Source organism: Talpa occidentalis, unplaced genomic scaffold (assembly GCF_014898055.3).
Source record: "Talpa occidentalis isolate TD23 unplaced genomic scaffold, MPIMG_talOcc4v2.1 talOcc4.2, whole genome shotgun sequence".
Lineage (NCBI taxonomy): Eukaryota > Metazoa > Chordata > Mammalia > Eulipotyphla > Talpidae > Talpa > Talpa occidentalis.
The window spans coordinates 56,972,548-57,116,726 of NW_023602073.1; the positions used below are offsets into that span (position 1 = coordinate 56,972,548).

A 144,179-nucleotide genomic window follows, 5' to 3' on the forward strand; every position below is an offset into this window, starting at 1 on the left:
GCAGGCAGAGTCAAAGCTTGAGCAAAGGCCCGGTACCTGGTGCATTTACTGAAGATCTAGGAGCAGGAGGAGGACTGGAGCAGACAGAGAGGAAGCGGAGATGAGGCTGGGGAAGTGGGTGGAGCCAGACTTGGGGCCTTGAAACCCAGGCCGCCTCATTTCCAGGGTCCACCCTGCCAACCACCTTACTGATCCTTCGCTCACAGAGCAGAGAGCCAGGTGCTGTGCTGATTGCTTTACAGCCATAAACTCATTTCATTGTCTCAACGGCCCTCTGAGGTAGCACCCCTATCAATAGAGTGCCTATTTTATCCGCAGTGGGGAAACTGAGGCACGGGAGAGGGGAACAGCTTGCCTACCAAATTGTGGAACCAGGATCCGCAGCACAGCCCAGCCCTAAGCCCCACAGACCCTGCTGGGGGTGTAGTGCGTCAATTGTCCTTCCTCCCCCAAGGCCCCCCAGCCCATCGTGGGGGGTGGCAGCGTCACTGCCCACACCCAAGCGCAGGCTACTGCCTTTTCCCCCATTAGCTCTGAGCCAGCAGGGCCTTACAAAACCGCAGGCCCAGATAAGAGCACAATCAGAACCTGTTTTGCGCACAGGCAGGCTGGAGAGCTGGGCTGGGGGGTGGTGGGAAGTGGGGGGAGGCTGCTGGCAGCCGTTTGGCCCTGCTATCAGCAGCCCTGCCCACCCCCTTCCCCATTAGCCCCTTTGAAATTTACCCACCTTATCAGGAGCCAGAGCTTTCTGAGGAAGGGCTGTTATGCCTTTGTGTCCAGCTGCTGAAGGCTGCCTTCCTGCCTAGCTCACCTCTGCCCAGTGAGGGCACGTGCTGGCAGGGGGGTCTCCTCTCACACACACAGAGGGGATGTCCTAGGCCGAGAGACGGCCCTGCCCAGGCACCCCCTTCCTCCCTGCCCTCGACACTCACCCTTGCACTAAGCCCCACCCCCGCACCCCAACTCTTATTCCTTCTTCATGCCGACTTGTCTCCACCAGCGTTGCCTACTCAGTGCCAGGTGGGCACTGCCCCCTCCCTCCTATGGCCCCGACCAGCTTTCCTCAGCACCCCTGGCCCGTTCCATGCCTCAGTCACACCTTCAGCAAATGTTTATTGAGCACCTACTATCCGCCAGGTGCTGGGGCACAGCAATGAGCAGGGCAGGCTGCGCTCTCCCAGGAAGCTGACACGTGCTGAGGAGAGAGGATAAATAAACACCACGGATATAGAGTGTCGGCAGGTGACAACTGCTGCTACATGGGGCAAAAACAAAATGCGGAAGCGGGTGGGAGGTGTTGGGGTGATTTTAAGTGCGTGTGTGAGGAGGGTACGGGATCAGGGAAAGCCTGCCTGAAAAGCCGACTTTGGATCAAAACCCCCAAGGGTTCTCTCTCCCTCCACAGGGTTAAAATCACAGACACTGAAGAGCAGAGCCAGGAGGAGGATAGAGATCAACCAGTTTCACAAGCTCCTTTTCACTAAGGCTCGTGAAGGGCCCGAGGTCACACAGCACATGGTAGCAGAGCCCAGTGCCCTCTCCCGCTGCCCCCCATTGTGGCATCGCCAGGGCCCTGGCAGGACAGTCTGACCAGTCTCAGGGTGAGGGGTCTGAGGAGGTGGGTTGAGCCTGGGAGCATGATGCTCAGTCATTTACCCGCCTTTCACAGCCAAGGGGCAGCCAGGCCTTGTTGGAGGCTCAGGCAAGGCCCCGGCTGGCAGGGTGTGGGGCTGGTGCAATGCTCGAGGGTCTGTCCTCAGGGCTCCCTGCCCGGTGTGCTGTCCTCTGGTTCCCTCACCCACCCCAGGGGTGCCCCGTCTGTTTATGGGTGTCCAGGCTCACCAGTGGACTGAACTTGGGGGCTTGTTCTTCAAGGAGGAACCCCTGCCCTTTCTACCCACCACCCCCCTTAGCCCAGGACACGTTTTCTCTCCTGTGCCACCTGGACAGGAAGAGAGATTTGCAGCCAGGGCAGGGTGGCATGTGGAGTCACAGGACCAGGGCAGGCAGCTCCTGGCCCCGACTCCTGCTAGGTGGGCTCTGGGGAGACCAGTGGGAGAGGGATGCTGAAGGGCAGGACCTCCCCTTGGGCCGTTGGGGTTGTGGGCAGTGATGCCCAGCAGCCCCCGGGCACTGTTTCTATCGGCTGGAAAAGGCCCAGCAGCTGGGCTTTGGGGATGAGCCCTGTCTGGAGACCAAGATAAGATTCCTCCTCTGCGGCATTCTCAGCACATGACCTTAAGCAAGTCACTGCCTCTCTCAGCCGCAGTAACAGGAGGACAAAAATTCCTTCTTCAAAGGGATGTTGTATAGAGCACGCGGGAAAGTGGGAGTGCCTGGCAAACAGCCAGGTTCCCTGGCCTGTGGGGACTTCTGTCTTTATCATTTAGATTTTTGGTCAGAATTTAGGGATCACTCAGCCTGTGCCAGGTGCTCTAGAGGCTTTTTTGAAGACTTGTTAATTGGTGGAACCATAATACTGGGCTGTGACCCCCACTCAACATAGGTCCATGCATGGTTCTCAATTTTTTAAAAAAAGATTTATTTATTTATGCATACAAGAACTGGGGTGTAAACCAGAGGTGCGGGGGTGAGAGGATTCACCAGAGACAGAGTGGGGAACAGGCAGATTGAGTGAAATACACTGCTGAGGGGAGCAGCGGGTGAGCCAGGAGAGGTCTGCTGCACCATGTGGGTAGCTCCCTGGCCGGGGATGGAACTCGTGCTGCAGTGGCTGCGGACAGCTTCATAGGCTGCATCTTAACTTACCCTTGCATCAACAAGGAGGCCCCTCTCTCTTAATATTTAATAAGGTGATGAATATTGTGAACCTTTTGCCAATCCAGGATCAAGGTCATAACTAATAACGCTATATGTATTAACGCCTTATTCTCACATCAATCCTAAAAGCACTTAATTACCCCCATTTTACAGATGAGGAAGTTGAGGCACACTCTCACTGGACGATGCTAGTGTTGCCCTGGTACCATCTTCCCATTGATTTCTATCCTGGGTTCCAGGCAGACGGGGCCCTGGACAATGATGTCTGACCCCACCTGCCATGTTCTGTGGTTCAGCTCAGGGGCAGGGCCCCCTGGTCCCAGCCTGACACCGGAGGGAGCCACCGGAGGAGCTTTCCTGACTCTGTGCGCCCTGCCCAGGAGAGGACCTCACCTCTGGTTCATTTCCAACCCCCAGTACCCCTCCCAGTCCAGCACAGTGACACAACTGGTGCTCCTATCCTCCTTCTAGATGGTTCCCAAGATAAGTGAAAGAAGTTAACAAATAAATGAATGAATAGGGTGCTAGAAGAGGAGGAAGGAAGATTAAAAGGAGAAAAATACAGAGCATTCCTGCAAGATGGGGAGTGGGAAGAGGAGTGGGGGACAAGCTCTGCCAGCTGCCACACTCAGGGAGCCCCTGGGACCTTTTTTTATTTTAAAGATTTATTTATTTATTTATACAAGCACTGGGTACAGTCAGAAGCGCGGGAGGGTGAGAGAATTCACCAGAGCCAGAGCGGGGAGCAGAGCAGGCAGAAGGACCGAAGTACACTGCTGAGGGGAGCAGCGGGCGGCAGGAGAGGTCTGTGCGCCATGTGGGACCCTCCTCCGGTGGCCGGGGAGCAGCCGGGGATCGAACCGGCGCTGCAGAGGCTGTGGGCAGCTTCGCAACCCAGCGCTCAACCGCTGCGCCACCGGGGAGTCCCACCCCTGGGACCCTTTGCTTGTGTGGCTCGACCCTCAGATCCTACTGCTGTGCCCTGATCCTGAGCCCCTCCCCTCCCTGCAGTGACTTCCCAGCCACAGAGGTACACTGTTCCCAAGAACCATCCCTAAGTGGGGGGGAGGGGGTTGGGGGGTACGGTTAATCTGCTCCAGGGACTGCACTGTGGGCAGGACACCCCTTTTGGGCAGCAAGAACACCTGCCAGGAAATGCTCAGCGCCCTCACCTCCTGCCAGGATGGTGGCTTGGGGAAGGCTTGGGGTCTGCTGCAGACCTGGAATTAGGGTAAAATTGGGCAGTCCTGGGACCTGCACTTTCTGAGCAGCATCCAGAGGCAATGCTGGGGAAAGCAAGTTTCTCCCCCTCATATAGGTCTTGACTTGTACGGGGAGCTGGTCACTCTTGAGAATAAGCTAAGAGTATGGACCCCTTACCTCAGAACGTGCACGCGCACACACACACACACACACACACACACACACACGATTCCAGGGGCTCACAGGCCCTCTAAACACTGTCAATGAACTCTGAATTAAGAGTCTCTGTCCTGGGCCTCCCCTGGTGGCGCAGGCAGTTGAGCGCCGCACTGTTAAGCTGTCCGTAGCCTCTGCAGTGCCGGTTCGATCCCTGGCTGCTGGTGAGGGTCCCACATGACGCAGCAGACTTCTCCTGTCTCACCCGCTGCTCCCCTCAGCAGTGTATTTCGTCAGTCTGCCTGTTCTGTTCCCCAATCTGGCTCTGGTGAATCCTCTCACCCTCCCGCACATCTGGCCTGTAGCCCGGTTCTTGTATAAATAAATAAATCTTTAAAAAAAAAAAAAGTCTCTGTCCTGGATCATGGGTAATGTATGGTCAGTAGTATAGGGTTCCCCTCCAGCTCACAGCAAAACAGTCGATGTGCATAACATGTATTTACTGCCACAAATCAATAGAGATCCATGGGAAAAGGACAGGGCGAGGGGGCTGAGCTGCACAGAGGCCACCAGGGGACGACGGGCATGGGAGGTGAGATGGGGCTGTCACTCTTTGACTTACAACCCGCCTGGGTTCACCCTTGTCCTCAAGGTGCCAAAGGGGCCTGCAGGGCCTACAAGGCTCTGTGTAGTCCTGCTCTGTGGCCCATTTTGCGTCAGCCCAGAACCACACGCGCAGGTTCAGTCCCAAGCTGGAGGACGTTCTCCCTGTTCACTTATTCCTGTGTTGACTGAACACCTACTGCATGTCACACTGTTCTAGACACGGGATACAATCGTGAGCAAGACAGTCTGCCCTCGTGGGGCTGACAGCTGCTCTTGCTTCCAGACTTTTCTAGATGCCCCTGTACTGAGTCCTCAGAATCCAGCATGGGCATCATCCCTCTAAGAAGTCTTCCTTGATCCTGCTGTTCTTTTTTTTTTTTTTTTTAAAGATTTATTTATGCATACAAGAACTGGGGTATAGGCCAGAAGTGTGGGGGTGAGAGGATTCACCAGTGAGAGTGGGGAGCAGAACAGGAGGATCTACTGAAATACACTGCTGAGAGGAGCAGTGGGAGAGGCAGGAGAGGTCTGCTGCGCCATGTGGGTTGCTCCCTGGCTGGCCAGGGATTGAACTCATGCTGCAGTGGCTGGCGATAGCTTGATAGTGCTGTCTTTAACCTCTGCGCCACCAGGAAGGCCCAATCCTGCCATTCTTGTGCCCTTGGGGTCACAGCACATAGCCCATCTTATCAAACAGTTCTTTTTGTCTGTCTCCTGTTCTGAACTGGGAGTCCACAGAGCCAGGGGTTATGTCTTATTTGCTTGGCACCCCTGCATTCCAGTGTAGTGCCTGGCAAATAGATGTGCATGGACTAAAGGGACGGAGAGAGGGAATGATGGATGGAAGGTGGATGAATGCCTGACGGATGGGTGGCTGCGTAGCTGGGTGGATAGGTGGATGGGTATTTGAGTGGATGGATGGGAAGATGAGTGGGTGAGTGGATGGGCGGGTGATGGATAGACTTTGATGGGGCTGGGGGTACCAACCAGGAAGTGGAGGGAATGGGAGCTGGGCTTGAGGTAGGTCTGGGAATGTCCCTGGGAGGGCAGAGGTGTGGGGAGGGTGCAGGGTTGGGTTCCTTCCTTCTGGTTCCTGGTGAGACCTGATTGCCCTGGACAACAATGGCCACAGGCTTGTGGCAAGAAGGAGGGCCAGGGAGGGGTGACGGAGAATAGGATTTGCTTCCTGGTCCGGGGTTTCCAGCCGTTCCCACCCCACCCTGGGGCTCCAGTCAGAGGCACCTCTCTCCTGAAGTGACTCAAGCTCTGCCAGGGTGAGGGCTGCAGGAGAGGTGGGCAATACGGATGCCTGCTTTGGGCCTCTGGGGGTCGGGGACACTGAGCTGGTACTTCCCTGGGTTGGGACTTTTGTGTCAGGAGGGCCTGAGATATTGCCCACCCTGTGCTCAGTCCCCGGGAAGCCTCAAAGAGAACAAGAGGCTCATGCCTCACGACCTCTGCGGCCTTCATTCTTGGCAGCGCCTGCCCAGCTCTGCCAAGCCCAGGAGGATTCTCTGAGGATGCTCCCTCCTGGTGGAGCGGCAAGCCTGCTCTGTGTCTCAAGGTCCCTGTTCATTTGGGCTCACTGCCCACCCCTGGGGCAGCAGGACAGAGGGCTGGTGGGAAGGGGTCCATCATCTCTCCTCTTGCCACCATTCCAACCCTGTGACCACCTCCCTGCCTCCTTCTGCTTTGGCTGCTGCTCTGAAGGAGGGGAAAGGCGAGGGGAAGAGGGAGCGCACAGGCCAGGGAGGGAGGTTGTTGTTCGCAGACTTGTGGGATTGTGAAAACAGGGTGGGGGTGGACCTAGTACCCCTCCAGAAGGATTGCTCTCAGAGCCGGAAGGAACCTCAGCTGAGCTAGTGTAATGACTGATTTCACAGGGATGAGGGGAAAGGAGAGACGGTCCCGCAGCGCTGGAACTGCTGAGCTCACGGAGTGTTTTCTCTACAAGGCACTTTGCCATGTGCTCTACAAATCAATGCCTTAATCCTTCCAGCAAACTTTGAGGCAGGATCACTATTATAATTCTCGTTTTACAGATGGAGAAATGGAGGCACAGAGAGGTTAAGACAATTGCCTGAGGTCACACAGCTTTGAGTGGCAGAGCTGACTTGCGAGCCCAGGCAGCCTGACTCCAGGGTGTCATGCACCACCCCATGTTTTGCCGCTGCTTGTTGTAGTTACCAAGTAGGAGCTTAGGTCTTTCCTTGACTTGTGCCTGCAATATGGCGGCAATTCAGTCTCTCCTGGTCTCTGTGCTTTCATAATCATAAATATAATAACCGTATTACGTTTTGCATTTATTGAACACTTTATGAATTGTGAATAAATGTCTTTTCTACGTAATGTCATTTAATTTTCATAATTACCCCTATTTGCAGATGAGAAAAATGGAGATCCACAGAGATTAATTAATTTTCCCAGAGACACACAGCTACTAAGCAACAGCCAAGTTGCAAAACCAGCAAAGTCATGAGGTCTGAGGTCTGATCATGACTGTCCTGCTTGTGTACGGGCCAGATTAGGTGAGGGGTCACAGACTCACTGGGTTCTAGAAAGGTCATTTGTCCAGCCATCCCCCCACCTTCGGAGACCTCTTGCCCTGAGTGGACCCAGAAGCCTGGTGGCCCCAGGAACTGCCCTACCCCCCACCAATGACCTTTGCCCTGACTGCCACCTAATGCGGCTCATGCGTCATGTTGGGGAAGCCAGGATCCCCGCACCCAGTCTGGGACGCAGTTGGCAGCAGCTGCAGGAAGCAGGACCTGTGTCACTCATACACCTTCAGCCTGTCGCCCTTGCCCACCCCCTCACTCACGCTTCATTCACCACTTCTTTATCCAGCCCATGCTTGGCCCAGCTGAGGGCCCTGCTCACGGGCAGCTCGCAGCCTGGCTGAGGAGCCGAGACCAGCTGCCCAGTGCGAACAGGATGGGCAGATAGACGTGGCACCAGAAGCAGGACGAGGGAGCTGATTCAGGGGTCCAGAAGAGGCCAGGCCTGCGTAAGGCAGAGGTGGCAGGGAGCCAGGCCTTGAGGGACAGGCTCGGCCTTGGAGATGCGTGAGGAAGATGAAAGGAACAGACACGTGTTGAGCTTTCTGAGGTGGGGCTGTGCTCAGCGTCTCACATGTGAAGCACACATGAGTGGGGTAGGCTGGACAGACGACGACACGGCCTCAGGGGAGTCACCTCACCTGGGCCTCAATGCTGACGTCTTGGGTTGAGGTGAAGGTTAACCTAACACACAGAAAGTGAAAAGCTTGTTAACTGCTGTCACCCTGGGCCTTGGGGTCTCACAATGGCCAGTGCTGGGGTCTCTCAGCTCCATTTTAGAAATAACCAAAGTGAGGTGGGAAGGGCAGAGGCAGAGGTGACCTCTCTGTCCATAGTTGGGCAGTGGCAGAGATGATTTAGTGGAGGAACTGCCTAACGAGGTATCCCAACATATTTGAGGCAGGCATCAGTGGAAGTTTGGGAACTCAGGACCTTCTGAGGCTGGAGACCCTCTTTGAATGTCCCAAATTGTAGGAGCTAAAGGCCTGGACCAGGGGTTGTAAGAACTGGTGTTGGTCCCAGTCCTGCCTCTGACTTGCTATACAGCCTCTACCACTCTCTTCCCTCTCTCGGCCTTAGCCTGGTCTAAAAGCTGAGTGGTTGGATTCGACAATCCCTCATTAGGTCCCTGTGGGCCCTCCTGGTCCATGCCCACAAGCCCTCTCATGTGGGGAAGGACCCCCAGTGTCCTTCATGAATTTAATCTCCATTGCTGGCCCCAATGCTGTCACATTGATTGGACCAGCTCTTTACATGTCTCATTTGATCTCCACACACCCTTGTGAGGAAGCTCCCCCTTCCAGTATACAGATGAAGAAGCTGAGAGCCAAGCAAGGTTTAAGTGGGTGGCCAAAGTCCCAAAAGGAGTAGCTGAGTAGCTGAGTTAGAAGCCAAAATCCTCAAGCCAGACTATGGCTGACTGTCCTCCAGCCCCGTGGGGAATTTCAGGATCCGGCTGCCTGTCAGCTGGGCCTGTGGGGCTGCTGTAGCACCATAGGTTCACGGTTCAGCCTTTTCCCACGCAGGGGCCAGTGGCATGTATCATGACGCACCGTGGGGCTGTTTCTCTGTACAGCCTGTGGCAGGCTTCCTGGGCATCCCAGGGATGAGTAACAGCGAGAGCATCACACGGTTCTCAGCACATCACACCTGTTACACGCACACCCACCGCTGGAGTGGGACTGCCGTTCTTACGAACCCCATTTTCCAGATGATGAGATGGAGGCTGAGGAGAGCTGACATTATCCCAGGTAAGAGCCAGCAGGCGCAGGGCGAAGGCTGGACCCCGGTGGTTGGGCTTGAGCAGACACCACCATGCCCACCTCCCTCCAACGCATGCGAAACAAAGGGAAACAATAGCGGGCAGGCGATCTGCAATTAACACTTAAACTGTACAGGACAGACTCTCCGTGCCTGAAACAACTGAACAGGGAGGGAGATCAAAGTTTCAGAGAAGAAAGCCTCAGTCCTGGTGACTGAGGAGGTGCAAGGGACACAGGGCCCCTGGGAGCGGGGATCCATGATCTGACCAATCCCACCCCCTTTTCCCCACACCAACCCTGCCCTCCCACCACCATGATGGGAAACTGAGGCCTGCGTTCTGTCAGGAGGCCCTGTGGGGAGGGAAGGGTTATCAGGTTGCCTTCGGGGGGCCAAAGGGAGGGGGTGTGGGCCTGATTGCCTGGCACCTCTGTTCTCCAAGCTTCTGTTCCTGCCCACCTGGAGAAGGCCCACCCTTCTCCTCCTCCCACTCTGTTCTCTCCCAGTGGGTCCTCTGGGCCCCCAGAGGCATCCTGCAGCCCTACAGCCAGCTCAGCGTGGGGGCTGTTTTGGAGGGAAAACCTGGAGCTCAAGAGTTTCAGTGACTTGCCCAAGGTCACACAGTTGATTGGAAGTGGGTCCATTGGCCTCTCTTATGGGGGAGGAGAGCAGAGAAGAGGAGGTGAGGAGAGGAAGAGAGGCAGGGCAGAGAGAGGGCCAGGCGTTCTGAGCCCAGCTCTCACAGCTCCGTGGCCTGGCCTCGGTCTCCCTGGTTGTCTTCCTCTCTCTTCCCAGAAGGCAGATGCACAACGCACAGCCCTGACCCTTGAACTGCTGCCCCTCACGCCTGGGACCAGGCGTGAGGCATCGTGCGAGGGACCGTGCCTGTGCGCGCCCCACTGGGTGTGGCCTCCTGGGAGGGGCCAGGGAGAGGCTGTTTGTTCCCGGGTGGCCCAGGTTCGGGCCTGGCTTTATGGTGCCATCTGGAAGATGTAGCATGGGCGGGCCTGACTGGCACAGGGCCAGGGCAGGGAAGGGGGCACTGGGGCACAGTGGGGAGCTGCCCCCCAGCTGTTGCCTGGCCCCAAGAGGAAGGGGGGAGCCTCAGGGAGCATGAACCTGGTACATTCTGACAAAGCAGAAACCTGCCCCATTTCATCAGGGAACGCCCAGAGGCCCAAGGGGTCAGTGAAATGCGCAGTCACACCTGGCCAGGTATGAGTGACACTGGCGCCCAAGCCACCCAGCTCTCAGCACTACCACATAGATACCAGACACCCAGGGCAGCCGTGGAGCCAGGGTCTGGGCCCACACACCTTGTAACCTCGGGCAAGTCTTAACCTCCAGGGCTTTGCTTCCTGTATAGTGAACGGGGGCATAGTAGGCAGCTACAGGGTGGATTGACGGGGAAGGAGCCCAGAGTTTGTGAACACTGTCACAAGCAGGAGGACGGCAGTCCCAGGGACAGATGTGGGGTACTCTTTTATCATGTAGATTTATTTATTTCTTTTCTTTTCTTTCTCTTTTTCTTTAAGGATTTATTTATTTATACAAGAGCTGGGGTATAGGCCATACGTGTGGGAGGGTGAGAGAATCCACCAGAGACAGAGCAGAGAACAGAACAGGCAGATGTACCGAAAACACTGCTGAGGGGAGCAGCGGGTGAGACAGGAGAGGTCTGCTGCACCATGTGGGAATCAACCCGGCCGGCCGGGAATCGAACCCGCGCTTCAGAGGCTGCGGACAGACTCACAGCGCCGTGCTCAACCCTCTGCGCCACCAGAGAGGTCCTCATCATGTGGATTTAGAGCTGAGGACCCCACAGTGCTCACCGCTATCCCAGGTTAAAGTCCTCAGCTGGCATCTGAGACCCTGACCCCAAAGCCAGATCTACCCCTCCCCCTTCGGCCATGGCCCCTTTCCTTCTGGGGGAGTTTGAGCCAATTTTTCTCCTTGCTCTGAGCTTGTCTTCTCATGTGTGGAGAGGAAGCTGATCACATTCCCTGAGGTGGGCCCATAGGGGGTTCCAGGGAGCCCCCCCCCATACGAGAAAATGCATCACATATACACACATTAGAGATTATTATTCCTTGAGGTGGCATCAATATCTTCAGTAGTATCACCCCTTGGCTCTTTAGTGAGTTTATTTATCTTGCTGAGGTATTAATTAATATCTCCCTCAGAGATATTAATGAGAGACAACGTCTGGAGCAGAGGACGTGCAGAAGGTGGCAACTTGGGGATCTAGCCGGTTCTCCTTCCAACTCCAGCACCCCAAGGCAGCTTTCTCCTTGGAGAATTGTGCTCAGGACTTAGCGACTCCGTCTCTGGAGTAATGTTACTTTTCCCAATGGCTGATAGGGTTGGCGTCCCTGAAAGCTCCCTCAGCTGCTCGGAGGGTCTGCCTGCGGGTATGCAGGTCTGCACACCTGGAACCCGACCTACTAGGGAGGGCTGCTCAGGGGACCCACTGGGGTCCTTTGGCAGTTACTGGGTGCCTGATGCAGCAGCTCCACTGAATGACCTCAGAACTGCAGGACCCTCCCCCCCCCCCCCACCTGTGATTCTTTGGTCTCTCCTCCAGGCTTAGGTCAGCCCCTGGGTACTGGGGCAGCCCCAGTACCCAACACATGCCCCTCAAGTGTCTACTGTCTTCAGATTCTGTCCACTTTCCTGAAGGCTAATTTCAGCACAGGCTTCCAGACTGTGCCTGGCGCTCCCCGATCACCTGGTTCATTTCTGTTTACCGCCTTTTCCTTATCTTCTCTGCACTTGAAGGGGCCTGACATGATCCTTAGGCTGGGGGCTGTGTGATGACTGTCCCTCCCCATCCCAATGGAAACTCCTTGGGGCCAGGGGCTAAACCTAGCTTGTCCATCGTTGTGTCTCCAGTGTTGACCCTCCAGCCAGCTTCCTAGAGAATCCACACCTGCTCTCAGTCCCTGCTGAGCTGGATGGTGGGAAAGCCCTGGTCTTCCCCTCCTTCAATTAACTCCACCCTCCCCCTTTCACTTGAGCAACTAGGGATGGGGGTGGTTGTGAAGCTGTTTCTGTTACTGGTAACCCAACAGGTTCAGAAAGTCTGCTGGACTCCTCACCTGAGAATGGCTGGGTGGGGGTGAGGATAGAGGGCCTCACAGGTAGAGGGAACAGCATGCATTTTTAAAGGCACAGAAATGGAAGAGTGCAGGGCCTCTGTAGGGAAGAGATTGCTGGTGGCTGCCCCAACATCCATTCTCTCCTATCTTACTAATAGATTCCTGACTTTCTTGGATGAAATGCCAGCATTCCTTGCAGTCAGAAGGAACAGTCAGCCAAGTTCTGACCAATGGGATATATACACTGGGTAGGAATTCCAAGACAGTTCCTTAAAAGGGGGACTGATTCCGTTTCTTCCTTTCTGCCTGGAACTGGGATATGATGACTGGAGTTGTGGTGGCTACCTTGTAACCATGAGGCCTTGAGGAGGGAAGTCAGTCCTGTACTTACCTTTGGGCTTCATGTATTTTTTTTTTTTAAAGATTTATTTATTTAGGCATACAAGAACTGGGGTACAAGCCAGAGGTACGGGGGTGAGAGGATTCAACAGAGTGAGGAGCAGAACAAGCAGACTGACTGAAATACACTGCTGAGGGGAGCAGTGGGTGAGACAGGAGAGGTTTGCCGCACCATGGGGGTAGCTCCCTGGCCGGGGATCGAACTTGTGCTGCAGTGGCTGCGGATAGCTTCATAGTGCTAAGACTTAACATTACCCTTGTGCCACCAGGGAGGCCCTGAACTTCATGTTTAATGAGAGAAAAATAAATCCCTATTTTGTTCAAGCCACATTTTCAGAACTGTTACTTACAGCCAAAACCAATTCTTAAGTGACTCAAGAGGGGCTATTAATATCCGCTTCTTTGTCATCTGCTTTGTCTAGATGGCCTTGGGTAACCATTACCCTCAAGGAATCTTTGAGAAGCAAAAGGGGTGAAGGGAAGAAGAACAAAGCCTAGGTGTGGAGCCAATTCTGGGAGGAGGTTGGGGGCGCCCAGAAGAGAGATCATCTAGAGATGAGCCAGGCAGGGAATGTCCAGGGCAGGTGGAGTCTGAAAGGCTCCTAGACTTAGTTAGCTCTCATCCACTGCCTTCCTCAATAGTAAATCTGCAGATAAACATGTGACATGCAAGGATATACAAATCCCCGTAGTGCCACTTCATTCTTTCTGAAACACACAATACTTGGAAATGCTTGACTATCCAAGAAATATGCCAGGCTCCCCCCTACTGCCACCCCTGACTACCACATCTAGTGGGCACAGGACCCTGCCCTGGACTGAGGCTGTGGCCGGCCCTCCAGGGCAGGCTGATGTATTGCTGTGGAATGCCACAGGCCCTGCAGCCAGATCTGGGGGTGACCACAGAGACTCCTGGGCTGGAAAGGGCAAGCCCCCAAGGACACACCCAGAGCACTCAGGTGGAGGGTGTAGCTTGTTATTTAGGTGACGAGACAGACACAGAGAGGGCGATGTGCTCCATCAAAGGCACACAGCACCTTGTACGCCTCTGGCAGGAAGGTGCCAGAATCTATTTCACAAAAGCCACCCCAACATCTAAATGCAACAGACACTTGTCTTTTTGCTTTGTTTTGTCTCTTCTCCTTGTCAGGGATGCTCTTCTCCCAAATAGTCATACCAATCACTCGCTCAGCTGCTTCCCACCTTTCCTCAAGCCTGTCCTGTGGGGAGCCTTTCTGACCTCCTAGTTCAGGTTGCACGCTTCCTCCCCGCCCCCCTCCTGTTTCTCTATACCCCCTTTCACCACCCAACAGCCCGTCTATTTCCCATCAACTCCAGGATGAAGGGATATAGTTTGTGTATTTCCCAGCTGCATCGGCACCGAGGAGAGTGGTGGGCACGAGGCAGGTACCCGCTCCAAACATATTTAACAGCATGAATGAATGAAGGAAGGAAGGGTCAAGCTCCACCAGCAGAACTCCCACAGAGGGCAGCGCAAGGAAAACATTCGCATGGCTCATTCCAGGGCAGAAGTGTTCCCAGTGCAGCCCCTGCCCCCAGGGACACGCACCCCAGGCATGAGCTGCGGCCCCTGAGCCCAGGGAGCTCACCGAGCCTCCGCGAGCCAAGACTTGCCCTTATAAGGGCAGATTGAAAACAAAGCTGAAATTGTCTCTGCTGCTTTCCTCATGGAAAAGAAAACAAAATAGGGCCTTCCATCCCTTTTGTGAGCCCGCACCCTCCCCCCGCCCCCCACCCTTACCCTGAGGGTGGGTGGGTGAACATCAATGTGCATTTGTGTTGGTGTGACGGCCGGGATCACACGCGCTTCCAATGGGGTCACTCAGTGTGTGGCTGGTCTGAACCTCAAGTTTTCTTGCCTTTTCAATGGGAGTAAGATGGCGCTCACCAATATTGACCCTTCTTCCCTGGGCTGTTGATTGGGAAGGCACTGAGGGAGCCTGCTGGGCCGCTGGTGTTCCTATCTTGGCCTGGGTGGTGGTTACCCAGGGAGTGCACAGGAAGCCTAGGTTTGGTGTTTTTTTCTTATATGTGACGTATATGTCAGCGACAAAGACAAGACAGCACTTCTTGCAGAAGGTGTTCTGAGGGTGAAATTGCAAATACTCTTTGGCTTATAGGGAAAACCAGTAAAAACTATCAAGTTATTGAGAATGAATGTGTGCATATGGGTGAGTGCTTTTGGGAGGCGAGTGCTTTTGGGAGGCACGTGCTGCAGGGACCCTGCGGTGTGCAGGCAGCAGGTGACAAAGGTGGGCACCCCTGTCAGTCTGTCAATGCACCTGTGTTGTGTGACTACGTGTTCCTGCGACTGTGAACAGAACTGCACACGTGTTGGAGGACGTGAACGTGCGTGCTTGTGCAGGGAGGCTGAGCCAAAGACCATGACTCGGCTGTGCTCCTCACGCCAGGTAAGGCCGGGGGCTGGCTGGCACAGGTCTGCTCTAACACAGGTCCACCCCACTTGTGGAGGAGGCAGGAGAGCAAACCCCTGGCTGATGGTCCCCAGCACCCCTTTCCTTCCCACGGCACCCCTTCTCTTCGCACACACTAGCTTCTCCAAGATGCAAATGCTCCTTCACTCCATGCAAACAAGTCCAAAAGGCCAAGGCTGCCTCCCCTCAGGCCCAACCATCAAAGTGGTGATTGGACCCAAGTGACTCCCCCCACCCTGCTATGTAGCTGTGGACCACAGCCAGATGCAGTTGGTTCCTGTTTCCCAACCACAGAGTCTTTCTCTACCCTGGGGGGCTCAGGTGTTTCAGAGAGACTGGGGCTGTCAGTGGCTCCCACTGGCTGTGGGGCTCTGGGGAGGGCAGTGCCCTCTCTGGCTGGGCACTAAGTCCTCTCCAGGTCTCCGGTTTGGGGATGCTCTGAACAGTCGCTGTGCCTACTCCCCAGTCTCCCCGAGTCCCTCTCATGTGGCATACTTACTGCAGGCCGAGTCCCCACTGATGGTCACTTTCCCCATCTCCTAGGTCCTCTCCCTCCATCAGGGACATGTGTCTGTCAGCCCTAGAGGGCCCACATTGGGGACCGGGCAGGGGCGCAACACACACAAAGACTCCCCTCTGCATCCACTCTGGCAACAACTGCCCCAACCCACCAGCTTTCTGGGGCCTCTCCACCCCTGAGCCTTTACCCCCATTTGGCCTGAGTTCCTGCTTAAAGTGTCCTCAACTATCCAGAAGTCAGGAGAGAGGCAAGTGAAGGAAACAGCATGAAAGCAAAATTTTGTGCTCAGAGGACTTGGGTGCCATTTGACACCAGCAAATATGAGGACAGGGTGCAAATGCCTCCTGGGACCCCACCTGTGGCCTGGCCTCCATCCCTGGCCCTGGTAACGATACAGGGCCTTGCGGGCACCTGGATGCAAACGTGTCAGCCCCAGTGCTCCGCCCTGGGAAGTGGTAAACCACAGTGGCCAAACCAGTTCCCAGGCATAGGTTTCTGGGCTATCAATTCTCAATCCAGGGCGCACCTGTGACCCCCGCCCTTCCCCAGAAGCACCCCCACTGTCTGGGGTCCGGGCTGGGCTGGGCAGTGTCTGCCTCCAGAAATCATGCCAGTGCAGCAGTGGGCAGTCTCTCTCCTACACAGTTGTTTCTTCATTCAACAAAAGGGTAATGAGAATCTGTTGCATGCAGCTGCGAGTCCAGCCTCTCTCTTGAAGAGCCTCTTTTTAGAGGAAATGAGGATCTCCTAGAGTCTCTTCCAGAATAGTCCATTTCTGTGTGCCACCCAGATCAAGAAAAACCCATAAGGTAAGGATTTGCTGGCAATAAGAACTGTGGTCTAGGGAAAGACTAGACCAGGCTGAGTAGTTTGTGGACCGCCTTCCAGTGTTCCAGAAGCCCAGACCACCCCCAAAACTGGCAGGTCACACACACAAACACAATACCGGACACTCACCAGGGGCCAGGTATACGCTGCTAAACTTGTATGGTGGACTTTCTCATGAAACCTTCAGGGACAGAGAGAAACTGTGTTTGTTTACAAAATGTAAAAAGGGAGCTTCTGAGCGTTTAAATAAATGGAACAGTCGCATGGAAGATAAGCAGCAGAGCCGAGACCCAAACCCAAGCTCACGTACCTGGGGGTGGAGGGCAGAGGCAAACTAGTCCCGGAGGAGTAGGAATTTGGAAAACATCCTCGCAGAAGGGCGAGTGGCTATCCTTTCCCACAGGCCTGGGTAACGTGGCGCCCTCTGCTGGCCCTGGGCCCATCCGGCCCCAGCTCTGAGATGGCAACACTCCACACATCCCCTGACCTACATACCCGCAAAACGGCAGCCGAACTCTGAGAGGGCATTCCTCGCAGCTCAGTGCAATCCCTCCTCGGGGACCGCTGTCCCACTGCGGGGGGTGTGGGGGGCGTCAGGCAGGGTGTCTTGGCTACCGACCAGGGTTGGGGGCTTTGTGCAGGTGATCATGGCCCCCACAGAGCCCCACTCTGGTCCTCTGGTCCCCAACCTGACACAGCCCTCTTCTCTCAGACTTCTCCCCTCTCCCATGGCCTGGCAGGAGGAATTCTTAGAATTTGGCTCCAGGGTCTAGATTGTCCTTGCGAGGACAGGACACGGGAACTCTGGGGGCCTTGGCTCCACATCTCCATGCTCTTTTTGCTTGGCACCTGGGTGGGACCCTGTCCTGAACAGCATGTAGCCCCATGTTTACTCTGTAACCACCTGCAGGAAAGGGCTGGGACAGCGGGCCTAGGGGTAGGACGGAGAGTGCCTGGACAGGAGAGAGGTCAGCTGCAATGACCAGCTTAAAGTCTGAGAGGGGGTCCCTTGGTCACAGATCAGCACAGAGGGTGCTGGGGCTAGCAGCATGCCCTGAGGCAGTGTGGGACAGATGAGAGATTGGGGCAAGCCCATGGGTACACTTTAATGATCTCACTGGGTCCTTAAACTTGGAATTCATCAAATTGTGAATGGTTCCCACCTTAGGTCTCCTGTCCCAACCTCTCCCCTCAACTGCGTACTTAGACATCCACTGCCAGCCCAGTAGCCCCCTGGGATGCCAAGCAGGCATTCCCCATGGAATAGGTCCAAAAGCGATTCCTGGTTTCTAGGCCCCACGCCTGCTCCTCATGTTAGGTAACAGCTACTCAACCACCTCGCTGCTCAGAAACGTCTCCCTCACACTAACACTACAGGAAATACTGTTGGCTCAACTTTCAAAATGTTTTGAGGTTCTAATTCCTTCTTACCATCTCCACTGACACCATCCAGTAAACATGGGGTCTCCCTGCCTCTTCTCTTGTCCCCTACAGTTTATTCCCAACAATGCAGCCAGATGGATCTTTATTTTTTTTTAGTTTTTTTTTATAGGTTTTTTTTTTAATAGAGGCATGTTTTATTATTTATTTATTATATTTGTTTATTTGTTTTGTTTATACATGCACTGGGTACAGTCAGAAGCGCGAGAGGGTGAGAGAATTCCCCAGAGCCAGAGCGGGGAGCAGAGCAGGCAGAAGGACCGAAGTACACTGCTGAGGGGAGCAGCGGGCGGCAGGAGAGGTCTGCGCACCATGTGGGATCCTCCTCCAGTGGCCGGGGAGCAGCCGGGGATCGAACCGGCGCCGCAGAGGCCGCGGGCAGCTTCGCAACCCAGCGCTCAACCACTGCGCCACCGGGGAGGCCCCAGATGGATCTTTAAAAGTGGGATGAGGGCCTCCCTGGTGGCGCCAGGGGTTGAGACACAAACCAGGAAGCAATCTGCAGCCACTGCAGCACGAGTTCGATCCCAGGCCAGGGAGCTACCCACATGGCACAGCAGACCTCTCCTGTCTCGCCTGCTGCTCCCCTCGGCAGTGTACATCAGTCCATCTGCCTGTTCTGCTCCCCACTCTGTCTCTGGTGAGTCCTCTCACCACCACCACCTACCCCGCACCTCTGGCCTGTACCCCAGTTCTTGTATGCATAAATATTTAAAAAAATATATAAGTGGGATGAATGTGTCTCATCCCACGCTCACCACCCTTCCACAGTTCCCGTCTCACCCAGAATGAAACCAAAGCCAATTTAGTCATCTGAAGACCCCACATGCGCTGACCCCCTCAAGGCTTTTAAGTCAGATTACTACTCTCCTTCCTCACTCTGCAACAGCCATGCTCCCGTCTTTGCACTTGCTGTTCTCTCTGCCTGGAAATGTTCTTACTACCCAGATCTACAAGGAGTTCTTGTATTAGTGCAGACTTCTCTGACCATCAGTTCTCTCTCCCAACGTCCCTACCCTAGTCTCTCCACATCTATCACCTCTGCCGTATTACATTTTTGTTAACTGTGTATGGTGACTAGAATGTCAGCTCTACGAGGTCAGCCCTACGAGGCAGGAGTTTGGGTATTTTTTGGTTAGCTGCTGTATCTCTAGCAGCTAAAATAGTGTCTGGCACATAAATGATGTTTTAAAATGGTAAACGCATTGCAAAGGGACAGGGCAGCAGAGCTTTCCCAGACTGGCCTGGACAGTCACTGGGGAGGCCCTGTTCTCATGCCTCTTCCCCCTTCAGATACAGACAGAAACAGGATCGTCTGGAAGCAATGTTCCTCAGAGAAGTGCTGATCTCTTCACAGTGTCTCAAGCTCACCTACTCTCTTCACACAGATCCTTTCCTTGTGACCTTTTCTCCATTCTTCAATGCTCAGCTTCAGTGTCACCCTCTTAGAGAAGTCTCCCAGGTAGGCCACTCCAAGCTTACTCCATGCCCCTCCGGCACTTCCACAGGCGCCATGACACTCAGAAGTTACTAGCTCACAAAACAGCACCAGGCCGACTGACTCTTGACTGCATCTTAGAGCTTAGTGGCAGTTGGTCAATAACCACCAGCACTATTACCATAATTACAGTAAACACTGAGGTATTTGTTGTTCCTGACAAACGATATTGCAGCCAGAAATCACAGCCTGGCTAAACCCTGGCCGTGGGTTTATCGCACATTTTGAAAAAAAGATTTATTTATGCCTATAAGAACTGGGGTACAGGCCAGAGGTGCAGGGGGTGAGAGAATCCACCAGAGACACAGTGGGGAGCAAAGCAGGCAAAATGAGTGAAATACACTGCTGAGGGGAGCAGCGGGTGAGACAGGAGAGGTCTGCTGTACCATGTGGGTTAATTCCCTGGCCTGGGATTGAACTTGTGCTGCAGTGGCTGGCGATAGCTTTGATAGCACCGTCTTTAATCCCTGCGCCACCAGGAAGGCCCCTTATCTCACATTTTGAATATGACTATTCTAGATTACTTCAGCTCCTTCAAATTCTAGTGGACCTGGCAAATACAGCCCTGACTAAATCTGGCTCAGTCTCACAGCCAGCTGGATAGGGAGGGGTTCAACCCTTCAGGCCATCCCCTACTACATTTATGCTAACTGCATTCTGAGAAGCAGAAAGTTCTGCTCACCAAGGAGCTTTTAAGAAACGGAATTTTTCCTTCTATTGCCTTTTTTAATTCCCTCCACCAAACCACCCATGCTCATACCCCATCTGCTTTTCTCCCCCAGTCCTCACCCTCTCCTCTGTTCCGCCTGGTAACTAGTTCCTTCTTTTTGTCAAGTTTGAATTTTTTCTGTTTGCATAATTATAATTGTTTTTTGGGTATTTTTGTTCCACAGATTGAGTGAAACCATCTGAAATCTGTTTTCCACTTTTTTGCTGATTTCCCTCAGCATAATCACAAGGTCCACCCACTTGCCACTGTTTCATCTTTCTTCACAGCTGTGTAATATACCACCAAATATCTGCTCCAGTCCCTCCATCCATTCATCTGTTGAAGGGTGCTTGGGGTGGTTCCATGATTTGGCAATTGTAAAAGAAAAAGAATCTTACATTTTACATTTTAACATCCTCAGGTTTGAGCAGCCCTGCTCCACTTTACAAAATCTCAGGACTATGGGCTGAAAGGATTGAGAAATCCCCACGGTCCAAGCCCAGCACATCTCCATTTTAGAGATGAGGCATCTGAGACTCATTAGTCAGTCACACTGGCCTGTCAGAATCCATTCTCTGGACACACTGGCCCCCAAATTCACACACATTCTGCCCTCGCCAAAGTCTTGTCTGTTCCACTCCCACTTTTGAAATCCACGGCTGCTGTGCATGCCTTGGTACCTGTTCTCTTGGTCACCAGAGCTGGACACCAGGTGGTGTCTGGGAAAGTGGCTGGGTCACAAGCCGGGAAAGGAGGGGCCTTCTTGAGAACAAGGTAAGAGGCACCCAGGTACGCCCTGAGCTGGGGTAGGGAGGTGGCTTAGAGGACCTGTTTGCTCTGCCAGGTGGGATGGGCCCAGACCACTTCAACTCCCTCCACTACCCTCCACCCTCCAGACAAAAGCTAAGAGCCCCCTCCCTGTCACCTAGCCCCCGTGGGAATGGCTTAGGCCAGGAGCTGCCATCAAGCCTGCTCCCTTCTCCCAGGGACCTGGTGACTACTTGACAGGTTACAGCCCCAAAGACAAACAGATTCTGCCAAGCAAATAACTGTCCAGTAGTGAAGGTGTTGGGGAAGGCCTGGGAGTGGGTCTGAGTTGCCAGAAGACCCAGGTACAGGGTGGAGGCCCCTCTCCTGCAGAGAACAAAGAGCCTGGGGTGTTTGAAAGAAAGCAGGATGCAGGGTCACAGTACTGGGGGAGGGAGCTGGGCACTTATCCTAGGGGTCTCTGAGCCTGCCTCCCAGGCTCTCTCACCCTGGGCTCTGTATCAGGCTAGTCAGGGAAATAGGAGTCTTGCATTTATGGCCGTGGGGGCAGGGATCCTTTCTTTCCAGGTACTTCCATTTCTCTCATGTAACCTGTGGCTGCAGGTTCCCTCCCCAAGCCGCCACTCCAGTACCCTAGATGGCCCAGCTTACATGCAGGGTCTGCAATTAAGTGGAAATGATGCCAGCTCCTGGGAGCCCAGGTTGTGGGTACAAGGCTGCTCATCCCTTAAGCTGCAGGACTCGCCACTGCCTTTCCTCTCTTGATTTCACTTTCCCTTCAACATAGAGGGGTGATGATGTGACTGAGGACAAACAAGTGCTGAGCTGAAGTGTACTACAGACATGAAGGATCCAATGAAGCCGCCACTTGCCACTGTACTCGCCAATTAAATTTCCTTCATGCCGAGTGACCACCGTGCCTCCCCCGGCCCTGGCCATAGGCCTGCCTCACGTATGTGGGGTAGGTTCCAAGTTCACGTGCCAGATGCCTAGAGCGTGGTCCCTACCTGACTCTCAAGCTCCAACCCTGTATGTAAAAACTTGCCTAAATCCGTAATAGACCAGGAGTGCTGAGTGCACCCAGGAACTACACCCAACCACAGCGGGAAACACGGAAAGGAAAATACACGCTCTGTTCTAAATCGAGGGTACCAGAGGTCCCGGCAGGACTGAGAAGGCTGACTCCCCAACTCGGTCTTGTCTGCTCTCCCCATAGAAAGATGTGCTTGATTCTCCGCACTTTCTGTCCAGTCCTTACCTGTGCTATGTGCCTGACACACAGCGAGGGTCCAAACGATGCTTGCTGGCTGATCGCACTGACCTGGTGGGCTCTTCTTACTTGCTGGGGGCAGGGATCTGGCACCCTGAGAAGCAAAGTTCACTGGAAGGGGTTTCCTCACCTTTCTGGTCATTGAGAGCCAGAAAAGGCGGCAGATCTAATTACAAGCCCATGACAGATTCTCCAGACATACAATGAACCTCAGGGTCTCAAGTTGTCCCATTTACCAAAGGAAAAGAAACAGACACCGAAAGACGCACATCATAGAGCCCCCCCCACCCCACCCCCCCCCGTGTGGCCAAGCTGGTATGGGGGGAGGAGTCTTGAAGGCGAAATAAAACACCGACACACATGAAGACGGGGTTTTGTGTGTGTTAATTTAATCATACAAATATTCATTTATACAGTAAGGAAAAACCTCCTCATCTTCATCTCCTCCCAGGCACCATGAGGCCCCACTGCAACACCCACCCAGCTTGCTTGTGACACACCAACTGTCCAGGTGGAGGGGCAGCCACTGCGGCCCCAACATTCACCCAAGGAAACGAAGGAAAGGCGAGGCAGGGTGGGGAGGGTAGGGAATCAGCTTGCATGTCTGAACCCTGGCAACCCCACCATCCTCTCCTGCTGGGGCTCACATTGAATTTGGGGAGGTGTTTATTCTCATGCCCTCTTTCACCCTGGCCACCCTCAAGCTGTCTTGGTGAGGTTCTCTACAGGCTGGAAGTGCCTTCGATGGGCTTAAGGTCACGGCCAGTTCTTACTGGGGGAGAGAAGGTTGTTTCTTGTAGAAAAATGCCCCGAATTCAACCATCCCCATGGCAAAAGGAAAAAAAGGCATGCACGCGTGCACACACATCCACACACACCTCACTCCATGCACACAGTTCTTCCCGACTCTGAGCCCCTCTGCCTCCCCCACTGGGCTCAGGCCCCTCATGAGAGCGCCGCCTGACTTCATAGATGCCAGACACAGGTGGTCCTGCCCAGAGGCAGCCCGCCGTTTGGTGACGAGTCAGAGGGAACAAGGACTCCTGGGCTGAGCTGAGAGGTAGCCTGGACCACTCCAGTAGGCAGGGGAGGAGAGGGGCTTGAGGTGTTGCTCAGAACCCAAACCAGTGGGAGGAGGCAAGATGAATGGTGCTGACACCCTCCTGGTCATGCGGAAGCCACGGGCTCCCTGTCCCTACTCGATGGCTGACGCTTGCTCTGCCCTCTGCGAGCAGCTCACTTTCCCAAGGATGCGTCCAGAAATGGTTTGTTCTTAGAAGGAGAGTCAACATGCTTGGGACAGTTACCTTGCGGGGTGAGGCTGCCGACAAGCAAGAGGAGCAGGGTGCCTCCAGCAGGGCCAGAGTCTCCGCTGCCGGAGACCTATGGCATGCCTGCTGAAGAAGGCAGGCAGCCCTTCCTGGGAGCAGGGCAGGGGCACTAGTGTTGGGCCGATGAGGAAGTCAGAAAACCAGGGATGTAAAGCCTCCCACGAGCCTGCCAGGGCAGCTTGAGATGTGCTGCTCTGTGAAGAGAATGGCTGGGCACGTTGGGCTCCAAGGTGGCAGTGTCCCAGGAGGTTGGCACCAACAGAGAGCAGCAGTCTGGGCAAATAGAGCCTTCACACAAAAAGCCACTGTGAGCTCCTGGCTTGGGCCGGTGGTGGCTGGGGCACCTAGCAGGGACTCTCTGCTCTGCTTGGAAATGGGGGCATAAACTATGTGTACAGAAAGTGGGTGCTCCAGGGCACGCCCTAGTCTGGCCCCAGTCCCAGCTACAACGCCTCCTCAGCAGGCTGGCTCTACCCTCCCAAGGCTTCTTCAGTGGACCGATATTTATTCCTCTTTTTATTTTTATTTTTTTCGGGGGCAGGCAGGGAGGCAAAGGGGGAATTTCATACAAGCTTTTCTCCCACAATCAAACTTTAAAAAACAACAGTCTCAGAAGAGGATGAGGAGGAACAAACAACACACAATTCTGGAACTCAGACACCCAAACAGAGACAGACAGGCAGGCAGACCCACACCCACACCCAGGCTATATGACCCCTTGCAGCCGCTCATCACGTGGTCTCCCTGCTTGCTTGTCTCACCCCCCTAGGTGGGTGGCGTGGTTACAGGCAGGCGACCCTGCAACTGCACCTTAGATCCATATCCCCGGCTATCAAACCAACCAAGACTCGAGGGAAGAAGGGGGGCGAGAAAAGAAGAGGGACTTTGCATATTCTTGTATCTTTGGCAGACAGCTGTTCTAGCCTGGTTCAAGCTTCCCAAGGAGAGGTCCACATCTCGACCTGCTCAGAATCCACAGCACGCCAGTAGGGCTACCTGCCAGGTGGGCAGCCAGCCAATCAGCCTCTGCTCCGGCCTGGCTGCTCCTCACCCACCACCTGCAATAACTGACATCCTGCTCAGGGCAGGGTCCTCTCATTTCCAACTAAATGTGGTCTCCGAGATCACATAGTCTATCCCCCGGTGGCAAATTCCCCATGTGGGGCTGTATCTCATACCTTAACAGCTCAGCCTCTACTAACAGGCTGTGAGAACACCACGAAGGAAAACTGGAGGGAAACATGGGGAAGGGAGTTGTGTGACCACAGAGAAGCGTGGAGCGCCCTCACACTCACCCACTGCTGGTGAGCTGCACCAATCCCACATGTGTGCACGTGGTGCACACAAACACCCAGCACAGAGGCACTGTTCCCAGAGCGAGTGGGGAGCCACAGTGCACGAAGAATCCAAAAAAGCAGTAAGCATGATGGCATTTCTCTCTGCCAAGGGAAACATGGAAGAAAAGCAATCTGAATTGTTACAAGTGCGTGCAGAAGAACACCTCTCAGCCTCAGAAACTCCCATGTCATCCGAGGTCTGTCCTCAAGGCTTCCTCTGCTGGCCACACAGGAAAGTTTGGTCTTCAGAGAGGTTCTAATGGTAACAAGCCACAGGGTTGATGAATACAAATGTCAAAGGTGTAAATCAACAGAAGATTAAAGAGAAAAGAAGAGGAAAAGGGTGATAACTCATTGGCTGATGCCATTAAAAACAAATGGGGTCAGAGACTTCTGGAGTCATGTGGCACAACAACTGTCCTCCTGCAGCACTGACCCAGAGTCCCAAACATGCCACGCCAGCTTTTAACTTGAATTGCTTCCAGAGCAAGCAGCTAGTCTATGAAGAGTATGTTATCCCTTATCTAAAAAAACAAAAGTGGGCAAACAGGGAAAAAAATTAACATGTGCTCAACACTACAACCTGTCTATAGGCAAAGTAATTTTTGTTTAAAAAGATGGCTTTTTTTCCCCCACTTTAAATGTTGTTTCCCTTCCCGAGTGACCTAATGACTCATCAGACTGACACCTAATAAACAAAACCCAAGGTGGCTGCACGGATTTCTTCTTGGTAGCCTCAATGCCATTCCTGCGATTCAGCATTCACACATGCATACTGCATTTACTCAAAATTAGTCTGTTCTCCTTCTTCCTCTTCTTTTGAGATGGGGGGGTCAGAGCCGCGGGTCCGTGCGATGTGGTCTGCAATCCAGAGGAACCCCTTGCCCTACCCCCCCAAAGTCAGGCCTTCTGTCTTTTGTTAATTTTTCTTCTTGCTCACACCGTTTTAAGACTGGCCGAAGGGGTAAGGCCCACGGAGCCCCTGGAAGAGAGTGAAGAGAGTCAGTGATGGAAGGTGCAGCACGTATAACGTGACAAGCAAACCAAGTGAGAAAATCTGTTTCCCAGGGAGTCAGCAAGAAGCCCTAAGGCACAGGCAAGGGTGAGGGCTGTTTTTGCCTCGCAAAACATCAGGAGGCCAAATATCAGCACATTTCAAGTCTCTAATTCTCTCTTTTTTTTTTTTAAAGATTTATTTATTTATGCATATAAGAGCTGGGGTACAGGCCTCAGAGGTGCTGGGGGTGAGAGGATTCACCAGAGACAGAGTGGGGGGCAGAACAGGCAGACTGACAGAAGTACACTGCTGAGAGGAGCAGCAGGCGAGTCAGGAGAGGTCTGCTGTGCCATGTGGGTTGCTCCCTGGCCGGCCAGGGATGGAACTCGTGCTGCAGAGGCTGCAGACAGCTTCATAGATTGCATCTTAAACCCTTGCGCCACCAGGGAGGCCCTCAAGTTGCTAATTCTCAATCACACCATCTAAACAGAGGGGAGGCTAGAGGAAGAGACTCCTCATCTTTCAACTTCGCCATCAATCAGTGCCAACTTTCCTTCACCCATGGTAGGTACCCATGCCCAGGATACCAAGGCATCTTCATTCTTGACAATGTGTCTCAGTCTCCCTGCTAAAGGTACATATATACCTTCAGATACTGCTGGTTAGTGACACATCCACAGCAAAACACTGAAGCACAAACAGTGCCTATCTCCAATGCACCTGGGTACCAGGCACCGTACTAGGAGCTTTGCATCCAGTCTTTAATCCTCTCTCTAAAAACTAGGTGAGTATTATCATGCCCATTTGACTGGTGCCCATTTGACTACAGAGAGGAAGAAACGTGTTCAGAGTCACACAGGTAATACAAGGCAGAGCCAGGATTAAAGCCCATGTCTGATCTTCATGTTCCACATACTGCCTCTCCTTAACCATAGGATAAGGTTTACTCTAAATTCTTGAAGACATTTTCTATGCCGCTTGGTTGGGTGGAAAATGCTTCAGTCTTACTTTTCCCTTATGTTAATAATGAGATGCCAAGACGTGTTAACATCACAAGCATCTTCATTAAGTTGCTGGAGGATGACTCTCTCCTCTTAGAGCATACTTGTAGGAAGACCCAGTCTATGGCAAGACCTCGGAGGGTAAAGTAACTGGTAACCTGCCTCACTCGGCCTACACGCCCAAACTGGCCCAGGAGCAGCAGGGAATTTGCACCAAAGGGACCAAGTAGGCATGGAGAAGGATGCCCTCAGATATAACTATGAGAAATGACCACAGAAAGTCTCCCGATGCTTGACAGCTATGTAAAGAAAGGTGTGGCAACATATATCTGAAGGTTGTGAGCCTATACCGCTAATCATACACAATGTTATAAGATAAATAAATAAATAAATAAATAAATAAATAAATAAATAAATAGGGCCTCTCCGGTGGCGCAGTGGTTGAGTGCTGGGTTGCAACGCTGCCTGCAGCCTCTGCAGCGCTGGTTCGATCCCCAGCTGCTCCCCGGCCACCGGAGGAGGGTCCCACATGGCGCGCAGACCTCTCCTGCCGCCCGCTGCTCCCCTCAGCAGTGTACTTCGGTCCTTCTGCCTGTTCTGCTCCCCGCTCTGGCTCTGGTGAATTCTCTCACCCTCCCGCGCTTCTGACTGTACCCAGCGCTTGTATAAATAAATAAATAAATCTTTAATAAACAAATAAACAAACAAATAAATAAAAGTATCCCGAATCTAGGCACAACTTGGGATGACAGGGCACAAGAATGACTGACATTTTCCATTAGTTTGATGGGATGTAGGCAGAGTCAGAATGTGATGGCCTTTGAAAAAGAAGGCATTTCTTTGAAAAATGTTTGGTTGTAGGGGTGCAAGTGATAAGAATCCCTCCTCAGTGTGAACTGATGTTGCTGCTGCTGCCATCTCCCCAGCACTCAGCATGACACCTGGTTCTTAGCAGGTACCCAATAAGTATTTGTTGAATTAACAATTGAAACAGGAATTTCTCATGACACCTGGAGCATCAGCTCCTGTAAGTCACAGGAATACGGGCCCTTCTAAAGCAGCAGTTGCGTAGGCTAGGGACATGCCTGGTCACAGCCTCCCGGGTCCTGGGAGAGGCTGGGCTCACTGGAGATACATCACAGTGGGCTGAAGTGGGGTACAGGTCACAAAGACCTTAGAGGAGATCTGGGATCTGCTCCAGCTTTGTACCAACTCATCTTGTGACCTGGAGTATGGTGCCTTTTCCCTCCCACAATCTCGAGCTCCTCCCTAAACCTTTCCAGATTTATGGTTCTAGGAATTGACACAAAGTACTCAGCCCCGGAAGCTGAAAAACAGTATTCCAAAAAAAAAAATGCCCATTTGCTCACTCAGGCAAGAGATCTGGGCTGCCAAGACCAGAAACATGAGATTAAAGTGTCTATAATTTTTACAGTGGAAAGCAGTGGAACTGTTCTTGCTTTTCTCTCTTTTATTCCATATAAGGCCTTAAAAGACCAGAAGCATGTTTCTAGATGACCTGTGGTATCACTGAACAAACAATCCTTAGAAGATGAATTTGGGGGATGGGCAGGCCCATAATGATAACCAACTCAACCTGGGGCCACTGTAGCACCTTAACACCTTCTCTTGAATTCTCACAAAGATCCATTCTGATAAATATGTTCTCTAAGTTCACTGAAGTGAGGTAATCTGATCAAGGGCACCAAGCTAGTTAGTAGAGGAGCGGTGTTTAAAATGCCATAGTCTGCCAGTCCCCAAGTCAACCATGCCTCCAGACAGTAAGCTAAGGATGTAATCACTTCAGCAGTATGGGCACTAGCCCACCCAACCAAGTGTGATCTGGAGTAGCAAAGGGCTCTCAAATTCCATTTTGTGGGGCCTGGTCAGTGTGTCACACTCACCAAAGGCAGAAAGTAAAGAAGCATGAAACAAACTGCTCTGACATAGTACTTCCCATCAACAGTCATTCATTCAGGACAATTCCAAGGAAAACAAGAAAGGTTTAGATTCCATAAGGTTTAGAATCAATACAATACCCAAAGGGCTCTGTGCAGCAAAAAAAATGCAGAGAAAAGAAAACCCCCAAGACATTTATTTTCTATGAAACATTTTCCCCTCCCCGCTAATTTTAACTGATTTACAGACCAAAGCCTCACACACTTCACATGGGCTTTTATATAGCAAGTACTAGCCTTGTGACGTGTCTGGAATGCTTGGAGAAGGGTGTTCATGACTTTGGCTGTTGCATAGTACCATTTTACACATAAGTAAAACAGGTCCTATGGCAGAGAGCAGAATAAAGGCATGGGCATTTTCAGATTTCTACTTGAGTGTCTTAGCCCTTAGGCATTCAGTGTAGGAGTTAACTAGTCTACAATGATGAGATTATTGCCAATTCTATTTACTGACTGAGGTTGCATGTCTTTTGGAAAGAAAAATGCTGCCTAATTCCCTTTCACCCAGAGCATGGCGTATTGGAGCTGTTGATATTTAATTGGTGCAGAAAGGCAGCTTGAGCAGCAAGCTCTATTTTCCTCCCCCCTAAATTAACTACCACCACTTCAAGGAAGGGAGAGGGAGCCAGTTCTATTTCGAAACCATTTTATCATCTGGACTTCCCACACGTAGGATTACAGGTGTCACAAGTGGGTCGCAGAACAGAGGCAATGCAACACCAGTTGTAGAGGAAAAGTCTGGCGGAGATTCCAAGAACAGCTTGTCCAGGGTGTCCTATGGCAGGAGGCCAACCAGAAAGTGTCTTTTCTTTCTTTTTTCTTTAAAAGATTTATTTATTTATTTATTGACGAACTGGGATGTAGGCCACAAGTGCGGGGGCTGAGAGGATTCACCAGAGACAGAGTGGGCCGCAGGACAGGCAGATCTACTGAAATACACTGCTGAGGGGAGCAGTGGGTGAGACTGGAGAGGTCTGCTGCACCATGTGGGTCATCTCCCTGGTAGGGATTGAACTCAGGTCGCATCAGTGCTAGAGTAATAGTGCTGAGACTTGACCCCTAAGCCACCAAGGAAGCCCCAGGAAAGTGTCTTTTCTAACAGTGGGATGGAGATATATTTGAAAAGGGAGGGCCATCCATATTTCAGGTTCCAACGGAGTGCCAAGACCTGGTGTAACTGGTTCTGGTGGTTAATGTCTCCCATTCCAGCCTAAAAGGCAGGTTTGGCAATACAGATAATGTTTAGTTTTTTCTTTTCTTTCTTTCTTTTTTTTTAAATGATTTATTTATTTGTTTGTTTATACAAGCACCGGGCACAGTCAGAAGTGCGGGAGGGTGAGAGAACTCACCAGAGCCAGAGCGGGGAGCAGAGCAGGCAGAAGGACCGAAGCACACTGCTGAGGGGAGCAGCGGGCGGCAGGAGAGGTCTGCCGGGACCCTCCTCTGGTGGCCAGGGAGCAGCCGGGGATCAAACCAGCGCTGCAAAGGCTGCGGGCAGCCTTGCAACCCAGTGCTCAACCGCTGCGCCACCGGGAAGGCCCTGTTTAGTCTTTTCTTTTTCTTTTTTTTTTTTTTTTTAAAGATTTATTTATTTATTATTTATACAAGCACTGGGTACAGTCAGAAGCGCGGGAGGGTGAGAGAATTCACCAGAGCCAGAGCAGGGAGCAGAGCAGGCAGAAGGACCGAAGTACACTGCTGAGGGGAGCAGCGGACGGCAGGAGAGGTCTGCGCGCCATGTGGGACCCTCCTCCGGTGGCCAGGGAGCAGCCGGGGATCGAACCGGTGCTGCAGAGGCTGCGGGCAGGTTCGCAACCTGGCGCTCAACCGCTGCGCCACCGGGGAGGCCCTGTTTAGTCTTTTCTGAGGTCTAGCAACAATTCCACTTTTATCCACAGGAAAAAACAAATGCCAAATATTGTATTTTGACTAACCTGGCATCACTGATATCTGGTTGCTCTAGCAATGATGGCACTACTACTAAGGAAAACTGATCAAGGGATAGAGGTATCAAGTAGATCATCAGATGCATCAAGGAACAAACATTACAGAGTCTGGCATTAAATGCTGACTCAAAAACTGGCCATTAGCATGAGCACAAAACTCAACAAGTCTGAGGCAGAAGGCTATCCTCCCCTCTCTGAGGAATCCCTTCTCATAGGGACAAGCAGCAAGGCTGGATTCATCCATCCTAATTAAGGGTGTGAAAAGTCAAACCCAGAAAATAACTCCTGGCCAGACTGAAAGGCCAGTTCCCCAGGGTCTACCCAACTTGAGGAGAAATGAGTTTTCAAAGGTTGCATTTCTTGGGACAGCCCCATATCTGGTATGGGCCAGGAATATGTTCCTGCTAAATACAGACTTCAACCCTCACAGGGGTTGAGGTACTGCCTGTTTACCTCAACCTTCCCTAAGCTTTTCACTGAATTGCTTGTTTAGCTTTGAACCCTGGGACCTCTGTTATACTTGGCTAGAGGGCAGGCGAGCCCTGTTAAAGTGATGAAACACCATACCTGCCAGCTAAGACAGAGGTGCCTCCCTGTTCGCTGGTGTCTGGAAAGAGGCCTCAAGCCAGATGAATGATTACAATTGTTGGGCCAGGTCCTGAACTGTACTTCCATGATGGAATAACTACTGCAAGTCATAACTGGGCCAATTTTCTAAAATATTTCTAAAAGAGAACATTTATAGATATAAAAGATAAACTCAGTTTCATTCATCAAAATCTCCTGAAAGGACAATTTAAAATGCAATACTTGTGACTTCTGAGCCTGTTCTTAAAGGAAATCTCTCTCTGGTCTGCTTTTTTACAATAGTTTATAGTTGCTTGTGGAACAGCCAGTCATTCCCAGCCCACTGTGATTTGGTTATCATTGATATCATCTGATTTTTTTTTAGATTTCTTTATTTATTTATGCAAGCACTGGACACAATCAGAAGCGCAGGAGGGTGAGAGAATCCAACAGAACAGGGAACAGAACAGGCAGACTGACGAAATACACTGCTGAGGGGAGCAGCGGGCGCGGCAGGAGAGGTCTGTTGCACCATGTGGGACCCTTGCCGGCAGCCGGGGATCAAACCGGAGTTGCAGAGGCTGTGGGTAGCTTCGCAGGCCAGCACTCAACCGCTGCACCACCAGGGGAGGCCCCGATATCATCTGATATTTTAAAGTTCTTGCTAAAATTACACAGAAATAAAAGTAACTTTACCCCCAAAAAATAGTGCTAAAAAATTGTTACTGAGAGAAAACATTAACTGATGTACTAGAAAACATGGAAACAGATTTTTTAAATATCTGTACTGTCAATAGTAAGTAGTATAGCACTATTGGGAGCCCAACACACAGTAAGATTCAAACATTAGTAAAATGAGTATGTGAACAGTTAAAATACTCTGTGAGGGTAGACCACTATTTTTTCAACCTTCTAGGGAAAAAAAGAAGACTGAAATTCCTAAAGAAACAAAGGAATTTCTGGATTACTCTTTTCCTATATGATAGCTTCTGGTTTAGGTAAACCACCACAAAATAAAAGCTTTCATGATCCTGGATTTTGCATTTTTTTGTGACTTAAGTAAATAAAAAGATTCACAAAGGTTACTAAAAAGACGGAAGCATCTGTTTGTGTGGCTGCTGAAAAACGTGCTGTCCCGGTGCTCGCTGACACCCTTTCCATCCGCATTCCCTGGCCAGTCCCATCAGCTCTACCTCCATGGCGGAGCACGCTTATGGTAGAGCAAGGCCACGTCAGCATGAGGGGAATTTCAACATTGCTACTGACACACCACTTTCATGTGACCATCCTCAAAATTTCCAACATGTATTTGATGCACCGGCTGAGGATGAGGCAAAGAAAAGGAAAGAAACCTATTTTTATGCACAAGGGCTGATCATCAAGGAGGGTCATTTCATAACCTTCTGGTTGTGCTAAAACTGTACTTAAAAGCTTGACTCAGTTATAAGCATGCTGAACTGGTTTTTTTGAAGTCTGCTAAAAATATTTTTTATGCTTACCTGTTTAACAGTTTTTCTGCTCTTAACTTCTACAGTCCCGCTGGAAGGACAATCCCCTATCCATCCACCCATCCAGTCCTCCATCATGTGTTCCCACTTCCTCCTCCATCACCCAACTGTCCATCCATCCTCCACACATCCTCCATCTTCCCTTCTTTCGTCCCGTCATTCTTCCTCTCAACCATCCACAGCTCCCCGTGGTCAAAGCCAACTCCGGGAGTCTTCACTAACTCCTCAACAAATCAAGAAAACCACCACCAAGAATAAAGCTCTATCAAAATTGTGAATAAAAACACATTTCTTAAAGTTCTACAAGAAGATGGATGATACTAGCTGAGTCTGACTTTCCCTCTCAGTGAAGACATCAGAAAAGTCAATTTGCTATTTAGAATTCTAGCCTCAAAGATCTCCTGTAACAAACAGCAAGTGTGCTAGAATCCAGGTAAGACTGCTGGTGGACAACGCTCACTCATGACCATCTCCTAGGGCAGAGAAGACTCCTAAAAATAAAGAAAGAATGACTAAGCATCTCACTGGGGAAGAGAAAAGAAGTAAATTCAAGTTCCTAGGCATGTTACCCCTGGCGCTGCACTGTGGGAATCCAGCTGAACATTTAGGGTAAGGCTGCTGGTGCCATTTCTTCTCAGAATTTCCACTGAAGCTCCGTAACCTTTCCATCTCACACCACTGTCTTCCCCCATTTCTCTCACAATTCACAACCTCACCCCCTTCTCCCTCCCAAAATGTTTGACTGACTGAGGAGAATAAATTGTCTCTCTGTGGTCCCATTCAGTCATACTTGGTTTCATCCTGCCATTCCCCTGCTCAAAAGCTTTGCTGGCACTCTGTTTCTGCTCATATTAAAGGTGAGCTCTCTTTTGCTTGACTCTCAAAGGTCTTCCTCCAAAATTTGCCCCACCCTCTTTAAGCATGCCTCACTCACCACAGTCAGGCTGGCCCAGAGGCCCATGAACACACCCTACCTGTGGTTACCTCCCGGCCTTCCTGCATGTGGTTTCTCTTCCCTGGTTACTCCAAACCTCATTGTTTTCTCCTTTATCCAAACTCCTATGATCACTTTGAAGTTCACTGGAACACAGTATACTTCATCTTCACTGGCTCTGTTCCTTTCTATGTCCTAGTCACATCTATGCAATCAGAGAGCAAAATTTTTGGTGATAAGGGTTAGCAAAAGGCTGAGCAAGCACCTAGGAGGCCTCACTTACTGACTAAATAATATTGAAGTGATCCGTGCAAAGCAGTTTCAACTGACTCTTGAAACTGGCCTAGTGAAGTCACAGCAAAAATCTAAAAACCCAAGCCTTTGCAAGGTGAGCATCCACAACTTTGGAAAGTGTCTCAAAGTTAAGCTTGAAGAAACCCATGTTTTCCCAACAGCTCTTGATCTTACATTGTGCACCTGTCACCACTGGAATACAGTTCCAGCAGACTCAATGAGAGCAAAGCGTTTGAAACCTGAGCATATATATCAGGAGACAAATTCTCATAATTTTGAATTACACTTATGTGTTTGAACCTGTAATTTCACTAGTCTAACTTGAGAACTTTCATCAGAAATTGAAATGCTAACTTCAGAATACAGGAAAGTATACATCCATACAACCCAAATACAATAAGCTGGCTATGTGAGAACATGCTCCGTGTTTCACTACAAGACTGCCTAGCACAGGACCAGTCTAAAACAATGCTTAGTGCCCCAAAGCAAACAAAATGGAGCTCAACAGCTTTGAAGTTGTTGCGGTACAAATAGAAGAGTTCGTGGGGATACTTTTTATTCTCAGATAGTAATGTTACAAATAACAAAAGACATTTTCTAAGGCTCACAATGTTTGCTTAATTTATTTTTAAAATGCACGCATGACCCATGCCAATGCAAACACAGCAAAGTAAGGCGGACTTTACTGGCTCCGCTGGGTTTTCAAAAGAGAGTCCTCACATTATCAAGTCAGTCCTTCAGGTACAGAAAATGCTAATCTGCCAGGGAATTATGCAGGTTCCTCAGCTGTTCTGCACTGCTTCCTCCTTGGTCACAGATTTTTTGTTTTAAAAAATGACTTATTTATTTATGCATACAAGAGCTGTGGTGTAGGCCAGAGGTGCAGAGAGGTGAGAGGATTCACCAGAGATGAGTGGCAAGCAGAATAGGCAGATCTACTGAAATACACTGCTGAGGGGAGCAGTGTGAGAGATAGGAGAGGTCTGCTGTGCCATGTGGGTTAGCTCTGTGGCCAGGGATCAAACTCGTGCTGCAGTGGCTGCCAAAGCTTCATGGTACTGAGACTTAACCCCTTGCCCCACCAGGGAGGCCCATGGCCACAAATTTTTTAATTAGCTCTTGAAGGTGAACAGGAGGTCTCTACAATCTGACATGAAGTGTATAAACTACTTTCAGAGAACAGTCAACAAACTTTGCTTCTGCCAGCAAACCTCATCACAGTGTGGTCCAGAACATTACACTCAAACTGGGTCCCTGAGTTCTAATCTATGGTCCACCTCCAGTTTGCTGTGTGAACGTGAGCAAGTCACGTAAATGTGAGCAAGTCACATAACTTCCTCACTATTTTGTTAAATACAAGTATAGGTACAAAAGTGACAAGAGTGCTGTTTCTTTGAAAAACAGAAAATAATGTGTCATGACTTTTCCAACAACCCAATACTTTTAGTTATTACAGTCAGGATTGGGGAGGTACTTCTGACATCCAGCAGGCAAAGACTGTTAGACATCTTATAAAGCACAAGATACTCCCCCCACCCTCCCCAAAAGACTTATCTGGCCTAAATGTCTACAGTCTTAGTCAGGTGGCTGAGAAACCTTGCTCTACACATCAGTGTAACCAGTCTCACAGATTATCCATATCACACAATTCCCAACTGTCTATCTCCACCCAGATGTCTCTCCTAAATTCTACATTCAACCTGGATGTACAACGGTCTACTGGACATCTCTCACTTGGATGCTTACAAAAGTCTCCAATGTGCCTAGAAACAGAACTCCTGATATCTCCCCACCTCTACTATAGCCGTTCCCTCTCTATTAATGGTATTTTAAGCCTTCTAGTTGCTCAGGCCAAAAACCTTGGTGTTATCCTTTATTTTCTTTTACATCCTCTTCCAAACTTCACTCCCACCACTCTCGCCCAGATCACCTCCTTTCTTCTGTTACTGCACCGACGTCTCCATTGGTGCCCGACTTCTATCCTTGCCTTTTATTCGTCACATGAGAGCCTGCAATCCTTTAACATGAAGTCAGACTCACACCTCTCTCTGCTCAAGATCCTTTAATGATTCTCTGTGTCACTCAGAGCAAAAGTCAAAGCTCTACAGGGACCACAACACTCTCCACAATCTGGTTTCCTCTCACTCTCCCTCTACTTTCCTCCTTCCTCATTCTGTTCCTTAAAATAAACTAGGCAAACTTCCATAGTAGCTTGTGGAGAGCAGAGAAGTCACATAATTATTTGATCAATAATTAGCGTGATGCTCATCTGAACCTTAGATGTACACTATAGAAAACATGCTCGCCCTAGGCCACAGCTGTTAGCTCAGTTGATAAAAACGTGTACCTGAACATTATTTGTAATTGGAAAGCAATGTAGTACACCAGGCATGAGAGTCAAAGAGCTGCTTTTGTTCACAACCTAGCTGCATGACCTAGGGGCAAGTCAGGGAACCTGGGTAACTCAAGTCCCAGCAACTGTAAAAGCAGAAGTGGTATGCTGAGTGGACTAAACGAAGTAATGCACATCAATGTCTCTGGGGAACAAATACTGCAGGCTGGAGGGCAGGGAGGCAACTGGACTTTGGTAATAAACTTTGTAGAAATATTTGACTCCTTTAACTAGGTATATTGATGACTTATGATAGAAATTAAAATTTAAAAGTCCTCAGCATAGTGCCTTGCTGTAAGTGCTGTCAATAAATATAAGTTTTATAGCTTTTATTACTCCATTTTCACTAGCTTCTACCTTGGGAGTAGCATGCTTTTGCTTCCTGTCCCCTGCTGGATGAGAACCTGAATTCAATAAAATATCAAGGGACTTGGGCCTCCCTGGTGGTGTAGTGGTTGAGCACAGGGTTGCGAAACTGCCCGCAGCCTCTGCAGCGCCGGTTCCATCCCCGGCTGCTCCCCGGCCACCAGAGGAGAGTCCCGCATGGCGCGCAGACCTCTCCTGCCGCCTGCTGCTCCCCTCAGCAGTGTACTTCGGTCCTTCTGCCTGCTCTGCTCCCCGCTCTGGCTCTGGTGAATTCTCTCACCCTCCCGCGCTTCTGACTGTACCCAGTGCTTGTATGTATGTATAAACAAACAAACAAACAAACAAACAAACAAATAAATAAATCTTTAAAAAAAAAAATCAAGGGACTTAAGCTTTCCTTCCAGCCTCTCTTTGAATCACCTTAAATCTTTCGTGGAAAGGGTCTACACCTGAAAATAAAGACTCAGGTTTCAGGGCAGCAGAGAGGGTTACAAGGCCCTCTATTGCCTCATACAACCATAACTCCAGCTAAGGACACCACCACTGCCTTCTGGTCAAATCCAGTGCCCTCTGAAGTGGGCAAATGTGAGGCCCAATTCCACTAACTCCCTTCCAACCTATCCCTTATTATTATGTTGAACTGACTGGCTACTTCAAAATGGTTAACAGATCCTAAGTCATTGTGCCCTCAGGCCCACAGGGCAAAAAGATTTGCCTTTTCCAAATCTCTAGCAGCAACCTTTTCGAAACCAGCTCCTAAATAGAAGAAAAACAACTCTTTTATGATTTAGTCAACACAGACAGCAGGTTAGAAGAGAACTGACTTGTGATACAATAAAAGCAGAATGATTCTTGCTAACTCCAGATCCAAAAGGTATTCAAGGGTAGCCATCAGAGAGAGAGGAAGAGGAGCAGGTGGGGATGTGGGCAGGCAGGGCAGATGGCACTTGGCAGTGGCTGATGCTGGAGGAGTGCGATGAACCTCCCCACAAAGATAATAACAAGCTGCTTCTTCTGAACCAGCGCCTGGTGGAAGTAATAATAGTGGCTCAGACTGTAATTCAGTTTAAGGGAGGACTATATGACATATACCAGCTCCAAACATTTTTTTGTTTAAAGAACAAACACAAAATAAGAGCTATAGTTCAAGCAAAAAAATAAATGTATTTGTTTTTTCAGCTCTCCCAGGGTAAATTATCACTCTTTTGGAGAAAGGACGCAAAGCGCTTGGCTGTACTGAAGAACGCTGCTTAGATTTCGCCAGCCATATTCTCATTCCCAGCTGTCCTGAATCAGATGATTTAACAGGTCCTACTTCTCTGTAAGTCCTTCCAGAAAACACTTCAAGGCTAAAACAATTACTGACATTTTAATTTTAACAGCACTTACTTTCTCCTTCCACACCTCTGTAAACTGTTTTTCACTAATCTCACACTGTCCAAACAAGTGCTATCCTGACCTCCAGAGATGAGTTGGAGAGCTAGATTTCATGGCAAAACTAGCTTTGAGTCAACAGAGTGAGCATCTCTCCTACTGTGACTGTTCTCAGAGGCTCTTGAGCTAATCACACAAAAGGGGCTCATTAAAACAGCATGTAACCTTCACCAGTACGTGATCTGATGGTTCACCTGGGACACAGCGGCATAACTGAACTGCCAATGAAGCCAATTTCTAACAAAATCAAGGAATCAGATTTATGAATTTTTGTAGCAGGTCAGCATAAGACTTACTGGCTCCCTCTGATGGTTCTCACCCAGGGTGGTGTCAGGTCTCGTGGGCTGTATGATGTGGCTGGAGCAGGCCTTCCAATCCAGAGCTTTCTCTGGGCATAGAGCACTGGGTCCAGAGAACTGATGGTATTCATGGACAGCTGGGGAGGGTTCCAGGGATGTCCCGTTCCTGGCACTGACAGATGTGCCATTATGTTGACATGTCCACTTAGCCTAATAGGGCAGGTGCACGAAGCAATCTTTTCATTTCATCCTACCAACCATAGCAAGTTAAACTGTAACTATGAAGACAGCAGGAAACTATGTGCCTACTAAAACTGTGACATGGTCTTCTAAGAGCATCATGTTCTTTCGCAGCCTTGATGGCAGGCAGAGGATTTCTTTAAAGTAAATCAAATCTACTGCCAACTCAGTGATCCCTGACACAAGGACATCAGGCACTCCTCCTACCTACCCAATAAAGATGGCATCTGGGGTGAAGTGAAAACACTTGCCCCAACTCTAAAGCCCCAGGGGTGTCCTTCATCCTTTCCATTCATTCATAAAGGAAAGGGTGTTACTTATTTAAAATGCTCTGGTTATTATAAAAGTAGTTTTAATTTTATCAAGCAGGAAAAGAAGTTATTAAAAACTCAATAGGGAACTTGTTAGAAAGAAGATGTCACTGACAATCCTCAGTTTATACAGTCATTTATCTTAATATTTGATGCTACTGGTCATCAACTCAGTTAATGCTCTCCACTCGCAACACAGCCTCTAGTCCAATAGGAGGACCTAAAGAAAGCCCGGGTTCTGCTACTAAGAAATGTCTCTCAGTAACATGGTACCTGGATTTGAACTCCAGCTCTGTTTTTCACTGGCTGTGAAATGATATACGTGAAGTAGTTATATATTTCTTCTTTAAGATACATGTTCAAGTACAGTCCCAATTCTTTTCAAAGTCATTTGGAATTATTTCATCCTCTGCTCCTCAAAGGAACACACTGCAACCAACCGAATCCACGGCCCACTGCCCACCACCCACATCTCTTGACTTGTCCCGTACTCATTCTACCCTCAGCACTTAAACTGTACTCATATCACGCTCCTTCCTGTCTTTAAAATTGGGCCCATTCTTTGAAAAGCCTTTTCTGTCAACTGCCTTCTCTATCTCTCAACTCCCCAGTCATTATACACAAGTTATGCACTTCATGTTTTCTAACAGGTATATTTAATATTTACTGATGACTGTCTACACTCTAACCCTATTCCTAAGGAACCCTAAAAGGTAGAGCTGACTCAACCTTAGCCAGAAATGCTCTCAGAGATCTTGCTGAATGGAAGCACTCACATAAGTGCTTTCTGAATAAGATTCTGCTTAGAGAAAAAAAGAGAGGCTCCAACTTCTCTTTGCGATCCTCAGTTCCACATCTCACTGCATTATAGTCAACAGTTTCCTTAGATATCATCTCCAAAGAAACCTTTTCTCTGTGGTTCTTGTGATGCTACTTCTAAATGATCCTACAGTTCATGAAAAATATTAAGTAACACACCATGAGTTCATCCACTTAAAAAAATACTTTACTAGCCTCACCATAAGCCAATCTTTAAAACAAGCAACCAACCAACCAACCCACCCACCCCGTCATGGTATCATTCTGACACCCTCCCCCTCCACCCCCGGTCAGGCCATCAGTCCTTAACATTCTAAAGGAGCAGAAAACAGCTAACAGGCTTACAATTTTAGAAAGATGAGTGCAGTGTTCTGGCCAGGAACACCAGCCCTCTCCTAAGACTCCTAAGTGATGGATGTGCCAACTGGCTCAGCAGGATGGAGGGGCTTCCACTGGAGAAAGCACTAGAGCAACTGGCTTTGTCTTCTCTAACTCTCATCATCCCATTAAGCTCAACTGCTCCAAGTTCCCATTTTAATAGGTAGCTAAGTCTAGGACCTGGCTCACTTACCCTCCCCTCCCCCCCGAGCAGTCATACTCTGGAGGTTTAAATTTAATGAAGAAAAATCTGGAGCTGTAGAAACCTGTATGAAACTTTTATTAGACTGTTAAGATGTGAAGTTTTTCCTCAAATACGGGCAACTTACTACCTTGCCAATTTACTGCTCTTACATTCTGTTCACCTGAATAGGTTCAGAGAGTCTCTAAAGTGACCAAGCAGTAATCAAACTTGTTACAATACTACTGCATGTACGCCCTCTCACTAGTGACTATGTGGAGAAAAACGATTCACATCACCAGGATTCTTAATCTACCTCTTGATCTAGACCACATATAAAGCACTGATCAGAAAAAAAGCATTCTTACATCAAAGCAACTTATATCCCTCAAATAAGTGTGAACTTTATTTTTAAACTTTTGAGGGGAAAAGCCAACACAAAGCAAGGACACAATCATCAGGTACATGATTGTTTGGGGGAATGCTGGGCTAATACACATTATTAATGCATGGGAATGCTCACAGGTCCCTGCCACATGAACCACCTTACAACAGTGAGCTCTCAGCATCAGGACTATATTCAGACAACCAACACCAACCACACAGAGCCATCAGCACCTTAGCAGAGTTAGAAAGATGCTGTTTAGTTAGCCAGCACAGAGAGAAACAGATCAAGAGATCAAGCACCTAGTAAGAGTGTCTCAGAACAATCAGAATATTTAAAATCATGCTTATCTAAACAAACAATTCTCTCACTTATTCCCTACCTGAGAAAAGTCAAAATATCACTTGGGCCACTGTGGGTTGCAGGTGAGTAGTAAGTTGGGCCACAACAGACTGAAAAGACATCCACAAGAAAACATGCACACAAGCTAAATAAAGTGAAAGCCCATGAACACTGAGCTTGTCTTTTTCCTCAGAAAAACAAACAAAAAACCCCACCCAAAACAAAACAAAAGTAGAAACAAATTCCAAAGGTGTATTGCTGTTGCTCTAAGCTTAGTATACATTTACCCTGGAAGCATGGCTGGTGATATTTTGACTTTAAATATTAAAGGTAAAGAATATTTTGTTCTTTCAACACCCAAACCAGAGCAGAGAGACAGTAGTAAATTATAAATGTGGATGAAGTAATATCCACAGGACACAAAGATTGGGGGAGGGGGGAGGGGAGAAGGGGTAGGTTTTTGTGTTGTTGCTGTTGGCAGGAAAGCTAAGCAGTTTTAAAGAACATTCTAGGCTTCTAGGTTTGCCATAAGGGGTATCACAAATCCCAAGGCCCACCACCTACCCCTTCTCCTCTTCTCCGAGGGCACCTACCTTACTGTAAGTCACTACTGATAAGTTGTTTGCGTGACTGCTGGGGGACAGATTTACAGAGTTCTGTGAGAGTCTATTCTCATCTTGCTCGGTTTGGTCAGGAGCAGGAGCCCATGTATTTTTGCTGATCGAGTCGAACTCGGAACCCCCAGGGTCTTTTAAGTTGTTTTCATCTGATTGTCGGTTCTTTTGGGGAGAGGCAAACGGGTTGAAGTTTCCTTCTACCTTGCGATGTGGCTGTGTGTTGAACTCCGTTTCAAAGGATGACAGCTGCTGCGTTACTCCTAAAAGTCCACCCACCTCCACACTGAGAATCACCCAGATGACATCTGAAACAAAAAAGGCAATGCAAGTCAGTGTCAGGCACACCCTCAAGGCCTAAGGCAGTCACCACCCAGAACTCCAAACACACTACCCAACCATAAGTAGAAATGTTCATCTAAATACTAGTTTTAATAGGTTGTGACAACGTAATCTAGTACACATTTGAAATGCATGCAGGTCTCTATTTCTTGTAATGTTAGTTCAAACTAGTACACATTTAGTTAAAGGTCTGTGGTGAGATCCATAAAACTATTAGTAAAAAGGTCACAAGTCAATGCTGATGTAGTTAATATATGAAGATGCACGGCCACAGTTGGAAATCATTACTTCAGAAAATGATTAGCAACAGAAACCTAAAGGTTATTTCCCCAAAATTATAAGCTCTTTTTGATTTTTGTTTTATTTTACACGTATGTTATTTATTTAACTCCAAAAACTCAGGGCAGGCATAGTTTGTGTGACAAAAAAAATATTAGTAATTACTAGACTTGCAACTTATCAGCCACCCCTCACCCTTTTTTTGGCAATTTAGAGTGACTATATATTGTGCAGCCTAACAAACTAGGAGTAAAAAAGGGGGTGATTAATAATCACACCAGGACACAGGTATAAGCCAGCACTAACCCTGACCAGTTAGGACAGATGTCATCCTGGCTATTTTCATGATCTATATGATCAAAAGCTACCAAAGATTTAGTACACTTCAGACTTTTAAAAATGATCCAATATGACACCAGTGAAAAGTTGTTACCTTTCTGTCATACAGGGAAACCCTATTATCTACAATAAACCATAACAGACTTGTTTTGAAAGATGCAGAAGAGGTCTTTTGGTCATAATTCAGTTCTTTATTTCCTCAACTGCTAAAGCTACGAATTCAAATAGAACAAGAAAGTGGTGATTTCCTTTGAGGATTAGCACCTCAATTCAGAGAGCAATGGCTTCTTCCTACCGGAAAGTTTTCAAAAGTTAAACAGCAGAAAAAAAGGCCTAGAAGCTCTTGTGTTTTGACCCTGCTGAAAACAAATAATAGCTGAAAGGCTGACTGGAAAAATGTCACCAGTCAGCTGCATGGAAATATAGATACTAGCAATATATAAATCTATACCAAACAGACTAAAAAGGATAGTGAAAAAAGATGCGGAAAACCATCTTGGGCTTTTCAAGTTGGGTTGGGAGTCTAAGGCTTACAGAGTCATACAGCCATAAATACTCAGTTTAAGTTCAGTGGCTTGGGAGATGTTAAGATTCACAGTTATGAGCTAGAACTCTAGTAAGTGGAGATACAGTGACATCTGCTGTTCACTTCCGAAATCAGCAATTCTTTTCACCTCTTGAGGAGAGGAAGTTAAAGCTACTTAGCAACATTAGCGTGACTCACAGGAATTGGCATCCTTTCCAGACACTCTTATCGTTAAAGCAAATGTGAATCCTCAAGTAAACTAGTATCATAAAAGTTCAGCCTATTCATTTAATGTGTAAGCCAAGATACGCAACATTCAGCTTCACTTAGAAATCTGGGACCATATCAGAAACAGTGGTCAGAAGACTTTCATTCAAGATTCTAAGTCAATCTAGTAAACCAATATGATATGGGCCTTAAAGAACAATTCAGTGGCTGGCAGCCTGAGGGAGGCTTATTCCATGCCCTCCTACCCTAGCTTTCCAACCAAGGGCAACATTACTTCACTGTTTTCCCAATACTGCTTCTTGTAGTTGTAGCAACCTGCTTTCCATAGTTCTTTTATTTATTTATTTATTTATTTATTTATTTATTTATTTATTTATTTATTTTTTAAAGAGGCATGTTTATTTTTTTATTTGTTTGTTCACCAGAGCCAGAGCGGGGAGCAGAACAGGCAGAAGGACCGACGTACACTGCTGAGGGGAGCAGCGGGAGGCAGGAGGGGTCTGCGCGCCATGTGGGACCCTCCTCCGGTGGCCGGGGAGCAGCTGGGGATCGAACCGGCACCGCAGAGGCCGCGGGCAGCTTCGCAACCCAGTGCTCAACCGCTGCGCCACTGGGGAGGCCCCCTCCATAGTTCTTTTTTAAGTAAATGATATATTTAGGATATTCAGCTACAGGACATATGCTTCATTCTCTTAGCTCAGGAAGCTTAATGCTTATGAGAAAGGACAGTCTTTTGAAGACTACTGTCAACATAAAAGAATACATCCTCCCAGTCCCCAGCTTTCAGAACTAAAGCTTCTTTAACATAATTCACTGGATTTATCATACTTTAGTTACCATACTCTCTTTACCTTGGCTAATTTCTGTATTGTTCATAAATCTTACACAGTAGCTATAAAAGGAAGATCATTTAAGAAGCCACTGATTCAAAAACACCAATAATAACCACTCCAGTTCTGTTCCTCCAAAGGTATCACCATGATGGGTCACTATGAACAAAGTATCCTTTGATACAATCTGAGCTATCTAAATACTACCCACTAGACCACATACTCCAAAATGTATTACTCTTGTGCACTGTGTGTGTGCGTGCGCACACATGCACATTGCACATGTGTGTTTAATAAAACAGAAAAGGCTGAAGGCCCTGCTAAGTTTGTTTCACAAAGATTGATCATTTGCAACTGTTGCCAGAATGTCTTGATTACATAGATCTGAATTGCAAGCCAGATATCTTACTATCTGTGATAAAATCATAGCTGTAAGGAATCTTTGGAGTCATGCCATGGAACCCTGCTTCACTTTCTAGGTAAATGTTCTGAGGTGGGGAGGAAGTAATGGGCCCAAAGTCAGACTTTCAAAGCTGACCTAGATGACAACTGAGAACTCTCAACTCATAGTATAGCTTCTAAACTCATGTGTGCTTCTCCCCAATAGGATCATTGGAACATAAGTAAGTACCAGGGAACTAAAGCTTAGTTAAGTTGATCTTATTTCCTAGGCAATAAACATGATCTTTGGCACCCTAAGAATGGGCGAATAAGATGGCCTACAAAAAAGTAGCTAGGAAACTAGAACCAAGGGCCAAGCTCATAAAGTCAAGACTTAGTAAGCAACTGGAAAAATTTATTAGACTGTCTGGCTTTCAGGTGATCTTCTTTTAGAAGCTCTTGAGCCATAACTTTCAAGCTAGAAGATACTATAAATATTTCATTCAACTATTTCCCTTTACATATGGCAAAGCCTTTAATAAGGATAAACTTCCTTTTGCACAAGAGTATAATTACTAAAGAGAGAATGTAGCTGTGGTTTTATTTATATGTAGACTATCATGAAACAGAGTATAAGAAAATATTTTACTTGAGTCCAAGTACATAATTGTAATGAATCATGATGACATACCAAGAGATCTCAGGTTACTGTATGGATATTAAAACATGTATATACCTAAAAGCTAGTATTACAGGTCAAATCACAAGATAATAAACACAACAAGCACCCATGATTTGTCCATTAAAACAGAACTGTTAAAAATCACCACAATATTCCAAGTGGTAAAATTTTTCTTGTGGGTTATAATACATGGACAGCACAGGCAAAGGTATAGAGGGGTTGAACAAATAAATAAATGGACAGTGAATGGTGGGAACAAGGTCTCACTGCCAAAGGATATTTCAGATAAGCAAGAAAGGCAGGCAATCTAGAATGAACCCTGAGCTAAGATTAAAGTCAAAGACATCAATAGAAACTCATGTTTATGTTAATACATGTAGATGAAGTAACGTATACAAGGGTTAGTATGCACACGATATTACCCAGTACTGTCTGCAGAGAGGGCCTAGAAGTAAAGACATTCCGGTAGAAATGAACATACCCAATGTCCAGTGGTTCCTAACATCCTTCAATAAAATGAGTAAGGGCTCCTAGGGTTAATGGCTGATTCTCAGGCTAAGGGATGGAAAATATGAGAGGCAACATCTTCTAGTGGCAGAAAGCAATGAGGTACTAAAAAACAAAAGGACAAGGGCACAGGGATATAGGAGCCACCAGAAAGAGTTCCCTCTGGCCAAAGCTAGAATAATTTGGGAAACAAAAACAAGAATATTGGGCTATAACTCAAAGTACAAAATAAATACACGAGTCCACAGTAATATAAATAAATGGTTAAATACACAGTAAAGAAGAATCAAATTGCCTTACAGAAAAATTCCCAATAATATATGTAGATACTTTCCCTTCCCAAGGGGTGGGGCTTAATTCTATATCCCCCAAGCGATCATGAAGGTTGATTAGAATTAGTGATTTACTTCAGTAGCCTTTCTACATACAAACAACATATCTGAAGAACAAATCAAGAAAACCATCTCATTCACAACTGTACCAAAAAAATTAAATACCTGGGATATATCTCACAAAGGAAGTGAAAAGCCTACACAAAGAAAACTATAAAACATTGATAAAAGAAATAGAAGATCCAAAGAAATGGAAAGACATTCCCTGCTCATGGATGGGCAGAATTAACATTATCAGAATGACTACTCTACCAAATGCAATTTGCAGATTCAATGCAATTCCAAAAAAACCTCAATGGCATTCTTAAAAGAAATACAACAAATATTGACAAAATTCATATGGAACTACAAAAAACCTGAAATAGCCAAAGTGCTGACTAGAAAAAGGAAAAATGGAGGTACTACACTCCCAGACTTCAAACTGTACTACAAAGTCACAATAATTAAAACAGGATGGTACTGGAATAAAAACAGACACACAGACCAATGGAACCAAACTAAAATCCCAGACATAAAGCCATACATATATGGACAACTAATATGTATGGACATATATGGACAGCTAATCTATAACAAAGGAGCAAAGAATATGCACTGGAACAAGGATGGTCTCATAAATAAATGGTGCTGGGAAGACTGTACTGCTACTTGCAAAAGAATGAAACTTGACTACTAACCTCACACCATACACAAAGATCAACTCAAAAATGGATAAAAGACCTGAATGTAAGGTTTGAAACCATACAATATATAGAAGAAAACATAGGCAAAACACTCCATGACATACATCTCAGAAACATCTTTAAAGACTCATCCCCCAAAACAAAGAAAATAAAGGAAAAGATATACAGTTAGGACTACATCAAACTAAAAAGCTTCTGTACAACAAGAGACAATAACCAAGATGAAGAGATACCTCACAGATTGGGAGAAAATATTTGTGCTCCTCTGGGCCTCTCTGGTGGTGCAAGGGGTTAATAGCTTCACAGCACTGTGAAGCTATCTGCAGCCACTGCAGCACGAATTCAATCCCGGGCCAGCCAGGGAGCTACCCACATGGTGCAGCAGACCTCTCCTATCTCTCCCGCTGCTCCCCTCAGCAGTGTATTTCAGTAGATCCACCTGTTCTGTGGGGACTCTGATGAATCCTCTCATCCCCCCACCTCTGGTCTATACCCCAGTTCTTGTATGCATAAATAAATAAATCTTTAAAAAAAAATTTGCACTCCACAAAACTGATAAGGGGCTGATATCAAGGATCTACACAATCAAGAGCTTACACAACTCAACAAAAACAAAATAAAGAATCCAGTCAAAGGGCATCCCCCTGGTGGTGCAGTGGTTGAGCGCTGGGCTGTGAGGCTGCCCGCAGCCTCTGCAGCCTATTCGTTCCCTGGTCGCTGGTGAGGGTCCCACAAAAAAAAAAAAAAAAAGAATCCGGTCAAAAAATGGGCAGCAAGCATTCTTAAACCAATAAGCACATTGAAAAAACTAACTGGTGAGGATGTGGAGAAAAAGAAACCCTTCTACATTGCTTTTGGAAATGCAAACCGGTCCAACCACTATGGAAAGCTGTGTGGGGGACTCCCAAATTACTAAAAATGGATCTACCATATCACCCAGCAATTCCACTCCTAGGTATCTACCCAAAAGATACAAAAATCATAATTCAAAAGGAAACGTAATCCTATGTTCACTGTAGTACTATTTACAATAGCTAAGATATGGAAACAATCTAAATGTCCAAAAACAGATGAATGGCTCAAGAAAATATGGAATATAAACACAATGGAATATTACTCAGCAATCAAAAAAGATAAACTTATGCCATTTACAGCAACATGGATGGAGCTGGAAGGGATTATGCTCAATGAAGTAATTCAGAAGAAAAAAGAAAAATTGGATGGTTTCACTTATATGCAGAACACAGGAAAACCATACAAGGGATCAGAAAAGAAAAAAAAAGACAAAACTAGCAGACAAACTATTTATTGGAGACATTCAGCAGGAGAGGGTAAGGGCCAGGGGTCAAAAACAGGAGGGAAGAACACAAGAGACTATGGTGATAGTTCACCGGTGACTTGGTGCTGGGAATTTCATAAGGGCAACATCTGAGAGGATAAATCAAACACTGAACAAAAATGAACAATGATGTCAAAATATATAAATATAAATTTAAAAAAGAAAATTTTAAAAATAAAAATCACTGAGTTGTAAAATAATAGTTTTAATTTACTTTCAAAGGACAGAATAGGAAAAGAAACAAAATTATTTTACACTGGAGAAATTCACAAACTACTTAATTAAGTGATGTAAACACCAGATGCCCCTGACAGTGCCCTTCACCTTGGTAGTATTCTTCTCCAAGCGCTTAACATCGGCCTAATCATGAAGAAATATGAGTCACCCTCATATTGGAGGACATTATAGAGGATACTTGCTAGTATTCCTCAAAACTATCAGGGATCGTTGGAAAACTAAGAAAAGGCCATAGACCTGAGGTGACTGGAAGATATGACAGCTAAGTGTAATATGGGATACTAGATTGGATACTGGAAATGAGGCCTTAGTGGAAAAACTGATGAAATTCAAGTAAAATCTGCAGGTTAGTTAACAATAATATACAAATGATGATATCTTCATTCTAACAGGAGTACCAAGATCCTAACAATGGGGGAAACTGAGTACAGAGAAACTCTGTATCATCTTTGAAACTTCACTGTAAATCTAATTTGTTCCCAAGTAGTCTACTAAAGAAATTAGTGTAATGTTAGAAAATCATTTTCAGGCATTAAGAGGTGAAGTTGTAACAGAGCCAACGTGAACTACACTCTCTGTAGTTACAAAGGGGAGTGCTTTGATTCATTAGGGGACAGGGAGGAGGAGACCACTGCATACTTCAAATACTCAAAGGCCCCCAAAGGACCACCTTATCAAGTGGGTATATGAGTCACAACTATCTGTAGGGAGATCTCTCTGTTTCAGAGCAACCCTGTCTCAGGAAAGCAGTAAGGATCAGTTAATAGTCTTCAAACAGAGGAACAGCAACACCTGCACAAATAAACCATCATCTTGTTGTGGATGCTGGCCATGAGGCTGCCTGACTGATTGCAGAGCATCTGGCCTGCATAAGATGCAAACACAAGTCACTGCAAGCAAGCAATAAACTGCTGCATCAACAATTTCCACTAGTTTGGGCTTCCCATGGGGAAAGGCTATGGAACTTGGGAAAGCACCAATTTAAAAAATCCTGTTAACAAGGACACCTCCAAGTGGTTCGAACTATAACTGGGACTGAATTCTGGAGGATTGTCATCTCTAGAGCAATCCCCTTGGGTTCATCTCCAAGAGGTATGAAGCAAGAATGCACCGATAGACACTGCCTGGCTTTAGCTGGCTGGAGGATGTGGGTTCAAATTCTTCCTGAAGCTCAACTCATCTTCAAAGCACCACAGAAACCTCACGTTTTCCCCTGAGGATTAAGAAAACAGCTGGGTCTGCAGGCTCTATGTTCATATTTCATCTCTGCAGGAAAGTTGGGGATATGTACTGACTAGTTTCAGTGAGAGAGGCTTGAAAGGAGAGCTTAACCACTGAGAGATCAGTGGACTGAAATGTGTCCCGACGGTAAGAAGTGCAAAGGCATTATTATAAGTCTTATATAAGTAAGACTTATTATAAGTAAGTCTTAAGATCTTTGTGTCTCTCCTGGAACTACGAGCACAGCAATGTGCATGTACCACTGTGGAAAGAAGACACTTCCAAACTACCCCTGTACTAGCCTGCCTAATCTCAACTTCCAGTCCACATTTTCACATTATTTACTCAACACAGAGGTCTTGCTCCCATGACACATGACCAAGTATCCATCTCAGCGCACCATCTACCTTAGCATCTAAAGGGTAAGTGGGGACAGCCAAAGTCCAGTTCATCAGTTCCTTAGAAGGCAACTCCTGATTCCTGGGCGTAGGCTCCCGTTAAACGTGATCTTGAATGAGGCAGAAGGAATAACCCTACTTTAGCTCTGCTTCCCTACCCATCCTCACTCCCCACTCCATCTTGCCACAAATGTGCATCAGAAACTTGCTTCTTATTTTCAGTATTATCCTCAGGAATTTCCTTTTAAAATGCAAATGTTAAAAATAAATAAATAAATAAAATGCAAATGCCCCTAAAGGAACATATTAAGCTGCTTTGACCTCATCACCAGGTCAACCAATAAGTTCACACAGGTAAGGAAAGAGAAATCCAAAAGTGAGCACTAGAAGTCTGGATGAGAAGAGACAGTGAAGGGTCCCTGGAGCCCAAAATAGAGAGGGGGTTCAGAAAGAAAAGTTGAAATGGCAACCACAAAGAAACAATTCCTACAATTTTTCCAATCATGCCCTGTTTAAAAATTATGACCTTTACCTTAAGGTGCTGGGGGGGGGGGGCAGGGGAGATTCAGAGCACAACAATAATAAGGATCCCCACACTTCCCACATCTAGTACATTGGTGCCATAGAATAAAAGAACAAATGAAATGAAAGACGAAAAGTAGCTCAGAATGAAAAAGAAAAACACCAACTCCGTTACTAACTGGGTTGAGAGAACAGACACATAAAAAAAGGTGCAACAGGAACGTTATTTCTCCCAAGGTCATGCATGAAGCTGTAAAATGCTTCAATGACCACCTCTGAATTGCCACTGCTTTCTTACCAGTGTTACCCCCAAAATCATTCTATTATAGCCATCTCTTACCCAGGAGATTCAAAGTTAAATTGTCCTGGCCTCACCTCTTTACAGCATCAAGCTCTAATTAATCCTCTTCTAATCCTGCCTCGGAAATAGCAGTCAATCCAAAATTGATCCCCAGATCCTTAGAACCTCCTCGGAATCCTTCATCAGAACCTAAAGCTTATAAATGCCACTTCCCTCCTTCCTCTCATTGCACAGCTTTCCACAATTCCTCTGAAGTGCCTTCCCTTACCGCATTATGTCAATAAATGATTTTGTCAGGTTTGTTACAAGTGATCTTTAAACCCAGATGCCTTCCTCTCTTCCTCCTCCCAGCAGACTCCAGCCCTTCCTATTAATCTTCCCATTTTGCAGGACTGCCCTCCCCTGAAGTGAGCCCAGCTGGCCCACCCATCAGCTGATACCATTAAGGAAGAGTGCATTCATTCAATGATAAAAGGGTCAGAAAAGGAGACAAAAGCATCCATGAGACTAAAGGAAAACCAGGAGGCTCTGATGCTCCAGAGGTTAACCTGATGACAAAAGCACTTGTGGAAAGGGAATCATCAGTTGGGTTGAGTGTTGCTTATGTATCAAGTTTTTAGGGAGCAAAGCACTGGATGCAGTACCATGCAGATCTCTGGTGACTTTACAAAGAGCAGATTCAGTAAGAGTGGTAGGAACAGAAGCCTGAATGGAAATAATTCATGAGATGAGGAAGTCAGGAGATAATCACTGACACAGAATTTGCCAAAGAATTTTCTGCTGAAGGAGAGCAGAGAAATGGGGAAGAAGCTGGGGGAAGAAAATTAATAGCATCGTATTATATGTAAGAACAAAAGATTTGAAGCAACTGAAACATCCAATAAGGGACTATCTGGAAAAATGGTGACATATCTACCAAAGGGACTACGCTAGTCATAAAAAGGAATGAGGGGGCCTCCCCGGTGGTGCAGCGGTTGAGCGCTGGGTTGCAAAGCTGCCCGCAGCCTCTGCAGCGCCGGTTCGATTTCCGGCCGGTTCGATCCCCGGCTGCTCCCCGGCCACTAGAGGAGGGTCCCACATGGTGCGCAGACCTCTCCTGCCGCCCGCTGCTCCCCTCAGCAGTGTACTTCGGTCCTTCTGCCTGCTCTGCTCCCCACTCTGGCTCTGGTGAATTCTCTCACCCTCCCGCGCTTCTGACTGTACCCAGTGCATGTATAAACGAAACAAACGAACAAACAAATAAATAAATAAAACATGCCTCTATAAAAGAAAAAAAAAAGGAATGAGGACTTCTATAGTGATCTCTAGAATATATTATTAAGTAAAAAAAAAACAAAAAAACAAAAAACAGATGCAGATGAATAGCTACAGTTATGACATTTCTGTAGAAGGAGCAAATACATACACATTTGCTAGTTAGCATTTACAAAACAAAAATATAACACTGAATGGGTAATTTGTAGCGGCAGGATGGCTCAGGGCAAGATCTCTAAGTATGATTCAAGCAGACAGGGTAAATAAAGGAGTCCTGGAGCCCTGAGTGGCTTTTTCAGGCTTTTATTGAGTTTATCAGGTACACAGCAGGCAGGGGTCCCGGGGGGCCAGGAGGCTCTCCGGCATTCTCTCGTGGCCTTTGCTTCTCTGCTCCTTTCACTCTGCTGTTCCTCTGGCATCCCTGTGACGCCGCCCTTATAAGCCCAGTCTCTCAGCCCAGGTGTACCTACGTATGCCCACACCCCTCTCCAGGTGCCCACCATCAGGCATGCATTCAGGACCGCAGGAATCCATCATCAAACCTAATGGCAGGAGGGCAGAAAAGCCTGATACTTTTTTACCTTACCCTACAGTAATCCATAAACAAAGAAATAAAAATGGATACCTATAAGGGGAAGGGATGACCTAGCCTAACTGAAGGGAACAGGGATGGAAGGGAGACTTCCCTAAATATGTCATTTCTAAATTTTAACTTAAGAAACACAGAAATGTTTTACACACGGGGAAAAAACAGAAAAGAAAAAGAAAAAAACTAGGTGAAAGGGAGATAAAGTAATAGAAACAAGTCAATTTTCTAAGATGATGTATGGTAAATGAAATGGTCAGGCTTTTAATGCTATTAGCCTCTGTGTCCTTGAATGCAGGAGGCGCCTGGGAGCGTGGGCACGGCAGTGGACACCTGCAGTATGGAGTGAGCACACCTGAGCCTAGGGTGTGAGGATATAAGGGCAGCGTCATTCAGACAAAACCGCTACAGCAGAACGGCTATGAGAGAATGAGTGACACAGAGCGGCAGGACCACGAGACCAAGCCAGAGAGCCCAAAGAGAAAAGTGTACGATGTACATGTTCACCATTCATGGGGAGCTAAGGTCTCCCAGCCTCGTATCCTCCCCCAGGTCCCCACCAGCCTGCGAGCTTGCCCCACAACAGTTGGTGTAGAAAGAGCATTAAATCCTGAAAAAGCCACTGAGGGCTCCCTTATCCGTCTGCCCGAATCAAAAGAGAACCTAAGCTGTGCCTGCTTCCACTACAGATGGTAATTGGCACAGGGCAGGTATGTGCCCTACAACAGCATTAAAAATTGTTTACTGGGAGCTGGGGATGGGTAAAATGGGTGAAGGGGATCAAAGGGGGATCAAATTTCCAGTTGTAAAATAGTCATAGGGAAGTAATATACAACATGTTGACTACAGTTAGTACTACTAGATTGTGTTTTTGAAAGTTGCTAAGATCTTAAAAATTCTAAAAGGAAAAAATTGTAACTATGTATAGTGACATGTTAGCTATACTTATTGCCATTCCTTTGAAATACAAATATCAAATCATATTGTACACCTGTACTTTTTTTTTACTTATATTTAGGTGTACTAATATTTATGTCAATTAAAAAAAAAAGTAGCACTGCCAGCTTTTCTCTTGGAAAGTATTTCAAGTTAGGGCTCTCCCTGAGGCTTGTGAAAAACAAGATAGCATTATTAAATGTCAGCCCATCAAAAATTCTCTGTCTTGCTCTTTGGAAGTTAGAGTGAATGGTAAGAGCACTGTTTGATGATCAGCTATATCTAACTGTAGTGGGAGGATTTTAACAATGACAATTAACAGAAAAGCAGAAAAGCAGAAAAGGCCTTCCTGAACCAAGTTAACTAATGTTGCTGTAGGGTACATGAAAATGATCAGGGTTGTTCTGCCCTCCTGCCATTGGCATCAATGATGAACACCTGTGGTCTTACATGCATGCCTGATGGCGGCACCTAGAGTGTGGTGTGTGTTGTGCCCAAGGTCAGCAGACTCGGCGAGCATAGCCTCCAAGAACCCAAAGACAGCTGATGCAAACACAAAAGGGAGTTTATTTCAGACTCGAGTCCGGGTTCAAGGCACCTACCAACGCAGTGGCAGATACCGAGAGCCCGAACAAAGGAAGCAGGGGTCTTTTAATAAGGTTAAATTATGCTGGCAGTTACTCATTGGCTACAAGGATGAGTTCTCCAACTTTGCCAGGCTATCATTCTAAGCTGACTGGCCAGGCCAAGATGCAGCTCCAACCTGCAGCTCCAATTACAGCAAGTTCACCCTCATTGGTGACCAGAGAGTAAGGGTGAAGTGAGGGTCCAAACTATCTCTGGAATGCAGTCTTTTCCCGGGACAGCAAGACCTGCAAGACCTGAAATTCTAAAATGGCAGTTACACACAAAATGACAAAGCAATGGCTAAGAATACTTATGCTTGGTTCCACAGTGTGCACGTGCTTGAGTGGGAGTACCTGAGACTGAAGACTGAGCCTATAAGGATGGCAGAAGACCAGGTGGCAGAGAGCAGCAGAGACCAGTGGGGAGATCACAAGAGAATACCAAAGAGCCCAGAAAGAGTGAAGATTCACCGGGGTTAGGAGGCCTCCCAGTTTCCTGGTCCCTGGCTTGCTGGCCGGCCAGCCCTGCACCTGGTTACCTCACTACAAATGGTATAGAAAGATCATCAAAAGCCTGAAAAAGCCACTGAGGGCTCCAGGACTCTCCTTTACCAGTCTACCTGGATCCATAGAGAAACTGCCCTGTGCCTTCCTGCTCTACAGTTGCTAATTTAAAAATAAATTGCTTTGATAAGGTTGACAGATTCCTGAGCCCCTAACCTCAATGAACTAAACAAAAGACTCAATACATAAAGTCTAAGAGCTTATAATATCTATAAAAACGAACCTCTAATTTCACTCATTAGTTTCAGAGAAAGCAACTAGAGCACCAAATCCTTTTGAAAAATTGGCAATTAAAGATAAAGAATTAAGCATTTAATCTAGTCTTATTTATAAAACTGAATTACAAGACACTAAGTCATTACTGATGAAGAAAAGTTTTTTCCCTCCAGAACTACTCCAGCTATATGTGGGAGAAACTGACATTTTATAACCCGCTTTGTAAGTCACTTAGATTTAGGCAACTATGTAGTCACTGGTCAAAAGGCTGGTTTTCAGGAAGATCTTTACCATGAAAGGAACAGGCTTTTCATCACTTAAACTATGATTCTGAGCATCGTATCATTTTGAGTAGTGAAAACAATTTTGAAAAAGAACAAAATTGGAAGTGTGACACTTCCTAATTTCAAAACATATTACAAAATAATCAAAATAATGTAGTACTGACAGTTAAGACAGACATAAACTGACTAGAGAGCCCAAAAATAAACTCTCACACATATGGTCAAATGATTTTCCACAAGAGTGCCATGACCATTCAAAGGGGAAGGGACAGTCTTCAGCAAATGGTGTTGGGAAAACTGGATAGCCACATGCAAAAGGAGAAAGCTGAACCCCTACCTTAACTATATTTAAAAAACTAAAAATGAATCAAAAACATAAACATAAGAGCTAAAACTTTAAAACTCCTAGAGGAAAACATGGAAGAAAAGCTTCATGACACTGGATTTGTAAATGATTTTCTTGGCTATATACCAAAAGCAGAAAACAAAACAGAGAAAAAAATAAACTGGACTATGTCACAATTAAAATTCTGTAAATCAAAGGGCACAATCAACAGAGTAAAAAGCCCAACCACAGAATGAAGAGACATTTGCAGATCATGTATCTAATGAGAAATTAATATTCAGAATATACAAAGAACTACAAAAAAACCCCAAATACTCTATTTAAACATGGATGTGATATTGTGGTTAATAATAAATACATATTTGGCCATTCAGATGATGAAAATATATTTCTCAGGCCTATTTAGTATTCATCTACAGTTCCTGACTGACAGCTTGGAACTTCCAAGATGTAAAGAATGACAGAGGTGCTTTTGCTATGTTAATGAAGGTAACTTTTAGGAAACACCAAAGGACAGGGGCTATTTGTCAAGAAATCAACACAAAGAAAGGGTGGGACTGGAAGAATGGTGGTTGTCAGGGGCTGGAAGGAAAAGGGAATGAGGAGGTATTATTTAATGGATACAGTTTCAACTCTGCAAGATAAAAACAATTCTGGAGCTACATGGTGGTAATGGTACTTGTGCATTGGAAGTCTCACCTTCCAGACCTCTGTAAGGGAAGAGCGCTAGAGCTGGCGTTAATCATGCCAATGAAGTCCTACAGAAGCTCTAAAGAAGGGGCTTTAAAGAGCTCCCCGGTTGGGGAACCAGACTGCTTCCATGTGTCACCTTTGCAGACCCCAAGCTCCATGAGGACAGAAGCTCCTTTGTTCCAGAACTTTGACCTATGTGACATTCTCTTCATCTAGCTGTTGCTTCATCATATCCTTTAGTACCATTTGTATTACAGTGGGTATTAGTGAGTAAATGAATTTCCTGAGTTGTATGCTATTCTAGCAATTTAATCAAAAGTGAGGAGGTCATGAAAACCTTAGCCAGTCAGCCAGAAGCACAGGCAATGAATAACCTGAGCTTGCAACTGGCACCTGCAATCTGAAGAAGGGATCATGGGACCCTCCAATCTGTAGCTGGTTGGAGAGAAGTATAAGTACACACCTGGGGTTGCAGGGTATCTGAAGTGCAGTAGTATTGGGAGACTGAGCCCTTACCCTGTGGAATCTGATGCTATCTCAGGTAGTGTAAGAATTCACTTGAATTCTCAGAGACTCAGCTGGTATTCACAAATTGTTTGTTGTTGTGGGAAGCCTCCACACACCTGTTGAAACTGGGTCCAGAAACCCAAAGCAATAGCCTAGAGACTTGGAGAGACAACTCAATGTTCAAGGAACATAAGGAAAGATGCTTAACATCGTTAGTCATTATAGAAATGCAAATCGAACCCATGAGATATCACTTCACTCTCACTGAGATGGCTACTATTAAAAAGCAGAAAATTAACAACTCTTGACAAGATGTGAAGAAATTGGAGACCTAGCGTTCTCTTGGTGAGAGGGCAAAATAGTACAGCCACTACACAAAACAGTACAGCAGTTCCTCAAAAAATTAAAAATAGGATTACCATACAGTCCAGCAATTCCACTTCTAGGTATATATGCAAAATAACTAAAAACAGGATCTTGAAGAGACACTTGGTATGCCCATGTTCCTGTACCATTATTTGTAATTACCAAAAAGGTGGAAATAATCCAAGTATCCATTAATGGATGATGAATGGATTTAAAGTGTGGTGTACACACACACACACACACACACACACATACACACACACAGGGAGGGGCAGTTGGGGGAAGATATGATTCAGTGTCAAAATGATAAGAAATTTTGATACATACATTACCACTACGATGAACCTTCAGGACCTTATGCTAAGCAAAATAAAAACAAGCTGGCTACAAAAGGACAAATGTTTTACTATACCATTTACATGAGGTATCTATAGTCAAATTTAGAGGCAGAAAGTAGAATGGTGGTTGTCAGGGGCTGGAGGGAAGAGGGAATGAGGAGTTATTATTTAATGGACACAGAGTTTCAACTCTGCAGGATAAAGACAATTCTGGAGCTAGATGGTGGTGGTAGTACTTATGAACGAGAATATGCTTAATGCCACTAAAATGTATATTTTAAAGTGGTTAAGATGACATATTTTGTAGCATATATCGCCACAATTAACAAAACACCCAAAGGCCCAGTGACTTTTAGTTACTCGAGATCAATCAGCAGTGTTCCATGGCAGAATCAGCACTAGAGGGGGATCGCTGTCTAGTGTTCTACTACCTCCCGCCCCTGGTCAGTTTTGAGTGTTCCAACAATCAGGAGAATGATAATACTTACAAGGACAACTACTCCAAGTATTAACAGCCTAGTAATTTAAACTTTCGTTGTTTACTAATAAAGCATAAAGTGAGTGACAGAACCAGTGCACAAAATTAATATAATACTAAAATACAGTTAAGCAACTTAAATTACTAATTTAAATTTCAAAATACAATTATGTTTAAGGATAATACAGGGAATAAAAACTATAGCTTCAGTACCTAACAAACATGCAACTGTCATAAAATACACATATTAAAACTGACAGTTCTGAAACTGACTAATCATTTTGGCATTAACTGAAAAGCATTAATAAAACACTGGATAAAAGGGCTTACCACTTAAATAGTGCCCATTTTGTATGCAAAAAAGGTAGAAAATAGCTGGTATTCTATTCCTTCCCTATTACTGCTGAATTTCTAAACTAGACTGACACAGACACATTTGTGATATGCCTGCATTTATATCAAAATTTAATTTAAAATAGAATATTTGAGCAGTGGTAGTACTTCTAATATTTAGACTACCAAATAATTTACTTAATTCCATCTTAAATATCTTCTGTATTTTTTTTTTTTTAAAGGACCATTCCTTCTGAGGGTATGTTTCCAAGGTGAATTGTAACTTGGGACTCCGATACCTTTCTATAGAGTTAATATGTATGTTTTAAATACTTATAATAATGAGATATAAGGCCCATTGCCTTTTTCTTTTCAGGAACTCAAACCCTATCTTTGACGTAATTAAAGTGCAAAACAGTATTACTGATCATGATTACAGTTACCCTTGGTCAAAGCTTTTCATCCTTGAGATCTCTCATAAAACACTACATTAATTCTGCTCTCCCTTCCCCTTTTCCTAAAAGGGCTTTGTTTCTGCCTTCAAGGAAACTGCTCCAGTCAATATCACCTTCCTCCTGGACCAATGCAAGAACTAGTAAAACTAAATAGTTAACCCTTTCCCCTCAACATTCTCTCCAAAGTGAACTACATGAGCTGCTCAGTCATCACATTCACTGACAAGCCATAGTCAAAAACAGCAGTAAAGCAAAACTTCCTAAATATTACTTCACTCTACTTTTTATTTTAGTTTTCTTCTTCACTTCTTTGATCTTACATATCTTTCCCAACAACCCCTTCCACTTCTTTATAATTGCAGGCCTGCCAAAATATTTTCTGGCTCAAATGTGAGCACACAACTTTGGGTACATAACCAGCCTGAAGTGGGTCTGACAACATCTATACAAAGAAGATCTTAGGGCTCACTCACAGCCATCTGGACTTCTCAATTGTAAAAAGGACTCAATCTCTACTGTCAACATCCCAAATCCAAGTGGCACATTTGTTAAAATCAATGAACCTACACAAACACATTATCAACCTAAGTTCATACTTCACTCTTGTACATTCAATGTAATTTGACAAATGACATGCCATGCTTCCACCACTATAGTGTCACACAGGATAGTTTCACTGCCCTAAAAAGTCTCTACACTCTGCCCGTTTATCTTTCCTTCTACCCAACCCTGGGTAATTAGTGATTTTGTTTTTTATTGTCTCCGCAGCATCTGTGTAGGAGTTGGAATCATAAAGTATGCAGACTTTTCTTTTTTGTTGTTTTTTTAAAAAGATTTATTTATGCATACAAGAACTGGGGTACGGGCCAGAGGTGTGGGGGGGGGGTGAGAGGATTCACCAGAGACAGAGTGGGGAGCAGAACAGTCAGATCTACTGAAATACACTGCTGAGGGGAGCAGTGGGCGAGTCAGGAGAGGTCTGCTGCGCCATGTGGGTAGCTCCCTGGCCAGGGATCGAACTCATGCTACAGTGGCTGTGGTTAGCGTCGCTGGCTGCATCTTAAGCCCTGAGCCACCAGGGAGGCCCCTAATATGCAGACTTTTCAAATAGGCTTCTTTCATGTAAAATATGTATTTAAAGGTTCTCTATGTCTTTTTATAGATTGAAAGCTCAGTTCTTTTCAGTGCTTAATAATATTCCATTGTTTGAATGTACCACAGTATATATCCATTCACCAAATGCTGAACCTTTTGGCTGCTTCCAAATTACAGCAATTATGAATAAAACTGCTATAAATATGATGAGTATTTTAGCTTTGTAAGAAACTGCTGGGCTGTCTTCCAAACTGGTTATAACACTTTGCATTCCCACCAGCAATAAGGGAGAATTCTTGTTGTTCCACATCCTTTCCAGTATTTGGTATCGTCAGTGTTTTGGATTTTGGCCATCCTAATAGGTATGCAGTTGTATCTCATTTTAATTTTTATTTCCCTGATGACATATTATGTAGTGCATCTTTTCATGTCTTTTTGCCATCTGTATATCTTTTTGGTAAGGTACCTACTGAGGTCTCTAGCCCATATTTTAATTGTATTGGTTATTTTCTTATTGTTGAGTTTTAAACATTCTTTGTATATTTTGGATATTAGTCCTTTATCAAATTTGTCTTTTGCAAATATTTTCTCTGTCTGTGGCTTGTCTTCTCATTCTGTTAAAGACTATTTTTAAGATTATCTTTGCTCCTTTCAGTTGACCATACCCTAATGAACAAACAGTTTCCTGAGTTCTGTGATCTGCTCTAGCATGTTATTTAAAACTAAAGAGGGGATCAAGGGAACTCTGATTTATAGTGAGTCAGAAGTACAGGTATAAATAACTTGAGCTTGCCACTAGCACCTGATGTCTGAGGAGGTGGCAGTCACAGGAACCACCAATCTATAACTGATTGGTCAGAAGCACATGTAATAATCTGGACAGGCAACTGCTGTCTGAAGAGGAGGGCAGTCCTTACCCTGTGGAATCTAAAGCTGTCTTCAGGTAGACAGAGTCAGAATTCAGCTGAATTCCTAGACATCACCATGTTAAGGTGGTGACCAAGAATTGCTTGATGGTGTGAGGCGGTCTCCGTATACACTCATGTTAGATTTGGGTCCAGGAACCCTGTTCAGCACCTAACAATAGGCTTCAAAATACATGAACTCAAAACTGATAGAACCAGAAGTTGAAATAGCTAATTCCAAAACTGTAGTTGGCACCTTTAATGCTCCTTTCTTTTGGAACAGAACTAGTAGACAACCCCCCCCTCAAATCAAAACTGATATAGAGGAATTCAACAACAGCAACAACCAACTAGATCTGACATTTACAGAACACTCCACCCAGCAATACCAAAATACACATTCTTTTGAGGTACAACTGAAATACTGATGAAGTTAAAGAATCATCTCTTAGGTCATAAAAACCTTAACAGATTTAAAAGAACTGAAATCATACAAAGTACTTTCTTTGGCCACAACAGAATCAGACTAAAAATTATTAAACAAGATTAACAGAAAAGTCAAACACTTAAGAATTAACACACTTCTACATAACCCATGGATCAAACAGGAGGACTGAAAAGAATTAGAAACTATTTTGAACTGTATGAAAATGAAAATACAGTATTTCAAAATTTGTAGTATGCAACTACTCCCTTGCTTAGAGGGAAATTTATAGTTGCTACAGCCTAAATACATTTGTGTGTCTCCTTCCACTCCCAAATTCTTATGTTGAAACCTAATTCCCACTGTGACTGTAGCAGAAGGTGGGATATTTGGGAGGTAACTGAGCAGGCCATGGGGCTGGAGTCCTCATGAATGGTGTTAGTGCCCTAAAGAACTCCCCTGCCCCTTCTGCCGTGTGAGGAGATAGTGAGAAGACAGTTATTTATGGACTAGGAAATAAGTCCTCATCAGACACCAAATCTGCCAGCATCTTGATGTTAAACTTTCCTGCCTCTACAACTGTAAGAAATAAAAGAAACTGAAAAAAGAGTACAATAAACACAAACTAAGCCGAAAGAAGGAAATAATGAAATTAAGAGCAGAAATCCATGTAACTGAAAACAAAAATCAATGAAACCAAAAGCTGCTTCTTTGAAAATACCAATAAAAGAAATTTATCAAAATTATTAAAGAAAAAAGAGAGCAGAAACACAAATATATAGAGTAAATTAGAGGGATTATCACCACAGACACAGAAAGCATTAACACGATAAAGGAACAACTCTATACACATAAAGCTAATAATTTCATGCAAAGAACCAATTCTTAGAAATTCCCCAAAATCACTTACAATGAAACAGATAACCTGAACATATCGAAAACTATGAAAATAAGCCAACTTAATAATTAAAATCCTTTCAAAAAAAGAACCCTGCAGGCTCAGATGGTTTCACTGGCAAATTCTTTGAGAAGAACATTATCACCAAATTTCTATATAATTTCTTATAGGGGAAAAAAATGGCACAATATACTAGAGTTTACAGTGTACTGTCCACCAGGGCAGGCCACGAGCCACATGTAGTTACGGAGTCCTTGCAATGTGTCTAGAGCCACAAGTTGAAATAACATTTTGGCTATATTGAGGTTAAAAACAAAGTATCATAGCGCCTCCCCTCGTGGCACAGAGGTTGAGCACTGGGTTGCAAAGCTGCCCTCAGCCTCTGCAGCACTGGTTCGATCCCCGACTGCCAGCGAGGGTCCCAATGGTGCAAAGACCTCTCCTGCTGCCCGCTGCTCACTTCAGCAGTGAATTTCGTCACTCTGCCTGTTCTGTTCCCCACTCTGGCTCTGGTGAATCCTCTTACCCTCCCGCGCTTCTGACAGTACCCATTGCTTGTATAAATAAATCTTTAAAAACAAAGAAAGTATCATAAAACACTCTGATTTCCAAATATAAAAGAGAAATGATAAAACTAAAAAGGAAAAGTTACTTTAAATTACCTACTAAGGCAAAGCTTAACCCACTCTAGAATTCAATTGCTTTCAAGAACATCTCAAAACAAAGTACAAGTGAAACTCTTCAAAACCTTAGGAAGAAACTAGAAGGATAATAATTACTACAAAGCAAAATGCAGAGGTTAACAGGCTCACTGTGCATTCCTTCCCTGAGCTGTATGTCCAATATTGACATTCTCTTTGTAAATAAAGGAAAGTATAAACACTTTAAAGACAAAAGGACAAAAGAGAGCTTTTTATAAGTATTTTTCCAAGATAAAGATTATAAAATAAAGTTGCTTCTAAGTGGTATCTTTTCTATTCTAAGGAAAAATCCATTAGAACACTATGTGGCTGGTGTAAAAGCATCATTACAGAAATAGAACACAACTTGCTTTTATTTATTTTTTTTAAGATTTATTTATTTATTTATACAAGCACTGGGTAGAGTCAGAAACAAGGGAGGGTGAGAGAATTCACCAGAGCCAGAGCGGGGGGGGGGGGGGGGGGGGGGGGGGGCGGGCGCGCAGAGCAGGCAGAAGGACCTAAGTACACTGCTGAGGGGAGCAGCAGGAGAGGTCTGCGCGCCATGTGGGACCCTCCTCCGGTGGTGGAGGAGCAGCCGGCAGCCGGGGATCAAACCGGTGCTGCAGAGGCTGCGGGCAGCTTCGCAACCCAGCGCTCAACGGCTGCGCCACAGGGGAGGCCCCAACACAATTTGCTTTTAAATGAGAAGATTCCCACCTTCAAATACAGGATTAATGGGAGATTGCTAAAACTAAAGTAGCAGTCTACATTCTCAGCAGTAATTAAAGAATATAAACTGCATCAGAAAACCTAAGATAAAAGGTAATGCTTAAAAAACCCTGTACTTTAAATACCAATAATCATTCTGTTAAAAATTAATCACACATTTTTCAGTAGCTTCATGCCACAAACCGTTAAGTTAGGTAGTCACCGAGATTTGAAAGGAAATCAATTATGCTTGCTTCCTAATTTGTAAGTGACACTCTGGTCTGATTCAGACCACAATGGTGCCTACTAAAAATTCTCACCACAAAACAATTCAGAAAAACCTTCAGAATTTCTCATCTGAAACAATTTCAGCATATTTGCAAACATTTCTTTTGTGATGGGGAAATGTATGCATCTTGGCCATTGTAAAACTTAACTCCCCTCCCCCTCACCCTGACTTTAGCATTTCTGAAATAAAAATTTAAATATGTTCATTTAATATGGTAACTTCTTTCCCTCAGAAAAGTAACCATTACTCCAGTGATGCATATGAAAATTACTGTCACATAAGAATCAAAGAAGTGCAGTAAACTTTATATGTAAATGTTTTACTGTGATAGGCTATATTATATTTTCTAAGTAACTAAATACTTTTTAAGTACATTCAGCCTCAGTTATTGCCCTCAGTATACACACAAAAAAGTTGAGGATATACATACATACACACACATAAACATGTAATTATATGTACTTAAAAGCAAATTGTGTCAAATCTGTGTTAATCTGTGAATGGTCAGTGGCTTTACAACTATTTTTTAATATTAAGTGTAAGAATATTTTAATGGAATTATATTTGAATAAAAGATATATTTAAGGAACTGTTAACCGCCAAATTGAGAATCCTTAGAACCTAATATTCCAGAACAAAGAAGTTTCTGTTAACAGAAGGGCTCGTGCTACCATAAGGAAAAAAGATGTTAAAAAAATAAAAATGGAAATACCACATGTGCCAGCAATGCCGCTTTCTAGGTATTTACCCAAAGAACATGAACACACTGATAGGAATAGACTTCCGCACTCCATGTTGATAGCTGCATTGCTCAGTCATGGAACCAACCTAACAGTAAATAAACACTACTCACAGCTGAATTGCAAAGTAGTTAAAACATGCGATACTTCATACAATGACAGGCAAATATTTTATTTACTATGCTTTATAAAGGATCACTTTCATCTGATTTCTTGATTTTCCATACTCTATGGAAAACCGGGACCTACAAATTTGAGTTTTAGAGGCCAATCTAAACAGAACAGCCATTTCACAGTGCCTCTGACTCACGTGGAATTACCTTGACATGACCACCAGACAATCACCACCAGTTGATGGCAGCACAACCAACAAAAGACAAGCTTTTCTGAAGTCAAAATAATCTATCTCCTTATAAACTCAATGTATACCTTCTAATGTGAAGTTGTTTAAGAATTTCAGATCTTGTTTACATTTTAAGATGTCAACTGTACAAACATTTTCCATACAAGTCACAATCAGTTTAGGCTAGCATTTCTATTTTCAAAAAAGCTATCTGCTGGTTTCAAGGATTACTCATATTTCTGATATTGGGGAATTCTAGAGATCAGAATTGAAACAGAGAGTATCTAATTGAGGACCTTCTACATGCAAATGAAGTAATCTTTTAGACAAACATAAAAGAGGGAAGTTCAAAAGGTAGGGTTAATAGGCAAAAGGGCAAAAAACCTGACGAAATGCCAAGTATCACAGCATCCAAATAAAAGACACCTGTGTAGATGCTACAGGAAGTCCGTTTAAAACCAGAATTTCTGGGGTCTCCCCTGGTGGCGCAGGGGCTGAGCGCTGGGCTGCAAGGCTGCCTGCAGCCTCTGCAGCGCAGGTTCGTTCCCCGGCCACCGGTGAGGGTCCCACAAATAAATAAATAAATAGATAAATAAATCCAGAGTTTCTGTTAGAACATAGAATGAGGAGGGACAATCCCACACCACCATCCTAGGGAGAACATTCAGGAAAACAGAGCAGCTGAAAAACTAAGAAAGGCTTTAGGAAATAATGTGATTTATAAGCACCCAATATGCTTCCTAGCTTAACTGTGGGACAAACAGGGGTTTGGGAATTTAATAAGGAAAGTTCCATTTCTAACCTCTGAGAAACTAAATGAATAATGCATATGTATTTAATCTACCCTATGTGAATGTCCTTAGGGACTCATACAAAGTATTTAACAAGAAGAGCTATTTTAAGTGGAAAAAACCCTCAGCACCATGTGATAACCAGAATATCACCTGATCTTACTTTACTGCGTAATAAGGACTCCTCGATTTAGAAGGAGCCATCCCAGTGCAGGGTAAATCTCTCCTGTGGAATTCTGTTAAGAGTGAGCTCTACCAGGGGAAGAGAATGCATGTACTGTTGTAATCAAGGCCAACACGGACCACACTCATGCAGTGTACCCCATCTTAAGAATCCATTGTCCTTCAGGAAACTTGTCTCTAGTAGTAGACAAGAGCTCCTTAGAAAACAGTGATCTTTACCCAACTACCTGTCACCCCCAACAATGTCGAACCCCATCCTCATTCTCATACTCTGAAAATGGAGAGGATTTGGGGACCACCAAACCCTAACCCTCACCAGACCCTAACAAGTATCAATAACCTGGAAACAAAAGTTTCCTTGTGAACTCCATGCAGTAGTGAAGTGTCAAATTAATGACAAAGATTATAAATTAATGACAAAGATTATAAAACCACTTTTGTTAACAACTACTATAACTTATGGATAATAACCTTTACTAAACCTTAGACAAACACAAATTCTCTCTGACAGGTTCCTCATGCATAATATGTAGTTAACATTCCTTAATAAAGTAATTTATAATGCAAAAAGTCCAATACAATGTCTGACATACTGTATATATTAGGTAACAAGTCGGTTTAAGGTCTAAGAAGCCTAAGTCAGAAAAAAGAGGATAAAATAAAAAATTAGGGTTTGAAAGTAAATCTGCCAATAATAGAACTCAATCAAGTCGATGAACCAATGCTGATTCACTGAATTTGCAGATGCATCTCAATCAGTAATGTGACAGGGGTAGAATTACATGTGGATTTCTGATAGTGGCAGGACCTGTTGGAACCCCAAACCTATGAGTTGGTTCAAGGGTCAATTCTATAGCAAAAATTCTTCTGGGAAAGAGAAATAAGTTAAAACAACAAAAGCGTTATTAAAAGAAAGGACTGATTTTCTCTAGAGAAGACCATCTAATAAAGACTATAGAAGAGACCATCCCACCAAAAACAAAACACAAGCTTTGTTAAAACAGAAAGATGAGGCACAGAGAAGTAGCTAATTTTTCTAAATTTGGGCCCAGGTATCCAAGTCCTACATTGCTAACACCGCCCTACTACACTCCAAGAGCTATCAAGCTAAAAATGAGCAGAAAAAGTGCAAAGAATAAGCATGATCAATGTGGCAGTTTATTTTTTCCCCACATGTTCACAGTGTGGTTTCATGTGTATTATATTCACTTCATGACGTTTAGTTAACATTTCTGCTACCAAGATGTGTTTTATCTCTAGTATTGAGATATAATTGACATATATCACTATACAGCATAATGTTTTGACATAACACATAGTGTGCAATGATTACAATAAATTTAGTTAGGATCCATCATCTCATATAGATATAGTCAAAAGAGAAAGCAAAACACAGAAGAAAAAAATTTCCCTAGTGATGAGAAATCTTAGGATTTACCCTCGTAACAACTTGGCTATATATCACACAGCAGTGTCAGCTATAGTCAACATAGCTCCCTAGTGCTGACTTATCCTGTAATTGCAAGTTTGTACCGTTTAAGCAACGTTGTCCAAATTACCCTCCCCGCCACCCACCTCAGCAAAATCTGATCTTTTTCCAAGTTTTTTTTCCTTTTCTTTTTTTTAAGAATCCACAGGTAAGTGATATCATAGAGTGTCTTTCTGTAACTCATCTCACTTAGCATAAAGCCCTCAAGGTCCAACCAAGATGTCACAAATGGCAGGTTTCCCTTGTTTTGGGTTTAAATATTCTATTGTATGTGTATGCACACACGTGTGTGTGCATACTATATAGCTATATATACTAAACTGTTTTATTGATTAATCTGTTAGAATATGTTTTATAATCAACAGAAATGTGGATTCAATGAAATACAGCAGTTTGTAAAACAGAACTACATTCTTTGCTAGAGCAAATGAAGGATTTGCAAATACAGTTCAGAGAGCCCTGGAGGTCCTCTCAGAGAGCAGGCCAGCACAGGTGAAGGAGGCTCCAGATGCAACAAAACCAGTTTCATTTTTATCTCTTCCCTTTCTTGGAAGGGTCATTCAATATGCTTTTTCAAGGAAAGCATTCTACTTATTAAGAAAAACGCTTAGAAACCATAGAATCAGATGAATTATTAAGATCCCTTGAAGGATTAGATTTCAAAGTCCTAAGAAACAACTTACAGAGTATAAGATCAAAAAGACTTTAAACTCTTTAATGCCTCCAAAGCTAGTACATTTACTCTACCTACCTCTAGTATTAGAGAGGGATGTTACAAGTAACAAATTTAGTGTTGCACATAATGATATTTTTAATTTAACACTGAAAACAAACTTTGTATTATGAAGTCTTTATAAACATGACTATAGCTCTCAAACACTGGAAAATGTTATGAAGCAATATCTTTGCATCAAAGGGATTTTTTTTTAAGTCATTTATGCTGTTACCCTCCTCCCATAAAAATGCTGACATTCATTAAAAAAAACCTACTGAGCAGTTACTCCAATCCGCATTGGACTCAACTTTTTGAAGAGTTACAAAGATAAATGATTTCTGTACCATCTTTAGTTTTAAAGACAGTATGAGATAAAATCAAATAAACTGGGTAAAAGAAGTGCTAAAGAGAGGCAAAGAAGTGAGAAGAGAGAACCCAATGGGAGAAATTACTTCCAAATGTTCAGGAAAGAAGATTCTTAGGAGGGGTGATCTGAAAATATACTCTAGAATCTCTTCATTCTGATATAAGAGTACACATTCATTTGTTATTCAACAAACAGTTTGTGGTCTAGTAAGAGAAAAGGATAAACAAACAAATAAGCAAGTATAATAACAAGCATGTGCATAATATTAATGAAAAAGGGAGAGACGAATTTCCTTGGGGCACTGAGGAGAAAAAGCAAAGGGGGAAGGAAAGGACAAGTGGCTTCATTAGGGCTCTGAGAATAAACAGGAGCCAGCTAGAAAGAAAGAGATATTTCAGGCAATGGAAACATGAGCAAGGACATGAAAGAAGTGAAAGCATGTGGTGTCTTTGGGGACCAGGTGTGGGGCAACAGGAGGTGAGAGAATATAAAACTGAAAAGGAGGACAGGTCAGATCATGAGGAGCATTAAGCTGGTGCCAAGGAGTTTGGCTTCATGACAGTAGGTGTAACAATTTTAGGCAAAAAATAATGTCACATAAGCACTGTTAAGATATCCTTTGTAGTATTAAAAATTTTGAGGCTGTAAAAATGTTGTAAGTTTCCACTGGCTACAGATGTTAATTCCAAGACCCCTTGAAGTAACTCCAAAGGTCCTACTGGCTAGGAGTCCAGTTAAGAGTGCTCAGAGAGCAGAACTATTTATTTTTAAATCTCTCAGAGATGGGATATAGTAGAGTAAGAATTTATTTCTGATTAAGAATGATAAAAAAGAACAAAAGATGACAACAAGGTTTTTGGCCTAATCATCTCAGTGGAGCCATGGAATACTGATAAGAAAAATGGAAGCTTTGTCTGGGAGATGTCAAAATTCAAAAATCTACTGAATAGCCATGCATTCTGTCTATAAAAAGTTAAAACACAGGTTTAGAAGTCCCCAAAAGAAGAGCCACAGATATGAATTTGAGAGACACTGGTGACAACTGAAGCCATGTGGGTGGATGAAGTCACTGACCATGAATGGGACCCAGAGTGGAATCTAGTAATCCTGGGGAAAACATGTGACTAGACAGAGAAAGAACATCCAGAGGAGGAGGAGAGGAAGAGCAGAAACAAGAGAAGTGTCATGTGAATCTAGGAAAGCAGACATTTCAAAACACACTGGTAATAGGGTACCAAACGACAGAGGGCCAGGCAGTAAGAAGATTGTAAAGTGGCCACTGGGTTTGGAAACTGAGTAGTCACTAATAAACTTTCACTGGGTTGGGTAAAGGATAGATTAGGTTGAAGAATAAATGGAAAATGAGAGAAGACAACGAGTATAGATCACTCTGCTCAAAAAACCTGGCAAGAGAGAGAATGACAATCAGCAGTTTGACAAGTTGGGAAAGTATGCACATTTTAGGCATTAACCTGTTTTCTGATTTGTGTCTAAAGACTATGAGAACAAGGACTGTCTCCAGTATTCTTACAGCACCTACTGGATATTAAAAGCAGCAGCACTACAAAATCATTGTTAGAATGTAAAACATAACTCATACACTTCACTAAATTTTAACTAAATTTGTAGTGTAAAAGGGAGTGTACTAGACTGAACCAATTAGGCAGTCATTAAATTCAAGTCATTACTCCCATGGCGTGACTATTTAAAAGAAGTCACACCCTCCTGTGTCATTTGACAGGCTCTGTGAGCAATTTTGCTCTATGATGTTACTTTTAATTCCTTCGCCCTGGGCTGCACAAGGACATACTCACCTCCATAGTAGAGTCCTGTAGCAGTGCACATCCGCCACTGTCCCTGATACATTCCTGCTCTGCTGGGGCTGCACATCTGGACGCTGACATCTGCAATCTCTTGGGGTTCTAGCGATCTCACCATCACCATGTTCACATGTCCAAATTGGTCTCCCCCGACATATTTAAGACAAACCCCTGGAGGCCAGGCCTCTGCCCCTGAGTTCAAGCAAAAGAAAAAAATGTTAGGCAATTTGTGGTCCTATGCTGGGTGTAGGTCATTACAAAACTGCAGAAGAGGTATCTCTGTCTCTCATACATATGTAAACCTACTCACATATCCTTGAACTACCTAACAATCTCACATACCTGATTGCAAAGAATTATAAGAAACAACTTATATCAATAGTCTATTCCTAAGAGAAGGCAATACAAGCAAAGGCAAAGCAGTTCCTCAAGAAGCTGTGTTCCAGATGACCCCAGAGAAAGCCGCGCATCACAGGGACCTACAGAACCTAAGAATGATGTGTGCAAAGAATCATGGAGATGGGGCCTCCGTGGTGGCACAAGGGGTTAGGATGTAACCTATGAAGCTATTCGCAGACACTGCAGCACAAGTTCGATCCTCAGCCGGCCAGGGAGCTACCCACATGGCACAGCAGACCTCTCCTGACTTGCCCGCTGCTCCCCTCAGCAGTGTATTTCAGTCAGCCTGCCTGTCTGGTCCCCTCTGTCTCTGGTGAATCCTCTCACCCCTCGCACCTCTGGCCTGTACGCCAGTTCTTGTATGCATAAATAAATAAATCTTTAAAAAAAAAAAAGAGTCATGGAAATGAAGAACAGGCCTACTTCTCTGGAGGGCTGTGTTCTCTACTAAGGGCAACACATGCCCATTTTCACTCGAACTTTTAAAACTGACATCCAAAGTAAAAATATATTTAATTGTCCCCAGTTTTCCCATTGAGGCAAGAGGATGAAACACATGAGAAGCAATTTTTTCATTATTTTCATTTAAAAGCTGCTTTTTAAAAAACAAAAAAAAAAAAACCCTGTCTTTTCCCTGATGCATGACTTTTCTTCTAGAGTCTTTAAGGAATCTTGAGGACCTCTGAGGCTCAAAAGACTCAGCAAAATCAGACATACAAGCAAAATTTTTTGTTTTCAGGTTCAAACAGCGTGGGAAAATATGGAGAATATGGGGTCACCTCCACGGATGATATCAACGCACTGTGGTCTCAGTCAGATATGCTTGTAGAAAGGACAGGCATGGCAATGGAGAAATGGCTTTGGCAGGAAAAGTCCTCAGCTAGAAGTGGCAAAGATCTTGTTTGGCAACTACTATTTCTGTGTATCTATTTTCACGTAAACTAATTCAAAATAGATACAGTGACTAGATGTCATCTTTCCTGCAAAGTCTATCCAATATATTCCTTTTTACTGTAGACAGGAACCTCTATGTATTTATCTTTTGGGGGGAGGCATTCATTACGAAAATAAATCACTATGAAAGCTGGACACGGCAGAATTCTCAAGATACAGCAAGCTTGAAATTTAGCTCCCAATAGTACTCTAGGATACCTTGGTGCCAGGCAGGTTTTGATATACCTGATAGTTTACTACTGAAAAGGGAACCAGAGGGAAAAGCAACCAGAATTCTACTGCTGAGATCTTAGCCTCATTATGAACAGACCCCTCTGCAGCACTTGGGTCTTAAGGATTAGCGGGTGAAGGTGTCTGTTTTTCAGACACTATGTTTTTGTCTTACCTTCTTTAAAAACAATTTGCCACCAATGTACCTCTTAACACCATAAAGGGCAAGAGCTGCTGGTGGAAAGGTTGTGATGATATACTAGCAACACTTGCAAATTCTGTTTTTCTGTGGCCTCTGGCCTGACAAAAACATTTTCCTCAGGTCAAGAACAGTAGCAGCTGATGTGAAACACCTTAGAAAATGTTAGTCTTTTTAAAGACCAAGATCCAAAGGGAAAATTAAACTATTATCAGGCTGAATTCACAATTATTTTTTAATACACACACACATTGTATAGACAATATCCATCTATACGAAAACCTAAGAACATGTCTGTCTTTAAACTTCTAAGAAAATAAGGAAAACCAAGACTGGGTGGGTATACAAAATACTTGGCTTTCCTAAGGAGACAGCCAGCCACAGGCAGCCAAGATGGTTGGGTGTATGATCTGGGCAGAAGAGGGAATGCTATTATATACCAGAGAGACTGAGTTACCTAGTGAAATGCTATATGAGTAACATTAAATTATCTGGCTATGGTCCTGATCTTTTTGGTCCTCTAGATACTCTATTAATGTGGTACTTGTAGACCATCTTGAAGGGAAAATTAGAAGAGTCATCCACCACCAACTCTAAGGTACTAATTTGCTATGAAGTGAAGAACTAATCACTTGTTTTCTGAGCGTTACCAATAGCTTACTATGACACAGAGTTGTTACAACCACAACTTTTAGGTCAGTTAACTCTGAAAAGGTCAAAGATAATTCTTTATGTTGAAGGAAGGGAAATACTGGCATGATATTTGAACTGGTGCGCAGTTTGACAAGTATACCTGAAATCTACATTTGGAAGCGTAACACAACAGAGCGTCAAAATAGGTCTTAGTTACAAACTAGCTTAATGGTGGATACATATAGCTAGAAGAAAATAAAAACTAATCTGTTTAATGACTTTCCATGTTAAATCTCACAAGCACACATATGATTAAAGGTTGTGATTCTCCAGTCATCATGGAATATAACTATTTTAAATTAAGAATGTATCTTAGGGCCTCCCCGGTGGCGCAGCAGGTTGAGCGCAGCTCGTGAAGCTGTCCGCAGCCCCTGCAGCGTGGATTCGATTCCTGGCCGGCTGGCGACAATCCCACATGGTGTGGCAGACTTCTCCTGTCGCGCCCGCTGCTCCCCTCAGCAGTGTATTTCGGTCGTCTGCCTGTTCTGCTCCCCGCTCTGTCTCTGGTGAATCCTCTCACCCTCCCGCACCTCTGGCCTGTACCCCAGCTCTTGTATAAAAATAAATAAATCTTTTTTTTAAAAAAAAGAATGTATCTTCATTTAAATTTAAAAAAAATTAAAAGTAAAAACAAAACAAACACTGTCACATGACAATTTTGAGATAAAGAGCATTGCAAGAACGAAAGACTAGCCAATCTGTTCTAGAAAGTCTGAAGCTCACTAGGTGTTACGTGATTACAGAAAGTTTGGAGACGGAATATAAGGAACATCCAAAAAGCAATGCAGAAGACAAATCTCACTGAAGATGATCACCTATCTTTTTAATTCCTATGAATTTGGAGAATGCATCTCAAGTTAAGTTACCTAAAAACAGACACCTTCACTAATCTTGATACCATTTTCCCCTGTACCTGTTAAAGTGCCTGAAAGATAACATAATTTGTCAAATGAATGAAGCAGAATTATCTTCTCTACAGTCATACTGAATGAAAGGTAGAATTAACTATTTTAAGAAGCCAAATGAAAAATGGGGGAAATAGTACTTCTTTCTCAAGTTCTTTGCCCAGCTCTTGTTTTATACTCACTGTATGTAGTTCAAAAAATAAAGATGACTCTGAAATCACTCATATGGCACCAATTACAACAACTTTATCAAAGTAGAGAAACACCAGAGTTCTAACATGCACAGTCATAGATTCACTATCTAGTTGGACAACACGAAGGAACATGCTCAGTAGCAATTGAGAACTTGTAAATGCTGGTAAAAAGAACTGTCTACTTATCTTCTGAGGGACAATTTCAAATTTTCACTCTGAACTCCACTGTAAGGTTTCCACTCAAGTTCCTACTACTTAATTAGTGGCAAAAGTTTGAATTCTAGGATACTGCATCTATGTCATTAATTGTATTGTTTCTGTATTTTATAGTCCAAATCTAAGGATTAAGGCAGTATTAGTTGAATTTTAAACAATATGTGAAACTTATCTTCTTTGGGGAAGCTGTTGAGAAAATTATGCAGTTCTTATCTTATCCACCGTGTATGTGATTTTCTAGCATGCCTAAAACATGATAGCAAAGAAAGATAATTATGAAAGATAATTTATGAAAGATAATTATGAAACTCAGCAAGGACTTGTCTCTTAGGGAAGATTATGTATGAGAGTAAGTAAGAACGCCAAAGGAGAAAAAGCCAACTTGTGAATTACTCCTCTATTTCCAGAAATAACTCAGGCCAGATTAGCATGATACCAAAGAACCAGTGCATATGCATGTTTTCCCTCCCTCTTTAATAAGATACCTGTTATTAGTTATGAGGCCAGTTTCTCCTTGTTCAAAAGGAAAGCGTTTAGTTTATAGATAAAAATCCTACAAATGGTTGAACAATTTCGCGAATCAAAAAAACCAATCTGTACAAAGTACCTTGAAAGGTAAAATCTCTAGCAACTATTGTCCAACTGTTTAAGAGGTGTTCAGGAATATGAATGTCCTTGTACAGGAAGAAAGGCTGACGGCCCAGAGGCTGTTTTAAACTGGAGTTACTAAGCAAAAGGAGGAGAAGGCAACCACGCTCACCAATACAGATTATCTCTAACTCAAGCTGTCTTTTGGGGATCTCAAATGTCCCCATTAACACAAGAACTTGTCTACCCAATGAATAGACAAGACATATATATATATATCAAGACACTTTCTATATGAATATATAGAATATATCACTTTCTATATGAAAATATAGAATAAATCATTCTATAAATAATAGAATATATAGAATATAATGAATATATCAAGACACTTTCTAAAATACAAAATGGTTATTCTGTAACAAGACAGTATCTGAAACATGTCAACAGGGCTCTAATGATTTTCTATATTTAAAAGTATTATAAAGAATCTATGGGAAGTCAGACCATTTTCTGTGTTTTCATATAAGTAAACACTAATTTTTTTAAATAAATAAAGGAGTTACACTTTCTAAACAACTGTTGATTATCAAAAAACTCAAGAATAGATTTCAAAACCACTGTTGATCAAAAATAGGTTTTAATATAAGAAATATCATCACTAGAAGCTAAATTAAAATTGTTTTAATATTTTAAAAGCAACACTGAGGGAAAAAAAGGCAAAGATAAACTCTGAACAGGAATTTTAAGAAAAATAGAAAATATGACTATTTTTCCCTTATCAACAGGTGCCTAACAATGTACTACATGGTTATAACCAAAAGGGAAAAGAAGCTAATGAAATTTTACAAAGCCACAGATATACCCAATCATCTACAACACTGAGTAAATTCAGATTATGTCCATTTGCTCAGTGACATGCTAAACTTCTGCCCTAGAAGAAAAACAGAAAAACTAAGAAGAAAAATTTGGTACATTAATTATTACATAAAAGGCTACCTTACAAATCATTCCCCATCACAGAAGAATTGAAGCATAAAGAACTAAAAAGAAAACAGTCAATAAAAGGTGACTATGACCGGTTTGTTGAGCATCCAGAATTTTCTATCAGATTGCCTTGCTCTACAGGTACACCCACAAGTTTTTAGCTGGAGTTACTAACCAAAACCAGGAGGAAAGAGTGGCCAGGCCCACCAACACAGATTTTGTCCTAATAAAAGGGAAAGCCAGGCTTTGTAGGGATCAGATTCGACTTTCCACCATTTTATACCTATTCCCACACATTTTTAGCTAAGTACTCCTTTTTGCCTCGTTTACCATCTCTGAATTTTCCTGCAGGTCATCATTAGCAAAGAAATCAAAGCAACGTCACCCAGTCAGCACGAGAAGGAATACTAAAGCTACTCAAAAACTCATTAGAACATAATTTCTGTTCTAACATTTTAATAATTAAGTTACCAGACATTCAGATACTGTTTTCAAAGAAATAAGCTTAACATATATTTTTCATTTTCCTTAAAGTCAGTAGTACATCAGAACAATATTCTTTTTTTTCTCTTTCCATCTTTCCCACTCTGAGCAAATCCCCACATTTCCTACCCTATTTTTCAAAGTGGTATTAACATCTTAAATAGATACCTCAAGGAAATCTCAGAGAGAATCATCTTTATGGTTGCAGAGAAAAGAGCTTTCAAAAGAGCAGATGCTCACAGCTCTTTCTAACTACCTTGTTCTATTCAAGGATACACCTTGTCTAGCCTGCTGGAAATGACCGGATGATTAATTAGAGCGGAATTAAAATGATGGAGTAGAACTGTACAGGTAGAGACAGCCCTATCACCACACACATGCCTAGTTCCTAGCATCAGGTGGATAGTGAATAATGCTGATGCTATCAAAACCTAAATTATTCTTTCCAATCTATGGCCAGGGATATTTCACTGATGTTTGGTTATCCATCATGCCAGTACAAAGGCTACATCATGTATAACAACAAAGAGCTGCCATAATCACATAATGTAAAATAAAACATTTCCTTTTTATTTCTTTCAACTATTAAGAAAAACCTAGGAAGGAAGAACTGCCCATTATACATTTACCAGAATTTTGGATCCGCCATGTTTTTATAAACTGAGTATCAGGAGGTATTGACTCCCCTTCTCCTATGGTGACATCTTCAACAAAAGACATGGAGGGCACACTGATGTTTGGGCTCTCAAAGTCATAATAGGCGCCAATTGCTGCTTGTAGGTTCCTACAAAGAAAAGAGAAAAATAAAAAACACTTCAGTGCTGTCCAGAGTATATATTACCCTAGTTGTCAAATAACAAGTCTGGTCCTTAAGATTTGTTAAGGATCTTAAAGTTCATGGTATGTAAATACTCTTCAGTTATTGATTCTGGTTGAATAACAACAGGAAAAACCACTACCAGGTCGAGCAAACTTGTGTATCACCACTTTCTTCCCAAGGTGCCCACAGAGAAAGTAACATTAGCATCAGCAGCAGCAATATGAGGAAATCTCCCTCTCACACAAACAAACAGAAAGTATGGCTAGGGAAGTAAACTAAAAGACAGCTTTTCTACAAAGACAACTAAAATGCAAAAAAGCTACATTTTTTAAAACATTCTAATTTTTTTGAGAAAGTAATGTACATGGTTCAAAATATTTCACAGTTAAAGTATCCATTTATCTCCTTTTCCAAAATACATACACACAGATATCAATCATATTACTTCTTTAAGTAATATGACTTCTTTAAATATCCTTCCGGGGGTCTCCCTGGTGGCGCAAAGGGTTAAGACACAACCTATGAAGCAATCCGCAGCCACTGCAGCACAAGTTCGATCCCCCAGCCGGCCAGAGAGCTACCCACATGGCTCAGCAGACCTCTCCTGGCTTGCCCGCAGCTCCCCTCAGCAGTATATTTCAGTCAATCTGCCTGTTCTGTTCCCCACTCTGTCTCTGGTGAATCCTCTCACCATCCAGACCTCTGGCCTGTATTTATGTATGCATAAATAAATCAATCTTTAAAAAATAAATAAATATCCTTCCAGAACTTCTTAAAACATACAAGCAGGGCCTCCCTGATGATGCAAGGGTTGAAGTCTTGTGCTATCATGCTATCGCCAGCCAATACAGCATGGGTTCGATCCCCGGCCAGGAAGCTAATGCACATGACTCAGTAGACCTCTCCTGTCTCATCCGCTGCTCCCTGTAGCAGTGTATTTCAGTAGATCTGCCTGTTCTGTTCCCCACTGTCTCTGGTGAATCCTTTCACCCCTCCCCCCCAACACCTCTGGCCTACATTCCAGTTTTTATATGCATTAATAAATAAAAATAGGGCTTCCCTGGTGGCACAGGGGAGTCTTAGCGCTATTAAGCTATCGCCAGCCACTGCAACGTGAGTTCAATTCCTGCCCAGCCAGGGAGCAACCCACGTGGCGCAGCAGACTGGCCTGTCTTGCCCACTGCTCCCCTCAGCAGTGTATTTCAGTAGATCTGCCTGTTCTGTCCCCCACTCTCTTTTGGTGAATCCTCTCACCCCCCGCACGACTGGCTTACACCCCAGTTCTTGTATGCAGAAATAAATCTTTAAAAGATAAATTAAAAACAAATCTTAATTTTTAAAAAAAGAAGCAAATAGCATATATTCTTAATTCTCCCCTTTTTTACATAATAAGTAGCATACTATACACAATGCTTTAATCTCTTGTAAAAAAGGATGACATTTAAATAAATATCATGGGTGAGCAAAGCATGTGTACATACAGGGGAGTAAAAACATAACCCCCGAGTGATACAGACATATAAACGATTGACAGACAACTTAAAAAACAGTAATTTAATCATGTAGCCTTTTTTTATTTTTTAAATTAAATATATTTAAATATATACTTTTTTTTTTTAACACTGTCGTTCATTTTTGTATGTTTGATTTTTCCTCTTGGCATAATCCTAAAATTCCCACCACCAAGTCACGGGTGAACCATCACCACAGTCTCTTGTGCCTTCCCCACCCCCGTTTTGATCCCTCTCCCTCCCCCTCCCCTGCTGTATGCCTCCTGATTTATAGTTTGCCTGCCAGTTTTGTCGTCTTTTTTCTTCTTTCCCTACCCCTTGTTTGGTTTTCCTATATACCTGCTATAAGTGAAATCATCCAGTATTTTTTCTTTTCCCTTCTAACTTGTTTCACTGCGCATAATCCCTTCCAGCTCCATCCATGTTGCTCTGAATGGCATGAATTTATCTTTGATTGCTGAGTAATATTCTACTGTGTATATATACCACATCTTCTTGATCTAGTCATTTGTTTTTGGACATTTAGGTTGTTTCCACATCTTAGCTATTGTAAATAGTACTGCAGTAAACACAGGGGTACAAGTTTCCTTTTGAATTAATGTTTTTGTGTCCTTTGGGTAGATTCCTAGAAGTGGAATTGCTGGGTCATAGGGCAGATCTATTTTTAGTAATTTGAGGGTCCTCCACACAGCTTTCCATAGTAGTTGGGTCAGCTTGCATTTGCACCGGCAATGTAAAAGGGTTCCTTTTTCTCCACATCCTTGCCAGCATTTGTTAGTTTTTAATGTGGGCCATTCTTACCGGTGTGAGGTGATACCTCATTGTGGTTTTGATTTGCATTTCCCTGATTATAAGTGACTGTTGAGCATTTTTTCATGTGCCTGTTGGCCATCTGCATTTCCTCTTTGGAGAAGTGTCTTTTAGCTCTCATGAAAACACTTCTATGTGTACAGTGAGTATCTTCCTTTTTTTTTAAGTTATAGCCATTGTAAAAATACACCACCATTTATGTAACTAGTCTACTTTTCTTTTTTTAACCAGTCCACTTTTGAGTTTGTTTCCAATCTTTAATTCTTCCACAAATAAACTTAAGTACACACCAGAGGGATAAACACCTATTAGTGATACTGCTGGGTCAAAGTTTAGATATATCTAAGATTCAATAAAAGTTGGATACTTAATGAATGCTACTGCCAAGAATGTAGGAGAGTGTTTATTTCCCTACCTGTTCATTTATACTGTTTCTCTATCATTTCAGATTTTTGTCAGTCTGATGATCTTGGTGAGGTCTTAAATATGGTTTTCTCTTTTCACAAAAAAGTTAAGTATCTTTTACATGTTTAAGCGTCATTTCTTTTTGAAGCGTCTATTTGTGAATGTTGATGTTCTTTTTAATTATTCATAAACAGTCTATGTCAAAAGAAACTACCCAGGGCCTCCCTGGTGGCGCAGCGGTTGAGCGCTGGGTTGCGAAACTGCCCGCAGCCTCTGCAGCGCTGGTTCGATCCATGGCTGCAACCTGGCCACCGGGTGAGGGTCCCACATGGCGCGGAGACCTCTCCTGCCGCCCGCTGCTCCCCTCAGCAGTGTACTTCTGTCCTTCTGCCTGCTCTGGCTCTGGTGAATCCTCTTACCCTCCCGCGCTTCTGACTGTACCCAGTGCTTGTATAAATAAATAAATCAATCTTTAAAAAAAAAAAAAAGAATATGTTTAAAAAAAAAAAAAAACTACCCAGTACACAAACCAGAGAGCCCAACTGAAAATGATGGACAGCTTGGTATATCAGTGCCAGAAACCAAGTCCACTTAAGGGGTTTAAGTAAGCTGTGTTCATTAGAGATCAAAGAAATCGTTGGTAATTACATTAACTGCTTCTCTTATGGTCTTACTCAAACTAGTGACATCATCCCCAGTCCCCACAGTAGACAACACAAACTGCATTTTTCTAAACATAGTCCAAGCTTAAGCCAAAGGATCCAGTGGGTTGTTTTTAATTATGCATAACCATAGCATGAAACAAGCTTGACAGTATACAACTGTACAACAGATATACTATTAACAGCAAATACTTTTCTGCTGGGGGCCTGCATGCTCCTCCAGGTTTTTGCAGCTGCCAGAAATAAGGTTATATTTAGAGCAGCTACCTCAGATCAAGCAATGCAATGGTGGCCTGTCATATTAGTAATAACTGGATTACTCAACTACCAAACTCCCTGTTTGTGTACGCTAGCTAAAATTTATATAAAGCAGAACTGGGCGAAGGGCTAAACTGCCTGTATGCCTGACCATTCAATAAGAAGGCTTTCCAGCAACTTCCTTAATCTTGCTGACTAATAAAAAGTGAAGAAAGTATGATCAGTTAAAATTGGAGAAATCCAGCTCCTACCTCCCACCAACAGGCTTAGAAACACACCTGGCCTCAGTCTTATAATTAAGGATCAGGGGTTAAATGGGAGAGAGAAAAATAGCCTATTATACATTTTGTTATTCAGAAAACCTTGTAAAAGCTATGTGTCCACCTTTTTGTAGAGGTTATTTGTCTGCTATATGTCTCTAACAAGTAGCCTTCTCAATTGTTTTCTGTTCGTTTGGCTATAAAATATGTTTGGGAGGGCAGAAACTATTTGTGCACGCAGGACAATTGCCAATTTTCATCCCCAGCCTGTGTCATATTTCACTGCTTCACTTACTCTGCCTGACAGCAAATTGAACTTCAAGACCAAGTAGAAACACTAACAAGTGGACAAGTCAAGCTAGCCTACCCAGACAGATCCACCCCCTTCTCAAATCTTTTCATACATCCCAACTCATCCCACAGCCAAACCAACATAACTGTTTATTTGTGCTTGTACTGTACAGACAATTCAGCAAGAAAAAGATTTTTTAAAAAAAGGTTTAAAGTCCAAAGTGAAACTGAAAGTCGCAAGCTAGAATCCTGGCAGGAAGCAGGAATGGAGGATGACAAAGCAAATTCATTTCCCAAATACAGACAGAAAATGGACTTTAGTCATTGTGTTCTGAGCCACCAGGGAGGTTCACAACTCCAAAGGTAGCACACAGCTCCTTAGCACTGGGGCCATTTAGATTACTGACTCACTGGGCCCAGCAACAGCAGGGATACACCAAACATCTCCCATTCAGTGCAAACAAGCAGATGCAGTAGCATGTATTACTGTTCAAAACATGCTCAATTATTTTAAGTTACGGTTCAACATGCTCAGCTATTATAAGTTAACAAGAAATTCTACATGAAATAGAGTTGGCTACAGTGATATGACTAGGAGACCACTGGCTCAGTTCTCAACCCTTTCTTAAAGTTTAAACTTCCAAATTCCTTTAGTGTTTTGCTCAAAGTTTTTAATCTGATTTCAGATGGTTAAAAGCACTGTGAAGAACAAAGGGAAGCAGTGTGACAGTGGGAATAGGCACAGGCTAAGCTGGGTGGTGGTAATGGTTCCATAACACTGCGAATATGTAACACTTATACTCACAGACTGTACACTTAAAAATGGTTAAAATGGTAAATTTTATGGTATATGTCTGAGCTTTATTTGGAGTTGCCTCCTACCTCTGGCTACAGGGCTAAGAACAAGTGGCTAATAAGCATCTATGTCAGTGCACTCATTGGCAAACTGAGTTTCTGGTGCTCTAAAAACTCAAACCTAGGTTATCAGCACAAGGACATTATCCCTATTGGACTCAGTCCACGATGGATTTTCCACTGCACTGACACTCGAGTTAAACTGATTCAGAGGAGAAGAATTTGGTGATGCTAGTATGTGTTCACAGGTAAATGCAATTGTTAACACAGTATCAGTAACGTTCAGCCTTCTTTTTATAGATGAGTCCACAGACACAATGACAAGTAAATAACGACTCAGGTTGAATATTCAACTAGAATTGAACAGCCACACCTATCCAAAGGCAGAACATTTTTAACTTATCCAGAATTTTCTAACTATTAGTAACACTCTAAATATCTGATTTTCTTAAGAAACATAATTACATCACGAATTCTATAAATGAATTAGTCATAACCCTCCCAAGTAGAATTCTTGAGGGTGTTTAAATACCTAGTCTTGTGTATATTCACAATCACAGAACACTTAATTTTGTACATAAATCATGTGTACGTAAATTAGATTACTAATCCAATGACGAAAGCCATCTAACTACTAAATAGAGCCAGAAACATCACAGAAAAATATGGTGGTAGAAAACAGTTAAGAAAATCAGAATAAAGAGGGATTATCAGAAGTGTGATTATTAGCTCGGATCCTCAGAAAAGAAAAAAAACCCATACTATCTCTCTGTATTCTCTGAACAAGTGAAGAACTCAAAGAATCCAAATTATTTATGAGAAAAAAGAAAACTACCCATCTTATTTGGGAACAAATCAAGGGAGAGGAGAATAATGAAGCCATCAATTAAGCATGAACAACACTACTTTAGAACTTCCAAGAGATATTTATCCCAAAGCACAAGAAGATTCCCTCACCCATGGAATGCCGGTGATTCTGTTACGCAGGCCACATGCCCACCAAGAAGCAGGAAGGACCTACTATCTCTGAGTGAGTAAAAAAACCTTATCAAAAAAAAGAGCCACAAAATAGATGTCAGTTCTTACCAGGTCTAACATTAACTCAACTGGAATTTAACATAGAATATAAAAAAGTGAAAATATGTGTACCTGTGACTATAATGAATTTTAAGGCCTAGGAATTTTAAGGAAGAAATTAAGAATTTCACTGAAACAGAAAGATGACTACAAGCAGTAAATAGGAATTGGACTAAAGAAAACTCTCAATATTTTCATACCTAAAAATTAACTCCTATTGGGCCTCCCTGGTGGTGCAAGGGGTTAAGCACCACACTATGAAGCAGGCCACAGCCTCTGCAGCACGAAGTTCGGCGAGGGAGAAACCCACATGGTACAGCAGTTCTGTCAATCTGCCTGCTCTGTTCCCCACTCTGTCTCTGGTGAATCCTCTCACCCACCGCGTCTCTGGCCTGTGCCCCAGCTCTTATATGCATAAATAAATAAATCTTTTTTTAAAAAAATTAACTCATATGGGCCTCCCCTGGTGGCGCAGGTGGTTGAGCATAGCTCTGTGAAGCTGTCCGCAGCCTCTGCAGTGCTGGTTTGATCCCGGCCGGCCGGCGAGAATCCCACATAGCGCAGCAGACCTCTCCTGTCTCACCTGTTGCTTCAGCAGTGTATTTCAGTCAGTCTGCCTGTTCTGTTCCCCACGCTGTCTCTGGTGAGTCCTCTCTCCCCCGCATCTCTGGCCCCAGTTCTTGTATGCATAAATAAATAAATCTTAAAAAAAAATTAACTCATGTGCTATGTGAAGAAGAAAAAACAACCTGTGGAAAAATTTCACTAAAAGGAGCAACAAAGTTCACTTACTTCTTTACTTACTTCTTAGAGCTCCATAGAGTTCAAAATTGTTTCTTCTATCTTACCCTGGCTATCTACTGACCCACTAATTTTATTAATTTTTAGAACTTTGTCCTAATTATCATCAGCAGTTATATCTTTTCCAAATAAAAAGTAAAAAACATAGAAAGACAAGGTGGTGACACTATTCTAGATTTAAACAGACATACAAATCAAATGTAATAGACAGTCCTTGAGGTCCTGGGACTCAGGTGTTTAAAAAAAAAACAAAACTGGGGACAGATGAGGGAAATTTAAATATGAACAGGATATTTTTTTATGACTGAAGAATTTTTGTAAATTATCTTAGGTAATAATAGTATATAGTTATATAAGAGAATGTCCTGATTTTTAAGAGAAACATGTTGAAAGATTTAAGGGTAAAGGGTTGTGATGTCTGCAAGTATCAAATGATTCCAAAAACTTATTCTGAGAAAACAAAATATGGCAAAAATGTTAATCATTGTTGAATCTTGGTAAGTATACGGGTATAGGTAGGGGCCTCCCTAGTGGTGCAAGGGGTTAAGATGCAGCACTATGATGCTATCCGCAGCCCCTGCAGCAGGAGTTCCATCCCTGGCCTGGGAGCAACCCACATGGCACAGCAGACCTCTCCTGTCTTGCCCACTGCTCCCCGCAGCAGTGTATTTCCATCAATATGCCTGTTCTGTTTCCCACTCTGTCTCTGGTGACTCCTCTCAAGCCCCCACACCTCTGGCCTGTACCCCAGTTCTTATATGCATAAATAAATCTTTTTTAAAAAGGGTACAGGTAGACACTCTACAATTCTTTACATTTTTCTGTAGGCTCAAAAAGTTTAATAAAAAGGTAAAATGGGGAAAAAAAAGAAAATGTCCTTTTTCCTGTCACTGGAAGCTACTGAAAAAACTCAGTGCCCAGAATTAGTGCAAACACACTGGGAATGAGAAGGGACCGACTGGAACTGAAGGACCCTAGTAGAGATGAGGCTGACATGCTGAGTATGACACATCAGAAAGAGGAAATACTTGCTCTGTCCCTGGAAACACAGCTGAATCATTAAATTAGGCAAGTCCAGAGCCATCTTAGTTTGGGTATTATTAGCATCTAAGGTAATAAAATTAGCTTATTTTTTGTTTTTCTAAAAGCAGAGTCTCAGAACATAGCAATTCAAAATTGCCACTGTGGCAGGTATGTCAGGATCAAGTAATTGTTCTTATTTTTTTTAAACTGAGGTGTTCCAGTCAAGAATACTATATTTCACACAACTCCCCTTGAGGGAAAAATAAAGGCCTTCTCAGACAGGGGCTGAAGGAATCTGCCAATACTAGACCTCCCATACAAGAATTATTGGTAAGAGCGCTTACAAAACAGAGAAGAAAATTCATACACAAAATGAACAAGGAAAACAGAACCATAAAACTAAAGAAGGTGGCAGTAGCAAACCAATAATCAATATCAATATTAACAAACTGAACTCACCAATCAAAAGGGACAGAGTGGCTGACTGTATCAGAAAACAAAACTGTTTCTAGTAGACCCATATGAGCTAAAAAGAAAAACATGGGCTCAAAGTAAATGATTAGGAAACAATCTTACAAGTAAAAAGTACTCTTAAAAAGGCAGAAAAGTTATACTTGAGATAAGATAAAACAGACTTCCAACTGAAAAAAAGTAACAAAAGACAGAGACATACATGATATAATAATTAAAGGATTGGGCCTCCCCGGTGGCGCAGCAGTTGAGCGCTGGGTTGCAAAGCTGCCCGCAGCCTCTGCAGCGCCGGTTCGATCCCCGGCTGCTCCCAGGCCACCGGAGGAGGGTCCCGCATGGCGCGCAGACCTCTCCTACCGCCCGCTGCTCCCCTCAGCAGTGTACTTTGGTCCTTCTGCCTGCTCTGCTCCCTGCTCTGGCGAATTCTCTCACCCTCCCGCGCTTCTGACTGTACCCAGTGCTTGTATAAATAAATAAATAAATCTTTAAAAAAAAAAGTTTAAAAAAAATTAAAGCAGAAATAAATGGAAATAGAAATCAAAAAGACAGTCCAAAAGATCAATGAAACAAAAAAATGTTTCTATGAAAAAGTAAAAGACAAACCTCAAGCTAGGCTAACAACAGTTAATAGCCTTGTGAAAACACTAATAGAATCAGAAATAAAAGAGAAATTACAGTGGACAACCCAGACACACAGAGGAGCAAAAGAGATTACTATGAACATCTACATGCTAATAAGTTGGGCAACCTAAAAAAATATGGACAAATTCTTAGAAATTACACAACCTTCCAAGACTGAATGAGGAAAAATAGAAAACCTGCACAGACCAATTATAATCAAGGAAATCAAACAATAACCAATGTCTTCCAAAAAACAAAAGCCCAGGAACATATGGGTTTCATTGATTAGTTCTAGCAAACCTTCAATATTCAACTAATGCCTCTCCTCAAACTTTTTCCCAAAATTGAAGAAGAGGGAATGCTTATGAGGCCAAGATTACTCTAATACTAAAAGCAGACAATGATATCACAAAAAAGGAAATTAAGACCTATATCCCTGATGAACACAGATGCAAAAGTCCTCAACAGAATCTTAGCAAACCAAATTCAGCAATACATTAAAAAATAATACATCATGACAAAGACTTACCCCAGGGATGTAAAGAATGTTCAACACTCACAAATCAATGCAATCCACAACAAAAGAAAATGTAGTATCAACAAATGCAGAGAAAATATATGATTCAATACCCATTCAGGATAAACACTCTAAAGGAACGTACCTAAACCTAAGAAAGGATATATAAACCACAAACCCACAGCTATTATCATACTCAGTGGTGAGAAACTGAAGATTTTCCTCTATGATCAGGTCAAAATCAAGGGTGTCCACTTTCACCACTACTACCCCAAATAGTTTCGGAAGTCCTAACTAGAGCAATTAGGCAAGAGAGAGATTTAAAAGGAATCCATCGAGCCTCCCAGGTGGCGCAGCAGGTTGAGCACCGTGCTGTGAAGCTTTCCACAGCCTCTGCAGCACCAGTTTGATTCCCGGCTGGCCAGGGAGAATCCCACATGGCATGGCAGACCTCTCCTGCTTCGCCCGCTGCTCCCCTCAGCAGTGTCTTTGGTCCTACTGCCTGTTCTGCAACCGTTCTGTCTCTGGTGGGTTCTCTCATCCTCCCACGCCTGACTGGACCCCAGTTCTTATATAAATAATCTTAAAAAAAAATTTAAAAGAAATCCAAATTGGGAAAGTAAAACTATCACTATTTGCAGATGACGTGATAATATACATAGTAAACTCAAAAAGACTCCACTAAAAAAACTATTAGAAACAAAGTGGCAGGTTACAAAAATTAGTTGTGTTTTTATATGAAAACTGGAGAAGAATGAAATCGTGACAAGAATCTCATTTACTATCATGTCAGAAAGAGAATACGTAGGAGTAAACTTAGCAAAGGAAGTGAATGACATACACAATGAAAACTGTAACACATTGTTAAAAGAAAAAGGAGATACAACGATATTCCACTTTCATGTGTTGGAAGAATTAACATTGTTAAAAAGGCCATTTTACCCAGAGCAATGTACAGATTCAATGCAATCCCTATCAAAGTTTCAACAACATTCTTCAAAGAAATAAAACAAACATTACTGAAATTTATATGGAGCCATAAAGACCCTAAACAGTCAAAGGAATCCTAACAAAAAAGAGGAAGAATGGTGGTATCACATATTCAGACTTCAAACTATATTACAAAGCTGTAATAATCAAAATGCATTATGGTACTGGAATAAAAACAGACACACAGACTGATGGAATAGAATTAAGAGTCCAGAAATAAAGCCACACTTATATGAACAGTTACTCAATGACAAAAAAGTCAAAAGCATGCACTGGCGAAAGGAAAGTCTCTACAACAAATGGTTATGGAAACACTGGAAAACCATATGCAAAAGAATGAAATTAGACAGCTATCTCACAACATGTAAAAATTAACTCAGAATGGATTAGAGACCTGCATGTAAGACCTGAAACCATAAAATATGCAGAAGTAAAACACTCCAAGACACTGGCTTCAGAGATGTCTCTGAGGACTTGGCTCCAACAACAAGGAAAACAAAAGCAGAAATAAATGGAACTACGCTAAACAGCTTCTGTTGCTTGTGGTTTATATATCCTTTATTATGTGCAGTTATGTTCTTTTAGAATTTTTATCCTGAATGGATATTGAATCACATGTTTTCTCTGCATCTGTTGATATTATCTTTTATCTTTTCTTTTCCTGATTTGTGAATGTTGAACATTCTTTGCGTCTTGGGGTAAGTCTTGTCGTGGTGTATTATTTTTTAATGTATTGTTGAATTTGGTTTGCTAAGATTCTGTTGAGGACTTCTGCATCTATGTTTACCAGGGATGTAAGTCTGTAATTTCTTTCGTGATGTCCTTGTGTGCTTTTTGTATCGGAGTGGTGTTGGCCTCATAAGCATTCCCTTTTTGCTTGTGAAAGAAACTATCATTACAGAACAAAGATGCCCTATTGAAAGAGGAAAATATTTGCATATCATATGTAGGACAAAGGATTAATAACAACAACAAAAACAATGGGCGGAGAGCTAAAGAGATACTTATCCAAATAGGATACATAGATAGCCAAGAGGGACATCACTAGGGAAATGCAAGTGAAAACCACAATGAGACAGACCACCTCACACCTGTGACACTGACACGAATTTAAAAAAGGAACAAGTGTTGGCAAGAATGGAGGAAAAGGAACACTCCTATACTGTTGGTGGGGTATGCAGGCTGATCCAGCCCAAGGAAAACAGCACAGAGGTTTCTGAAAATAGATCTCCCTATGACCCAGTAATTCCAGCAGTACCCAAAGAATACAAAAACACTAATTTGCTCTTATGTTCACTGCAGCATTATTAATAATAGCCAAGTTAAGGAAGCAACCGAGGTGTCCAAGGACAGATGAGTAGATATATACAATGGAATGCTACGAAGCTACGAAAACAGATGAACTCTTGCCATTTGTGAAAACATAGATAAAATGAGGAGGTTATGCTAAATGAAATGTCAGAAGGAGAAAGACAAACACTGAATTTACTAACAGGTGGAATCCAGAGAAACAAAACAAAGGGCGAATAAAATAAAATGAATAATAAAACCAAATGAAAAATAAAACCAAATGAAAAATAAACCCTAGACTTCCAACTGTAATGTTAGGCTACTAAAGGGGGACAGTGAGAAGCGAATTGTGGAGGGGCCAATGGACAATGGCTGAGGACAAAGTGTGCCTTGGGGTAGAAGGTGGAGCATAGTAACACACATCTGCAAAGGTGTGATCCTATACCTGTCAATCATATAGTGTTGCAGAGCAATACACAGGCCAACACTACATACTAGAGAAATAAAAAACTGAGTGACTCCCCGGTGGCGCAGCGGTTGAGCGCTGGGTTGCGAAGCTGCCCACAACCTCTGCAGCGCCAGTTCGGTCCCCGGCTGCTCCCCAGCCACCGGAGGAGGGTCCAGCATGGCGCACAGACCTGTCCTGCCGCCCGCTGCTCCCCTCAGCAGTGAGCTTCAGTCTTTCTGCCTGCTCTGCTCCCCGCTCTGGCTCTGGTGAATTCTCTCACCCTCCCGCGCTTCTGACTGTATCCAGTGCTTATATAAATAAATAAAAATAAATCTTAAAAAAAAAATTGAGGTGACATTCACGTAATACACAATTAAGTATTTTAAAGTATATAATTCCACAGGATTTAGTGCCTTTGCAATGTTGAGCAACCACTCACTCCCTTCTTTGTAGATTTAAATTTTTTCATCACCTCATACCCACTAAGAAAACCACATACCCATTTAAATAATCATTCCTCACTCCTCCTTCCCAACCCCTGACAACCATGAATCTGCTTTCTGTCTCTATGAATTTGCCTCTTCTGGATAAATTACATAAAAGAAATTGTATATAACTCCCTTTGTCTAATTTCTTTTGCTTAGAATAATGTATATGAGATTCAAGCCAAACTATAAAGTGTGCCAGTATTGCATTCCTTTTTATAAGATCCTATTGTATGGGTATATCACATTTTGTTTATCTATTCTCTGCTGAGGGGCATTTGGGTTGTTTCTATGTCCTGGCTATTAATGAGCATTGCTGTTAAAAACATTCATATACAAGTGTCTACATGGCTGTGTGTTTATTTCTCTTGGATATACACCTAAGAGTAGGACTCCTAGGCAATTCTATGTTTAACTTTTTAAAGAAACACCAAAATCTTTCCACAACAGCTGAACCATTTTACATTTCCATCAACAATGTTATGAGTGTTTCTATTTCTTCATGTCATCACCAGAACTTATTTTTCTTTCATTTTAGCTGTTCTAATAGGTGTGACATGGTATCTGTGGTTTTTCTTTGCATTTCCTTGATGACTAATGATCTTAAATATGTTTTCATGCACTTGTTGGCCATTTATGTACTCTCTTTGGGGAAACGTCTGTTCAAATCTTTTTCTTTTTTGAATGGGTTGTTTGTCTTCTTCTTGTTCAGTTGTAATAGTTGTTTATATATTTCTGGATACTAGATCTGTATCAGATACACAATTTACAAATATTTCCCCAATTTTATGGGCTGTGTTTACTTTTTTAAAAATAAAGCTTAAGTTAAGTACACTTAACACAAATATGTAGTCCAGTCCATATTAAATGAAAGATACTATGTCTGTTTTCTTGATAACTTTCTTGATAACATCCTTTGATGCACAACAGTTTTTAATTTTGTTGAAGTCCAATACATCTAGTCCTTCTTTCATTGTTCATGCTTTTGATGTCACATCTAAGAAGCCAGTGCCAGATCCAAGGTTATGAAAATTTACCCTATGTCTCTATAATAGTTTTATTGTTTTAGCTTTTCTATTTAGTCATTGATCCATTTTGAGTTAAATTTTTATAATGAGAGAGGTAGGGGGTCTAACATTCTATTGTCTGTGGTTATCCAGCTGCACCATAGTTCCATGTGTTGAAACAAATGAAAGATTTAAAAGAGGGGGGAAAGACAGACAAACTCTTAGTTTTGTTAGGCTCCTGCCAGATTTATGATCCCAGTCCTTGGCGACAACTATAAGGTAAGTGCAATAAATGACAAAGCTCAGCGCTGGAAAAATCAAGTGGGCGAACAAGTTCAGACATGCACAGCACCTTACCCTAATCAAGTTATAATGTTTATGCTCAGACCATTCTAAATTGTAATTTCTATTAAAATAGGAAATAACATTTCCTATTCTTATTCCTGGCAAACTTATCTAAGAAACAGTCAATCTAAATTATAAACACAAAAAACACAGAGGAAAAAAATTTTCTCTGCCAATCAATAAGCATACAATATTTCTTTCTTTTATATTTCCTTTCTTTTAAGTTTTCACTCATTCATGACTCTAGGTACCGGAAGTATAAAGACAAGTAAAACACAATCTTTTGCTACCAATGAACACAAAGTCTATCAAGGAAGAACTGGGAAAAAATAGTCATAACTGAGTGGGATAATGTCAGAGAAAAAAACTAACCAAGGATCATGAAAGTAAAGAAGAGAAAATATATAAGTCAAACTTAAGAATTCAGGAAAGCTTCATCGACCAGGTAATATCAGAGCCATACCTCAGTGGGCTGATTAACCAGCTAGAGAAAGGGACTCAAGAGATAGCTAGATAAAGGGAAATAATATTCCAAGGGCACAAAAATGTATGAGTTCCATGTCCCTTTCTATCCCGGAACTGCCTTCTTTGTCCCAGGAAAGCAGATAAGAAATAAGAACTTAAAGAATTTTCAGGCTTATACATGCCTCTGCTCCAAACCATCATTCATTAGCCTAGGAATGAACTCCCGAGCCAATGTTGAGTCAATCTGAACCCTTCCCTGGAGCTTTCAGTGTCCTATTTTGCCCATTGGACTGAAGGGCAAAATAAGCAAACTTGGGAGAGAAAAGAACACCACAGCCAGCAAGAGAGGATTGACAACATTCCAGTCCCAGATTCTGAAGCCCAAAATAATTTCTAACTTAGGTTCTACAATATCTCAGTATCCTCATTATTAATTCTCACTTTAACTCAGGCTAGTTTAAGACAGGGTTCTACTCATCACCTCAATAAAATTCAGAGTAACAAACCTAAAATGTGTACAGTAGCACAGCAGTTAGTTATATTCCACATGCACCCCAAAGCTAAGTGGAGCTTTATAAGCTTTGGACAATAGAAAGAAAATACACACAGAAAATCATGTTAACTTCAGCAAGATTCTGGAAAACAATTCAATCTGCAAATCACAAGCCTATCCAATCTGGCCTCTCAGAAAGATGTAACAAACATGAAAATAAGAACACAACTTAAGCAAAAAAGACTTTTCTGCCTAAAGCCAGTGATCCGAAACCTACAACTGTTAAGATAATTAGTTCGCTTAAACTTCACCAAATAAATGTTTGTGTCACTAAGAAACTGGAGACTGATAAATACGATGTAGACAGTCCCTTTCAAAATTTCTCACAATGTTCCCCCAAAATGTCAATGCCCCACTCCCCCCATTTTAAAGTAGATCTGACAGAAATACCACTAGGGGAGGAAAGGGAGAGTCAGTTCATAGATTTGAGAAAGCTTCCAATCTAGAAAGATAAGCAGAGCTAAGGGACCTAATCTAGTCCTAGCTAGTCTCTAGCAATCCTGAAGACAAAAAAACCTAATTAAAACAGTACTAGATGTGGTTATTTATCAAAGTGAATACTCCAACATGAATGGGTAAACCAAAAAAAAAGTTGAAAGAGCTCTAACACTGGTTACCTATAATTATTATATTTCTATGTCCAAAAGTAGCATCTTATTGAAAGAGGAAAGCTAGAGCAACAAGGCCTCATAAAAGTAAATCTGACACTATGCCCCTATATGATGTATGTTGCTCTCAGATAGAGTCCTGAAGAATTTCAGACATGGGGACTCTTTCTGGCAGAAGCCAGATAAAGATTTTCAGTCTTCGTCAGTGAAATGAGTTAACGGTGACCGTGAGACTTGCTGGTTGCCTTACTGTTCCTGCCCTACAGAAGACAGTACTAAATATACTCCATTTGTTCTGTTTCTCAGGGCTAAGAACAGTGCCGAGCACAAAAGTGCTCAATAAATATCTGTCAGGTGGAATAAACCAGTGACCAAGATATAGGATTTTTCCTTTCTCTTTATCTGGTTTTCCTCTCACAACTGTACACGAGGACTAGATGATGGAAGACAACAACAACAATAGTTTCATTTGCCCACAGACTGTAGGATCATGAAGATGTGTATTTGGAGCCATTGAGACCAAACTAGGAAAAGCACAGTTCTCACCCGGAGACCTTCATCCGGTAGGACGGGTAACTGTGACAAGCAGTCATAGCATGTTGAAGCCTAAGGTGTAAAGTGCTTAAACAAAAAAAAATGTCAGGTTAGTGACTAAAAGACTGGTCAACATGGGCTAAAACACCAGCCCATGTCCAGACCACGATGTCCCTTCTTGTGCCAGCAAAGCTAAGCCTCAAAAACAGGCAAGATTTAAAAAAAGTAAGACATGCTTAATAACACAGAACCCTGGCATAAATGTGTGCCCTGACAAGGCTAAATACTAAAAAAATGATTCGTTGTCTAGTAACTAACAAGGAGGGAAGAGGGGCGATTTGTAGCAATAAAAATGATTTGCACTTGAGGTGCCTGAGCTCAAACTAAAAAGCCTTGTGCCCCCTGCGTCCCGCTTCTCTTAAACTCAAGTCTTACAGTTAATTAAACTCTCAAACTCAATTCTTTGTTTCTCGATTCTTTCAGATTCTTCTCCTCATCATCTTCCCTGTTCACCGAAGACAGTCTCTGACAACAGTGTGATAGCAGAACCTGAGTAAGGGTCATCTCCACTGGGGAGTGCATGAGAGCATTTGTAGTTACTTGTTTACACAACACCCCACTTCCAAACAGTACTCCTTAGTACACAGTGAAGCTATACCAGAGCTGACATGAATTTGAACTGGAACTGAGAAAGTTTTTCCCACGGTACCTGGTATATAAACCACACATTTGGAAGCTTTTGACAGTTATGGTTCTCTTTAACAAAGATAGAAGACGACTAAAAGCAACCAGATATTTTGAATCTTTTGTTCCTGAAGCCCAAACTTAGTCATACATCATTAACAATCTGAGTACATTCTAAGAACAGTATAACTAAGTGATTTCATTACTGTATGAACATCACAGAGTATACTTAGACAAACATAAGTGCTATAGCCTTACTACATACCTAGTCTAGAGGAAGCACCATCATATCTGTGATCTCTTGTTATTCCTTGTCTTTGGTTCTATATAATGTAACAGCATCCTTAAAATACTTCCTTTGGCATTACCCACTTTGATTCAAAACTATACAGCATGTTCAGGAATAGAATCTGGTGCAAAGGCTGTTACAAGGGACAGAAGAGGAGCTGGAAAGGTAAATTAAAACTTAATTCAGATCCAGCAATCCCATTTTGGGAAATAAAAGTAGGATCTCAAAGAGATAGCTGCACATCCATGTTTATAACAACACGATTCATAATAGTGAAAACATGCCCATATTACTCAGCCTTTAAAAGGAAGGAAATTCTGACATATGTTAAAACATGGATGAACCCTGAAGACATTGCAGTAAGTGAAATAAGCCAGTCAGCCAGCCAAACAGTGTATGACATATGAGATATCTAGAATAGTCAAATTCACAGAAACAGAAAGTAGAATGACGCCAGAAGAGGCTGGCTAACTGGGAAATGGAGAGCTATAGTTTAATGGGTATAGAGTTTCAGTTTCGCAAAATGAAAAAGTTGTAGAACTTAGTTTCACAGCAATGTGAATATGCTAAACACCACTGAACTGTACAGTTAAAAACGATTAAGGTGGTAAATTTTATGTCATGTATTTTATTACAATTAAAAAAAATTAATTTAGATGGGACCAACGCTTCATTAAGGAACTTGGGCTTCCTCCTAAAAGCAAAGGACAGCATCTATACGCTTAAAAAAAAAAAAAAAAAAGACACTTTATTCAAGTATAATCTATATGGCCTAAGAGTCACCCATTTTAATTTCAATTGTAAAATTCAATGATTTTTAGAAAAGTCACCAAACTTAGCAACCATTACCACGTTTTAGAACATTTTCATCATGCTAGTATGTCCTAATCCTTATTATGTGTAAATATATTGTTAGACGGCAAAGGAGAATTAAGGTTGCTGATCAGCTGACCTAGAAATATGGAAATTATCCCGGATTATCTAGGTGAACACAGTGTAATCACCTCCTCAGAGTGGAAGAAAGAGAGCAGTGTGAGGATTAGCTCATGTGGTCTTTGAAAATGAAGAAATGATTGTGAACCAAGGAATACACGTGGCTCCCAGAAGCAGAAAAAGGCAAGGAAATGATTCACCAGAAGGAACAGAGTCCTGCTAACAACTTGGGTTTAGCTGAGTGAGAATGATGTCGGACTTCTGAACTCCAAAACTACAAGATAATAAATTGGCATATAAAGCCACTAAATTTGTGGTAATTTATTACAGCAGCAAAACACTAATTCAATAGCTTTCATTCATCATCATTCTTTTTCCTTTATATTTTTAAAAGTTCATCATAAAAAGGAAAAAACTATGGAGGCAGACTAAGGAAAGATTATAATTAAAAGGTACTATTTTCTGCTGAGTCACTTCCGTCGCAACTTTTCAAGAACTCAATTATATCCATTAAAGATGCATACTAAGAAATAACACCCATATTTCTTGCCCCCTACTTCTGAATTTACCTGTCATGGATACTTCCTGAAATAAAAAATCATTAGTTTTGGTGCCAACCGAAATCTCCGAAGATACTAGAACACTGACCCAGAAGAAATGGAAAAAAAAAAAACACGCATATACCCAAAAAGTCCCAATATAACAAACTGAAACCATGATTCAGACAAAGCCATCTTCATAAACAAAACATCCGTGGTTTATTGTTGTTCATGAAACTTTCTTTGGGACATAAAGTAGAAGTTACATAATGATCAGGTAAATCTATAATTAAGTGTGGTTTTCCAAAGTGTTTACCTAACAGGAAACTTAAGTAAGCCAGCAGTGGTCAAAAGAAGCTCATCCTACAGCCTAGTCAGAGAACCTATTTTCTAAAAAATACTTGAAAAGTTTGTCTTTGATTTTTTAAAAAAGGAAAAAGTTCCAAAAAGCTGAATTGTAAACTAACACTTTGTTCTCAAATCTAAATGTTGTTTGTGCACGTAGAGGACTGCATGGTTTTGGAAAAAACTCCTTTTGAAAAAAACACATCTTTTACATATACCTTTGATTAAAATGCTCCACCTCTAATCTGTCTTCCCTTTGAGATTTTCTGATGTGCTACAGGGGCCAGCTTCAAAGTCTCTTTAGTTTCATCTCCCCTAAAAACAATGCCAGTCACATCATTTTGGAAGATTATAGAAAAGTAAACCTCACTGCTCACTTCAGCATCATATATACTAATATTGGAACAATACAGAGAAGATTAGTGTGACCCCTGCACAAGATGAGAAGCAAATTCAGGAAGTGTTCCATATTAAAAAGGCAAACCTCAGCATACTTCACTTCCAAAAATGCATACTAGGGCAAATACCTGAAAGAGAATCTACAGCCCTGTTATCAATCTTATTCGTTCCTCTAAAAATAAAAAGGTAAATAAACTTACGTGATATGATAACGCCAACACTACCAGACAATGCTATGTGGCATTTGACTCTTTCTGCAGTCAACCCTTCTCCAAGTAAAAGCTCAGGCAATAGCTGGCTGCTCTCTGGTACATGTGAGATAGTACCTTTAAAATGCATCATACTGTGGTACATATATACCATGGAATATTACTCAGCATTCAAAAAAGATAAACACATGCATTTTGCAGCAACATGGATGGCGCTGGAAGGGATCATGCTCAGCGAAATAAGCCAGAAATAAAAAGAAAAATACCGGATGGTCTCACTCATAGCAGGAATCTAGAAAACTTAAATAAGGGACTAGGAAAATGAGTAACTATAAGAAAGTGAAAATCAAAATCAACAAAAAACTATGAACCGGAGACACTCTATGGGGGGTAGAGGGCGGGAGGGGGGTGATTAGGATCAAAATAAGGGGGTTGCAATTGTATGGGGATTACAAAAATAAAATTTATTATAAAAAAATAAATAAGTAAAATGCATCATTACTGGCAAGTCAGTGGACTAAATTAAATCAGATGGAAGTTGGAGGAAGAATATGATAAAGGCAAATTTTATAGCTCACAAGCCTGAGAAGATCAGGCCCTTTTTCTTTTATAAACTAATAAAATGACAGTATAAATATGCCAGACATTGCTGCCATATTTAGTAATAACTAATCATTTAGGGCAGACAAGAAAAACAACAGTTAAACATTATTTCCCCATAAAATCTTGTGATACTTGCAAACAGTCTCACATAATGTTAGTGTTTCCATGTTATGGGTAATCAGATACAGATGACAAGCAGTCAGGTTTAGACAGTTTAGACAGTTCAACTATGGCATTTCTTATACATTACAGAAAAGGAGTTTTAAAAACAGCCACTCTTCATGACAGTGTATATTTGCCACCAGTTAAAATTACTAATCACCCCCAAATTCACAAAACTATTCAAAGAAACATGAAACATATCCATAGAAACATGGATAAACATGAAACATATTCATATCCAAAGAAAAACTAATAAAAATTGAGGGAAAATTATCTGTAGCTTCTTTCTTATTTTTCTTAAAAGAATGGTCTCTCACAGAGAAAAGTAGCAAATATCCCCAAATAATGGAAACCCAGTGAAGGAATTTATGTATTTCAAGCTTCACAAAGAAAAAAGAGGTCTCTTCAGTACCCTTTCTTTGGATTCTCTGCGGCTAAGGGCAAGGCAAATAAACTTTAGGTCCATATTAAGTTAACCAAAAATTAGCTTCATGTATCATAAAATCCTTCATGATTCTAACTTTTTCACTTCCATTTAAAAATTAGCAGTATCTTTACAGAAGACTGCCAACTACTCAATGAAGGAATAACAGAATTAGAAAATTACCTTTTTGAAATCACTAATGCAATAAAAATGAATTAAGCGAGGATCATAAAGCAGCTTGAGGAAAAGGCTATCTCACATTCAATTAAAATGGGTTAATTTATTACATGAAATTTTACTTCAATAAAGGTGATAAATAAAGCAATGTGGTAAAATGGCAATATAATTCAGTGTGCTGGTCTTTCAACTCTTCTACAGTTTTGAAATTCTTCAGAATAAAACGTTGGGGGATGGATTAGAGTGAACTCTGCAAAACACATACATCTTCCCCCCAAAACAGTGTTTCTAATTACAGATTACCTAAAGAAGGCAAAAGACATAGCACACCTCTGATACCTTCAGGATTAAATTTTAAAAAGAGGACACTGGACTCTAATGCCAATTTTTACCCAAAGATTTGATTAATAACTTATTCAAATCTACCTTTGTATAATTTGTTTCCTAATTTCACAATAATGCACTTCCATTGTAGAAAATTTAGGAATTAAAGTGAAAAAGAATTGAAGTATTAAAAAGAGACAGAGAAAGACCAACTATAATCCCATCAGTAAGACACAACCATTTATAATCTGTTCTTTTTTTTTTTTATAGAGGCATGCTTTATTTATTTGTTTGCTGGTTTGTTTGTTTGTTTTTTTGTTTATACATGCACTGGGTACAGTCAGAAGCGCGGGAGGGTGAGAGAATTCACCAGAGCCAGAGCGGGGAGCAGAGCAGGCAGAAGGACCGAAGTACACTGCTGAGGGGAGCAGCGGGCGGCAGGAGAGGTCTGCGCGCCATGTGGGACCCTCCTCTGGTGGCCGGGGAGCAGCCGGGGATCGAACCGGCGCCGCAGAGGCCGCGGGCAGCTTCGCAACCCAGCGCTCAACCGCTGCGCCACCGGGGAGGCCCCATTTATAATCTGTTCTTTACCTTCAGGTAAAAGCAGATCTATTCTGGTGAAGGAAAAAAACTGACCGTTTATCTCATCATCACACCTTGATTGATTATTCAACTGGCATATTAAAATTTTAAATCATATCCAAACAATTACATGTGTCACAAGAACGAAAAGCATCAAAAATTTTAGATGTAAATCTAATGTTTCCTTTTAGCTTCCAAATAAAAAATGCATCCATTAGCCTGTCCTCTCTCCGAACCTTCCTAAAATACAGGTACACAGCTAGTCACTGAATGTTTGTGTCCCCAAAATCCATATGTAGAAATCCTCACCCCTAATGTGGTATTTGGAGGCAGGGCACTTGGGACATAAGAAGGTAATGAGGGCCTCCCTGGTGGCACAGTGGTTGAGCGCTGGGTTGCGAAGCTGCCCGCAGCCTCTGCAGCGCCGGTTCGATCCCCGGCTGCTCCCCGGCCACCGGAGGAGGGTCCCACATGGCGTGCAGACCTCTTCTGCCTCCCGCTGCTCCCCTCAGCAGTGTACCCCGGTCCTTCTGCCTGCTCTGCTCCCTGCTCTGGCTCTGGTGAATTCTCTCACCCTCCCGCGCTTCTGACTGTACCCAGTGCATGTATAAACAAACAAACAAACAAACAAATAAATAAAAAAAAAAAAAAAGAAGGTAATGAGGTTGGAGCCTTCATGAATGGTCACCCCAAATGGCTCCCTAGCCTATTCCACTGTGTGGGGTTATCGTGAGGAGGCAGCCAGCTAGAAGCCAGAAGAGGGCTCTCCCCACATGCCACATCTGCTGGCATCTTCATCGTGGACTTCCCAGACTCCATGTGAGAAATAAAATTTCTGTTGTTTATAAGCCAAACAGTTTATGGTATTCTTTGTTCTAACAGCCTAACCAAACTACAACAAATGGGGGAGAAAAAAGTCACAAATTCACACAAAGTGAACAAGTACAGGAGCAACATAAAAGTGATGAATGCCTTAGTTGACCCAAGAAAGTTGAATCCTCAGTACAGTGGGGAAAAGCAGAGAAGCAACCCAACTTATAACAAGGATCCCCAAAGATTAAGGAATTAATAACCCTATAAATGAAGGTGAAGATACGGGTAAAAACAGGAGAGGTTACACATTTGCCCACAACCAAAACTGTTAGACCTCAGTTCCCCTAATATAGTCTAAACACTGCACAGCACACCCTGGAGGAAATGGGTGGGGCTCAATTAAAAAATCCTAGTCAGGTTCACAGCTTCAATCCACTTTTTGTGTCTTACTCTTAAACAAGAGTAGGTAGCCAATAACCACTATGTGTATAGGTAAAGCATCTACTAAGACAGAAAAAGACCTTTAAAAAACTGAAAAGGCAACTTGAAGAAAACAACACTGAGATCTTCTAGAAAGCAAAAGTTCTGTGAAAAGATAAAAAGAGAAAAGGTAATTAAGACTAGGCCAGAAGGCCCAATATCTAAAAAACAGGGGATCTAAGGAAAGAGAACAGAGAAAATGAAGGTAAGAAAATCAAAGGATTAACTCAAGAAATTTTCCAGGAACAAGAGGGCAGTTTCCACACTGAAAGCTGAGTACAATATATAAAAACACATGGGCCTCCCTGGTGGCACAAGGGGTTAAGACAGCACTATGAAGCTATCTGCAGTCAATGCATCACTAGTTCGATCCCTGGCCAGGGAGGTGACCCAAATGGCGCAGCAGACCTCTCCTGTCTCACCCGCTGCTCCCCTCATCAGTGTACTTTAGTAGATCTGCCTGTTCTGCTCCCCACTCTGTCTCTGGTGAATCCTCTCACCCCCCACACCTCTGGCCTAAAATGTCTGAACCCTGTGAATAGCGATCGAAGGTAAGAACTTTGAGGATAACAGTTAAAAAAAAAATCTAAATATCTGAACAAATTAAAAATTATTACTTGAGGTAAAAGATTGTGCAGAAAAGGAAAACAAATCCAAGTACACTAATGACTCATGGATCAATAAGCATTTAAATAGTTAAAACTACAAACACACTGAAAACCGATTTGACCAAATTATCAATAAATAAAATGGGAGAATAGGAGCTAGGGCAAATAAAACTAAGAACTACCATGTGCCAGGCATAACTCAATCGTTATACATATAATCCTCAGATACCAATTTCTATTGCCCTTATATATAAAGAAACTGAGGCACAGAGAAGGTAAATAACTTGCCAAAGGTCACACAAGTAATAAGTCACAGAAGCGCTGAACTTTGTTCTTCACCACTACATTGGCTCTTTCAGACCAAAATCACATCTCCCTGGGGAAGGCAACAGGTGAAGGTTAAAACCCTGGGGAGTGGGGTGAAGGGGGGGTGGGGAATCAATAGAAAGGTAAAAAAAAAAAATTACTTGGAAAAACTGAAATAGAATGAAATAAAGACGGTCTAAGCATTCCTCCTAATTCCTTTTAGAAAGGCTATAAGATTACATTACTTTTTTCCCCCTGGAACTACTTTACTCTTTAAACTATGCACATTGCAACTTGGATAAAATGAAAATTAAGCCACAAGAAATATATTTCTCTTTAAAAACACTTTCTAAGTAAACATTAAAACTCTTGACTTCAACCCCAGAAAACCAGACAGGAAAAAGCACAAAAGCCCAAGTTATACACACATTTGATAAAGATTTCACTCCAAATTATTGAGGGGAAATGTGAATTTCTCAATAAATGGGAAAACTGACTAATGATTTGGAAAATGTTAGATTTCAACATTCCACCAACATTGCCACATAGATTTCAACTATATAAAAGATTTATATCTAAATTATACAATTATAATGAAAACTGAGGTAAATAATTATATAACAATTAGCTGGGGGAAGGATTTCTTCTAAGCATGAAATCAAAAGTAGAAATCAAAAAGGAAAAGACTCCTGGACTCAATTTCACATAAATTTGCAAAAAAAGTGCCACATAATTTTAAAAAACATTATTAACAACGTTAAAAGACAAACATAAACTAAAGGCACGTACTTAATAAGAAGTTAATTTCCTTAATATACAAACAGCTCACACAAATCAATGCAAAACAGAATCACAATCCAATAAATAAAGAAAAACATCCATATAACAGAAAATTACAAAGGACCTCAATAAAGCTGGAAAAAATACAAATGCCTGTGCAGAAATGGAAAGATGTCTAACAACTTCTTTCATTACTAAAGCAATACAAATTAGAAAGAACACATTTTAACCCACTGGACCAGTAACAATGTAAATACATATAGTATTTGGGCTGATAAGAGTGTGGCAAAACAATTACTCTTGTACACATTAATGGTAAAGTACATTAATAGTAAAAATGAAAATTTGTAACAATACTTTCGGAGTGAATTTGGTATTACCTCTCGAAATTTACATTTCCATATACCCAGCTCCAACAATTGCATTTCTGGGACTATATTCACAAATGTATAAAGATGAACTGTATGAGAACTACTTTTTTAAAAGCAATACCCAGAAGCGAACAGTCCATCAAACAAGGATGTGGTTAAATAAAAGATGGGCAGTCACATAAAATACCATGTACCCATTTAAGAGAAAAAAAAAAAGATGATGCCTATACTATACTGTGAAGTGGAAAAAGCTAACCTGAGAACCATATGTTAACGCTTACTATACAAATTAACTATGTATACCGTTTACTATACATATGTACAGCATTACTCTGTGTGCTTTAAAGTATGGGGGAAAGGCTATACCTCTAATGAAAGAAATGATAATTCACCTACTAATCAACACTCTCCCAGTTAAGAAATAAAGCTTGACCACCTAAGTACATGATGGACCTGACCTGGCCTAAAGTCCATAATTTAAAACATATCAATGTTTGTTTTAAAGCACTGTGAAGAAGAAAATTTCCCACAAGACCTAATGACATCCATCAAGGACTACTTTCATGACTTAAAACTGTCTCTATATAGCAGATCCTTTTCAGAAAAACAGCAGAATGGATCTAAATCTGCATGGAGAATGAAGGAAAGTATTGCGATAACTTCAAATTAGCATACATGGGACTGTGATCGCTCTAATCAAATACATGCATAGAAAGGTACAGAATATCTCCAAAAGAATAGAATAATGGCCACTTCTGGAGAGTGGGATGAGGACATGTTATCAGGCATTTATTTATTATATAAGCTTTTCATAAGAAACATTGTTTTTATTATTTGTATGCAAATAAGATTTCAGTATGTTAAAACGCAAATAGGGAACTGGACTAACTGCAAAATACAATTTACAAATATCAACTTTTTAAATGACAAAGAAGCAAAAAAATCAAGAACATTTCATATCATATCAAAGTAAATTCCATAAATATCAAGGTATTAAAACTATGTAGAATAACATTTGGAAAGAGATGCATGAGACTGACAATAATTACAGTCTTGGGCAAGAGACCAGAAGTCTAGAGTGGAAAAAGAACTTTTCACTGCAAAATTTTAAGTAGTATCTAATAAATACTTCTGAAATAATAAATTTTTAAATCTATACAGAATAATATTACTAAAACAATTTCCATATATTTTAACAGGGTGGTCCCCAGGAAAGGGGGAGGTTCCAGGTCTCCTGTCCCACCCAAAAGGAGGGTGGAGCTGAGCAGAGAGAGAAGAAGCTGCGGAGGAGACTGAGGAAGGAAGGAAGCAGGATGGAGCCAGAAGGAGACCTGGAGGAGGCATATGGAGCAGAGAGACATGTGAAGAAACTGTGCTTGCCTTTTGGTCGTGGACTGGGTGACACAGATGAGGGTGAGACCCGTGGGGAGGTGACAATGGCAGTTTTTGTCTTGATTTTGATTTTGCTCTTTTCCTTCCAGACTTGTCCAGTGGTTTCTGATCCTTTTCTGTGGGTCCCCACTGGAAGATGCTTTAGACTTGGGGCAGGCTTTGGGGCCTTGCTCTGGGCCAATCCTGCTTGGGTGGACTTTTACCCATGAGGGGACGGGTAACTTTGGGTGCTTGATTTAGAAACTATATTCTTTGCCTTTTCTGTATTGTTTCCTAATTGTATTAAAGTTCCTTCCCATTAAAGTCTCATATGTTTTGTGTTGATTTGGCAGATGGCAGAACCCATTTAGAGTAGGCAGGTTTGCGGGGTCTGGGGTGCCCCTCTCCCTGCCCTGTAACAATATGATGCATGTTACAACATGGATAAACCTAGAAAACAGTATGCTAAGCAAAGGAACCAGTCACAAAGGCCACAAAGTGTATGTTTACATTACATGAAATATCCAGAAAGGGCAAATCCATAGAGATAGAAAACAAAATGGTGGCTGCCTGGGGCTGGGGGGTAAGAGCTGTGACTGATCACAAGCTGGCATAACAGATCTTACTGGAGTGACAGAAGTATTCTAAAACTGAACTGTGATGATGCTTATTTAAATCTACAAATTTACAGAAACATTCAAACTGCACTTAAAACAGGTGCAATGTTTGACATGCAAATTATACCTCAGTAAAGTAGCCACATGTTAAAGACCAAAATAGCCACTATATAGATGGAATTTGGTTTAAAATACTATTCCTCTAGGGCCTCCCTGGTGGCGCAGCAGTTGAGCGCTGGGTTGCAAAGCTGCCCGCAGCCTCTGCAGCACCGGTTCAATCCCCGGCTGCTCCCCGGCCACCAGAGGAGGGTCCCACATGGCACACAGACCTCTCCTGCCGCCCGCTGCTCCCCTCAGCAGTGTACTTCGGTCCTTCTGCCTGCTCTGCTCCCCGCTCTGGCTCTGGTGAATTCGCTCACCCTCCTGCGCTTCTGACTGTACCCAGTGCTTGTATAAATAAATCAATAAATTTCTTTTTTAATAAATAAATAAATAAAATACTATTCCTTTAGTGGGGAGGGAAAAGGGCAAAACAGCAATGATCGTGAAATCAAGATGATGAGCATACAGAATGTATTATACTTTTTTCAAAGTAAAAAACATCTAACCTCCCCACACAATCAGCAATCAAGGAATGCAAATTAAAACAATACCATTTACCCATGAGATATATCTACCCAGCAAAAACAAAATATTATAATTCCCAAAAGCAGGCTTTCTAATACCTATTAAGACTGACCTCTTTCTTGGAGGTCATCTCACATTATTTATTAAGAATCTTCAGAAGGATACACCTTTGACATGGCAATTCCACTTCTAAGAATTTGTCCTAAATAAATACATGGATTACACATCACAAATTTTTTAAAAATTTAAGAGTGAAGAAAAGTAAAATTAGAAAAGTGCACAGATACTTATAATAGTAAAAAGCAAACCAAAAAAAAATCAATAAAGGGCTGTTTAAGTTATATACAATACTTCAAATAATGGACTACTAACAGCCATGAAAAACAAACACAGAAAGATATTAATCAGATGTTTAGGAAAAAGTAGTCTATAGTGTGATATGTACTATGAATAAATCAATTTATTATGATTACGCACTACTTGAAAATGAGTATCTATATATGCATACATGTAAATGCGAACGAACAGTGATTAGCTTTAAGTGGTATTATAAGTAGCTTTATTTCTTGGACATTTCCGTATTTGCTGGTTTTTTGTTTTGTTTTTAATATTCAGTATTACTACTACTTTTATAGTTAGGAAAAAAGATAACTCCATTTCCCAAAAATGAAAACCTTCCTATACAAAAATGAACAGGGGCACATTCAGTCACTTCATAAAAGAAATACAATGGACAGGTAGTGCATAAAACACTAGTTAGAAATGATAAGATAAAAATTGAAAGATCACACTTTTTACCTACCATACTAAAAAAAAAATTCATGTACTGCATTGATGAGGTAAAGAAAAGGCATTTTGGCAATTAAGTATTAAGAGCATTAAAAGTCACATTTCCCTTTAGCCCCGCAATTTAATTCTAGGAATAAATTCTAAGGAAATAATAATGGATGCAAGCAAAGACTTAGCTACAAGGATGTTCAACTACTGAGTTAATATTAACAAAAAATTGAAAACCTCGGTACCCAACTAAAAGAAATTACTAAATTAGGGCCTCCCTGGTGGCGCAAGGGGTTAAGTTGCAGCACCATGATGCTATCTGCAGCCAATGCAGCACCAGTTCCATCCCCAGCCAGGGAGCTACCCACATGGCTCAGCAGTCCTCTCTTGTAGCACCTGCTGCTCCCCTCAGCAGTGTGTTTCAGTCAATCTGCCTGTTTTGTTCCCACTCTGTGTCTGGTAAATCCTTTCACCACCACCCCCGCACCTCTAGCCTGTAACCCAGCTCTTGTATGCACAGATAGATAAATTTTTTCTAAAAAATTACTGGATTATCCTATATCCATGTAATGGAGCACTGTAAAGCCTTAAAAGCGCTTTAAAAGTATAGAATCATATTTATTAAGAATGGAAAAATAGGGGCCTCCCTGGCGGCACAAGGGTTGGGACACAATCTATGAAGCTATCTGTAGCCACTGCAGCATGAGTTCGATTCCCGGCCAGCCAGGGAGCCATCCACAAGGTGCAGCAGACCTCTCCTGACTCACCCGCTGCTCCCCTCAGCAGTGTACTTAGGTCAATCTGCCTGTTCTGTTCCCCACTCTGTCTCTGGTGAATCATTTCACCCCTGCAGGCCTTTGGCCTGTACCCCAGCTCTTTTATGCATAAATAAATAAATCTTTTAAAAACAAACACTAAGTACATAATAAACTCAGTGGGGCTAAGAGCCATATTTGGGTATAGACTGCTTCCCCTCCTAATGCTTACACATTAATTTTGGCAAATCATTAGAAAAGCATTGACAAAATCAATTACCCTCTCCATGAGTGAAAAATGTATTAGTTTCGTCTATACAAAGCTGTCTTCTTGTCTTCTGCACACCTAAAAAGTTCAACTTAAACACTGTTTTCTGACAGTGTCTCCTAAATAAATTCAGATGCGCTCACTACTATAGACAGTTTATTTAACACACTTTTCTTTTAACACAGTGAAACAAAGTTTTATTCATTATATGCAATTACTGAGATTCTATTGCTTAATGCAGTGAAGGAATTCTGTTTTTGAAGAGACCAATGTCCACCAATGCATTGTTAATTTTAAAAACATATCTATGTGATTAGTCTAAGTACCCTGATAACTAAATTCAGTTTCCACTGAAGCAAAAAAGGGCCTTCTTAATTCACTACCTTGGATAAGAACAATTATTCAAATTGCAACACCACTGCTGTTAAAAAATTTTTACATATCTAATTTTACACTTATGCACATGCAGAAAATTCTGTATGTATATGTGTGTATATATATATACATATGCATGAAATATGCAAAGAAATTTTCTAAAAGGAACAGAAGAAATTGTTAGTAGTAGCTGTGTCTGGAAAGGAGGGAGTATTTTTGCTTTTTACTTTTAGCTCAGAGGTTACAAATTAGAGGCTCAAGGACCACATCCTAACTACAAACAGGTCCCAGCCTGTTCTTAAAATAGTAGAATTAGTTGCCTGCATTTGACTCCTTTGTTATATCTGTCCATAAATGTGGGTTTGTTTATGGGTTCTCAATTCTGTTCCATTAGTGGATGTCTGTTTTTATTCCAATAGTTGCCTCCATTTGAATATCAGGAAATTTCCTATAAAAAAAATCTGAATTTCTGGCTTCTCTTGAAAAAATGAAAAAAATCTAAGAACAGTGGACTCCCATCCCAGGATGACAACGTTTGACTTAAGGCAAGCACCAGACATTTTATAAAAGGCCTAGTGCTGGTTTCCAGCACATGCATACTTCAATTGTCCATGTCTCCCAATGGAAGTCTATAGGCATTTTAGTTTGCAGCCTCTAGGACCCCCCAATTATGTGCTTATATTTCTTTTTTTTTTTTTTTTTTTGGTTTTGAAAATTTTGTTTATTTCTTCTGTGATTATTAACTTGGTTCAATTTACTCTTTTATCTGAAGTAAATTGAATTTTGGTAAAATATTTTCCTAGGAAATTACCTATTATATCTAAAATTTCTAGCTTACCAACATAGAATTGAATCAGGTCACATTTTTAGTATCTTCTACTGTGCTTATATTTCTTTTTAAAGTTTTTCCTCAATGAAATACACTAGAAAACTCACGAAATATTTTTCTCCATCCACATCTAGAAATGTTACCTAATTTTTCTAAGTAATAAATTCTCACATAGAGTGAATTACAAGGAATATTCAGTATAAGGTAATATGCCTGAAAAGATAGCTATATAAGGTAGGGGTAATCTTCCCTGTGCCCAAATTACTTCCCAAAACAGTATTTTTATTGTTAAATTTAATTATTTTCATACCATATATACAAAGATCAGCAACATTTAAATCTCATACTCAAATCTACAAACAAAAAGCTTCAAAAGAAGTTTACTTTATGGGACTTGTTTCTTCCAGCAGTACAAGGGTTTCTTTAAAATAGAGCCTTACAGGGCCTCCCCGGTGGTGCAGCGGTTGAGCACTGGGTTGCGAAGCTGTCCGAAGCCTCTGTGGTGCCGGTTCGATCCCTGGCTGCTCCCGGCCACCGGAGGAGGGTCCCGCGTGGCACGCAGACCTCTCCTGCCGTCTGCTGCTCCCCTCAGCAGTGTACTTCGTCACTCTGCCTGCTCTGCTCCCCGTTCTGGCTCTGGTGAACTCTCTCACCTTCCCACACTTCTGACTGTGCCCAGTGCTTGCATAAATAAATAAATAAATCCTTAAGGGGGGGAAAGTTTTCAAAAATTAAATAAATAAATAAAAATAAAATAGAGCCTTACAAAATAAAGCCTTTATTTTAATAAAATAAAGCCATCGGGCCTCCCTGTTGGTGCAGGGGTTAAAGATGGCACTATGAGTTCAAGTCCCCAGCAGGCAAGGGAGGTGACCCACATGGCACAGCAGACTACTCCTGTCTCAGCAGTGTGTTTCAGTAGATCTACCTGTTTTGCGCCCCAACTCTGTCTCTGATGAATCCTCTCATCCCTCCCACCTCTGGCCTGTACCCCAGCTCTTGTATGCATAAATAAATAAATCTTTTAAAATAAAATAAAATAAAGCTATGTACTGTAAACAAATATTTACTGAGCACCTACTATGTATAAAGCATTGCATCAGATGCTTAGGGAGTAACAAAGGCCATTAGGGAGCACTTTCCTCTAGAGGGTGTGTGTCTTATTTGATAAATGTTATTACAGAGGCAATATGGAATTCTGAGTAAATGACACTACTTAGAACAGTGATTAAGTGTACCAGTTTCAGAAAAAAAAATTTTTCAGGAGGCATGAAGGAACAAGAACAGCAGTCTAAAATTGGGAAAAGAAATGTACTTGTGGTTAAAAAGCAGGCAACCAGTGTGAAGGGGACAGAAAGAAGCAGGACACCCAGCACAAAAGGCATGCCAGGAAGGCAGAGGCAGATGAGTTTGGATCAATCTTTAGAAGACACTGAATGTTAAGCTAAAGCTCTCTGCCCTTTATCTTGTATGCACAAGACACTACTAAAGTTTCTGAGAAAAGAAGGACCTAGATCAAAGCTGAGATTTAGAAAGATTGATCTAGAAGTGGTATCTCCAGAAACCACATTGGCAAGTGAAGTGCTGAAAACCTATTTGGACACCTTCTATTTTACCCTGTTAGAGTGGTAACTTAATCTGCAAACTAAGGGGGAATGGAAAAAAGTGAGTTGGGAGGTGTGCTGCACAGTGGAAATGAACTGGGTTTGGCAAATGTTCTGCAGTGTTCAGGAAAGAGAAGGCATTAGGAAGAAACCAGTTCAAGTCTAATGTCTGGGAGGATCTTGGAAAAAGTGGTTAAGGTGGGGAAAAGGATAAATTGGCCTTTTAAACATATTAACATGGAGTGCTAATAGAAAAGCCACAAATTCTTCTCCCATCAGAGATGCTTGCACACTTCTCTGACCCAATTTTTAGTGATGGCTGAAGAGTTAAGTATATATTGAATACAAGTAAAAGATACACTGAGTGAGAAGCCAGTCACTGAGCATACATGATCAAAATTGAGCTCCACAGAATAAAGCTGAATTTAGCTCTCACACCATATACAAAAATTAACTCAAAATGGATCGAATGCTTAAATATAAGAACTGAAACCATAAACTATTAGGAAAAAAGAGTTAAATCTTCATGACCTTGAATTGGCAATGTATTATTAACTATAACACCAAAGGCAAAAGCAAAATTTAGATAAATTGCACCTAGTCAAAATTTCAAAAATATTTGTGCATCAAAGGATGCTATCAAGAAAATAAAGGGGCCTCCCCGGTGGCGCAGCGGTTGAGCGCTGGGTTGCGAAGCTGCCCGCGGCCTCTGCGGCGCCGGTTCGATCCCCGGCTGCTTCCCGGCCACCGGCGGAGGATCCCACATGGCGCGCAGACCTCTCCTGCCGCCCGCTGCTCCCCTCAGCAGTGTACTTCGGTCCTTCTGCCTGCTCTGCTCCCCGCTCTGGCTCTGGTGAATTCTCTCACCCTCCCGCGCTTCTGACTGTACCCAGTGCATGTATAAACAAAACAAACAAACAAACAAAATAAATAAATAAAAAACATGCCTCTATAAAAAAAAAAAAAAAAAAAAGTTTAAAAAAAAAAAAAAAAAAAAAGAAAATAAAGACTTGGGGCCTCCCTGGTGGCACAAAGAGTTAAGACACAGCACTATGAAGCTATCAGCAGCCACTGCATCACAAGTTCGATCCCTGGCCTGGGAGGTGACCCACATGGCGCAGCAGACCTCTCCTGACTCGCCCACTGCTCCCCTGAGCAGTGTATTTCAGTAGATCTGCCTGTTCCGTTCCCCACTCTGTCTCTGGTGAATCCTCTCACCGCCGCCCGCCCCCCCCCCCCGCCATCTCTGGCCCGCACCTCAACTCTTATATGCGTAAATATTAAAAAAAAAACAAAACCTATAGACAAGGGGAAAAAAATTGCAAATCACATATCTGATAAGGCTCTAATTATCCAGAATAAAGAAGTCCTACAAATGAAAAACAAAAACAATGCAATTAAAAAATGGGCAAAGGACTTGTATATCTCCAAAGAAAATACACAAATGGTCAAAAGTATACAAAAAATATTCAGTATCATAAGTAGAAAAATGCAAATCAAAATCAGAATGGGGTACCCACTAAAATAGGGTTATAAATCAAAAAGAAACAAATATTAGTGAGGTTCTGATGAAATTGGGGCAGACACTTGTACCTTTCTGAGGGAATGTAAAATGATTCAGCCAATGTGGGAAACAGTTTGGTGCTCCCTCAAAAGGTGAAACAGAATTACCACACAACCCAGCAATTCAACTCCTAGGTATATACCCAAAATAAATGAAAACAGGTATTTAAATACATGTTCATCCAGGTTCATTTAAGCACTATTTACACCAACAAAAAGGGAAACAGTTCTAATGTCCATCAACAAACAAATGGACAAATAATGGTATATACACACAATGGAATATTTTTGTCATTAAAAATTAATAAACTATTAATATATGCTCTACAACATGAATGAACTTTGAAGGAAGCCAGAAACAAAAGAATATTATATGATTCCATTTATATAAACTATCCAGAATAGGGTCATCCACTGCAGACTGGTGGATGCTAGGGCTTTGGGGGTAAGGGGTGCAAGGGAATGGGAAGCAATTTCTCAGGGGGTGCAAGGTTTACTTTTAGATGATGAAAATGTCTTGGGTAGACAGAGATGGTGCTTGCAAAGCACTGTAAATACATTAAATGCCATGCTGTTGTTGACTTTACCATGGTTTAATTTTATGTTATGTCCACGTCACTCAGTTAAAAAAAATCAACAATATCCCTATCCAAACATAAAGACAAATTCCATGTCTTATCACACTTCTGATCCCATTCACACATGCTAGATAAGTGAGTTCTAGATAATCCTGCTTCACTTGTTCCTTCCCATTTTCATTTAGGAAATACCCTCTACCTATAAATCACTGCTTTTTTTAAATCAATTAAAATCCCTCAATCATTTCAAAACTCTTAGGAGAGCAACTTATTCACAGCAGGTACTCAATCTTTGTGAATCACTGGTTCTATTTTTTTTTTTAAGATTTATTTATTTATGCATACAAGAACTGGGTACAGGCCAGAGGTGTGGGGGGTGAAAGGGTTCACCAGAGACAGAATAGGGAACTGAACAGAAGGACTGACTGAAATACATTGCTGAGGGGAGCAGCAGGCGAGGCAGGAGAGGTCTGCTACGCCATGTCGGTTGCTCCCTGGCTAGGGATGGAACTCATGTTGCAGAGGCCACAGATTGCTTCATAGTGCTGTGTCTTAACCCCTTGCACCACCAGGGAGGCCCCCCGGTTCTACATCATTCAGTTCACTCCTACCTGCTCTGAAATTTTACTCAGTTACTTCGGTATTAACATGCTTCCTTCTTATTATCCTAAAACTTTTTTCCTGATAGTTTTAGGGATGTGCTTTTCCTAACAGCAAATTATGATAGAGGCTGCCGTTGGTTTACACTATCTGCTGCGGATCTATCCAAAATACACTTATTTAAATACTGTCTGGTTGATAGCTTCAGCCGTTCTGTGCTAGAAAAAACTGTGGGTGTGTGGCATGGAGAGATGAGGTGGCAAACCAATCCTACCTGTTACAGAGATTAGTTCTGACTCCATCTATGCTCAAAAATGCAAGTCCCACAACAACAGGACAATAAAAAAGGTTTTCTGCAGGGCAACACACGTTTTTTGTTACTTTAAAACTAAAATGACTCTGGATGCTCTGTTTGTAAACTAGACCCAATAAAACAGGAACAGAGAATATCCAAAGCAGGAATTCCCAACATTCTTTAACAATGCAGCAGAGTGTACAGCATTCTATGGAAGGTTCAGCAACATCTTCCCTACTCTCCTGAAACTGTTGCTTGGCATACATTTTTTAAGGAAACCAGTATTACTATCATATTTAATCTGCTTTAAATAGACTTCTCTTAGATTCATATAAACCAGAGAGTGGATCTCATTTAGCATGCAGGTGACTGAAAAATGGATTAAGAACAGGCAAGATCAAATAAGAGATACAACTATGAGATCAAATAAGAGATACAACTGATTTTCCCATCTCGATTCTGATTTCACTTCATTGTGCAGTGGCTATACCTTTATTTTGTCCAGTAGCATGGCTGTCCCAATGTTGAGGAAGTCAACAGGACAGTATTTTACAAAAATGCTTTCCCAAGTTACTTTTCTAGAAAACATCTGCTCTATTCATGATGGGCACATGCAGTGTTCCAAAAAATACACACAGCTTCCTAAAGATACCTGAAGGCAATCCAGGATGTTACAAACGACACAACTGCAAAGCATTTAGCCTAATGAATAGGAAGGAAAGAAACAGCTAGCAATGCCTTAGATGCTAAGGAAGATATTTTACTTATTCCTATACTGAGAATTAAGGCCAGCAGTAACTCCTAAATTAACATCCTCTAACAATGTAAGCGTTATTTGCCTCCTGTCACAAATGCTATAGAACAATCCACACTGAAAAAGTAACAGACAAAAACTCTGAAGACAATAAGTGAATTTTAAGTGGTATGTAATACTGAACTGTGCATTTAAAATTGGTTAAAATGGTAAATTTTGTGTTATGTATAATTTACCATAATTTGAAAAAATCATCACATTGGTTTCCCCTGTAAAAACAGATATAAGTCTATTAGACTACATTAAATGATAAGAGACCAGAAAGTTGAATGTGTTTAAATTATAAATGGTTGGAAAAGTTTAGTGATTTAATAGAAGCTTCCTGAGCTTAGAAGGTTTATATTTATTAGATAGTCTCCATCTCCATGGGCATAAGCAAATGGGGGGGGAAAAAAGGCTTAAATTATAGTAAGAGATTTAGTTTTGACATAATTCTAACTAGAAAAGTAATTAAACACTATAATAATAAGATATCATGCAAATCTTTGCCCTTAGGGATCTACGGATAAGCAATCTTGGAGGTAGTATATGTAATTCTGCAGGAAAAACTGGAATGAACTAGAGAATCTCTTAAGGCAGCTTCTCGTTTTTAGAATTCTAAGTTCATTATTTACCAATAATGTCACTGCAGAACATCCCACCTATAGAAAGTTAAATTAGCCTACACTCCAATCTGGCTTCAGATACAGGGCAGTTTTAGCACAACTTTTATTTACTTAATGTACTCAGTAACTGAAAATTGACTTCTTTAGGTAAAAAGCAGTCTCACCCGTCTCCAGAAGCATGGCTACCAGCTCAGGTATAAAACTACAAAACTGCTCAAACTGAGACATTTGGTTCTAAATTAAACAAATAGGAACATCTACAGACTGCACACCCAAAATAAGGGAAAAAAGTCTGTATCAAGAGTATAGATCACTTACAAGGCCAAAATGTCCAATTTTTTCCCAGTTTCTTAGAAAGTTGTTTGTTTCAACAAAAAAAAAACTTACTTTTGAAAACAAAGGCATAGTTTTACCAATTCAAATTTCATTTTAAAAGACGCATGGCCTTCATTTTAAAATAATGATTATTAATTTACGAGACTAATAATAATGATTATTAATTTACCACATTATTTTTTAACAGTCATTGACAACTGAGTGGTGGTTATTTATTACCATTCAAAGCAGGCACTTATGAAATCACAGGAAGGTTAATCACCTCAAATTCAACAGGTTAACCGCAACAATTTGAGAGCTCTTTTATCAACCTGTATCAGGACTATCTGAAAAGTCTCCTAAGTCAGACATTAAATGACACTTTAAAATTAACAAGAAGAATTAACCCAGGTCAATAGAGGAATCAAAACACAGTATTGGATAATGAAGTTAACTGCCTTCATTAGGAAGAAAAGACTATCAATCCTGATCCTTGTTCAGTTCACAAATGATTTTCATTTTATAACCAAAGAAAACAAAGGACATAACTTCTACAGTGAAAACATAAGGTAAGTGGCTGAAAGCTAAGTTAACACTTACCTGCCTACATTGCTAAGAAGCTACTGACTTCCAGTTGCTCTAAAACTACAAAGCATTTTTTAATGGCTCACTGCTCTGCTCAGAAATGCATCACACCTTGTTTTATATACAGATAACATGTCAGAATACAAGCTACTCTGTGACTTTGAGGTAACTGTATTTTTATTAAAAATTTTATAATGCAGCTGTAATTTTTAGGGTTTTTTTTTTTTTTCCCTTATCCACATTGGGCCTCACCTTTCACAACATATAAAAACAAACATTCTCAGATGTTGAACACACATATCAAGCATATAAAATTCATGACACTGGTTTTGCAGCCATAATAATTGTACTAATAAATACTGGCTGTAAAGAACTAAAAACTTATTAGGGCAGGGTTTAAATGGTACCCCTCACAAGGGGGTGGGAAGAAATAATGATCCTCTCCGACCAAACTGGCAGCAACAATATGCCAAGTTTCCTTTGCTGAACTAGTGTAAACAAGGAAGAAAAAGAGCTGGGGGTGGGAAACAAGCTGACAAAAGAACAACCCCCATGATACAACTTAACTTCTAAATTTCACCAGTGTAATACCTCTTCTCCTCGTTGTCAATAATCCCTGCTGTTCTCTCGTTAAACACCCTAGGTTGGTGTTCAGAAAACTGTAGACTGTAGTGCCTGTCTGAGACTATCCTGGACATGAAAGACACAAATGGGAATCACAACTGCTTCTTTAGTTCTAAAGACTATCCTCTGCATTCAAAACCTCAAAGAGTTTTCTAAACATCTAGAAATTCAATCCCATTCTTCCTATAACAATGAACTTTAAAGATAAAATAATAGGATTCACCACTGATGCTACAAAGGAAAAAAAAAAAAAATCACACATCACCTTTGGTGCTTCCACTAATGGGAATTACTAGGCTCCCACTCGTGAGATGAGCATCATTCAGTATAGGGTTAAATGAAGAATGGGAAAAAGACTAGGCTTACAGTCCCTTTTTCTGGCATTGCCTGAAGCATTCAGTGGACATGGAATAAAAAGGAGCCTGGTTGTACAAGTGATGCCAAGAGAAACAAGATTCCACATGTCTGAGAACTAAGTGCCCAAGGTAGAGAGCAAAGGGCACTCATTCCATGACTTTTTGACCATAGGAAGATGAGCTGCTTCACCTAAAACTCCTTCAAAGTCAGTCTAATGGTCTCCAATTTATCGCTCACCCTGAGTGAACTCCACAACCCCATCTCTCACAATCAGGAAAGTGCTGCTTATCAAAAACAGCAAGTGCTACATCCAAAGCCAAGAAACACTTCTTCAGAGTAAGTGCCATGGTCTTCTGCCCCAATTCAGTCTTCTACAAAGAGATTCCAAGCCAAAAATACTTGGTTCCCAGCCTAAGTCAAGTTCTCCATTTTCCCAAACATCTACCAACCCAGCTCTCCTTCAGTATGGTCCCTGTTCATTCGGGCATTCTGGGGCCCAGGGGTCCAGCGCCCTCAGAAAGTCCCCTCTCCCGAGATAGTTTCCTTTCCTCGCCTTAGCCAGACCCTGCCCCAGGTCTAAGGCCCCGGGCCCTCCATCGTAAACCGACTCTTAGATCCTACTCTTCGCAGGCACAACTCTCAGGAAAGTCATCTCTCCTACCGTACTCGCGTATCCTCCCCCAGAGTACTCTTCCTCGTCCCTCGCTGTCCTCGATGGAGACTCACTCACTCTCACACACACACACGCACGCACACAAACACACACACACACACGCACATATAAATTATGTGTTTCCAGCTCCTAACTCCGAAGTCTCCCCACGCCCCGGGGTGTCCCCAGCACCAACTCTCTGCCGGAGAGTCGCCCCTCACCCCGGCCGTGCCCCGTCCTGACCTCCGCACTCCGAGCGCCCCCTCTCCCCAAACCCCGGCTGCCCGCGCCCGTCCCTCCCCCGGCAGCGCCGCCTCCCTCCCCGGGCCGGCCCCGGCCCCGGCGCCCAAGTCCTCACCCCTCGTCCCGCGCACCCCGGCCCGATTCTCCTCAGACCCCCGGGAGCCCGTCCAGGCTCCCTCACGCCCCTCGCGCCTTCAGGGGCCCCCCAACTCTCCTCCTGGTTCTCTCGCCCTGCTCGGCGGCCGACCGTCCCCCGCGGACCCGGGGCGCCCCGCGCCCCCCCGCCCGCGCCGCCCCCCCCGCCGCCCCCCCCGTCCCCCCGCGCCGGGCCCGAGGCGGCGGCCGGCGCGGCGGGGCTCACCAGTTGGTCATGTCCAGGAAGAAGGCGCAGCCGGCCGGGTTGAGCTGGAAGCCGAGCAGCCGCTGGAACTCGGAGATGAGCACGTCCTTGTCGGTGGTGCCCAGGCAGCTGAACTTCTGCATCAGCTCGGGGTCCAGGTCCACGTCCATGCCCTCCATGGCCGCGCCGGACGCCCGCCCGCTCCTCGCGCCGCGCCGCGCCGCGCCGCCGGCCCCGGCACCGGGAAGGGGGCCCGCCGCCGCCGGCGCCGCCCGCTCCTCTGAGGTAGGCCCCGGGCCTCTCACCGCCTCATGGGGGAAAACTCACTCAGGCGCTCACTCGCGTCGCGCGCCCCCCCCTCCCACCCCCCCCAGCGCCGCCGCCTCCGCCGCCGCCGCCGCCGCCACTGGCTCCGCCGCCGCCTCCGCCTCCTCCCGCGCCGCGCCCACTGCGCAAGCGTCGCCCTCCGAGGCCCCGCCCCTTCCTCTCCGGGAGGCCCGCCCCTTCGTGGCGTCACAACCCCGTGACGTCCCCCGCGTGACCTCACCCTGGTGGAGGGAGGGGGTGGGAAGAGAAAAGAGGAAAGGGACGGCCGGCGGGGGCCTCCAGCCGCGACCTTTCTCTTGGCTCCGCCCCTGCCCTCAAGGGGAGGAGCTAAGCCCGGGGGTGGGGGAGAAGCTCGCGAGCCTCCTCTGTGGCAGCGCCACCATTTTGCAGGTGAGGAAAGTGGATTCCGGTAGGAGCTGCCATCAGTTGCAAGGTCATGTACCAAAGGGCCTTCAAAACCCAGTCCTCCCAGGGAGGGGTTTGCCTCGAGCTGAGGAGACTTGTTTCCGTAAGTTTCCAGGTCTTCCCTCCCCGAGGAGACAGCCATGAATCTTTGATTCCCGGTCACCCTCTGTGATTACAACACTTGTTTCTGTTATGTAATGGTAGTGGTCTCTGGCAAGTAAAGGACACCTCGATACAAATGTCAATCGCAGGTCCAGACAAATGCCACACGTAGTTTTCCGACCACTCCTTCAAGACCAGTCCTTTCAAACTAGAATTAAATCACGAGAATCTGGCATATCTTGTTTTGTATTTAAGATAGAAGGCAAAGATAGAAGCTACTACATATAGTAGCTACCTGGTCAAGGCCCATTCAATATCAAAAAATGAAAAAGGAATCAGAGACCATTTTGTCTCCCTCTTGCACTCCTTTAAGCGAGTGCTTTTTAAACATTACTATTTACCCGACACTGTCACATACACGGGAGAAAGTGAGTTAAATGCGGCTTAAATAACTATTTTACCTGCAAGAAAAGTAAAATCCAGTGCATTTATACACCTTATCCAAAAATACAGAGCTGCCAAGCTAGAACCCAGCCTTCAGATTCCTAATGGAGCACATTCAGTAACCATTTCAATAGTAGACAGGATTAAAATAAGTGACCTGTAGTGTCTGGGATTAAGACACTACCAAATTGGGGCCTCCCTGGTGGAGCAAGGGGTTAAGACACAACCTATGAAGCAGGAGTTAGATCCACAGCCAAGGAGCTACCCACATGGCGCAGCAGACCTCTCCTGTCTCGCCCACTACTCCCCTCAGCAGTGTATTTCAGTCAATCCATCTGTTCTATTCCCCACTCTGTCTCTGGTAAATCCTCTCTCTCACACACACACACACACACACACACACCATGCCTCTGGCCTGTACCCCAGTTCTTGTATGTATAAATAAATAAATCTTTTTTTTAAAAAAAAACGGAACTACCAAATTGAGAGTTAGGAACACATGACTTGAAAAGCCTGGGTTCTGGCATCCTACACATTTGGGATTCAAATTATCATTTTGTCAATTATTTGTAATCACAGTGCCTGCCCAGATAGGATTATTGTGATAATTAAATGAAGTAACAATAAATAAACAGTACAGTGCCTGTTCCATAAGAGGTGCTCAAGAAGTGGTAGCTAGTATTGTGGCCCTGATGGCTATGGGATTAGACAGTAATACAAGTAGGTCTGGATTGCTTCTTCACCAGGCTCCTCTTCTATTTCATTTCCCTTGCTGGTCCTCTGTTAAAATATGAACTATGGGGCCTCCCCGGGGACAGAAGGGGTTAAGACCAACCTCTGAAGCGATCTGCAGCCACTGTAGCGCAAGTTCAATCCCTGGCCAGGGAGCTACTCACATGGCACAACAGACCTCTCCTCTCATCCCGCTGCTCCCCTCAGCAGTGTATTTCAGTCCATCTGCCTGTTCTGTTTCCTACTTTGTCTCTTCCTCTCGCCCCTCCCACACCTTTGCCCTGAAATCCAGTTCTTGTATGCATAAATAAAATCTTTAAAAAATAAAATAGGAACTATATATCCTTTCTCTCTCCAGTGATATTTTCCCCCTCCAATATGAATATCTTATGGGAAACATACTTTTAACAGCATACAGTAATAATCCTTAGAAACTCACATTATCCAGTAGTTATAAACATTTTATACAAAACTCTTCTTGAGCTTCTAAGAACTGTGTGGAAGCTTAAGTCACTGTCAGGGCCTAATTTAATATTTCACCAATATTAAGGAAAATCCAGTCTTCTGAGAGGTGAGCACATATAGTCCCAAATGAATGGAGACACAGAAAGATTATGAAAGCCCCAGGATTAAAGGTAGATGAGACTATTTAGTCCAGCCCCCTCCGTTTTACCAATGAAGAAACTGAAACCAAGAGAGACAATGAGTCATCTAAGATAGAGCTAGTAAGGAGTCTCTAAACTCCCAGTCTAGCTTTCAATCCACTTATCCTGCTATATTTCCTTTTATACTTTGAAGTCAGTTTGACCTTACATACAAATAATTAGGAATGTTGATCCAATGACTGATTTGATAATATACTATATACTTTCTAGAAACTATTAACTTATAATATCATGGATTAAAATTGTGTTGACCAAAGAGCCAAAAGAAGAAAATGTTATTGGAAACTGATGATGCCATTAGACTGCTGATCCAAGGGAAACTAAAAACTCTTGGCCAACCCCAGGTAACTAGGGTCTTGGCTCACATCTATACAGCCTAAATAATGCAAAGAGATTTTTGAAAAAATGACCAGGGCCTCCCTGGTGGTGCAAGGGGTTAAGTCTCAGCACTATGAAGCTATCCACAGCCGTTGCAGCACAAGTTCGATCCCGGCCAGGGAGCTACCCACATGGCGCAGCAGACCTCTCCTGTCCCGCCCACTGCTCCCCTCAGCAGTGTATTTCAGTCAATCCACCTGTCTGGTCCCCATTCCGTCTCTGGTGAATCCTCTCACCGCACCCCCCCCCCACCTCTGGCCTGCATCCCAGCTCTTGTATGCATAAATAAATAAAATAAATCTTTAAAGAAAAAAAAAAAAGAAGAGGACTAAATGACTCAATTTCAGTTCATAGTAGGAGTTATCACAAAGGAGTGCACCTGCTCCTCAAGTAAATTCTGAAACTATTGGGGACATTTTTGGTTCTCATGAGATTGCAGGTGGTAAACTGGCCATTAATTCCCTGAAGACAAGGCATATTAAACATCTGCAATTCTTGGTACAAGGGTTCTTGCACAATAAAGAACTGACCCATCCCTATCCACTATACAAAAGCACTGACCAAATGACTGGCAAATTAGATATGAAGAAAGAACCAATTTCCCACCTACACAATACACCCCAATAGAATGGTTTTCTTGTGGGGATGAGTAATGAAATGGAGGAAGTGAGGTGTTACCCAATCAAAAGACTCTTAGAAATGTGATTTTTCCATTTGAGTCTGGGGGGTAATTAACACTGGCTATGGTTCTGACCCAATGGGTCTGTAGCTTTGTTTTCTTTTGCTTTGCTTTGATTTCAAAAAGGCCTGGAGAAAAAATAGTTGAGAAATAAAGGACAAGTTGCTGAGCACCACTCCCAAGGAAGGAAAGCTTACAGCAGTTTTTCAAAAGGACTTCTAGGTATCATCTCAGAATTACATCAGGGGTTATGCTTGGAGCTGCTACTGCTTGGAATATACCTGATACCAATTTCTTGGGCTGGTGATTTTTATACGAAATTGAAGCTAATCCCCAAGCCCCAGGCCAGATCATTTTCAGAGTTTCTTAAGGGAGTTAAGCCATTCTATCATTCAAAAGTTGAGAATCTAGAAGAAAAGTGATTGGAACAGGAGAAATCTAGAGGACTTGAGGTTACCAAGTTGGTAGGCCCTCACCCAATCACTTAAAGCTGCAGGACACACTCAAAAGCAGGCACATGGGAAGAAACAACAATAACATGATTTATTTACACAGGGAGTGAGAAAAAGGAGAAAGAGAAATTACTGGCCAGCACATGCTGTCTGTCCTACCCCAGATAACGTCTGCTGAGCAGAGACCAGGGTCCAAGCCAAAGCCACATGTGGCAAGCTGGCAGCTTCTCCATGGACATCCCTCTCACCAGCAGTTTAACTGCCAAAGTGCCAGCCCCACCCCTATTTCCCATCAACCCCACAGGACATCAGGAGGTAGAATCTAGAAAGCCCTGCCTTCTACTATCCAGTTGGTCATGAACTCACCCACTGACTGGGAGAGAGCTCCTCACCGTTACTCTTAGGAAACTCTAGGGAAACCTAGATTACCTCCAGGTGATCAAAATTCAGAATTGCCACAGTTAGCTAATATTAAGATTATGGTACAACATAACTGATACAGAGAATAAATAAACGTTTTTTTTAAATATTTATTTATTTATGCATACAGGCCAGAAGTGCAGGGGGTAAGAGGATTCAGAGACAGAGAGAGAGAGACAGAGTAGGGAGCAGAACAGGCAGATTGACTGAAATACACTGCTGAGGGGAGCAGCGGGCGAGACAGGAGAGGTCTGCTCACCATGTCGGTTACCTCCCTGGCCTGGGATCTAACTTGTGCTGCAGTAGTTGCTGATAGCTTCATAGTGCTGATGCTTAAACCCTTATGCCACTGGGGAAGCCCAAGAATAAATAGACATTAGGGTACATTATTTGTTAATAACAACTTGAAGAAACCTTTTGGTTTCCAACCACAATGACATCCTTTCTCTATGAAACATTATACCCAAGTCTTTCTCTGTAAAACAGTAACAAGTGTCTAGGTAAATATGGCTTCTAGCAGCCATATTTACACCACATTATCCTGTCTTTTAGCCCCCACTGATTAGACAAGAGATAAGATCCGCCAGTCAGACGTAGGAATTTTAGAATTGAGTTGGTGGGATTGGCCTGGGAGGTGAAAATAAGTGATAGAAGTATAGGAGAAGGGCCTCCCTAGTGGCTCAAGGGGTTAAGACACAACCTATGAAGTATCCTCAGCCACTAAAGCATGAGTTTGATCCCCGGCCAGGGAGCTACCCACATGGTGCAGCAGAACTCTTCTGACTCGCCCGCTGCTCCCCTCAGCAGTAGATCTGCCTGTTTCAGTAGATCTGCCTGTTCTGTTCCCCACTCTGTCTCTGGTGAATCCTTCTACCCCTCACACCTCTGGCCTGTATCCCAGTTCTTGTGTGCATAAATAAATAAATCTTTAAAAAAAAAAAAAAAAGAAGTACAGGAGAAGGGACCTCCTTTGTGGGGCCTCCATGAGGAGGACATAATACATTCGTAGAAAAAGAGTAGTAATAAAGCAGAGAGAAGCAAAGATGAGAGACCTCAAGTCATGGGACAGAGTGATTCCTGTCATCCTGCATCCTGGCTATTGACTTTCCCTTAGATTCCCCTACATACACCAGGTTGCATTCAGAATATGTTACCAGGAGCACAGGGGACTGTGGTGATGGTGCATGGGTGCATTGGTAAAGGATATTCTTTGGGGACTACACCTGAGAGGGAGGAGAAGCAAGCTTGTATAAAAGTAAACAATAATGTAAAAAATAAATACAACAAAAAACAAGCAAACAAACAAAAAATATGTTGTCTCTGGGGCTTCCCTGGTGGCCTAGGGGTTAACTCTCAGCGCAATTGTCACTAACGCCTGAGTTAATTGCCCAGCCAGGGAGTTAACCCACATGTGGTACAGCAGACTTCTCCCTTCTCACCTGCTGCTTCCCTTAGCAGTGCCTTTCAATAAATCCACCTGTTCTGTCCCCACTCTGTCTTTGGTGAATCTTCTCAGCCCCAGCACCTATGGCCTACACACCAGTTCTACACAAAAAGAAAAAAATACATTATTTCCCAGATGAAGCCAAAGAAAGAATCAAGTCATAAAAAAATTAAATAATAAAGTGAATATTTGATTTCTAGACAAGAATGGACATACACTTAAAGAATAATGGAAACCCCTGTAGAAAAATATGACAAGTTCACAGTTCACAGAAGAAATATAAATGGCCAATAAACACATTAAAAGATGTAGTGTTATACCACTCACCAATCCATTAAAGAAATGGATTAAAAAACAATAAGGTATCATTTGCCGAATCAGATTGGCAAAGATTTAAAAGCTTTAAAATATAATAGCTTTTGTTGGCAAGAGTGTGAGGAAACAGGTACTCTCAAATACCACTGCTTCTGTAAAGTGATATTTTTCCTAAAGGTAAAAGTAGGTGTGAACTTAGATGAATTGGTATGAACAGCTTTAAAAATATTCATATACTGTAGTCCAAAAAGCCCTGCTTTATAAATATGGTTTTTATAGAAGTATCATAATAAATATTATAGTGTAAAGTTGGAAATAGCATGGCTACCAGTAGGAGAACTTTGGTTTAAAAATAAAATGAGGGTAGACAGGAATGGAAAAAATCCCTACTTCATTCCTTCCACCAGTATAGTTTTATAAGAATTTTTTAAAGATTTATTTATTTATGCATACAAAATTGGGGTGTAAGCCAGAGGTGCAGGTGGTGAGAGGATTCACCAGAGAGTGGGGAGCAGAACAGGCAGACTCACTGAAATACACTGCTGAGGGGAGCAGCAGGCGAGGCAAGAGAGGTCTGCTGCGCCATGTGGGTCAGCTCCCTGGCTGGTGGGAATGGCTGGTACAGCAGTGACTGGCAAGAGCTTGATAGCTCTGTCTTTAACTCCTGCGCCACCAAGGAGGCCCTAAAGATTTATTTTTTTATTTTTTATTTATTTATTGAAGAACTGGGGTATAGGCCAGAGGTGCAGGGGCTGAGAGGATTCACCAGAGACAGAGTAGGGTGCAGAACAGGTGGATCAACTGAAATACATTGCTACGGGGAGCAACAGGAAGACAGGAGAGGTCTGCTGTGCCATATGTGGGTGATGATATAGCATGATGGTGCTGAGAGTTAACTCCTATGCAACCCTCACCCCCAGGGGGGCCCTCACCAGTATAATTTTATAGGAATTTATGAGAAAAAAGTAAATAACGGGCCTCCCCTGGTGGCACAGCGGTTGAGTGCTGGGCTGCGAGGCTGCCCGCAGCCTCTGCAGTGCCGGTTTGATCCCGGGCCACTGTCGATGGTCCCACATGGTGCGCAGACCTCTCCTGCGGCCCCGCTGCTCCCCTCAGCAGTGTACTTCGTCAGTCTGCCTGTTCTGTTCCCCACTCTGGTGAATTCTCTCACCCTCCCGTGCTTCTGACTGTAGCCAGTGCTTGTATAAATAAATAAATCAATCTTTTTTTTAAAAAAAAATAACTCAAAAGCTACCTGAGTATTTTCATAATCTTAGAAGATCCCTCAAACCATGACATGAAAGAAAACATGGATAGTTTTGCCTACACAAAAGTTAAAACTTCTTTACTGCAAAATCATTTTTTTAAAAAAATAGTTTTGACCTTTTTTAAAAAGACTTATTTATTTATGCATACGAGAGCTGGGGTGTATGCCAAAGGTGGGGGGGCAATGAGTGGATTCACCAGGGACAGAGTGGGGAGCAGAACAGGCAGATATACTAAATACACTGCTGAGGGGAGCAGCAGGTGAGACAGGAGAGGTCTGCTGCACCATGTGGGTCACCTCCCTGGCCTGGGATCGAACTCGTGCTGCAATGGCTGCAAATAGCTTCATAGTGCTGCAACTTAACCCCTTGTGCCACCAAAGAGGCCCTGTAATCCAGTTTCTAAGAGAAATGCATGAATGAGAGTGAAAAACATCTAGAAAGATACACACTAAGGTATTAACAATTACAATCTCTTAGTGGGGATTGAGGATGGGATAGATGGTTTTACAGTTTTTATTTGTATTTTCATATTGTAAAAATAAAAACTCTTGTAGTAAGACATTAAGAGACTAATTTTGAAGTAAAGAAAATTGAGTGGCTTGGAGGAACTTATTTGGATATGAGTTCATTTCAGTTCTCCACATTTCCTTCCCAATATCAACTGCCTTAAGCCTTGTAAGCTGCAAAGCCCAGGAAGTAGCTAACAGTCTGAAGGGCTATTCAGACACATAGGCACACCTGCTGGTTTTGGATGAGCAAGGTTGAGTTAAGGCCAGTAACCCAGAAAGAGAGTCTCCTTCGTTAAGCTTTGTGACAGTGGACAAATTACTTAGCTTCTCTCTAGACCTCAGTTTCTTTCTAGACCTCTTTTATAAGAAATGCTGCAAAAGGATCAATTTAATCCACAGTTAAATTATACTTGCATAAGAATAACCACAAGTCAAAACTCCCATTTTGTTTTATTTTCCAGAATTGGAAATTTAAATGAGGTGGACATATAAATGTTAAATATTAAGTTATCATATGATTATGAGAGAGACAGGACAAGCATTTCTTTAAGTATCAATACAAAAGTAACCAAGAGTGAAAAACAGCGTACATTCAAATACCAAATAAGCACTAGACAGAGAGACCATAAGACTTGGGAAGAGGGAAGAGTCAAGGGTCAGTGGGATACACAGAGCGGCTGTCAAGGAAACCTTATTCAGGCTCTGCATGATGCTCCATGGAGTTTAAGGAACAAGTTAGTGATGGGACACACTATGACAAAGTCATTTAGGAGTTTATTTTTTAATTATCATAATAAACACCTAAGCATATGCCATCTTAACTTTTTTTTTAAAGATTTATTTATACAAGAACTGGGGTACAGGTCAGAGGGGCGGTAGGGTGAGAGAGACCACCAAAGAGAGTGGAGAGCAGAACAGGCAGACGGACCAAAGACACTGCTGAGGGGAGCAGCGAGCGAGACAGAAGAGGTCTGCCATGCCATGTGGGTCTCTCCCTGGCTGACTGGGAATCGAACACGCGCTGCAGAGGCTGCGGACAGCTTCACAGCGCTGTGCTCAATCCACTGCGCCACCAGGGAGGCCCCATCTTAATCATTTTTAAATATACAATTCAATAGTATTAAGCATATTCATATTGTTGGGAAACCAATCTCCCAATTTTTTTCATCTTGCAAAACTGAAACTCTATATCCATTAAACAACTACCCATTTCCCCCCTCTGCCTAGTTCCTAGCAACTGTCATTCTACTTTCTGTTTCTATGAATCTGACCACTGTAGATACCTCATACCAGTGGAATCATACAATGTCTTTTTGCGGAGTTTATTTCATTTAGCATAATGTTCTTAAGATTCACTTAAGGGGCCTCCCTGGTAGCCTAGGGGTTAAGTCTCAGCACTATCACCATCATGGCCTGAGTTTGATACCCAGCCAGGAAGCTAAACCACGTATGGCACAGCAGACCGCTCCTGTCTCGCCCGCTGCTCCCCTCAGCAGTGTATTTCAGTAGATCCACCTGTTCAGCTCCCCATTCTGTCTCTGGTGAATCCTTTCACCCCCTCCCCACTCTGGCCTCACCTCAGTTCTTCTATGCCCCCCAAAAAAGAAAAAAAGTCACCTATGTTGTAGCATTTGTGAGAATTTCCTTCCTTTGCAGGGTTGAATCATATTCCATTATATGTATACACCATATTTGTTACTGTATTCATCTTGCAAAACTGAAACTCTGCATCCATTAAACCCATTTGTGTTGTTTCCATCTCTTGGCTACTATGAATAGTGCTGCTATGAACATGGGTATGTAAATATCTCAATAATCTCCTTTCAATACTTTTGCATATATACCCAGAGGTGGTATTTCTGGGTCTTACGGTAGTTCTGTTTTTAACATTTTGTGAAACCATCATATTGTTTCCCTTAGTGGTTGTGCCATTTCACAATCCCACCAACAGTATACAGTATTTCAATTTCTCCATGTCCTGACCAACACTAGCTATTTCTGTTGTTGTTTTTTAATAGCAGCCTTTCTAGTGAGCATGAGGTGGTATCTAATTGTGGTTTTAATTTACGTTTATCTGATGACTAATGGCATTGAGTATTTTTTGATATGCTTGTGGGCCATTTGTATACCATCTTTGGAGAAATGGCTATTCAAGTCCTTTGCTCATTTCTAAATTGAGTTATTTTTTATTGTTGAGTTACATGAGTTCTTTACATATTTTGGATATTAATCCCTTATTTTCTCACATTCCACAGGTGACCTGTTCATTCTGTAATTGTGTCCTTGGATACACAAAGGTTTTAAGTTTGAGAAAGTCCCACTTGCATATTTTTTTCTTTTGGTGCCTGTGTTTTTGTTGTCATAGCCAAGAAATCATTGCCAACTTCAGTGTCATAAAGATTTTTCCATATATTTTCTTCTAGGAGTTTACATCAAATGTTCTATCAAATGTAATCATCAAATGTTACACTGTAAATAGATGAATCCAAATTGCTTCCAATTTGTAATGATTTTAATAAATTATTAGTACCAATTTAAATATTACAGTACTGAAACTCTGAGAAGTTAAATGACCCCCTTTCAAAATCAAGGCCTAGAACTAAACTTCTTAGTCACCAGCCTTCTGATGGTCACCAAATCATAAGGAAAGGAACCTGGGTTCTTTGACATAAGAGAATGGACTAAACAATTAAAAATGAGATTTTTTAACTGCCCCACTTCTTAAAATTAAGTATAAACTTACCATTAAAAACCAATCATTTCACTCCTATGTATTTACCCAAAAGAAGTGAAAATGTATGTCCATACAAACTCTTGTACATGAATGTTCAAAAGTTTTATATGCAGTATTCAGATAACAGAAATAACCTATATGTTCATCAACAAGAAAATGAATGAGCAAATTGTGATACAGAAACACGCACATATATACACACATACAATGAAATAGTACTCAGCCATCAAAAGAACAATCTACTAATATATACAACTTGAATGAATCTATTATTGAGGATCAAACACAAAGCTTCACTCTCATAAAGCACAATAGGCAAAATGAAGGAGATAGTGTTGGAAACTGGCCAACAGAGGTCTTGGGTAATGGGGGGAACTTGGGGAAATAGTGAGGAATTGATTGGGAAAGGGCATGAAAATATCTTTCGGATTGCATTGAGAGAATAGTTCTATATCTTAATTTTGGTAATGGTTACATGCTGTATATATTTAGTAAAAATCATCAAATGGGGGCCTCCCCTGGTGGAGCAGCGGTTGAGCACTGGGCTGCAAAGCTGCTCGCAGCCTCTGCAGCGCTAGTTCGATCCCTGGCCGCCAGCAAGGGTCCCACATGGCGCGCAGACCTCTCCTGCCATGCCCGCTGTCCCCTCAGCAGTGTATTTCATCTCTGTCTGTTCTGTTCCCTGCTCTGGCTCTGGCAAGTTCTCTCACCCTCCCGCACTTCTGACTGTACCCAGTGCTTGTATAAATAAATAAATAAATAAATCTTAAAAAAAAAAAAAAAATCATCAAATGGGCCTCCCTGGTAGTGCAAGGGGTTAAGTCTCAGCACTATGAAGCTATCAGCAGCCACTGTACCATGAGTTCAACGCTTGGCCAGGGAGCTGACCGACATGGTGCAGCAGACCTCTCCTGTCTCGCCCGCTGGTCCCCTCAGCAGTGTATTTCAGTAGATCCACCTGTTATGCTCCCCACTGTCTCTTAAATCATCTCACCACCACCCCCACCACCCCCCGCCTCACACCTCTGGCCTACACCCCAGCTCTTGTACACATAAATAAGTCTTTTTTAAAAAAATCGTCAGGGCCTCCCCAGTGGTACAGCGGGTTGAGCGAAGCGTGTGAAGCTGTCCACAGCCTCTGCAGCACAGGTTCGATGCCAGCCAGCCAGGGAGATTCCCACATGGCACAATAGACCTCTCCTGTCACGTCTGCTGCTCCCCTCAGCAGTGTATTTCAGTGGATCCACCTGCTCTGTTCCCCACTGTGTCTCTGGTGAATCCTCTCACCCTTTCGTGCCTCTGCCCTGTACCCCAGTTCTTGTATGCATAAATAAATAAAAATAAATTAATCTTTTTAAAAAATCATCAAATGGTTCACTGTAAAGGGATGAATTGTTTCATTACTAAATTATACCTCAATAACAGTTTTGTTTAAAACTAACCCTTTGGTTCTGTATCTATGCCAGTATGTAGCATATGGAAAAGATAAATGTGGCAAAATAATATCTGCCAGTGGATGAATAATTTTATTTTCTGTTTTTATAAAAAAAAAAAAGGCATGAAAAGCACTTATCAGGTCCTCTTCCACTGGGTGAGATTTAGTTACCAGTTGAATAAATTGTCTGCCTGCCAGCCTCCCAGCCCCCAGCAAGTCTTCACTCTTTTTGGACTCTCTGGCGTTCTCTTGTGGCCTTGTTCTCTGCTCCTTTCGCGCTCTCTTTTGCTCTGCTGTTCCGCTGGCATTCCCCTGACACCACCCTTATAAGCCCAGTCTCAGCCCAGGTGAATCCACCTACATATGCCCACACCCTACTCCGGGTGCCCGACATCAGGCATGCATTCAGGACCACAGGGTTCCCTCATCTATCCTAATGGTGGGACGGCAGAAAAGCCTGATACCTTACCCTACAGGGGCCCCAGACAGTGAAGTCCACAAGGGCAGACCTCATGTAGGCATGTGGGAAAGGGCGAGTCCACAAGGACACAGCCCTCCCCTCAGCGCCTTCTTGCGGGGCAAACCTGCCTGTGAAGGCCACACATCAGAAGCCCTTGCCACACCACCACACAAGTCAAAGCTGAAGGGGTCCGTGAAAGCAGTCTTTGCATCAAAAATAGACTTTCCAGGAGAAAAATGAAAGCTGTTTCCTGAAATTGGGCAGAGAGAAACAACTCTTGGAAAGATAAATGTCTGCAAAGTTAGCTTGAATTTCAAAGATCTATGATACAATTCAAATGCAAGAGGACTACCCACTTGGGACCACTCTCTGTTTAGAGAGTGTAGGGTAAATGGGCTTGATCAGGCTTTTACACCACTTGCCTTTGTGGCTATCACCTGTGGCCTTCATCTTGTTAATGTAGAGGGTGTGTGGGTGTGGGGCACAGTGCCTGGCTATGGACACCTGAGCATGGGCGGCGTCTCTCAAAGGATACTGCAGAGCAGTTACGAGAATACTGCAGATACTGCTGACCAGTTATGAGACCACGAGAGAATGCCAGAGAAAGTCCAGGGAAAAGTGCATATAGACATTTGCAAGGGGCTCAGTTGCTGATTCCTTGCTGACTTGTTTCCCCTGTTTACCATTTAAAATCTATGAAAATAATGCCAAGGGCTCCAAAATTCTTCAGATCACTAGAATCAAGGTGAACCAACCCAGCCTGGGATGGTTGCAAAACAGAACTTTTCCTGTCTTCCTCAACAGACATTAAACACATTGCTTTTCTGCTTTAAAAAAAAAAAAAGGCTAATTCAAGTGTGATACCGAGGTAAGGGCCTCAGTAGTCCAGTAGAATTAGACTCACCTCCTGTGCCCTTGGTCAACCTCCTCCCACCACAGTGTTCTTTAAAGCAAGACCACTTTATTTTATTTATTTTTTAATTTTTCTAATAGAATTCTTTTATTGACATGTGAGATGCATTTTCTTTTTTCTTTTTTTTTTTTTTAAAGATTTATTTATTTATTTATGCAAGCACCGGGTATAGTCAGAAGCGCGGGAGGGTGAGAGAATTCACCAGAGCCAGAGCAGGGAACAGAACACACAGACTGATGAAGTACACTGCTGAGGGGAGCAGCGGGCGGCAGGAGGGGTCTGCGCGCCATGTAGGACCCTCGCAGGTGGTGGGGGATCGAACCAGCGCTGCAGAGGCTGCGGGCAGCTTCGCAACCCAGGGTTCAACCGCTGCGCCACCGGGGAGGCCCGCAAAAACCAATTTAAAGACCACCTCAGGGCCTCCCCGATGGTGCAGCGGTTGAGCGCTGGGCTGCGAGGCAGCCTGCAGCCTCTGCAGCACTGGTTCGATCCCTGGCTGCCCGCGAGGATCCCACATGGTGCAACAGACCTCTCCTGCCACTCCTGCTGCTCCCCTCAGCAGTGTATTTCGTCGGTCTGCCTGTTCTGTTCCCTGCTCTGGCTCTGGTGAATTCTCTTACCCTCCCGCACTTCTGACTGTACCCAGTGCTTGTATAAATAAATAAATAAATCTTAAAAAAAAATAAAATAAAGACCACCTCAATTTTTTACAGAAAAGGAAGAAGCAAGTGACCTTCAGGTTCTCAACTGGTCAGGAATGTAAGAGGAGGTGATTGTCTATGAAAGAAAACAAAAACAACTCTAAACTAAAAGCCCTGAAAGAGAATATAAATCAAACATTTGTCTGTAACTATTAGACCATGATGGCCTGCTCCACAGGCACCTGCGAAAGCAAAATGTTTGTTTTCCCCAAAAAATGTGTTGTGGATGTGTGAGGGGGATGGGGGGGGGGGCAGGGAGAGACTATGATATGGAGGAGGCCCAGAACGTAAATTAATATTCTATTTCTTTTTTTATTTTTTAAAGATTTATTTTTTTAGTTAGGCATACAAGAACTGGAGTGTAGGCCAGAGTTGCAGGGGGTGAGAAGATTCACCAGAGACAGAGTGGGGAGCAGAACAGGGAGATCCATTGAAATACACTGCTGAGGGGAACAGCAGGCGAGACAGGAGAGGTCTGCTGCACCATGTGGGTCTCGTCCCTGGCCCGGGATCAAACTTGTGCTGCAGTGGCTGGGGATTGTAGGGTAAATAATTGTCAGGCTTTTCTGCCCTCCCACCGTTAGGATTGATGATGGATCACTTCAGTCCTGAATGCATGCCTGATGGCGGGCATCTGGAGTAGGGTGTGGGCATACATAGGTGGGTAGACCTCGACTGAGAGACTGGGCTTATAAAGGCAGCATCACGGGGATGCCAGCAGAGTGAAAGAGATCAGAGGAGAACAACTGACAAAGTAGCACCAGCAGAGAAGCAGAGACCACGAGAATGCCGGGGGCCTTGGAGGCCTGCCGGCTTCCTGGCTCCCCCCACCCAACTCCGAACCCCTGCCTGCCATGTACCTAGTAAATTCAATAAAAGCCTGAAAAAAGCCATCGAGGGCTCCAGGACTTTCTTCTACCCTGTCTGCTTGGGTCCTAGACATCCTGCACTGTGCCTTTCTGCACCTACAGGATAGCTTCATAGTGCTGGGACTTAACCCCTTGGGTCACCTGGGTGGCCCCCTTGTGTGTTTTCATAAGTCAGAATTCCTTTGACTGTAATTCCCTAAACTACATACATCAGTCACTTGGGAAAGGGAGCTTGCATTAAAATGACCATTCCTGGGCCCCAGACCCCTAGAATCTAAGTCAGGGGTTCTGGATGGAACCAGGTGATTGTCACGCACACTGTAGCTTGCAGATCATTCATTACTTTAAACAAATACAGTTAGTTGTTTATTGATGGTTTGCTCAATAGTTCCACTTGATTATAGGTTAACAAATTAAACTTTGTATTTTCACTTGCATATTTGAATAACATCTGCTTCAAGATAAGCAACTATGGTTTGGTGAAGAACAAACAAAAGACACTGGAGGGTTGGGAATGTAAATCCATACCACCTTGAGACTGGCAGCAGATTGGATGAAAATCCTTCTAACTTGTGATACGGATTTCCCACTCATGGTCATGTATCTTAAGGAAGTAATTTAATGAGTTAAGAAGTATACATGAGAATTTTGTCATTATTCATAATAGTGAAAAAATTGGAAATTCTAAATATCTAACAACAGGTGATCAGTTAAATCAGTTATGATAGCAAATTCCAACAAATGCAGACTGATATTCTTTGACATGGAAACATGTTCATAGCACATCATGTTTGAAGTGCCAGCAAGGCACGGAGCAGGTTCCCTATGGATCTGGGCAGACAGGTAAAGGAGAGTCCTGGGGCCTCCCTGGTGGCGCAAGGTGTTAAGTAGCAGCACTATGAAAGTATCAGCAGCCACTGCAGCACAAGTTCCATGCCCAGCCAGGGAGATAACCCACATGGTGCAGCAGACCTCTCTTGCCTCGCCAACTGCTCCCTTCAGCAGTGTATTTGTCAATCCACCTGTCTGCTCCCCTGACTCTGGTGAATCCTCTCACACCACCGCCTCGCACTTCTGGCCCTTACCCCTGTTCTTGTATGCATAAATAAATCTTTTTTTAAAAGATACAAGAACCGAGGTACGGGCCAGAAGCGCGAGGGATGAGAGGATTCACCAGAGACAGAGTGGGGAACAGAACAGGCAGACTGACTAAAATACACTGCTGAGGGGAGCAGTAGGCAAGAGAGGAGAGGTCTGCTACGCCATGTGGGTAGCTCCCTGGCAGGCCAGGGATTGAACTTGTGCTGCAGTGGCTGTGGGTAGCTTCATAGTGATGGGTCTTGACCACCAGGGAGGCCCCTATTCCATATTTAAATATACAAAGGTCTGTTATGAAATCATAATGCTACACATTTAAAAAAAAACAAGACAACTAGGTTTTACTTTTATTATAGAAAAATTTAAACATATAAAAAAAGACAGAAAAGTACAATAAATTGCCATGTACGTCTCATCCAGCTTCAACATTATCAATTACAGCCAATCTTTGTTTTAGCTATTCTCTTGTTTAGTTATTTCCTTGCTTATATCCTTCTCCTGCTCCCACCTTCTCCCCTATTAACATAGCACCAGACTTTATTATTTTTTTAAAATCTAGAATCTACTTTATTTTTTTATTTTTATTTATTTTTTTTTTATACAAGCACAGGGTACAGTCAGAAGCGCAGGAGGGTGAGAGAATTCACCAGAGTCAGAGTGGGGAACAGAACCGGCAGACTAACGAAATACACTGCTGAGGGGAGCAGGAGAGGTCTGTCGGGCCATGTGGGACCCTCACCTGTGGCCGGGGATCGAACCAGCGCTGCAGAGGCTGCGGGCAGCTTTGCAGCCCAGGCTCAACCGCTGCACCACCAGGGAAGGCCCAGCACCAGACTTTCAACTGACATTGAGCCTGTGTAACTTTCCTGTACACGAAAGTATTTCAGCATTTAATTCCTCATCTAAAAAGATAGAATTGTACACTTTAAAAGGTAGACTTACATGGTCTTTTAATTGTCGTTTGACTTAAAAAAAATGGGAATTAACATTGTACAATCCTTAGCATAAATGTCTGACTCATGATAAATGTAGAAATGGCTCATTATAGGTAAATTCTCATCCACGTTTTTACCATCACTTCAAGCTGCAAGTTGCAAACCTCCTTTAAAAAAAACAAAACAAAACCACTAAGAAACAACTAGAGTGTTAACAGTGACAATATTGTGTCAAGTGCAGTCATGGGATTGTGGGTAACATTTTCCCCTCAGTTTACATGGAAACGTTCTATGATTTGTATTTTAAGTTGTCTTTGATTCACAATATATAGCACTTAAAATTGAAGGGAAAACAAAAGCAATATCCAGCCATATTATCTCTCCAGTTTGCTCATTCTCTGAAGGCATTCGACCAGAAATTCAACATGACCCAGAGTTGGTTTAGTGTTGTTAATAAAGATTATGCATGCACCTCAGAATTTGGACAATCATAGGGACCTTGAAGTCTGACAGGCCTGAGTTCAAATCCCAGCCCTATCACCTACCAACCATGTTTTGCCATACAATTACTCCTTCTAAATCTTGTATTGTGTACATAACTCCCACATTCAATAGGAGAACCAAATAAGAGAATGCTTACGATAAGGATTGTACAATGTTTATTCCCATCTTTTTAAAGTCAAACAACGATTCAAAGACCATGTAATTCAGCCTTTTAAAATGTACAATTCTATTTTTTTAGATTATGCCCAACACAAAATGGGTGCTTTAATAACAGGAAGCATTTAGGAAGCGTAACCATAGATACTGAGTTGCTTTTAATAGATGAAGAAAGGTCAAGCTTAATGGTTATTGTGAGAGTACGGAGCAAGAAGACTCTTCATTCTCTACCAGGAAAGTGGAAATTGGGACAATCACTCAGCATAGCCACAATTTGGCAAAGTCTATGAAAACTGAGGAGGTGCTTTCCCTTATATCCCAGAAGATCTATTTCTAGATATAGGTCCTAGAAAATTCCCATACATGTAATAGACACAAGAGTGATCATTGCAACAATACTTATGAGAGCAAAATATGGAAGCAATCTAAATGCCCATTAACAGAAGATAAATCAATTGTAATAAGGCCATGAAATGAAGTGCCCAGAGAAATGACATTGACTGAACTAGCTACAAGTGATAACATGGGTAAATCTCAAAACCATGAGGTTGAACGAAAAAAGCAGTGACAGAACAATTCACACCATTTTTTATAAGGTTCAAGATATGTGAACAATGATGTAAAATTTTTATGGGGTCATATATATCAACTTCTAAAAATAATAATAAATTCAGAATAATGATTATCTCAAGAAGGAAAGAAAAAAAGGAAGGAGGGAGGGAAAGATTGATAATTGGAAAGAGATACCCAGGTAAGTGTCTGTGTGTATAATTTTGTGTGTAATAGTTTATTTCTTTCAAAATATCTAAAGCAACTATGGCATAACATTAGGGTTTGTGTGAAATGACTCATATTTACTACATTATTCTTTTATTTTTTAAAGATTTATTTATTTATGGGCCTCCCCGGTGGCGCAGCGGTTGAGCGCTGGGCTGCGAAGCTGCCCGCAGCCTCTACTGCGCCGGTTCGATCCCTGCAACGGGGGAGGGTCCCACATGGCACACAGACCTCTCCTGCCGCATCCGCTGCTCCCCTCAGCAGTGTCCTCCGTCTGTCTGCCTGTTCTGCTCCCCATTCTGACTCTGGTGAATTCTCTCACCCTCCTGCGCTTCCGACTGTACCCAGTGCTTGTATAAATAAATAAATAATTAAAAAAAATAAAAAAATAAAGATTTATTTATTTATACAAGCACTGGGGTACAGACCAGAGGCATGGGAGTGTGAGAGTATCCACCAGAGACAGAGCAGGGAGCAGAACAGGCAGAAGGACCGAAACACACTGCTTAGGGGAGCAGCAGGCGAGACAGGAGAGGTCTGCGGCGCCATGCAGGAATCTCCCTGGCCAGCTGGGAACCAAACTGGTGCCACAGAAGCCGAGGACAGCCTCACGGTGCTGCGCCCAACCCGCTGCACCACGGGGGAGGCTCCTATTTTTATATGTGTGTATGTAAGCAGAAAACATTTGTGTAGAGCTTACTATGCCACAGGTACTGTTGGGTTCTTTACCTGTATTAACTAACTTCACTGTCTCGCTCCCCTATTAGGAAGTTACTATGATGATTGCCATTTTAAAATTAAGAAAACTAAGCTACAGAGATTAGATACTTGCCCACTGTCACATATTTGGTAAAGTTGACTGTGAGGTTTGAAGCAGTCTGACTTCAGAGTTTGATCTCCTAATTAATATACACTACTGCTGCTTGAAACACTTTGACTTTTTTTTTTAAGATTTATTTATTTATGCACACAACAGCTGGGGTACAGGCCAGAAATGTGGGGGGGTGAGAGGATTCACCAGAGACAGAGTGGGGAACAGAACAGGCAGACTGACTGAAATACACTGCTGAGGGGAGCAGCAGGCGAGACAGGAGAGGTCTGCTGTACCATGTGTGTTGCTCCCTGGCTGGCCAGGGATCGAACTCGTGCTGCAGAGGCTGCAGATTGCTTCATAGTGCGGTGCTTAACCCCTTGCGCCACCAGCGAGGCCCCATTAACTTTTTTTTTTAAAGATTTTTAAAAAAATCTTTTTTAAAAAAAGATTTATTTATTTATATATACAAGAGCTGGGGTTAGGCCAGAGGTGGGCGGGGGGGTGGGGTGGTGGTGGTGAGACGATTCACTAGAGGCAGAGTGGGGAGCAGAACAGGCAGATTGATTGAAATACACTGCTGAGGGGAGCAATGGACGAGACAGGACAGGTCTGCTGCACCATGTGAATCAGCTCCCTGGCCTGGATCTAACTTGTTGCTGCAGTGGCTGCTGATAGCTTCATAGTGCTGAGACTTAACCCCTTGTGCACCAGGGAGGCCCAACATTTCAACTTATTTATTTATTAAGATTTATTTATGCATACAAGAACTGGGGTACAGGCCAGAGGTGTAGGAGAAGAGAGGATTCACCAGAGACAGAGTAGGGAACAAAACAGATGGACTGACGGAAAAACACACTGCTGAGGGGAGCTGAATATAGATTCATAGTGCTGCGTCTTAACCCCTTGTGCCACCAGGGAGGCCCTCAACTTTTTTAAAGGAAAGAAGGAGGTTAAACTAAACAGGGAGATAAAATCCTTTAGCATCACACAAGTCAGTAAGAAGGCAGTTCAAAGATAGTTCTTAAACTCCTTTTGCTCCTGGTAGGAGATGCTTAAATTTCCTGCCCAGGCCTATAGACCTTCCAACATCAGGTAACAATACAATAGGACCAAGTTACCTGTGTCTTGAGATGAGGAAGATAAATCAAATAGTAAATTCATGGGCCTCCCCAGTGGCGCAAGGGGTTAAGTCTCAGCATTATGAAGTTATTGGCAGCCACTGAAGCCTGAGTTAGATCCCCGGCCAGGGAGCTGACCCACAAGGCCCAGCAGACCTCTCCTGACTCGCCCACTGCTCCCCTCAGCAGTGTATTTCAGTGGATCCGCCTATTCTGCTCCTCACGCCACCTCTGATGAATCCTCTCACCCTCCCACACCTCTGCCCTACACCCCAGCTCTTGTATACATAAATAAATCTTTTTTAAAAATTTATTTAAATTCAGAAGAGTCTCTTTTGAGGGCACAAATCAAGAAATCCTCTAGAAAGCAATGCAAGGCAGAGTAATAATTCTACGTGTGAAGAGAGTTTTTCATTTAGAGTCTGTGCTAATAATCCCGAAAGTTTTTTTTTAAAGATTTATTTTTACCTATACAAGAACTGGGGTACAGAGGCGCGGGAGGTCAGAGGGGCAGAAGGGTGAGAGAATTCACCAGATCAGAGCGGGGAACAGAACAGGCAGACAGACTGAAGACAGTGCTGAGGAGCAGGCGAGACAGGAGAGGTCTGCCACGCAATGTGGGTTTCTCCCTGGCTGGCCGGGAATCAAACTGGCGCTGCAGAGGCTGCGGACAGCTGCACACAGCGCAGCGCTCAACCCACTGGGCCACCAGGGGAGGCCCTTGAAAGTTTTTATTGATGCTAAATTATCTGCATTTGGGCAGGACCATTTGAATGGGCAAATTCCCAAATGAGTCATAATCCACACAAATGAAATAAAAATTGACCCCTAGCTTATCACTGAACAGTCCAACTCAGACTACATAGAAATCAAACGTTAATATCTGTTTCCAGATCTGTTGGTGGCCTCCACTAACCCTTTGGGGTGGGTCACAAGACACTATGGAACACTGCCTGTGGGAAATAACTGATTGCCTCTTTCTAAGATCCAACACAACTCTGCCTCTGTCTTCCACATCTCGGTATTACATGGCTAAAAGCTTGGGAAGACAAAATTTTCGACTAGTAGTGGCAGGTGTCATGGGGAAGAAAACTTAACCAAGCAAGCAAAAACTTTGGGAGGAAAGTCAGCTAAACATTTTTTCAAATGGGTAATAGATTTTTGAATAATAGAACATATTTTCAGTCCTGTCATGTTGATGGATTTATGCTCTCATTTTCCCTCTAGGAACTTCCCACTGGCGCCCCTCCATTCCACAAAAAGAGTTAATACACTAAAGGATAAATCAATCCTTACATTTTAGAGCAATTTCTTCTTAACAAAGAGGTTCCATATCCATTATGTCATTTGATTCTCTTGCTATTTGAGTGATATGAAATAGGAAAAACAATAACAATAGTATGGAGTGTTTTTTTTTTTTATGAAAGTAGCAAAAAAAGAGCACATATTGCAGATTCTGTGTATTTAAGAAGTCAGACTAGGCAGTAGATTAGTGATTGCCAAGGGTTGAGAGGAAGGCGTGCTGCCTCTTAAAGGGAACAGGATTTCTTTTGGGGGTGATGGAAAAGTTCTGGTATCAGATATTGGTCATGGTTGCACAATCATTGAAAAAAATCACAATCTAAAATGTGAAATTTATGGAATGTGAATTTGATCTCAATTTTTTTAATGGCCATTGAAAAAAAATTGAGTGTTTAACCACGTGCTAAAACTGACTAGGGGCTTTACTTGCTTCAAACCACTTCACTCACCTAATCTTCTCCACAAGTTTATGAGTTACCATCATTTCCTCATTTTACAATGGGAACACAGGTTCAGAGGGATAATTGGTCCGCAATGATGTGGCAAACACGTAAATGCCAACCCAAATTGAGATTCCTGACCCTCATTTTCCAAACCAGACCTTTAACTTTCATCCCAGGAATTCAAGGAGTTTGACAGTAATTCATCTGATGATATTTTCTCTCTTCAACAATCTTAATAAAAGATTTTTGCAATGTGTTATGCTTTTGCCTTTATGTTTCTATGGTCATTGGGTGGGAGGGTTCTTTCTCCCCATTTTTGAAAGTGAAACATAGTAGTGATTTTACCACTGAAATTTCCTAATTCTAAACTACCTTTCCTTAATTCCTTAATTCTTAATTCTAAACTACCTTTCCTCAGATAAAAATCAGTTTCATTTCTTTTTTTTAAAGATTTATTTATTTATGCATACAAGAACTGGGGTACAGGTCAGAGGTGCGGGTGGTGAAAGAATTCACCAGAGACAGAGTGGGGAGAACAGTCAGATCTACTGAAATACACTGCTGAGGGGAGCAGTGAGTGAGACAGGAGAGGTCTGCTGCGCCATGTGGGTTGCTCCCTGGCCAGCTGGGGATCAAACTGGTGCTGTAGAGGCTGCGGAGAGCCTCACAGAGCTATGCTTAACCCCTTGTGCCAGGGAGGCCCCAGTTTCATTTCTTAGCTCTTCTCCAGGGAAGTCCCTTATGGGCATACAACCACGGCTGATTTTAAGCAAAGCTGTGATGTGTAACCCCTACACTCATTTTGCTCTAAGGACTTTATTATCCTGCCACACAATTCCCCAAGGGTTTTTGTTTACTCTGACCTAATAGATCATTTGGATCACAAGTGAGTCAGTCAAAACACTAGTGAAGGAAAAGACACATAGCAACAGCCTCTGCCAAGGGTGAGTGCCAGATTTACAGAGTTGGTGTAAACCCACTAGATTATTCTTCTGAACTGCTCTCTAACATGGAGAATTTCAAGATGAAAAGACATTGAAGAGCTATTCCATGGCCATGGGGCTAGGAGTAGACCTGAGTCTAAAACTTTGACACTGGGGCCTCCCTGATGGCGCAAGGCATTAAGCGTCAGCACTATGAGGCAATCCACAGCTACTGCAGCACGAGTTTGATCCTTGCCAGGGAGGTGACCCACATGGCGCAGCAGACCTCTCCTGTCTCGCCCACTGCTCCCCTCAGCGGTGTATTTCGGTCAGTTTGCCTGTTCTGTTCCACACTCTGTCTCTGGTGAATCCTCTTACCCCCCACATCTCTGGCTTGTACCCCAGCTCTTGTATGAATAAATAAATCTTTAAAAATAAATAAATAAATAAATACTAGCACATGAGCCAAAATGTTAACAAAAGTTATTTTTCTGGATGATAGCATTTATAAGTGATAATTTTTCCACTTTAATAATCTATGTGTTCTATTTTTTTTTTCATCGTACTTTTGAAAATAATTTCCTATTTTTTGAAGATTTATTTATATATGTATACAAGAACTGGGGTGTAAGCCAGCAGTGTGGGGGTAGGGGGTGAGAGGATTCACCAGAGACAGATTGGGGAGCAAAACAGGCAGATCTACTGAAATACACTGCTGAGGGGAGTAGTGGGTGAGACAGGAAAGGTCTGCTGTGTCATGTGGGTAGCTCCCTGGCCTGGGATCGAACTCATGCTGTATTGGCTGGTGATAGCTTGATAGCACTGTGTGTTGACTCCCTGTCCCCCCAGGGAGACTCAATAATTTCCTATTTTTACAAAGGTGAAAGTAGGCAAAAGATTTCTTAAATCTGACACAAAAGTACCAAGTATAAAATAAATATTTGACAAGTTGGACTATATTAATATTAATGAAGCTTATCAAAAGACTATTAAGAGAATAAAAAGCTAAGTCACAGTCGGGGAGAAAATATCACAATACATGTAAGGACTCAAATCCAAATATATATCCAAAATATATAAAAACTTTTACAAATAGCTAAGTAAAAGACCAAAGGTGTGAGACTAGCACAGGCACATTGCAGATATCCAAAATTTCCAACAAGCTTAAGTACCTTTTAATATACTTGTTGCAATTTTTTTTAAAGATTTATTTATTTATGCATACAAGAACTGGGGTGCAGGCCAGAGGTGTGGAAGGTGAGAGGATTTGCCAGAGACAGAGTAGGTAGCAGAGCAGGCAGACTGAAATACACTGCCACAGGGAGCAGGGGGCAAGTCAGGAGAGGTCTGCTGCACCATGTGGGTAACTCCCCAGCTGGGTGGGGATTGAACTCGTGCTGCAATGGCTGTGGACAGCTTCATGGATTGCATCTTAATCCCTTGCACCACCAGGACAGCTTCATGGATTGTGTCTAATCCCTTGCGCCACTTGTTGTAAATTAAAGCCCTCCGATGAGATACGTACTCCTTGGAATGGCAAAATGTAAAAGAATGACAACATCAAATATTGGCAAGCTTATAGAGCTACTCTCATACATTTCTATGGGAAATAAATTGGTACAACCACTTTGGAAAACCATTTGGCTTCATCTATTACAACTAAGTCTATGCTTATCCCTCAGATCCAACAATTTCTCTTCTAGGTATTTTAACTAAGAATTGTGAGTGCTGGGGGGCCCCTTGGTGGAGCAAGGGGTTAAGTCTCAGCACAATGAAGCAATCAGCAGCCATTGCAGCAGGAGTTCAAAACCCCCCTCACCCACTCCCCACCCCACCCCCAGCCCTGGCAGGGAGGTGACCCACATAGCACAGCAGACCTCTCCTGTCTCACCCGCTGCTCCCATCAGCAGTGTATTTCAGTAGATCTACCTGTTCTGCTCCCCACTCTGTCTCTAGTGAATCCTCACACCCCCCACACCTCTGGCCTGTACCCCAATTCCTATATGCATAAATAAATAAATCTTTTAAAAAATTTTTTTAAAGTGTTAGAGCAGCAAGAAGAATGTTATTCTTTTGGTAAATACTTGTAAGGGCAGGACTGGACACAGTGCAGGTTTTCTGATCCCATGCAGACCGGGTAAAGGAGGAGTCAGAGTCCTTAGTGGTTTTGCAGGTCTTTTATTGGGGTTCACCAGGCATATGGCAGGCAGGGGTGCTGGGGGGCTGGAAGGCTGGCAGTCCTCCCAGCCCCCAGCAAATCTTCACTCTATCTGGGCTCTCTGGCGTTCTCTGCTTCTGCTTCGGCTTCTTCTCTTTCGGCTTCTACTTCCACTTCTGCTGCTTCCGCTGCTGCTGCTGCTGCTTCTTCTGACGTCCCCCCGTGACGCCGCCCTTAAAAGCACAGTCTTAGCTCAGCTGAATCCCATCTACCTATGCCCACACCCTATTCCAGGTGCCCGCCATCAGGCATGCATTCAGGACAAGGATCCATCATCCATCCTGATGGCGGAAGGGCAGAAAAGCCTGACATTTTCTTTACCCTACAATACTCAAACTAAAAATTAAGAGCTTGAAAAAAAAATCCCATAAAAAAATGACTGGGATTCCTCCTCAGTAAAAAGGCACAAATCTGAACTTTTCTCCTGAGAAAATTCAGCACTTTCCTAGACCCTTCATATTGTACTTCTGGGTGAAATGGGAGCTGATGTAGCACTAAAATTCTCCTGACAAACTTCAGGTTCCAACTCTAATCTAGCCATTCATGGTTTCACCATAAGAGGCGGGATTAGATACAATTTATACATATACATTTACAGATATATACATATATACATACCCCAGAGAAGAGAACAAATGTTTCCAATCTTTTGGATAGGATTTGGCACATACTGAACAAAATTGTTGAAAGATGGTCCTGCCCTGCCCAGTATTTCCCTCAGTAAAATTGCTATGTCATCTGCTATCAAGTCTCTAAGTGCTTTGTAGAGCTCCAGCCTCCAAGTGGTCCTCTCTTCCCAGGGGCCCATCCTGTAGTTAATTCCTGCTCTGAGCTGAGGCATTTGTGGACAACTAAAGCCTAGTTCAGCTGTGTTTTTCCCCTGTGGGTATTTGCACTGGTACTAGGAGACTTTAAGGACACTCTGGACAGAGATGTATGTGGGAGGAAGATGGGGAATTTACAAAAACAAGTTGCATTTGAAATAATTGTCAGGTTCCCTAAAATTCGTAGAGGAAATTCCAAGAAGCCAGGAAGCTTTTAGGTAACCTGAAACTTAACAACACAAAGCAACACAAATTCCTCTCTGGCAGTCTTATTTGATTCTCACAGCAACCTTGAGGGTGATGTGAATCACTGACCCTATCAGTATGGACCTGGAGACTTAATGGGGAAGGTAAGCGATGATTTTCTCGGGTTAAATAACTGACATTTGGAGGATTTAGAATGTGAACTTGAATCACCTGACTCCCAGCTGCACTCTGCCTTCCTCTTCCAGAAAAGCCTTTTTGCCCCTATGGTTTCATGAGCCCCCTTCTGTTATAGGACAGGGAGAGGGGCAGCCCAAACCCGGCAAACCTGCCTATTCTAAATGGGTTCTGCCATCCGCCGCATCAACACAAAACATATGACACTTTAATGGGAAGGAACTTTAATAAAAACTAGGAAACAATACAGGTAAGGCAAAGAGTCTAGTTTCTAAATGAAGCACCCAAAGTTACCCATCCCCTCGTGGGTAAAACTCCATCCATATGGGGCCGGCCCAGAGCAAGGCCCCAAA

General features: G+C 43.0%; 1 protein-coding gene and 1 non-coding gene across 6 annotated transcripts; one reads left to right on the top strand and one right to left on the bottom strand.

Annotated features, from left to right (window-relative positions):
• Positions 1 to 24,002: 24,002 nt before the first annotated feature.
• ILRUN (inflammation and lipid regulator with UBA-like and NBR1-like domains) lies at positions 24,003 to 117,404 on the bottom strand. 5 transcript variants are annotated; one of them, XM_037519548.2, is made up of 6 exons: positions 117,103 to 117,290; positions 76,782 to 76,936; positions 70,319 to 70,516; positions 41,665 to 41,993; positions 38,413 to 38,625; positions 24,003 to 25,701 (listed from the first exon to the last, which is right to left on the bottom strand). In XM_037519548.2, exons 1-6 carry the CDS (start codon positions 117,258 to 117,260, stop codon positions 25,666 to 25,668), a joined length of 1,089 nt encoding a protein of 362 aa, XP_037375445.1. In that variant the 5' UTR covers positions 117,261 to 117,290; the 3' UTR covers positions 24,003 to 25,665. The 5 variants fall into 5 exon arrangements, with proteins under 5 accessions (XP_037375445.1, XP_037375446.1, XP_054554707.1 ...); XM_037519549.1 differs by lacking the exon at positions 38,413 to 38,625 and having other exon boundaries at positions 117,103 to 117,403; XM_054698732.1 differs by lacking the exon at positions 70,319 to 70,516.
• Positions 96,419 to 96,524, top strand: LOC119253594 (U6 spliceosomal RNA). Its single transcript, XR_005127131.1, has one exon. It is a non-coding gene; the product is annotated as a U6 spliceosomal RNA (small nuclear RNA).
• Positions 117,405 to 144,179: the final 26,775 nt, after the last annotated feature.

What these genes read in the sequence shown, in the direction of transcription:
- ILRUN (XM_037519548.2), bottom strand. Translation starts at nt 117,260, where the DNA reads ATGGAGGGCATGGACGTGGACCTGGACCCCGAGCTGATGCAGAAGTTC. An exon ending in ATGGCGGATCCAAAATTCTG is followed by an intron (nt 70,517 to 76,781) that starts GTAAATGTATAA and finishes GCTTGAACTCAG; the next exon opens with GGGCAGAGGCCTGGCCTCCA. An exon ending in CAGTAGTGACTTACAGTAAG is followed by an intron (nt 38,626 to 41,664) that starts GTAGGTGCCCTC and finishes CTGCCCTATTAG; the next exon opens with GCTAAGTGGACATGTCAACA.